The sequence below is a fragment of the Phoca vitulina genome, unplaced genomic scaffold, assembly GCF_004348235.1.
Source record: "Phoca vitulina isolate PV1807 unplaced genomic scaffold, GSC_HSeal_1.0 scaffold5, whole genome shotgun sequence".
Taxonomy (NCBI): Eukaryota; Metazoa; Chordata; class Mammalia; order Carnivora; family Phocidae; genus Phoca; species Phoca vitulina.
Genome location: NW_022589708.1, coordinates 50,432,935 through 50,577,113, shown reverse-complemented (window position 1 = coordinate 50,577,113; position 144,179 = coordinate 50,432,935). Strand labels below are relative to the sequence as shown.

Genomic DNA, 144,179 nt, shown 5'->3' with positions numbered 1-144,179 from the left:
CCATACCACGTTATCCTGGGATTTAAGGGCAAGACCGTGGGTGGGGACTAGACACAGTTAATAAACCAGAGACTCAGCTTTGCGGCTAAGGAAGAATCATGTCTTAATCTTGGATAATCAATTCTCTTTCTTTGTAAAGTGTTACTCTAGTCTTTGATGGGAAATGTTGTGGATTCAGGAGAATGAATTCCAAGAGAAGCAAGAGAGGGTGAGACTCTACGTGCACAAGGATTCTTTACTACTCCCCACATGCAGGGCATTACCTGAGGCATCGGGTTAGTTGCAAAAACATGCAAAAGGCAATTCCTGTTCTTCCAGTTTTACATAGATAGTATGGGTGACCCTGTAACTCTAACCTCCGGCAGAGTCTTGCCCTTACTGACAGTCTTAAAGTTCATCTCAGTCTGTGGACACCCAGCCTGGGGATTCTCAGCAGGAGAATCTCAGGAGAGAACAATTTAGGAAAAAACCTATCTGATGAGTCTATGCCTTTTAGTATTCAAGGTACAAGAGATCAACTATTTTCATAGCCCAAGAGCCAATGAGTTTTCAGTGACATTCTGCTTATCATATAGCAAATTGGGTAGGTGACTTTTTTCCCCCTAACGAATTTTATTGGTTAAGATATTTTAGGATTCTAGGCTTGTGTGTAAGTGTGTGTGTGTGTGTGTGTGTGTGTGTGTGTGTGTGTGTGTAGGTGGGTGTGTGTGTTCTGAATTAATCGTTTAAATGATTCTAAGTAATGTGGATATTTTCCAGCATGTTCTCCCGTTGGTCTGTGTCAGCCCTGTCTCTACAGCTCTTCCAGCAATGACTTCTAAACTTGAATGGTTATTAGAATTGGGTGGGTAGCTTTTTAAACTTACAGATTTGCAAGCCCAGCCCAGGTCCACCCAGTTAGAATCTCTAGGAGTGAAGCCCAATTTTATAAAGGTTCTCAGAAAATATGGATAATTAGCTGGTTTAAAGTCTATATTATACTATATTCCAGAGTCTCTTGTGCAGTATTTTCAAAGACAGAAATGTATGGGGGGGATTAGAGCGTTCCTTTTGATGTCAGCTAGATAGTCCTGGGTCTGAATAGTAGATTCACCACGTTTCAGCTGCAACATGACTTTAGGCAATTTTCTTACAGCCTCGTATAGAAGATGGAGTTAATACTACCACCTAATGAATAAGATTGCTGTGGAGATCAATTTTAAAAACAAATGCAGCGCAGTCGCTTCGGGGAATATGGCACTTAATAAAAGCTATTATTATTTGTAGTGTGTGAGTGTTTATGTACATGTTACATATTAATGTGTGTATGCATATGTTCATTGCATATTCTAAATATTTTTATTCTATGTCAGTCTCCTATAAATGTAGACTCAGAATTTTCTGTGGATAATTTTTCAGGGCAGTATATGGCTTTGACATTTTACATCCAGGCTCTTCAGAATTTTCTGTGAGTAATCTCTAAAGAGTATATGAGAGTATCCAGTTTTATGTTGTTCTCTGCTGTGTTTCAGTTCGTTGGTATTTAGGACAGTGTGTGGCACACATTGACTGCTCACTAAAACAATCAGGCCCATCTGTTTATTTATTTAAATTTATTTTTTTCTTCCAGTTTTTACTTAAATTCTAGTTAGTGAACATACAGTGTAATATTGGTTTCAGGAGTAGAACTGAGTGATTCATCACTTACAAGAACACCCAGTGCTCAGTACAACAAGTGTTGGAGCATCCTTAACACCCATCCCCCATTGCTTTAAAATCGCCACAGCCGCACCAGCCGTGCAGTCTGTGTAGCTCCCTGCTGAGCAGTGAGGAAAGGTAGAGCGCACCTCTCAGAGGCTTGTTCACATCCTTCACGCGTGGCTTCTAAAGGCCATGTGGGCACACAGCCGGCATTCCCGCTTAGTGTGTGGATTTGCCAGGTAGACATGCCGGCCGACGACAATCAGCTGGGAAAGTGAGGAGGCAAAGCTCTACAGTAGGAGAGCCGTCATGGAGAGGCGAACACTTAGGAAGCATTTGTTTCGGTGCAAGGTCACCGCTCATTAATACTCGTGCAGATAGCTTATTAACCACCCAGAAAATTCACTTCAAGCTTTCAAGCTACATAATACTCAGTATCACTCCCTGAATAGAGATGAGGAGATGCGCACTTGCTGCACAGGATGCTAGGACAATGTTGCAAACTGTAAGCCCCATCGACTCTGACAGTGGAGATTATCCCATGTCTTGCTTATCCCACCCTATCTGCCCCCCGCCCCCAGTACAGGACACTTCTCTTTCCAGCTTAGGTTTGAAACCTTTTAAGAAGGATTCAGGACTCTGGAAAACAGCACTTCACGCCAGAGAGAGGGGTTGGAGGAAGAATGTCACCCTGTGTCGCGGGAACTTTGCTCTGGGCACCCACCAAGCAGTGCCCGTTGTGCGTTGGCCAGTCTTCCAGATCTGCTCCTTTAGGCAATCCTTCGGTCCCCTCTAGAGCCTCGTGTGGCATCTGCTTGCACACGACAGCACTATATTCAATGAGTAAACAGAGTCACTCATTCTAGTGTGGTTTTTAAAAATATAATTGAAGTTCCCTGACTGTCACTCCAGGCTTATTATCTAATGGGGTGAGGTCGGGGTAGAACTTGCCTAACTACAGTTCAGATGTGCAAGATAAAAGTAGTAATGATCTTATAGCCACATTTGCTTTACCTCGGAGCCCCTTCCTAATGATGGCTGCAAAAACTTCTCCTTGCCAGTGACATATAGCTCAGTATCGTCGGGTGTAAGAACAGGGTTTATGATGTTGGTAAGCACTTTGTCCAAAGTTCAAACTTCCCATCTGTTTCTTTCAACACAGAAGGGCCTCTCTTGCCTCTGTTCTACAAAGATGCCATATGCGTACAAGTAGATGCTTAAGCATCCACAGGGGAGCACTGGAGGGACCTTTGTTTGATCTAGTGTCCATTCTGTCTGCATTCTCTGAGATGTTTCATTGCATCTGATCATTGAGCAAGTAAGTGGGTGTCCATGGATGTGTGGCTGGCGCTGCCTTGTGCTTTGGGCACTGTGTTGGCTGCCACTGCTCAGTCAGGGGTGATGAGGTTCCCCACCCCGTGGGCTCTGTCCTGACCCGGGCCTCTCCTAGTCCACAACTTGGCTCAGTACTCGTGTACTGCCCCCACTCCTCCCCCCCCCCCCCCCCCCCCCCAGAGCATAGGGACTTCTGGATCCCTGGACTGTGGAGAATCAGGACTCCTAGCTCCATCCATCTACCTAGAAACTAGACAGCTTCCTAGACAGCTACCTACCAGCCGATTCCATCCACTTCTCCCATCTCATAGTGACCTGGCATTGTGAGAACCTCGGGCTTCTGTAAGGGGCTTGCAAATTTCTAGAGAAGTGAGGAGAACACTTGTAAGGGGTGTTTCTACTGCACCCCTCCACAGAAGTTCAACTCTGAGATGAGAGATGGTAGACATTTAAGATATTCCTGAATTTTCTCTTTTTTTCTTCTTTCTTTTCTTTCTTTTTCTTTCCTCCTCTCTGTCTTCCCCAACTCAGCTCTTTCCTTGACTCTTGGTGGGCTCTCTCCCTCCTTTCAGCTTGATGAGTGGCTCTAGATCCCATCTTCCTCTTCCCTAGGAGGTCCTTACCTACCCCTTCCCTGGCTGCAGGAAGGGAGTAAGGGCTATAGGGAAAGAATCTGCATTAGTTCGCTAGGGCTGCTATAACAAAGTCCCACAAGCCAGGAGGCTTCAACAACAGAAATCTCTCATCTCTAGAGGCCAGAACTCTGAAGTCAAGGCATTGGTAGTGTTGGTTCCTTTTGAAGGCTGTGAGAGAGAATCTGTTTCAGGCTTCTCTCCCTGGCTTGTAGATGGGCAGTCTTCTCCCTATGCCTTCCCATCATTTCCCTCTTCCCATAAAATTTCCTCTTCTTATGAGGATACCTGTCATATTGGATTAGGGCCCACCTAATGACCTCCTTGTATCTTGATTACCTCTCTAATGTCCCTATGTGCAAATAAGGTCACATTCTGAAGTACTAGGGTTTTGGATATCAACATATGAATTTGGAGGGGGGAGTGAAGGCACAATTCAACCCAAAACAATTACCAAGGAGAGAAAACACATTGGTAAGCTTCTCAAAGTATTTCTGTTATCCTACTACATTATATCTGTGTGCTAGAATGGCGTGAGGAGGCTGTCAGTGCTCTGTGGATGATTGTCTTTGGTGGCTTTGAATGGAATTGGAAGTTGTCTTACCATTTTTTTATACTGTCACCAAGGGGACACTTTGAGGTAATAACTCTATCAGTGAAGTTTTGTGCTGGGGAATGAATGTATGTGGTGGACTTTGGAATATATGAGGTTCCTGGGTTTTTATAGGGTGAGAAAAGGGGCCAAGAGATGGAGTAGATGTTACGTTTTTTCTAGGAATTCCTTGGAAACCCTGCTCCATCTTTGTATGAGATTCAATATATTAAAGAGGTGGCTGAGGCAGCATTTGCAGGTCCCATTAAATATGGAAGCTGGGAGAGAAGGGGGAGTCAGTGATGGTCCCTGTGATTTCAATTTGAGTAATTGGAATGGGACAGGAGTGGTGGTGGGGTTGATAAATTCACTTTGGGGTTTGAAGTGCCTGAGGGACATTCAAGAAGAGATGTCCTATAGGATGGTCCATAGCTCTGTGCTCTATACACAGAGTATTTAGTGCTCTACTAGCACTTATGATCCCCATTTTACAGATGAGAAATTGAAACTCACAGAGGTGAAATAGCTTGCTCAATGTCAATATCAGACCTATGTGATTCCAAACCCAACGACTCAAAATGGTCCCAGTCACTTTCTCACAGATCTAAGACAGAGGCAGCCAGGAACCATTGCTCTTTACTTAGGACACATACATTTCCTGTGTTGACTTGCTTCCTCCGAGATCTGGAAACTGTACAAAGCAAACCCTTAACATGAGCTCCCATAGTGTTAATGTCTAAAATAAAATGGGAGCCTAGAAGTGCTACTTAATAGTCATATGGTAAGAAATACATTTCCTATGTAGTATGATCTTAAATATATTCTAACTGGTTGAAACATCTAGGTTAGAATTCACCAGAAGTTTGGAGAAGAACTGTCTGCTTCAAGGGTTTATGATTTGCCAGGTTTGCTAAATTTCTTTTCTGTCTTTTTTTTGTTTGTTTGTTTGTTTGTTTTTAACATGAGATCAATACTGTTTTCAAAACAGCGATTTCTTGGATGTATCTACACTTGCTTTTATGATAGCCTTTAAAAATGTTATGTCATGGGGTGCCTGGGTGGCTCAGTTGGTTAAGCATCTGACCTTGGCTCAGGTCATGATCCTTGGGGTTCTGGGATTGAGCCCCATGTTAAGCTCCCCACTCAGCAGAGAGTCTGCTTGTCCCTCTGCCCTTCCCCTGACTGATGCTCTTTCTTTCTCTCTCAAATAAATAAATAAAATCTAAATTTTTAATTTTTTAAGAAATTTAAATTCTTTATTATAAAAATTTTTAATGTATTCTGCTTGGGAGATAACCTACATATTATATGGTAAAAATGATATGCCAACTTTAGATAATTGAAGTTATGGAAGGATAAAGAGAAATTTAGTGGCTTCTAACTCAAACAGTTTCAAGCCAAGACAAGAAATTTTGTGGACCATTAATTCCTAAGGGAAATTAGTGCCTCAGCTATTTTTTATAAGTGTGTAAATGTACACAAGTGGCAAGATACTGACATTTAAGCAACAGCACCGTATGTCTAGTCTGCATGCAAAGGATTATACTTAATGACTTGAAACATGGATTCTAAGGGAATGCTGAAATTCACCGGGTGCTCGCTGATGGAACACAGCTCATGACCCTCTGAGAATGGGATACAAAATATGGTCAACAAGCTGACTCTCATTTGTGGCTGTACCACTAATGTAGGAGATTGGTACTGGGATCTGAATACTTCTTTCTAACAAGAAACCTGAAAGAAAGAAGTAATCAGAATAGACTGCTATGTTTTCTACTTAAGGAAGGAAGTAAGGCAGTGAAATGCCTTCTCTGCAGACACAGATGTACGTGGGTGAATGAAAAAAAAAAGCAGAAAAATGAAAAGAGATGGAATGACATCTTATCTGCAGCTTTAAGTGAGCAAAACCACAAATGGAGGTTATTTGCTTCTAATTTGAGTTAGAATTGAGTATTTATTTCCAAATAGTAGACACTATGATGTGGTTTTAAAGAACCTGAACTCTCTTTTCTTTTCAGAAAGACCACCCTAAAAATTTCACCAATTACTAGCTCTGTGACCTTGGGCATATTCCTTAAGTTTTCTAAGCCTGAATGTTCTCCACTTCTACAATAGAAATAATATATTTATACCGGCTTCAGAGCACTGTGAACATAAAATGCAATTATGTTTGTAAGGTGCTTAGCCTAACATCTGGTCCATGAAACACAGTCAATTCACACAAGCAATTACTATTATCCTTATCATTGGGGCATCTCATTCCAAGCCGACATCTCATTCCAAGTTATCTGGTTTCTTTGCCCAGCCTTCTAGTAGAAAATCACTGGTTGCCTCTGGGCTCTGGCTCATCCAGGAGTCCAAATTCATGAATACTCTTCTCCACCCAGCCATTGTCCTATGGTAGAACCAGAGATCAGAGCTCTGTGGTGTGGGCTAGAGCCCTAGGAGACCAGCCCTGGAGCTGGAACAGTGCATGAGTCTCTCCCTCTTCCCTTTGCCACAGACCCGGCTTTCTTTCTTACTTGTCCTTCTCCTCTGATATCTCTCCCTCAACATTTCCAGTGTCTTTCCCATCCCTCTAATGCAGTTGTGTTTTTTTTTTTTTTCAATCCTTTTTTTTTTCTAGTTAGCTCTCGAATTAGCCAGAGTGATGATGAACTCAGCCCAACTGGGCTACTTGGCCCTGCAACATTCCCATTCTTCTGTTTAGCTCCACAGACCCTCAGATGGGAAGTGCGGATAGAACGATGCTTAAGTGATTGGGGCCACATCAGTGTCAGGCTCTCATTCCTCCAAACTTTCTCTGAGCCCTCCTTGCTCACCCTCCTGTTGTCACGTGTCCTTTTGTGTCTGATCTTCGCATGTTGTTCTCTGCTCTGATCACTGATGCCTTTTTGTCTTGCTGACAGTGCTCATCATCCCTGCTTTAGAAGCTGAACTCTTCTTAGCTGCTTTAACACTTTTGTTTTTTATTCTGCCTATTGTCATGACTGTACTAATATTGCTCTATTTGATTCTGCACTCAAAGTTGTAGATAGGCAAATATTCAGTATCTTCAAAAGCTCAGTGAATAAAATATTCTGTGCCCCCTTCTTTCTGACCCCGCTTCTCCATAATGGAACTAGGTAACCTGAGATCCACAGAGGCTTTAAACAGAAGTTTCCATACTGATCGTCCCACGGAAAGGTTGCTTTTCTCACCACCCTGACTGATGTCTTCACTGCTCATACCTGTAGTCTTTCATACAAGTCTACACGTTGTTTGTATTGTTTGTGGTTTAAAGAGCTGCTGGTGGATGGTGTTGACTTCCTTGCTTCCTTCAGGGACAGAACCATGTTACATGGAGTCCTGAAGCTTAGGTAGTTTTTGGAGCCTCTTTAAGAAAAAGAATAAAAAGTATTGTGAATATGAAATTAATATTTCTCCAAGATTAAAAAGCAAATTATAACAAGTTATAATTTTTGAAAGCTAGGAACCCCCACAATCATCATATGGTTCAGAAAAATAATACATCTCTTTATGAATTTATCCTCTGTTTTTTTTTTTTTTTTGACACTTGATTTTTTATTATGAAAGTGTTCCTCTGATGCACCTCTGTAATTTTTTCCCTACATTTTTGGTTACATGCTCTTTAATTGCCTCTTTATACAACAAAGGTTTTGCAATATTGTTCTATATAGAGAGAGGACAAAATTCATCCTTTTCTCTAGCACAATTAATGGAAATTGGTACCTTTTTATTGACAGCTTAGAACAATTTCTGTCTTAGTCTATCCGGGTTGCTATAACAAACTACCATAGTTTGGGTGGCTTGTAAACAACAGAAATTTATGTCTCACAGTCTTGGAAGCTGGGGAATCTGACAGTCAGCATTCCAGCAGGGTGGGTTCTGGTGAGAACCTTCTTCCTGGTTTATAGATGGCCATCTTCTGTCCTCACGTAACAGAGAGAGATCATCACTTTTGTGTGTCTTCTTGCAATGACTTTGATCTTCTTCACCTTCATGACCTTATCATCTCCCAAAGCCCCATCTCCTAATCCTATCACGTTGGGGTTAGGATTTCAACATAAAAAGTTGGGGGGGCACATACATTCAGTCTGTAACCACTAAAAATCACAACTCAAATGCAAGTGAGTGCACAGTACATAAATATATCCTGCTGAATCCAAACTCAGTATTCCTTCAACTCACCTTTAGCTGGATCCAAAATTACCCATGGCCACTCCAATGTCCCTCAGCAAGAGGGCAAGTATAATGAAGGTAGAGTAAGAATAAAAAGAGAGATCTCAACTCATTGCAGTTAAAATATCTTAAAAATTTCACCAAGTTAAAAAAACCCACATATTTCTAGGACCTCATTCAAGGACTTGGGAAATTGAGGGCTCTGAAGCTTAAATTTCATTAGCCCCACAGTAAATCCACCTCTGCCTGCTTGCCTTTCTCTTTCCTACTACTTCCCCACCCAACTATTTCTTTTTTTCTTCCCTTTCCTCATCCCTTCCTTCCTTCCTTCCTTTCTTCCCTCCTTGTAAAATGCTTGGAGTGGGGGAAATGGGGTGATGTTGGTCAAAGGGTACAAACTTCCAGCTAGAAGATGAATAAGTTCTTGACATGTGATGTACAGCATGTTAACTATAATTCATGATACTATATTATACAATTGAAAGTTATTAAGAGATTAGATCTTAAATGTTATCACCACACACATACATACACACACAAAAATGATAATTATGTGAAGGGATGAGGTGTTAGTTAGCTTTACTCTGGTAACCATTTTGCAGTATTTGCGTGTACCAAATCATCATATTGTATAGCTTATATGTAAATAATATCTCCATAAAGCTGAGGGCAAAACCCCAGAATTATTAAGAGTGACTGCTTGGGTTTGTATCCCAGCTGGATCACTTGCTACCTATTTGTCTTTGGGTGAGTTGCTTAACCTCTCTGGACTTAATTACTCATCTATGAATTGTGGATAATTATAATTCTGGTCTCATAGAATTAAAGAAGATAAAATGTGTAAATTATTTAACTGACACATACGGAGTGCTCAATAAATGTTAGCTTTTGTTCTATATAGATACAAAACAGAAGAGAGGTCACACTTTTTGGGGATGTGTAACAAATGTACATGAGAAATTATATCATGAATCTTCATAGTAAATGTTCCCAATAGCAGGTGGTGAATATCCTGGCAGGACAGAGTTGTTTGGTATGCCAAATAAGTGATTGAGCCGTGAGTCAAGTGCTAAGATTTGGATAAACAAAGAGGAAAATGAAGGAGACATATTTGTTGGAGACTAACACAAAGAACAAGGCATGGATTCTGGAAAATGTGTGGCTACTCGTACTACAATAGTAATTTTCAAATTTCATTAGAATGCAATAAGCTGGACTGTAGGTTTAAGCCACCAAAATTTAGCTAGCTTCATATAATTTCCCTTTCACCAAATTAAATCAATAGATAAAATTTTCCCAAGTCACAAGTTTTTATCCCAGTTTTTTTTTTTTTTTAAATTAAGAGTTGACTTCCACTGCCTTGTTGACAAATGCTAGAGTGTGGTGGAAGCAAACAATACTTAGCAAATGAATATTCAACAGAAAATTTTGTACTATAAATAACTGTGGCAGATACCATTAGTAGGCTGGCACAATTGTCCTTCTCAGTCTCTTTCTTTTTTATTGTTTTCCATGACAGACAATAGAATATTAGATGTTCATATCAGCCTCCCTGCCAAAGTTCTATTAGTAGAACTGTACTGGGGATTTTCTGAGAAAGTTTTTGCTTTCCTGACAGGGAAAGACAAGACTGGTAAAACACTTTCTCCTCTTTCTATTGTCTTGGATGCAGACATATTGCCTGGAACCGGAGCTATAATCTTGAGACTAAGAAGGAAAGACCAAAAGAACTATAGAGATACTGGCCTTGGCATCACAGATCCACCAAAGCAATGCCATCAGCCACAGGGGTAGAGCAAAAACAAAAACAAAAAAACCCAAAAAGCCCCAAACCAAAACTCTCTCATTATTCATGTTCAGTAGCAGTTGAGATGTGAAGTTCTGAAACATAACTTTTTATGCCACTCAAGAGTTTTCACTTGTGTACTAAACAGTAAGTCAGGGGCTTTGAGTCTTTCATCCAAATTATCTGTGTGACCTTGGCTAAGTTACTTAACCTCTATTTTCTCATTTATAAGAAGACCATTACACCAACCTATCTTATAGGGATATCATGAGCTCTAGTAAATAAGCCTAAAGTGCTTCATAAATGCTTAATGATGATAGTGATCAGGCAAGCAGAACCCCTTTTGTAGGACACAGAAATGAGCTCCTCTGAAGAAGGTATCCACAAACACAGACGAGGAAAGAGTATGCACCTTCCGAAGGAAAGGTGATCATTTAAACCCTGAGTATCTAATCGGAGACTAAATGGAGAAGATGACAGTGTCATGATTGGGTTTATTCAGAATGCACTTGAAGGCTCATCTGTTGAGAAGAGACTCATTTTATTCGCTCTTCAAATTGTACAGCGCAGGGGGTCATGACCAGGTCAATGTTAGCATATGCACCTCTGTGAAACAGCTCACCTTTTAGCCTCATTCTTCAAATTTTGCTTACATTTTTTTTTCTCTGATAGAGAAAAAGAATTGAGATGTAAATAGCTAAAGGTAGGACAAATGCATAAAAACCTGTAATTTCAGAAAGCATTAAAATTATGTTCTAAATCAGCTTTAAAATGTAGGCATGCCTGCTGGGAGCCAGTTTTGTTTTTCAAGTGAATTCTTAGGCATAGGACTGTGGATCATCCACAGGGGTCCTGCCATGTAAATTCTCCAGAAAATTGGCAACACCCTGTTCTCCTTCAATGATGAGACTTGGATTAATTGAGGTAAAAATTTCAAATTCTTTAGTTTCCTTTTGCCATTTTTTTCCTTTTTTTATTGTTAGGAGTTTTCTTGTTCCCTTTGATACTCTAACATTTAAAAATCTATACCTGAGTAGAGAACCAAAGGTAAATGTTTAAATGAAACCTCAGAATTGTTCTGTCCATATTACATGCATTTCACTGTCTTTTTGGGCTGGATATTTCAGTTGAATAGACATGTGCCTAATGAAGCTGAGTATATGGTTTCGATCCTAGTTAATGAACTAGCCCGATTTTCACAGAGAAAAATTCACTCATTAGACAAAAGCTGTGGTTTCAATTTGTTAATATATTCTGTTGACTCCCAAGTGTGAGTGAGTGTGCTTCCATTACTGAGACTGTAACTCAAGGCAACACATTCTACCCAAGGAAGGAAAGGATTAGCATCTACAACATCATAGTTGATTAAAAAAGAGTGAGCATGAAAAGTGAATAAAACTCTGTTTATGCTTTAATAAGTCTTATTAAGCTTTGCTTTTGACCTTCTCTTTGTTTCTGACTTTCTAGGCAGCTTGCATTGGTCGGGACTAGTAATTTCGCTGAGACTCAGTGTATCCTGAGGAGGGACATGACTTGTGATGAGTTCCTATTTACAAAGCAGTCCCACTTCTCCCTTCTCTCCAGATATAGAAAAAGTCTCTTTTCTTTTTGTTGACAATTTATGACTGTCCTCTCATTCTTAGTGACTGGTAGGCTTCTGTCCCTTTCAGGTAGATGAGCTGAGAATGAATGAAGTGACTCTTCACAGTCTCAGATGTACTTTTAGTGGATGTACTTAGTAGGTAAGTAAGTATATCATTCCAATTTCAAATGGCAAACTTTCACTTACTTCTACTTTTCTAATGCTAACATTAAAAATTGTGAAAATTTTATATAAAATATTTATTCAATATTTATTTAAATATTTAAAATATTTATTTACTATTTATTTCTTTTTAATGCACACATGGTTCTTTAGGTATATCAGGTAGGTCCAGAGTATTTACCTTTCCTTCCCCAAAACACACACACACACACCCCTTTTCTTCCTACATTCATTCTTTAGGCTAGTTTACTATCTGTAATTGGGAGCCTGCATTTAAAAATATTCAGTATATTGTTTGTTATATTTTCACTAAAATAATTTTCTTGTTTATATGATTTCTTAAAAATATGAAAAGGAATACACATCCCTGAGTTTCATATTAATAATTCAGTGCTTCACAAAGTGGCAAGTATACTTCGGTAAACTCTTTAAACTTACCCCTTAGTGAGCTTCTCATTCTAATGGATCTGATTTTGGTAACACATTATGCATCTTGAATGACATATTTAATACTTATCCTTTAAAAAGTTATTGGCAAGGTTGTAAGTGTAAGTATTAAAGGTCTTTCCTCACCTATTAGAAAAAATAAAAGGATGGGGGAAGAACTGCATCAATTATCATGAAAAGAGGAGCAGATAATGTCCTTTTGCAAGAAACACTCTTAAAAGATAATGAACATGAAAAATTAATTAGATTTCAAGTTGGAAGTATCTTTCTCTACTTGATGAATTTGGTAGTGCTGCTATTGCTACCTTAATGCATAAAAGAAAAAAAATGTCAAAATTAATAAGATAGTCAAGAATAAAGGGAGTGGAATGGTTATCTTTGCGGGGGCTGAGTACTCACTAGAAATAATAGCTAATTGGTATAAAGCTAACTTCGGAAAGAATCAGGCAACAGTGTTTTAGACATCTTTGACTGGCATGGTTTCCAAAAACACTCTAGTTTGCAGAGATTTAAATGCATTATAATGGAAATTGGATATCTTTGGACTGAGAAATTAGTATTTGTGTCTGGCTTGTAACTTATAAACACGTTGTTGAAAGATTTTTATTTCTTGAGAGGAAATGAGCCAGACATTTAGGATTCTCATGCCTTTCATATTCCAATTTGTTCTTTCATAAAACTAAAATTTTTTTTTTTTTGGAGTTCAAAAAAGATTTTTCCGGGGCAGATGTGTGAAGAGAACTAAATGAGAGTTTTTATTTTAACCTCCCACGTTTCTCTCCTCAGTGATTATTTGAAAACCATTTATCTCTGTGGTGATAAATAAAATCTGGAAACCTGTCATCTTGTAGCTTAATTAAAAAGTTTAAGAAAAATATTTGATGCCTTACTTGGAAGAGCCCTGGACCAAATGGCTTCTTGAGGCCCCTTCCAGTTTTCAGAGGAAAGCTATAAATACTTTGATTCTAGGATTAGATCCAAATGATCCAAAGAATTTTACTGGCCTTCAATAGCCTGGTACACTGATGCAGAGTTATACAAATACAACAAAAACACAATGGATGGTGCATGGGTGATGTTTCCCAGACTGTGTTCTGGACAAAAGAGTTTCATTAATCTATGTGAAAAGGTTCTATGGTCAAAATTAATCTTCAAAATGCTATGAAACAGGGTTTAGAGAACACAGGCTTGTCTAGATGCAACTGATATACTGAAAACCAAGTGAAATATTTGGTTGCGTAGCAAGGATAATGATATTAGAGACTACTATCCTTCTGAATATAGAGGAAACATTCTCTTGAATAATCTGAAACATCATAAGCCAGACTATCTTTAACCAACAAACAAAACAAGTCTCAATGATGAATTCAATTCAGAAGATCCATGAGGCCACTTGATGCCATTACTTCTAAGTCTACCAGCTGGTGAGATCTGTCCTCCAATGTCAGTTAGGCTGGTGGCAGCCACATTTGTTCTTAGATTATTGCCAGAATCATTGGAGTCTGTGACATATGTGCTGGGAGTTTTGCCTGGATTTGGTTTGTTTTTTGTTTTGTTTTTTTTTTTAGACTGGTTTGATTCTATTTTTAGATTATGGCTCTTTATTCTTTTTTTAAATAAAATAATGCAGGCTTATGTTAATTATACTAAAAGAATAGGATACTCTGTAAAGAGACTCACAATAACATGGCTTAAAGAACGCAACTTTTGTTCTCTTATGTGACACAACCAATGTGAGTGTTTCTGGCTATTGAATAGCTCTGTTCTGTACACTTTCAGACATTTGGCCTGACACATCCACCATCTACAGTGCATGCTTTCTAAGTTGGCTCTGGTCATCAGACAGGAAGGAGAACGAAAGAATTCAAAGATCATGCCCGGTGGAAATTGAACATTACTTCTGTTCATAGTCTATTGGAGAGAATGTAGTCACATAGTCCTGTGTAGCTACAAGAGAGTTTGGGAAACATAGCTTAGCCATGGTGCAGACAGGAAATAAGAAAGGACTTTGGTGGACAGTTAGGAATACCACACATCACTTGTCAAAAAACACAGTTGAGTAAAATTCAAAGAAGAAAGGAAGAATCACCCTAAATTCTACTACCTAAAATAATTTGGTGAATATCCGTCTGTACAACTTTTTTTGGGGACAGATTCAGTATGGATGGACAAATATTTTAATTTTGAAGTAATGCAGTCATTCTCTATATAAAATACTACATTAATTTTATTTAATTGATTTAAATTTTAGAAGAAAAAAAGGGGAAGTGAAACTTAAGAAATTTCCAGTGTTTCTTATTCCAGAAGAAATAGTAAGTCCTTTTTTTTTTTTTTTTTAAGATTTATTTATTTATTTTAGAGAGAGAGTTAGAGAACAAGATGGAGGGGCAGAGGGTGAGGGAGAGAGAGTCCCAAGCAGACTCTGCGCTAGGTAGGTAGCCTGATCTCAGAGTTCGGGACTCCATCTCCTGACCCTGAGATCACAACCTGAACTGAAACCAGTCACTTAACCAACTACGCCACCCAGGTGCCCCTGGAAGAAATAGTAAGTCTTATATCATCCCGCTAATGGCATAGAAACTTTTACAAGATCAGAGGCATATATTTTTTTTAAATATTCTATTTCAACTTTAAATAGTATCCGATAGGCAACCTGATAGGGAAGATGAGGGGATGAGGACTTCTCTACTTCTTTTCACTCTTCCTTCCTTCCCTACGCCTCCTGGTATTTCTTTGAAATGATTTCTCTTTGTCAGCGCTGTAGCATTACATTTTGTTCTGCAGACATAATTCCCTCTGTTAATCATTATGAGTTCTCTATTTAAATGGAAGCAACGCTCAGCACCATTTCTTTTACCATGACTTTTCCATTACTGAGCTTGCTTTTTAATTTATCACTTGGTTGGTTGGATTTTATTGTCATGTAGTTTTAAAATTTTTATTTACTTTATTTTTTTTAGGGAAGGGATTATAAATTCTCCCTTCTCAGAGCTCTTTCATATTTGAGAATGCCACCTTTATACTTGAACAGCTTGGCTGGGTGTACTACTCTTGGTTACACGTGCTGGTCCTTAATATGTTACGGACATTGTTCTGTCAGCTTCTGGAATTAAATATTGCCTTGAAAAAGCATGAGGCCAGCCCGATTTTCCCCACTGTGGGTAACTTTTTCTGCCTAAATGCCTGTATGATTTTTTTTTTCTCTTTATCTTTGAAGTTCCATCACTTAATTTGGATGCGTCTTGATGTTGATGATAATAATAGACAATTACTATGTCTGGGCTCTATCCTAAACACTTCATGAATATTAAGATAGCACATATATAATATATTACAGCAGAGATGAATAACTGGGACAGAAACTGTGTGGTCCACAAAACTTCCCATATTTACCATGGGACCCTTTACAGAAAAATTTGAAGACCTCTAAGTGATTAACGTGATTTTTAATCATGTGCATTTTCTTTTTTTTCTGTTTGAAGTTTCTTTATTATGGTTATTTTCATTTCATTTTGTTGTTGCTACTTATCACTTATGTTTGGGCTCTTGTTTTACAGATGTTGTGTTTTCAATTGCTCCCGTGTGTAGTGCTTTTCCTTTTCTTCTGGACCTCCAGTCTCAGCTCTTACTTTGTCTTTACATCCCATAGTCTCTTTTCCTCCCTTTCCTTTTGACTGTAGTGTGTTTGCATCCTTCCCCTGCTCTTGCTTTCCATTCTACCCATGTTAACCTGGCGGGCTGCACCGAAATCTTTTATTTGTCCATGATATCCTTCCCAGGACCAGTTAGCTTTCCTTCTTTCAGCTCAAGTTTTATACCCGAGTGTTGCCTTCTACACCTTCCTTGCAGTCTGAGGCCCTGGGTGTGGGGCTGGTGGAGAGCTTTTGTATGGAGTAAATGAAGGCCTGAAGAGATGCTATAATTTATTATTTTTTTTAAGATTTCTTTAAACGTTCTGTACCAAGGCCCACTCTGTCCAGAGCAGGGCACTTCCCACCCTGTGGGCTTTCACGTGTTTCTTCCTATTCAGCATATCTGTTCTGGAATAATGCTCTCCCTAACTTTGCTGAGTCCTATGGTGGGTAGCGGCTTCCACTGATGCCTACTTTCCATAAGGAAGCTTCTCCCCACCCTGAAGGACATTGGCGGGACTCTTCCGCATGTTGCCGACTTACCTTTCTTTGGAACTACATGGAGGTATGAGTGAAATTAAGAGTCCATTATCTAATTTCTCAAGTAAGGCACCACACACAGTGCTTTAATGATCAAGCAGTGCTCTGAAGTCTCACCATGAATTTTCATCATAACTGCAAGCAAATGGCTCTGACCCATAATTTTGAATTCTCTCTTTGGTTTGCAAACAATTTCCTCTGGAGTGCCTTGCTTTCTACTTCACAGAGATCTTGGTTATAAACATGGATCTAAGAAAAATGAAGCCAAACAAAAGACCCTCTTTGAAATGTATATCTCGTGTAGCATTGAAGACAGCTGCTTGCCCTATTTCAACCCCGCAGATCCTGGAGGATATAGAAGAATGGCCGCTATTAAAAAAATAACAAACACTGAAAAGTTTTGACAAGTTGACTATAATTACTGCAGCTGCTCACTTAATTTTTAAAAACCGCTGTTAAGTAGCAATTATGAAATACCTGTTTTAGGAAGTACAGCCTGCGTGTAGCTGTTCTTTCTCTTCTTCTGCTCCAGTCCAGGGAGAAGAGATTGTGTATCATAAATCCCATTGTCATCTCTTCACTTGCAACTAATGGTTGTACTCTTAGTGTCAACAGAGGACCTGGATTGAAATGGTCCTGACCCATGCCTTGCTCATCCTCAAGCTCCTTACCATTGGCTATTTCCCAGGAGGAACTGGGAAGATCAGGAGTGCTACTTTAAGCCGAACCAGTTTTTGGCACCTCTTTCCGATGGATATTCAGGTCCTCTGACTAGGTATCTAGAGATGGCAGATGTGAGACACGGGGACCATTTCATCTCAAGTGCACTGCTCAACCGTTCCAGTGGGCGCTCCTGCCGGCTCAGCCCAGAGCCAGCCTTAGGGTCCAGGAAGCTGCTGCCAGTCCCTCAGGATCAGCGCATGAGCTGAAACAGGCGTGTCATCCTTGATAAGCATAAATGACTAATTGTCAGAATTAGAATGGATGAAACATTAAAGCCCCTTTCCCTCTTAATTCTGAAAGCACTGTAGAATATTGGACAGTCAGGTATTCCCCATTATGACAAATTTTGGTTGCATCAGAGAAATAACAGGAGTAGCAATGAATATTCAGTTACTCATTCATGCATTCATTCTCTGCACAAATATGCTCTGAGTGCCTACCAAGTGCTGAGCAGCGTGATGGCTGCTGGAAAGGCACCGTCTCTATCCTCTGAGGTTCTCAGTCTAGTGAGAAAGAGGGATGTGCATATGACAGTGTCGGCAGGGCCCCAGCTGAGGCTTGTAGGACAGACTGGGGGAGCCATTGATTGTGGCTAGGAGAGGTGGGGGGAAGAAGCCACACAGTTCGGTTCTCCTGAACTGGGCCCAGAAGCAGGGATCAGTATTAGTGTTCGACTTGTGATTTGAAGATAGCTTTAATATCTATTGTCTTCCCTTCTTAATATTACCAATTAAAATTCATCAAAAGTAATAGCAAGAGAGCAGTTGAACGTAATTGTCTTTTGGGACTCGCCATAGCTATACAGCCTTACTCAGAACCCTCCAGAGAACCTGCCTCCTCTACGTACAGCTGCCTTCCTCCCAGAGCAAGGCACAGAAGCACAGACCTCTCCCTCTCTCCCCTCAATTCCATGCATTTTTCATGTCTGCTTTCTTGTTGTTGCCAGTGAAAGTAGAGACTTGATCCGACTAGCTCAGGGGCTTTCAACATTTTTTGACCATGACCATAATAAGAAATAAATGTAAAATTTCAAAATCCAGCCCCTCCCTCTCTCTCTCTCTGTATATATATATGTCCATAATGAAAGCAAAAATTTTCATGAGACAATAACCATCCTATGTGTCATGAATACATTTAAAAATTTTTTTAAAAAAATTGTTAAAAGTTTGGTCATGACCAAAAAATTGATTTTATAAAATTGGGTAATTCAAAATTTGAATAACGCTAGTCTAGACTATTTAGCAAAGTAAATCCAGTGAGACTGTAACTCACAAGGTATCTTTCTAAATCAAATAGAACTAACTTGGAAACTGTCATTCCGCTTGCCAGGCATTGTGCTTCTCCTGAACAATGGCATCACAAGTTTGGTCATGTTTTTCTTTGGGTTGCCACCAAGCTCAGTGCCAAATTTAGGCTTCAGGGGATGCATCTTGTGTGTTAATTTCACTTCTGACTTTATTTTATTTTTCTTCTTTTTTTCCTGGCATTCTGAAGCTGCTTTTAAGAAACCCCATTGTATTATTTGTATTTTGTAAGGTGTATTTACAGCTTTTGGATCAAGATGCAAATACATAAATAAAATCAATATTGCCATTGCTGCTTTTCGTGCAGACAAGTGAGCACTGAAAGTGTCTGAATTCTGTATTGTGCTTTGAATTGCTTTGTCTGAATTATGAGGCATGCTCCTTGCCTTTAATGTGTTTGTACCATCATTCCGTTGTGACTAGTTCAGGCTCATGCGCTTGAACTTCCCTAGTTACAGCGTGAGCAGAAACTCAGGAAAATGGCACCGAGGACTTGGAAATCTGCACCTCTCTCCCTAGGCAGGGCTATACAGGCGGCTCATATTTCAACGCAGCCCTATGGAACGCTGTGTTCCCATTACCTTCCATTGTGATTCACACGTTGCTGTGGTAGAGATTTTTGACAAGAACAAAAGTCTCTAGTGAAAATTTGATGCATTTATACATTTTTTAAAAACCCTAAGCATGCTAATTACTTCAACGATGACATGTCAAGCGTATCCCTGAAAAGGGGGTTTGGTGCTTTGGAACATGGGTGTTGCTGTGACTACCCAATGGAAGGGCAGATATTTGCTTACATGCAATTACGTATGCTAATTATGTCCTGAATGAAAACAGGCTTTACGCAGCCTAGTGGCATAATTACCAAAGCCAGAGAAGGGATGTTACCATCAAGATACTGGCTCGGAATAATTCACAGGTGAGAACAGTCACCAGCCAGTCTGAGAGTCTTCTGGGGGCTTCTATGTGTCACCCACATTGGTTGCCAAGCATACCACAGATGTTTTTCAAATGAACAGGTGCCTAAAACCGAAGCATCACATAGGTTATGTTGGGTTTTACATTGCACAGTCCTCATCATACTTGTGGATGTCTGTACTGGTTTCAAAATTTTAAGTAGCTTTTATAGGTTTTAAAGCATGAGTCCTAACAAATGATTCCACAGTAAACAGTGCATTCTGATGCCCATCATTGTGTTGTCTGCTTGCTTAAGAATTTTTCAAAAATACATATGCACGTAATTCCCAGATTTCCCAGCAGATTATTAACTCCTGAGCCAAATCACGCAAATGTGATACGTTACTCAAGATCGAAGGAAACCTGGAAAATGTATCTGTGCATTTCTTCCTTGTATGCCACTATTACTACCATTATTATCATGAGCTTTTCTTGCAAAAAGATGGGAGGAGAGCCTAAGACAGCGGTAACAGAGAGATGAGGATTTACTTCTCTGCATCCTCCTCCAGCTCCTCTCTCAAAAACCACCTAGCTCTCTGTTGAGGTTTGCTGATCTTGTTCATTTCCTCTGCTTCCTCCCATGTTAGTAAGAAGCTACCCGAAAAAACAAATATTTATTGACTACCTGCTTTGTGCTAGCCACTGTGCTAACCCTTGGGCAAGAGCGATGAACAAACCGGCACTATCATGTCCTTCCCGGGGCTTCTAGTTCACGAGGGGATAGCCATTAAATAGGGACTTACAAAGGGGATTCGTGCTTCAAAAATTTATTATCTATACTTTATGCTTATCAATCCCAAGACACTGAAATGCTACAGTTTTCTGTTTTGTAAGTCAATATTTTCCAGGGGTTTCGATTTCTGATGAATGGCATTTCAATTTCATGATTTGAAGAAATGTTTTAAACAGATGCTCGAATGGTCTCCTGAAGAATCTGCAGGGAGCCCCTTCTAATGTATGCCACATATAAATTCATATTTTCCTCCCCAATTCCTTAGGAACCTTAGATTGTTTTTTTCGATATCTGAAAAGACAATGAGTGTTGGTTAATTAGAATTCTACATAAAACCCCCACAGAGACCGTGATGACAGTGTTGCCTGCTTTCGGTTTCAGCCTGGTGAATGATGGTCAAAGTTTCTTCCATAAAGTTTCTCATGTGTCCTGGATGGCTGGATGCCTTGGTGTTATTTATTTCTTTTTTTTTCTGTAGAATTACAGCGCTGTAGAAATAGCAACAGACATTAATATACCTGAGAAGTGTCTTGCTGCACTATTACATGGAAAGGGGAAAAAAAGGAGCATACATATTTTTACAAAAGAATCATTTTCCTTTTAGCTGAGGATACACATGAGCTGATTTAATTTTAATGAGTTTTAATCTGTCATTGTCCTTCCTTATACTTATATATTCCAAATCAGCATTCATTGTCTATGCATCAGACTGGAATGCTTTTCATATATTTTCAAAGCCTTAGTTTTCCGAGGAATTCTTCTGTTTTGGAAAAACACCCCTTTGTCCTCTTTTCACCTGTGTAGTTACCTTTTCGGAGGGTCAAAGAGGCTATGGCTTCAACCGACTACAGTTTTTATCAGAAAACTCAGGGTCTCAAGGTCATGTTTTCTTGGCAGGCTGAGTTTATGCTTCAAGTTTTATGATTTACAGTATGTTTGGTTTTTTTTTTTTTTTTAAAGATTTTATTTATTTATTTGAGAGAGAGAGAATGAGAGAGAGCACATGAGAGGGGGGGAGGGTCAGAGGGAGAAGCAGACTCCCTGCTGAGCCGGGAGCCCGATGTGGGACTCGATCCCGGGACTCCAGGATCATGACCTGAGCCGAAGGCAGTCGCTTAACCAACTGAGCCACCCAGGCGCCCAGTATGTTTGGTTATTAAGAAAGGTTTTTTATATGCAAAGATACCTTAAAAAATGTGGTAATAAATAAGGGTGCCTGAATGGCTCCGTCGGTTGAGCATCTGACTCTTGGTTTTGGCTCAGGTCATGATCTCGGGGTCCTGGGATCAAGCCCCTTGATGGGCTCTGTACTGAGCGTGGTGTCTGCTTGAGACTCTCTCTCCCTCTCCCTCTGCCCCTCCCCCTGCTCCTGCGCACGTTCTCTCCTCTGTCTCTCTCTCTCAAAAAAAAGTATGTGGTAATAAATAGTAATTAGCAGAATTTTAAATTCTTATTAATATTTTAATCTAATTTTTTTGGTGTTCTGAGTGGTGAGTCATGTGAGGAGGGAGTGATGCTATGATATCCTCTTTGCCCTTATAATGTTTATTTTTACCCACATATCTCATAAAATGTGTTTTTTCCTCTAGTGTGCATGCATGTATGCACGTACCTATGGTATCTGTACACACTTCTCAAACATGTGCCGATACTTACATGAAGTTCCCTCTCTGTTATTATGTTTATCTAGGAGAATTAGTAATATTATAACAACAAGGCAGTTCAATCATGTGAAATCTCAGATACTCTTAAAATTGAAGAGCTCAGGAAAATGTCATTTCTCTGTCTCCTTTGTTCATCAAAAAAGTGATCAACTGTTCTGATGAGACTAAATAAGGGGCAGCACGTCAATATTTGGCCTAAAGAATGTTTAATTTGGAGGCAGATGACAACAGAGATTTATTGGAGAAATCAGAATAGTCCAAATCAAGCTTTTTATTTATAGATATTTAAGACAGTGTTCATGATTTAAAGAGACAGTTGTAAAGGCATGAAAAGGAATGGACGAGGGCAGAAGGCAAATCTTTCACATTGATTGATGTTAGGTTTCTTTTGATTTTGCTATACGTATACCTAAAATGAAGGATACAGGCTGAAAAAGAAGGAGGAGTAGGGAGTAGGGAACAAGGGACTAGGAATATGGGAAATATGAGCTGCCAATTCTAATGTTACCTTTGCTCTCCAGTAATCTTGTGAATCTAAGCTCCTTGGCCATTCTCTATAACTCAAGAACAGCTGGGCCCAAAAACAGTTTTCTTCAAGTTATTTTATACACAGTTCCCTTTCCCAGGGTCCCTCTGGCTGTGGTTTCCTTCTTGACAGAGCATGGAAGGGCCCTGAAGGTAGCATGGTGAAGGCAAGTCTATTTGAATTCCCATGCCCCTTCTGGACCCACCAAGGTACCATATGTCTGTTCCAGATATTGAGAAGTAAGGCTTAGTTTGTCCCTAAAGCAAACAGACACAAAACAGTTTTCTAAGACATACCTTAGAAACTCTTGGATGTTCCATAGAGGATTTTAGATTTCTCAGCTGAAGTTTAATATTGCCAGGTTAAGTGTCTACTATATCAAATTAGATGTCCTAGTCCTATTGCCTTGGACTGCAAGTAGTGATGAAAACTCTAAAACTCTGCAGTTTGGGTCAGATTTGGCATTGGTCTGGAAGAATATCTTGCCCCAGGAGGATTTATGTAGAGAGGCTTGGCTGGCCTGTCAATCAAAGTAGACCTTAGAAAGTGTGTGTGAGTGTGTGTCTGTGTGTGTGTGTGAGAGAGAGTGAGAGAGAGAGAGAGAGGAGGGGATTTTGTTGGTTGTGGCGCCATTGGACAGAGAAGCCCTGATTTTTTTTTAAAAGCTATGGTTTTTAGAATCATCATCAGAGACTACCTAAAATGAATAAAAGTGTTTGGGGCAGAAGAGGGTACAATAAATGAAGGGATAAGTAAGGGACTAAAAAAATAAAGGAGCGAAAAAGCCGGAAGTAGTCCAGCTTCACTTTATAGATACAGCCTTCTCTGACCAAAGGGATATTTCTCGTAAGTGAGTGGTGCAACCCAAGTGCCTTTGAAACCAAAGGTTAAGTAGGAGCTAAGGAATGACTTTAAAGCAATTTCGCTACCAGAGCTTGAATAAACCAAAATGTGGTGACTGTTGAAGGAGGTCATCGTGGTCCTGAGGGGGCCAGAAAACTTTTTTTTTTTTTTAAAGATTTTATTTATTTATTTGACAGAGAGACACAGCGAGAGAGGGAACACAAGCAGTGGGGAGTGGGAGAGGGAGACGGAGAAGCAGACTTCCCGCTGAGCAGGGAGCCCGATGCGGGCCTCGATCCCAGGACCCTGGGATCATGACCTGAGCCGAAGGCAGACGCTTAACGACTGAGCCACCCAGGCGCCCCTGGGCCAGAAAACTTTTGAGGGTTACCATGTACTAGAGTACATTCAGCTCCAGTGTCAACCTGAGCCATCACGTTTTTGTGCATTTTGGGGGAACCGGTGAATAGTGAGCTCAGCTGAAGCCTCACTCGGAGGCAGTCTTGGCCTGTATCCTATACCCGGCTCATGGGAAGCACCTACCCGGAATAGGGCTGCATCCCTGAGGCCCCTGCTGCAGCATGCAAACATCAGGGATGGTAGGAGCAGGTGAAATCGCTGGCAAAGTGAGGAGAGCAAAGAGGGAGGAGGCTGTGATTGACAGTGAAGTGGAGGAAATGCCTTGTGCCAGCTGACCCCTATGACAAAGAATAGCAAAAGCACAGTGGCAACAACCCCAGCCAGCAGTGCAGCCCCCAATTCAGGAAACGTTCACAGTGAACGATATAATCCCGCCGAGCTTATTGGTGTAGCTGCCAAATTCCAGCAAAGGGCCAGAGAAAGTGTCTGGGCATGGTTAGTGCAGTGATGGTGTATGGGGTAGTGGCATTTCTTGCAGAGAAAATGAGCCACATGGCCACACCCCCTTCCCCCGCCCTGCTCTCTGGCAGCACCTGCATGGCACTTAGGGGGGTCAGGGTATTCAGTTCCTGATAGACTGGATTATTCTGGCCTGCAGGGAGGCTTGGCCCAATGAGAAGGATCCCTCGAGACACATGGGATCCTGGAAATGCAGAGCAGGTGCAATAAATCTTTATGGAGTTGGGAATGAATCAGGCCATCTACAGCCCTGTCTTTGAAGGTCTAGATTGAGCCACATTTACTGTGGGAATGAAAGCTAAGGGATTCCCGTTGGCCCCCAGCATGTGGTATGGGAAGAGTTAGTGCCAAGGATGCTGGGTTTCCCTTGGAATTCAGTGACTTGGTTAATGTAGTAGCAGCATGTCCTGTGTGTCCTAAACCACACTCAAGGCAACTACAAATGAGTCTGGGACCATTCACTGGAGTTCTCAACCACTGAGGGATTGGTGAGTCGATTATGTTGGCCCCTTCCCTTTGAGGGAGGTTCTGAATATGCCTTGGGTTGTGTGAATACTGCATCTGGTCTACCCCAAGTTTCTCCCCACCCCATCACTGTGCAAACTGGCTGCTGCCATTAGGGGATTAGAGAAGCTGAGTACCATGCATGGACACCCTCGTTGAATAGATGATCATCAGGGGGTCACATTTCAAAGGTCATGATATGCGAGACTGGGCAAAAGAACATGATATTGAATGGAGGTTCCATCTCCCCTGTAACCCACAAGCAGCAGCATTGGTAGAAAGGAAAAATGGAATATTAAAGCAGCAGATTAAGTAACTAATCAGCAAAACCACCTTGGGTGGGAGGACTAAAGAACTATTCAGGCTTTATTACATTTGAATGATCAACCAGTAGAACCTGCTGCCCCATAGGCCAGACTGGGGATACCTGCCTGGGACAACCAACACCATAATCTTACGGAAGTCACAGGAAGCTGACTCCTCCTGTCAGTCAGCCTCCTCCCTGACTCTCACCAGGAATTGATGCGCTATGCTGCTGAGGACACCAGGTCACGTCACACCTAGGAAAGGCATTATCTACTGGAATTTGCAATGTGATGTGTCACCACAATGGGTGACTTACTTCCCATCCTGGGTCAGGTGGAACCACTCAGTCTCCCTGGGATCTGGTTGTCCTGCTACAAACCAGACCTGTTGAAACACACTACACCTGGCATGAAAGATCATTGAAAGAGGGGAGAAGGCGGGGGCCCTGGTCTGGCATGTGCCCCCTCAGTCCATCTCCTCGTGCCAGCAGGGCTGCTTCCCCCAGCTAATCTGGATGGTATATGGAACTGGGTCAAGTTCCTAAGGCTGCGGCCTCATGAACATCTAAGGGTCAGGCCACAAGTGTGATTCTTACAGAAGTAGACTTTCCCATACAAGTTCCTAGTAAATACCTGTCTTTTTTTTGGGGGGGTTACTATTTATTTATGACAAATATCCCACGTCCGTGATCTCCTCCAGTCAGAAGTTCTTTGAAATGATGCCATTGGCCTTGGCCAGTCAGAGGATGGAGTCATTGGACTCACCCATCCTGCGAGTGGAACCCACAGATACTGTAGGTTTTGACTGGCCGTTGAACCTGCCTGTCACCTTATCAACCATTTCTGCGGCACATACATGGCCACGAACTCGTCGGCATTGTTCTGCACGTTGAGGGCACACCTGCTGCCGCCACCACGAGCTCGAGCGCAGAAAGAAATATCTTTTTGACCTTAGAAGGCTGCTCCTGGGCTGTCTGGTCATGGGATGGGCACCTGATGGCAATACTTTTCTAGAGTGGGTCTGCTCGTGTGCCTGGCAAAGGAATCAGTCCAGCTGTTGGGCATGTGGGCAGCTGTCCCTCTCTAGCCCATCAGGATTGCCATAATGGATGTCACCTTTCCAGGGAGGGACTTGGAAGGCTGTAAAACATATGTTATGGAAGAACAAGCTGCACTAATACTCTTAATTCACCTGATATTACCCATACTGTTCCAGCAACGTGGCCTGTAGCACACATTATCAGTAACCCTAGGCACAGGTCTTCTTTTCTGTCAATCACACTACACAGGCAACCCATCAAACTGCTGACTGGAAGAGTACCAAAAACACCACCATCAGAGCCATGGGTAGCTATGCTCAGATTTGGGATGAGTTCATGGGGCTCATCCACGGTATGGACATTTGAGTACCCATTCATCTCTATGTTGGGAACAAAAAAATCACTCTAAACAGAACCAACCCAGTTGAACCAAGAGTAAAGGAGAGCGGTTAGTTTGGCATGACTGGTTGTGGTGCTACAACCTGGTTGTCCTGCTACAAACCAGAACTGTTGAAACACACTACACCTGGCATGAAAGATCATTGAAAGAGGGGAGAAGGCGGGGGCCCTGGTCTGGCATATGCCCCACCGCCAGTCCATCTCCTCGTGCCAGCTATTTAGTGGGTGGCCCCAAATGGGACCCAGTGGGTGTGTGGCACAGGCCGTTGGCCATGGCTTCCACCTGGGTGGTTGGGCCACTGCACCCTGGGTTTTCCCTGGGCATAGGGGAGAATCCACCCCATGGTAACAAACATTGCCCACCTGCTCCTCAAGGCAGGATAGGCATGTTCTGTTTTCTATTGTACAAACATTTGGCTGCTGTCTTTGTCCCCTTCACTGGCCTGGAGGACGTTATAATGTGCATAGAAGCTCTTACTAGATTCACCCAGCAAGCCTTAAATGATAGCTGGCAAAGCCTGTCTTTATTGAACACTGAAATATCTCTAAGGAGAAAGGCTGTTCTCCAAAATAGGATGACCTTGGACTTTATTACTGCTTCCCATGGAGGCACCTGTGCCATTATCCAAACGGAATGTTGTGTGTTCATACCTGATAATGCAAATGTATTAAATCACATGAGGATACAAGTGAACATCCTGAGTGATCTGACCCCTAGTCTAGGGTACTTGATCAATCAGAGGTTTAGACCATGGGGCTCTTGGTGGGAAAAGTGGTTACTTATTTCGGGAATCATGATCTTAACCTCTGTTTTCTCTTGTGTGTGCCTATATTATTGTTGTGGTATCTGCTTCCAGTCACCCAGATGGCTGCCAAATGAGCTGCCTCTGTGCTACTGAAACCCCTTGCTGACTGCTCAGAGCCCACTGCAGAAGAGGGGGGCATGCAAGATTGTAAGAGTTGGCCACAGGGAAGTCATGGAGAGGCTGGGACCACTGGTTGACCCAAGAGCAGGACCCAGCCTCCTCCCCCTCCCCTGTCCTTGGAATGTAGTTCCACCCACCGTGCACACAGTGGGAGCCATGGCCTCTATATAAACTTTTCAGATTCTGGTGGGTGGCAGGCACCAAGATCTACTCGTCTTGTGACGCCCAGACAAGCCTCATATGCAAGTTCCTTTGCTTATGAAAGCTGCTACCCACCCATGTGGAGTGGCCTGTTCCTTCCTTCAGCTTCCCCCTGCCCTCTGCAAAGAGGGACCACCTGGGAAGCTCTCGAGGTTTCACCCAACAGACTCCTTAAGGTGAACTTTATTTTCTACTTGATACTGTCCCCCTTTAGAATACTGGCTTTCTCCTTTTTGTAGAAAAATGGGAATTAAACAATACAACATCTTTAAATTCTCCTTCCTATTAATGAGCAGACTCCTCATCAGGACAGACTGCAGTTCCCCAAAGAGAAGCGGAACAGAAAATGCTTGCTGAATTTCCTGTGTGTAGATTAGAGAACAGTCACTTGTGGGAGATTCATCCCCACAGCCATGGTTGCATTTGCTCTGTTCTCTCTTGTTTTGCACCTGTTCCTCCCTGAACAGGGTTCCTCGGGCCACTAGATAGATTCTTCTGGGATCAGAAGCAAAGTGAGAATTTGGTGCTTGAAAAGGATCAAATTCTTAATGAGCCTTATCAAACTTATTAACAAGAAACATGAGCTGTGCTTCTTGGGGACTCAGTGAAGAACTCTGAGTTGGCTCAAGGATGCATTTGTGAAGAGAAGTAACTCACAGAAACCAGAGGAGATTTTATTTCCAGCAAGTGTAACTTGGGGTGGAGGTATGACCATAGAAATGGAATCTTCAAGAGATACCAGGTGGCAAAATTTGCAGGAGATGCGAGAATATTCCTGCAGCTCCCCCTTCATCGGCTTAGAAGTTATTTTGTCCCGTGTGGGGATTCTTCAGCTGTTTCCATCTACAAATATGTTTCTAATATATAGTTATCTCTATCATTAGTCATAATTATTCCTCCAAATCAAATTAATCCTACCACTAAATAAATGTTTTAGTTGGCCAAGTTGTGTGTGAAACCTCACTGCTTTTAGGTTTATTGAACTCCTCAAGACCAGTGTGGGACAGACTGAATGGTCCATCAAGTAATCCTTTGGCAAGAGGGCTATAACCCCTATAGCCCCCAATCTGTTTAATTCCGTATAAGGGCCTTGGTTTTTCCTCGACATGAATTAAAATTTCCATGAATTCTCAAGGTAATTAATTCAACCCTTTCTTCATTTTTCTTTTAACTTTAAAAATATGTGTGTGTGTGTATATATATATATATAAACTTTAACAAAGAAGAATGAATAGGACAATGATTATCAACGACTTTGGCCCGGATTTATCAATTGTTAAAACATTTTAATTTTTTTCTCTCCAAATAAATACATATTTTTTCATGAACTTCTTGGAAATAAATTGCAGATATTATGACATTTCACTCATAATATTTAGCACTGATCTCTTATAAATTAAGATGTTTAGCTATTAACCACCATATCATTATCACACAGACTTTAATAAGAATCACATGCGGTTGTTTAATATCTAGTCCATTTTCAAATTCCCCTAGTTGCCCTAAAAATGTGATACATGGGTTTTTTTTTCTTTCTAGGATCTAATCAAGTTTCAGGTTGTGCATTTAGTTTTTCTTAAATTAGAAAGTTTTCTTTCATCTTTTTACTTTGTTTATTTTCTATGTCAAAGAACTTTTTGAGGATCCAAGCTAGTTATCTTGTAGAATGTTGTTTATCTTGGCTTTGTCTGATTGTTTACTTATGATTAGAATCAAGGTAGACCTTTGTTTGGCAGAAATATTGCAAAGATGATTGTAGTAGATTAACTTATTGTCCAAAAAAATTTCACTACTCTTCTCTCGTCCTTGCCAACATTTCCTAGAAGAGCATATTTCCTACCCAAGTAGTGGGCTTGTTCCCTTGTTTTTTCTGAGATTAACATGAAAAAACATTTTATAGATCTCAGAAAATTGATTGATATATAGACCTGACCTGAAACTACAGCCTGGAGCCAAGTCTTGCCTGCATTAGCAGAATCTCAGCTAATCTGCAGATGTGTAAGCAAATAGTTTATTTGTTGTCTGCCACTGAGATTTTATGGTTAAATGTTATACAAAAGAACTAAATGAGAATTGAATCATGTCAAATTTTCCTTTTAAGGTGGTAAGAAACCACATAACATGAGCTCTACCCCCTTAATTTTTTAAGATGCAGTATAGTATTATTAACTATATTCACATTATTGAATAACAGATATCTAGAACTTTTACATCTTGCATAACTGAAACTCCATATTCATTGAAGAGCAACTCCTCGTTTTTTTTCTTGCCTTAGCATTTGGCAAACACCGTTCCACTTTCTGCTTCTATGAGTTTGACTACTTTAGACACCTCATGTAAATGAAATCATACATAATTTTAGCAGGAAAGCTTTCAGTTTTTCACTACTGAGTATGATGTTAGCTACCGGGTTTTCATACATGGTCTTTATCATGTTGAGGTAACTTCCTTCTGTTCTTAGTTTGTTGAGTGTTTTTTTTTTTTAGCTTTTTTTTTTATTATGTTATGTTGATCACCACACATTACATCATTAGTTTTTGATGTAGTGTTCCATGATTCATTATTTGCGTGTAACACCGAGTGCTCCATGTAGGAGTGTTTTTATCATGAAAGGGTGTTGAATTTTGTCAAATGCTTTTCATGCACCTATTGAGACGAGCATGTGATCTTTATCCTTCATTTTATTAATGTTGTATATTACATTGATTTTCATATGTTGAATCATCCTTGCATCCCAGGAATAATCCACTTGGTCGTGGTGGATGATCTTTTCAATGTGCTGTTGAATTTGATTTGCTAGTATTTTGTTGAGGATTTTTGTATCTATGTTCATCTAGATAATTGGTCTGTAGTTTTCTTTTTGGTGGTGAGTTTTTCTGGCTTTAGTATCATGGTAGTGCTGGCCTCATAAAATGAGTTTGAAGTACTCTCTGCTCTTCAATCTTGAGGAAGAGTTTGACAAGGATTGGTGATAATTTTTTTAAAGTTTGGTACATTTCACCAGCAAAGCTATCTGATCCTGGGCTTTTCCTTGTTGGGAGGCTTTTGATTACTGATTTCATATCATTACTAGTTACAGGTCTGTTCACATTTTCTGTGTCTTCATGATTCAGGCTTGATAGCTTGTATGTTTCTAGGAATTTATTCATTTCTTCTAAGTTTTCCAATTTGCTTATAGTAGTATAATAGTTCATAGTCATCTCTTATAATTCTTATTTCAGTGGCATCACTTTTGATGTCTCTTCTTTCATTTCTCATTTTATTTATTTGAGTCTTCTCTATTTTTTCTGAGTTAGTCTATTTAAAGTCTATTGCCAGTTTGGTAGATCTTTTCAAAAAAACAACTCTGAGTTTTGTCAATTTTTTTCTATTTCCACTCTGACCTTTATCATTTCCTTCTTTCTGATGACTTTGTGCTTAGTTTGTTCTTCTTTTTCTAGTTCCTTGAGGTATCAAGCTTGGTTTTTATCTGAGATCTTTCTTGGTTTTTTAATGAAGGCATTTATCACTATAAAGTCTCCTGTTTGTAGCCCTTTAGCTGCATCCCATGAGTTTTAGTATGCTCTGTTTTTGTTTTCATTTTTCTCAAGATAGTTTCTAATTTTTCTTTTGATTTCTTCTTTGACTCATTGCTTGCTCAAGAGTACGTTGTTTGATTTCCAGATAATTGTGAGTTTTTCAGTTTTCCTCTTGTACTTGATTTCTAGTTTCGTTCCATCATGTTTGGAGAAGATGGTTGATATGATTCCAGTCTTTTACAAATTTGTTAAGACTTGTTTTATGACCTAACTTGTGACCTATCCTGGAGAATGTTCAATGCACACTTGAGAAGAATGGGTATTCTGCTGCTGTTGTGTAGGATGTTCTGTATATATCTGTTAAGTCCATTTGGGCTATTGTGTTTTTCAAGTCCTTTGTTTCATTATTGATCTTATGTCTAAATGTTCTATTTATTATTGAAAGTGGAGTATTGAAATCTCCTACTATTATTGTGTTGCTGTGTATTTGTCCCATCGGTTTTGTTAATGCTTTCTACATATATTTGGGTGTTCTTATGTCTGTTGCACATATATTTATAATTGTTACATCTTCCTGGTGAATTAGCCCTTTTATCATTATATAGTGTCTTTTTTTGTCTCTTGTGACAGCTTTTGACTTAAATCTATTTTGTTGATATTCTCATTTTGTTCATGCATCATTTTCCTGAGCTCATTGAGCATCTTTATTATGGATATTTTACATTCTTTGTCAGGTAATTCATTTACCTCCCTTTCTTTATGGTCATTTTCTGGAGATTTATTTTGTTCCTTTGATTGGGCTATGCTTTCCTTTTTTGTCATATGCCTTGTAACTTTATGTGGTGATCCATCCTTTTGGAAAAATAGTCACCTCTCCTAGTTTTTATGGACTGGCTTTGTATAGTGAAAGACTGTCACTGATCTACCTAGTTAGAAATTCTGGGGGTCTCTCATACCTTTTGATGGAGGTGTCTTCTCTGGACTTATGCATGTAAATTCACAATTAGAGAGGTTTTTTTTGTCACTATCTTTTTTCCAGGAGTTTGCTATCTCTTGCCTCCTTCTGGTGTTTATCTGTTGTACTGCAGTTTTCTGGAGTGACTGTAAACTGCCCAGTCTTTCTCTGTTTTCAGTGTCCCCTAGGTTTCTAGAGAATGCCAGACCCTGTCAGTGTTCTGAGTCCATTGTCTTGAAACTAGTCCCTTGGGCAGCTCCTGGAAAAACTAGACATTAGACAAAAGCTCCACTCTTCTCTTTCCTCATCAAGGGGAGTTTTGTTAGCCTCTGTCTGCTTTACTGTGTCCTCTGGAGCAATAGCAAGCTCCTCAGCTCCCTTTTGCTTTCTTCGGCTCCCAGGAATGCAGGATATGCTGAGTTTTGTCAGCATTCTGAGACAGGTGAGAAAGAAATAAGACCCTCAGGCAGTTCCCCCCAAAAGTCAGAATGTTGGATGCATGCTCCAACTCTTTCCCTCCCCTGGGAGAAGCCAGGAATTGGGGGTTTTGGCCAGCTTGTTCCATGTTGAACAGGGGAGAGACTCCACTGAGTGAGTGTGTGTTAGTTCACATCATTGCCTTTGTTCTCAGTGGCATGCAACCTGAACATTTTACTGTCAGAACTTGGATTCAGGCAAGAAAGAATGTAGTCCCTTAGGAAGATGCCCCCCTCCTCTCCACCAAGCATCTGAACCCTGGACATGTGTTTCAGTCTTTTCTTTCTCTCCCCTGAGAGATGCTGAAGTGGAAGTTTTCACTGATTGCTTCTGCTGAGATGTGGGGAGGGACTAAGGTGAGTGAGTGCCATGGATTTTCCTGCTGGCTTTGATGTGCTGGTTTCATCCTTGCCTAGGGTGTAGGAGCCTCTTAACTGGTTTCTAGATTTCTCACAAAAGGAGTTGCTCCATGTATTATTGTTGAACCTGGGCCTCTGTGGGGAAGGAAGTTCTGAGGCTTCCTATTCTACTATCTTGCTGATGTCACTCTGTTTACTTTTTCCATGATTTGACACCAATTTTCTCACTATTGATGGTGCCAAATTTAATCATTTGATACAGGTAATGATCAATAAACTCTTCATTATAAAGAGATACTTTCTACTTTGTAAATGATAAGTCATCTGTAGGGTGATATTTTGAGATTGTGTGAATATCCTCTTTCTCAAAAATCTTTAATTCAATAGTGCTAGCATTTGTTGGTGATCTTTACCTGAATCAATTATTACATAAGGGTTCTGCTATGGACTGAATGGTTGCATATCCCCTAAATCTCCAAAAAGGAATATGTTAAATCCCTAATCCCCAGTGTGATGGTATTTAGACATGGCACCTTTGGGAGTTAATTAGGTCATGAGGGTAGAACCCCTATAATGGGATTAATGCCCTTATAAAAAAGAGGAAGAGGCAGGAGATCTCTCTTTCTCTGCTTGCACATACCAAGGAAAGGCCCCGTGAGGACATAACCAGGAGGAGGTGCCCTCACCAAGGACTCAAGCATGCTGCCATCCTGATTTCAGACTTCCAGAACCATGAGAAATAAATGCTGCTTGCTTAAGCCACCCAGTCTATGGTATTTGGTACAGTGGCCTGAGCTAAGAGACTCGGACCATCCTTACAATGCTGTTTGTAGTTCTTAAAAATGATAAGGCTGATGCCATTTGCACCTCTGATTCCCCCAAGAAAGAAAAATTAGATTTATGTATATACTTGTACACTCTGGGGAAGAGAAAGTACCTTGATCAGGAAGATGAAATAACCTCAAATATCATTAATCTTTCTGTGTTTTTCTGGGGTTGGGAGCTCTGTTTGAGTCCTGATTCCAAGATAGAGAAAGGGGCTGCAGAGCTGTGGTTATGTCTTCAGAATGATTCTAGGGTATTTTCACGCTATCCCTGAGCTGAGCTCACATTTTGGCATGTTTAATAAAAGGAGGGGTTATTACTTAAAGACAACTTAAATTCACAAATAGAGTGTTGGTTAAATTATGGTGTATTCATTGATGGGAATACCATGCAGCCATCAAAAGGAATGTTGTAGATAAATATTTGATACCATAGAAAGATGTCTTTATTATATTAAACAGTAGGTCACTGAATAATATACATTCTGAAGAAAGAAATGCATGTCTGCATGCAGTGAAGTTACATTACACAAGATTAAGTCATTTGTTAATCAGGAGGTTACTTAGAGTCAAAATGCTGCTTAGAAGTACTTTAATTCATCCATAAAGAATAATACATATGGTTTTATGTATACACAAACCACCCAGGGACTCTTGTTCATTTTGAAATTTGGGAACCACAGGGTTAGACTAAAGGAAAGAGCTAAAGGAAAGGCCTATATGAGGATATTTGAGAACTTGAACCATTCTGTCTTTAAAGTAACTGTCAGATCCCTAGAAATGAATGGGAGATGGGTGGGTTGAGAATCAGGAAGTGTTACACTTCTCTCTTTTTATTATTAAGCCTCTAAACATTAATTGGATTAAATAGAACAGTTGGCTGTTGTGAGAATTGAATGAAGTAGTAGAGATCCATCTTGGGGAAGGCAACAGATAGCTAGGTCCTAAAGTCTGTGCACAAGTTAAATGTGTGAATGATTCGATTTGTAGTATGCTGGGGGGGGTGTGTGTGTGTGTGTTAAATTCTGGAAAGAAATGTACCAGAAGTCTTAACAATGATTAATTATTTTTAGGCAGTAGTATATTTTCAGTCATTTTTATATCCTTTGTATCTTTTTATAATATTTTCTAAATTTTCTACACTGAATATTTATTACTATGATGATTTGTTTTGCTTTTTTACATGTGTGTGTGCATATTTAATAAACTTCATTTTTTAGAGCAGTTTTAAGTACACAGCAAAATTGAGTGGAAGGTGCAGAGAATTCCCATATATCCCCTGATCACACTCATGCACTGCTTCCACCATTATCTCTACTCCTCATGTTACAACTGTTGAACTTACGCTGTCACATCATTATTACTCAAAGTCTATTGTTTACATTAGGGTTTAGGGTTCAATCTTGGTGCTGTAAGTTATATATATTAAAAAAAAAAAGGACTGTGATTTTTTTTTTTTCCTAAGTCAAAGTTTCAGTCCTGAGTGAATCTAGGTGGTCAGCAGGACTTGCAACAAAAATTACTTTTCTCCTGTTGGGTCCCAAGAAGGATTCACAGATCACATGTTCACAGGCTGTAGGCAGGCTGCCTTGGGTAAAGGGCAGGACAGCCTCCGCTATAGTCACCCTGTGGGGCCTCAGCAATGGCACTCCTCACTTGGGGTAGCACTCGAGGTCATGCTATAGGGAAAGGGAAGAGTAATAAACTAGTTAAGATTAAATACTGTTTATCCTAAATTGCTTTCTATGATATAAACAATCCTGAAGTGATGGTGTTTCCTCCTATCCAAACTAAGTGTAATTTAACACCTTCACTATAACTGAATCAGAATCTTCTGAGTTCAGATTGCAGTTCCCAAAGGAGTGTCAAAATGCAATATAATTTATCAGAATTTCCAAAATTAGCTTTCAGTGGTGGTTATTAAAATAAAGACCTCTGTTTGTGGTCCAACTTGTGGGTTGTCTTTTCACATTAAAGATCCTTTTTGTACCACTGGCCTTATAATTATACTGATTTACAAGCTATATTTAAATCATATATGTGGATATAAAATAATCTGAAGGAGTAATAAAACAATTCTTTATGAAAAATAATAGCATTGGGAATCCTTTCTGTAGATGGTAAATAAGCCATACTTAAAACTCAATTCGAACATGGGTTAGATTATAGGTAATTGTCAGAAACAATAAATAACATAAATAACATTTTATTGGGCACCAGTTATGCACCAGGCATTACATTAGATGCTTCACAACTCCCTTAATCCTGTATGGTGGGCAATTTTTCTTAAAACCATTTTATAGATAAGGAAACTGAGGCTCAGAGAGTTTAGGAGTCTTGGCCAAGGCTATTAAACCTATCAATAACAGGGCCAGGACTCCAAAGTTCATACTCTATCTGTTCTTGAAATACAATCTTCCATTTTCAGAGAACAACGAGGGCTCAGGGAGCCCCCAGATGTCAGCATTTGGGGAGATGTTTTAATGAAGAAGTCAAGAAATGGGAAGCGTCTTTGAATATACTACAGCTGAAATGAAAATGGCAACATGGCAGCAGTAAGGAAGTGGGTCAGAAAGTGAAGGGAGAGCAGTATAAACAGAGGACAGCAGCGTGTGCACAGGGATGGGACACAACAATGTGAAGGGGGAATTCAAGAAATGCTTGACACGTAGATGGATGAAAGGCAAGGCTCTGTGCTGTTTATGGGAGAGAAGTCTACTGTATAGGGCCATACAGGGGGTTGCACTGGGGGAGGGTAGCAGCAAGTTGGAAATGTAGAAGGTGGCTGACTTTCAGTTCAGCAACTGTGGTGAGAGTAACTGGGTTTCCCAGGCTTTCTGGGCATTGGCTAATTTGGATATTCTGTGGGGTCTGGGGCATAGATTCCATCCTTCCTTGTTTGATACAACCGGTCCTTGGGGAAGTTGGGGTATTTACCTAGTGGTCCTGGGGAGTAGGAGTCTGCTAAGGAAGTGGTTGGGGTGGGCTTAGCAAATTGCTTGGGGAAAAAAAAGGAAACGGAAAGTTTTTAGCCATGACTTCAATGCCAAGTCAAGTCGGCACTTGTGAAATATTATATTGCGCTGTAACGATAGTTGACGTGTTGGAGCTTGAACCTGCAGGTTTTCTACACTCTTTCTGCCTTTGAATTTTACATGGATGTGGGGGCATCAAGACCCTTTGTGATAAGGAGATATGGCTAATCTCTTCTTTTTTTGAATTCCAAACTTTTTCTAACTGCTCCATTTTTTTTTTTTTTAAAGATTTTATTTATTTGTTTGACAGAGAGAGACACAGCGAGAGAGGGAACACCAGCAGGGGGAGTGGGAGAGGGAGAAGCAGGCCCCCCGCAGAGCAGGGAGCCCGATGTGGGACTCGATCCCAGGACCCTGGGATCATGACCTGAGCTGAAGGAAGACGCTTAACGACTGAGCCACCCAGGCGCCCCCTAACTGCTCCATTTTTATCAGTAATACCTCACTCTTTCAGTCTACCAGAGGAGAAGTCCCTGCTTCGGTAGCTGCCTGCATCCTCCTCGAGAATGTATTCATGCCTTTCCAGTCCTACAGCTGCCCTCTTAACTCAAGCCTGGATTCTCTCCCATCATTATTTTAGCAGCTCTTTAAGCCTTTTCCCTTCTTCCAGTTCCAGCAAAGTATGGCCTGCAGACGAAACGCAAGCCATTGCCTGCTTTTGTGAATAAAGCTTTACTGGAACATGTAATTTATATTATAAATAAACATCCACATTTATTTATGTATTCTCTCTGGTTGATCTTACGTTACAGAGCAGAGTAGAGCAGTTGTAGAAGATGAAATGGCCTGCAAACCCTAAAACATTTATTCTCTGCCCTTACAGAAAAAGTTGCCAACTCCTGTGTAGACTAGAAGACACATATCCCATTTCAAATTCTGATGATGTCACTCTAGGAGGTAAGAAGGGGAGAGGAAGGAACTGACATTTGTTGAGCACTCCATGCATACTCCGGGCCGGGCACTTGGCATAAGTCAAACCCAGGTCTACAAACTCAGGGGAGTAAGAACCGTAACTTCTCTCATCTTTTCTGAAACTTCATGGAATTTCTATTATGAAATCCCATCTGGGGCACCTGGGTGGCTCAGCTGGTTAAGTGTCTGCCTTAGGTTCTGGTCATTCCAGGGTCCTGGAATCGAGCCCCATGTCTCTGGCTCCCTGCTTCTTCCTCTGCCCTTCCCCGCACGCATGCTCTCACTCTCTCACTCGCTCATTCTCTCTCAAATAAATAAATAAAATCTTTAAAAAAAAGAAAAAAAGAAATCACGTCCTGTGGATATCAGGGACTTAATCTCTGTGCTTCAGTCTTGCCCTCTCTTTACCTGTGCTCTGGGCGGGGATGAGGGTACAGTGCCTGCCGAGATGTTAGATGGGCTGGGCTGCCTCTGGTCACTGTCATCAATGTCATCACTGTCACTCCCGCCGGATAATTGTCATCCACTCATGGAGGTCTTGCTGCCACTGTTCTTGTTCCCATTAGGAAGGCCACTTTGGATATGCTTTTCTTTGCATCTTTTCTGACACTCTGGGATTGACAGACATTGTGATAAATCTCTTACGGGATGCTGGGCTTACAGGACCTCTGAGAGGTTGTGGGAGGCCTCATCTGCTTCCGTGCCCTGGTAGGGGCATGCGATGCCTCCACTGCTTCTTGGCCATAGGCCTCCTCTGCTCTCAAATCCCATAAGCCCATCCAGTGATTGCCTCCATTCCCCGGTGTTCAGCCTGGGCTGGGTTCCTGTAGAAGGTTCTATTTTCCCAGAGCTGCAAAATTTAGTCAATTTTATCTTCCCTTCTACCTTCCCTTCATTGCCCAACTTGGAGGACTTTGTCTAATTCAGAGATGAGGCATCAGGGGTGGGAAAAAGGAAAGTTTCTTCCTACTCATCACACTTTTTTCTAGATTGATGATAGATACACATGACTTCTTTTCATTCCTTGCTGAACTTTAGATTCCTGAAACTCAAAACCCAAGAGTTGACTCCTGTTTGCTGTCTCATGCCTTCCTTGAGGCAATGTACCCCAGGCTGACAAGAATTTGCAATAACACAGGGAAAAGCCATGGGTTAATATCTCACCATAGTCTCATCCCCCATCATCCTCCCCCACCCCTACACATTATCTTATTTGGTCCTAACAATAGTGCTGACAGGCAGAGATTTTTGCTTCCATTATATAGATGAGAAAATAGATTCAGATGAATTAAGTGGTTGAGTAAAAACATGAATTCGTGTCTGATGGCCCCCAAATGAGTATTCTCCCTCTTATACTACACTGCACCATGAATTTTACACTAAAGTTTGGCCCTAACATCTCCATTCTTCTGCCTTATTTAAAGTCTACTCTGTAGATTACTCATCTTATTACTCCCTTTATTGTAATGATTTCATAGCTTATTAGACTCTATGTATTATGAAATCTCTAGTCAAAAATATAAACTAAGTCACTGTACATTTTCATTTATTCATTTAGTTATGGAACAAATATTCATTGGTCCATTGAGTGCAAAGCAGCACAGCAAGCACTGTGACTCTAGGATTTCGATCCTTATCCTAGGGGATGCAATATAGGATGGGGTAAAGACATTCAAATAGTCTTCACTCAGACAAGATATATTATTAATAGAGTTAAATCAATGTGCAAGAAATTTGCTGTGGTTCCACAGAAGAATATTTAATTTGCCGGGCGGCGGATCAAGGAAGGCTTCACAGATGAAGCAATATCTGAATTGGATCTTAGAAGATGTGTAAAACTTTGAATGTGTGGGTAAGTAAGTTATGGGGGAATCTCAAGCTACCGCCTAAGCAGAGGCACAAATTCAAAGAACGTGGTCTATTCCTGGTATCTGGACTGGCAAACAGATTGGCATGTCAAATCACACAGTGAATGGATGGATAGAGTAGGATACAGACCTCTAGATATATATTAGGACCTGAGAAGGAAGAACTTTTAATGACCTACCAAGAAGCTTGAGTATTATTTCCAGGTAATAGGAAATCACCGCTGACTTCTAAAGAGGGGAGTGCGATAGTGTAACCTGAAATCAATATATTTGGTAACTCTGGCATGTAATTTGTCAGGGAAGAGAAAGAGGTGCGAATCTTTGGTTAAAATTCACATTCTAATTATGTATATATTTGAGTCCATTATCCACATTACTCATCTTCTTAATTAACACGGGCAAAAACCAGTTGACTTGTGGGTGTGAGACCATGGTTCAGTAGAGATCCTGACTCTTGCCTGTTTGGATGTCCCCTGTAGACTCTGTGCTCATTAGTCCAGAGGTGTTAGTTCTTCAGTTCCTTTTATAAGCATCTTGTTATTTTGTCATTGGATAATAATGGATGTGTCAGAATAAATATGTCTCAACTGCCTGAGAAATGCTTACCTGTCATAGAATGCAGTGACATAATTTTTGAGGTGATATACACCTTTCTTGTGAAGCCTAAGCTTGTTACCAGGGTCTGACTTTTGACTGTATATAGTTTTTCTTGTAAAGAATGGAATACATCCTGTTAACTCTTAATTTGCTCTTCCCAGTTTTCTGAAACCTTCTGTCACAGTATGTATAAAGCTCAGGAACAGTCGGTGCATTCTGGAGCACAGTTACAAAGTGTTAATCTGTTTTCACTGTAGGAGGAACAGACAGAAAAGGAATAGATTAAGTGCAAAAATGATCCATTTCTACCTCTAACTTCACCATGTAAAACTGGAAGGAATATGTTTCTTTACTCTGAACCCTGTAAAACATTTGGATTTATTTATTGGTTCATTTGATTGGCTGATAGGTCAGAAAATATGTGCCGTATACCTTATGCTAGGTGCTGGATTGAAAGGTAGGATAAGGAGATATTATAAGGCTCAATCCAAGGAACACATGATTGAACCTTAAAATCCAACTTGGATCGCATGCTACATATATCAGCTAACCAACAACAACACAATTTTCCACTACATCTAATTAGCGTACATTTCAGTACCAGGTGCTGTGGAAGATACAAAAATATGTCAAACTAGGCATATCCAAGTGAATGAAAAAAAAATCCAGTGAATGTTCACTACTCACATAAGTAGTAACAGAAAGTAGACCTACAATAGTATTTAAGAGGTCAGAACAGTGAAGCTTTCTATGGACTTGGTCGATCAGGGAATGTCTGTGCCAGAGGTGGTAGGACTTGGCCCATGTTGACATGATGCTTCCGACTTCACTCCCTCATCTTCAGTCATAAATAATGTCAATCCATTGAAACTACTGTTTGAACAGTGGTCTGAGATTGTTAAAAAATATAAGAAATCTTTTATAATTGGTATTGAGTTATACTCCAATTAGTTATTAAATGAAGACAATTTCCCAGAAGTTCTTTTAGAGATGAGAAAATTAGTTATGGGTGAGCGTAGTCCATTAATTATTTCACGTACCTGAAGACCTCCAGGGAATGCCATGGCTTCACAATGTAGCCCCAGAGTGTTAAATTTTGCATTTGATTCCCTGCATTTGTGAAGATGAGTAAAATTGGATGATTCCCTGTCGAATATGCATCTGAAGCAGTTACTGTGTGTTTGTTTATTTCCCTAGAGAGCAAGAATTCTATAACATCCTGCTTTTAGTCAAATTATGCCTCTTTCTCCCCAAAGATCTTCACATGCAAGTAGGTTAGATAAACTGTAGGAGTTCATAGTGACAGGCCTCTGGGAATAGAGAAATATTCCTATATTGCTTTAAAGATTATTTTAAATTATAGAATATTTCAAACATGCAGAACAACATAGAAAATAATGTAATAAAGACCATGCACCCTTTATCTAGGTATAATAGATGTTAAACATATTGCCATTTTTTTTTTTTTGCTTCATATTTCTCTCTCCTTTTAAAGAGATAGAATAATTATCAATACAGCTAATGCATCCGCCCTGCATCACTTCATTTTTTCTGGCTCCAGAAGTAATTGCTATTCCGAAGGACCGTATCATTTCCATGAATGCTTACATTTTTTATGTCTATGTAGCTCTCAAGGAACAAGGTATACTGTTATTTTTGTGCCTTATGATTTTACATAAATGACATCAGAGTGTATGTATCACTACACCTTACTCTTTGCATCAGCAGTTAGGTTCTTGAGACTGTCCTATACCGATGCATGTAAGCCTAGTGTATTCACTTGAACTGTTGTGTCATGTTTCATTGTCTAAGTTACTCCAGGCCTATTTAGGCTCTTTCCATTTGTTTTCTATCATTAAGGCTGCTTTTGCACATGTGCATACTTATTCGGGAAGAATACCTGAAAGTGAAATTGGTATGTCATAACTTTGTGTAGTCTCTGCTGCCAAAAGTTAGCCAACTTGTGATGGCTCCAAGACAGAAGTTCATTTCTTGCTCATGTAATAACCCAGAGCCGGTGCTTATGTCAGTGGGTGATCTCCTCAGTGAGGGGACTCAGGGACTCAGCCTCCTTCCAACTGGGTCTCCCACTACCACTGGGCTCTTTGTGGATGGCATGCAGCTGGGGGAAGTAGAAAGAATATGGAGAAGGCACATTCACCCTCCAGAGAGCTCTAGGTTGGAGTTGGCACAAACCACTTCTACTCTTCCTGGAGGAATAACTGATTTGTTATTTACGAGTGTTCGGTGGGCAGTTATCCTTGCTATAAAAGTCACTCATAGCAGGGGGTATCTTTTGTCCCTTGCCCTGGAAAACTTCCAGGTCAGCTTCTACACACTGGCCTGGATTATTATTTTTTTTTACATGTCTTTTAATTTTTGTTTGTTGTTTACTGAAGTATGATTGACATACAATATCTTAGTAGTTTCAGATGTACATCATAATAATTTGATATTTTTATACTTTGTGAAATGTTCCCCACAAGTCTAGTTACCATCTGTAACTACACACAATTATTACAATATTATTTACCATATTCTCTATGCTGTAGATTACATCCCTATGACTTATTTACCTTATAATTGGAAATTTGTACCATTTAATCCCCTTCACCGATTTCCTCTGTCCTCCCCCCTGGCTCTGGTAACCAGGAATTTGTTTCCTGTATCCATGATTCTGTTTCTGTTTTGTTTTGTTTGTTCATTTGTTTTGTTTTTTAGATTCCACATAGAAGTGAAATCATACTTGTCTATTTGTCTTTTCAGTCTGAATCCAGACCACACTGAACACAGCTGATCTCATTTGGCCTGGATTATTATGGATGATAAAATTGTCCTAGATCTCCTCCTTGGGGGCCAAGGTGGAGTATGTGCAATTACAAATACGTTGTGCTGTACCTGGATTAATACCTCAGACGAAATGGAGAGTCACACCAAAGCTTAGGGAGAAATCAACCTTGCTTTCTAAGGTAGACCCTGAAGGTTGATGGGGTTTGTTCAGCTGGTTGGCTCTGGGACCTGGGGGTAGGGAGATATGGCTGAGGTCACTCCTGTAGGTTGGCCTCATCCTGCTGCTTAGAATCTGTTGAGAGTAAAATGCAGTAAAAGACAAATGGGCAGATTCATCCCAGCTTCAGTTAGTAAGATTTATCAGAATGACTGAATGAAAGATATACTCAGAAAAATTTGCCAAAAGCCTAGATGATGTAGAAAGGAGGGAATTGATGTTATTAGAAGTTAAACATCTATGGGTGTCGGACACTTCTGTCCAACCTGCAGAGGCACTGACTCTCTTTATTCTGAGTGATCTTGACTCGTTTCCTGACAATCATAATTGTCTTCCAAGGGCAGTCGTGCTTATTATCTATTAGAAAAGAACCAGATTCCCTAAGCTCAGGGTTCGTCTCCTGTAACTCAACCCCCTGCATGTGCAGGTGTCAGCTTGTCCTCTTTAAATATCCCTCTGGAAACTAGGGCTGGGGGAGCCATCACAAGAAAATGCTGGTACTACTGTTATTGCTGTGAGTAATAAAGGCCTTTGTCTCTGAGCCAGGAATCTCTTGTCTTCTGCTGGCATTCATGACACTGACAGGTTAACTTGTTAGCTTACAAGTTGAGAAAAAAAATCTCAGCTTCTTTGAAATTCTTGCCAATGAGAAAATAAAGATAACACCACTTGGGTGATCTTGGGCAAGGCACCTACCCACTGTGGGTCTGTTATTCCATGTTTTTTTTTTTTTTTATTAACATATAATGTATTATTTGTTTCAGGGGTACAGGTCTGTGGTTCATCAGTCTTACACAATTCACAGTGCTCACCATAGCACATACCCTCCCCAATGTCCATCCCTCCCACCCCCCTCCACTCCAGTAACCCTGTTTGTCCATATCTTTTATAAGTAAAAAGATTTGAGTAAGACCACACTGCTGTTAAGGCCCTTGAGAATCTGAGGAGCTATGGTTCTCTGATTCTATGCGGCAATGTCTTAGTTCTTTGCTCAGCGTAAGCCCACTGGAATGGGTTTTCAAGAGGTGCTTATTTATGCTATCAATCCCTTTGGCTACTTTTCCTTGGCACTTCACATTTTATGCTCCTCTGTCTTGACACCTTACACCTGCACTTCTAAGGCAGTAAGTAAATGGTAAATTCCTCAGAAGAAATTTGAGAAACCATGATTTTGAAAAGGACAGTACCATAGTATAATCCATAGAAGGTATTTTAAATCTCTAATTTAGTTGGTGATTTGAGGAAAATCTATGTTTGGTATGGCCTCTATTTTAGCAGACAACAAATCAAGACAGCTCTGCCCATGCTGGCTTGTCTGAGGAGCGTCAAGACATTAGCATCTGCATTTTCTTGCTCTACAAGAGGAATAGAGAGGTCAGGAAGCTAAGCAAAGGGCACTAACTCAAGAGACTTAACTTTAGGTACCCTTCTTTGTTTTGAATATCAAATCAGTTGTCTTTTCTGTTGTCGCGAAAGTTTTTCACTGGTGAACTTGGTTGCTAAGGATATTTTTCCCTGTGGAACTCTGTAAGGCTTGACTGGAGGGTAGAGAGCGAGTGAGAGTCCAAAGTGGAAAAGTGACCAGAATCCTGAGGCATGGCTGTGACTGAGGCATTTACTCTTTGCCCCTCAAATTATTCTCAAGAGCCATTGCTCACATACATGACCAGGGGCAGTGAAGAGGGCTTGCTGGACAGGGTAGAGACCTACGCTGGGAGGGGAGTCAGAAGCGCGCTACCAAGAGGACAGCTTGCAGCCTGGGAGGCAGCCCCCATGTGGTGGAGCTCACTCTCCTGCTCAGCCCCCTCATCGGTTCATTCAAGCCATGGACCTCAGGGCCTGTGAAGCAACACTTGCTTGTTCACTCAGGCTCCTTTTTCTGGGACACAGACGAGCACTGAGCATACAGACACCTTTTCTATCTCTAAGGCCAGTGCTGGGAAGACTGTCTTGTAGTTCGTGGTCCTGCAGTCTTTCACTCTGGAGCATTGCATGTATGTCTCCTCAGAAACTACCCAATCCCCATAAACTCTACAATGCTCTTAAATATTCTCGAGGGGCTGCTGCTACCTTTGCACGTGTATTTTTTCCCCACTATGAGGTATGTTTTCTTCTGCATTTTTCAGGCTTGCAATTCTCTCACTTTAAAAAAAAAAAAAAAAAAAAGAGGAAAGATCTGTTATCGAGGGAACTTGCTTTTTTGTTATTAAGACCCTGAACCACAAGGGTGTCTGATTAAATTAACCACAAGTTTCAGAGCACAAGCAATACCCTGTTTAATCTTCAATTTTCTTACTCATACAGGAGTGATAGAAACGCTTTTCTCCCTTCCCATTACATCGGGGTCCCTTGGCACAGGAGATACTTCCTGGGGCTGGCTCTGCAGACACGTGTCTCATAAATGAGAGTCAGAATACATCAGTGTTATAGATCTTTGAGGACATTTGTTACCTATAAAATAAGATATGAGAGGGAGGAGGAATATATTCTGGGTAGAAGAAAATATTTCATATTTTCACAATCATATTTTCTCAGAAATATAGTGTATCCAAATATCCAGTACGTGAAGAGGGACCATTATGTCTGCTTTTTTTTTCCTTCCGTCCTCACTTGACTGTGTTTTTCCTTACCTGTCTTATCTTTTCATTTTAGTTCTGCACTTCACCTTGTCCTTCCCTCGTATCCCCTCCTCTCTGAATTTATTAATCAGGTAATCCATCTTTACTTCATAGGCAGTGCCACCACCACAAATCTGCACATTCGCAGGCTGACTATGAAGTAAAGCTCTTTGAGAAACCGCAGAATGGTGACTGGTTGCATAAAGTAGATTATGCCTGTCTGGAGTACCCTGGAAATTGTTGTATTCTACTTATTACCTGTCTTTGAAATGAAAGTATCAAGATAGTTTATCTTTGAAATGCTCCTCTCCAGACGATGAGGTTGAAAACTTAATAGTATCAGGAATTCAGTTTAAAACAACAATCTATTTATTCAGGATACTCTCTCCCCAATACTATTCCTTGGAAATGTCCTCAATAACACTATATATTTTAGTATTGTTTTTATTACCCTAATTTATTGAGGCCAAGGTGTACTTGAGATGGGGAGAGGCAGGAAGGCAGGGAGGGAAAGCAGGAGAGAGAGACAGAGAAAAAATCTGTCTCAAGATGGAAGTGTTTCAGAAGTGTGATTTGCTCTTTGGTTTTTGTCTGTCTTTCTCAAATACACTCTACCTTAGTGAAGGAGTCATCCATTACTTTGATGATTCCACTTTATATCCTCTAACACTAAGACTTGAAGATTGCTAGATTTAAAGCTGCTCACTTATTTCTTTCTTCTCAGAGGAGTGGTCAGAAGTGCAAACAAAAATGGATTCCATTTCTTACAGCTGACCCTGTATTTCCACTAGTGGTTCCCAGCTGGGGCAGGTCTCTCTTACTTGCAGTGTCTAGTGACATTTTTGGTGGTCACAGCTTTGTGCAGGGGGCTGTTACTGGCACCTAGTTGGTAGAGAAGGAGAGGTTACTAGATATCTTACAGTGTAGAGTACAGCTCTCCTAACAAGGAATGATCGGATCCTAATGTCACTAGTGCTGAGATTGAGAAACCCTGATTTGCACTAACCAGACTCAGAAGCAAATGGTGAAGGTGGGTGACCTAGAAGAGAAGACAGGAAGGAAATCAAAATAAATGGAGAATTACTGCAGGCTCAATAGCCCCATTTGTGTATGTTATTTCTTTCAGTTACTCCTCATAAAACTACCAGAAAAAAAAGTATAATTGTTCTTGCTTTTATGTTTTCTTCAGTCAAAGGAGGACCCCAAGACTCAGAGAAGTTAAGTGACATGCTTTGAATCACTTGACACAAGTGTGATTCTGAAGCCCATGACGGAGACAATATTCCATTGAGGTCTCCAACTAGAGAGAATGGAGGTTGGACTGGTACGTTTAGCCAATAGATTTATACATATGGATGCTCATTTTATATCAAATAACCAAATGACTGTGCATTTCTAGGATGGTTTTAATTTTAAGTACTTGGAAGACTGATTTGTATCTTGGTTTTGTTTGGAAAAATCTGGCCATTCCTCCTATTCTATGCTTTTTTTTTTAATCATACTGAAGAAACTTCACTAATCACACAGACCTTAGGCTATGGTATGTGATATATAACATAAGGGTCTAGACAAAGGACCATGTGCCATTGGTCATGAATTAAGAGCACATATACAACAGATGCTCCAGAGGAGAGCTTTAGCTAGGAAAGAATAAGTTCCTGAACCAAAAGTGATTGGACATAAAATGTCTTACCGAAAGGACTGGATCATCTTTTTCTCTGGCTATCTTGAAGAAGAAGATAGATTTTCATTCATTGGAACAATTTAGTACTTTCTTCCTTGGATATCCCTGTAAAGAATTAGTTTTTCTCTCTATGGCTACATTTTTGATCAAAAGAAAAGAGTGGGATAAAAAAATTTCCATCAAAATTCAGCCTCTTTGGGCACAGTTAAGCATAAATGACAAGTAGATGGTGGGACATCATTCCTTCTCCTTGACCTCTGAACTTCTAGAATAGAATACTCAGGAGTAGAGCCTGGTGATTTATCATTTTCTATGAGGTCCACAGGAGATTTTATTTTAGTAATCCCAGTGCTCTGAATTCAGTACTATGTCATAATTACATCCTGTTGATGATGGTTATCTTGGTAGTTGCCCAACCCACCAGCTCTTGGGCCAACATGGACCCTAATCCCAATCTCCATTTGTTAGATTTTTAAAAGGGTTGTGTCCTCAAATGTGATGAGTAGAAATGGCTGTGAATAACTTTTAAAAGCATCAAGCTATTGCTATAGGAGAAGAGTGTGTTTCATAATAGGGTTTTAAAATTCTGAACATTCAACCTCTCTGTGTCTCAGGCTCTTAATCTGGAAAATGGAGATGACAGTAAAATCCTTACTTCTTTTATGACTTTAAAGATAAAATGAGGTAATATATAAAAGTACTTAGTAAACTGGGAAAAAAAGTAAGATATTGTTGGTATATTTTTTACCATTTTTTTTAAAGATTTAATTATTTATTTATTTGATAGAGAAAGACACAGCAAGAGAGGGAACACAAGCAGGGGGTAGTGGGAAAGGGAGAAGCTGGCTTCCTGTGGAGCAGGGAGCCTGATGTGGGGCTCGATCCCAGCACCCTGGGATCATGACCTGAGCCGAAGGCAGATGCTTAATGACTCAGCCACCCAGGCACCCCTATTCTTTACCATTTGACACTTTGTTATACTTATTTTTGACAACTTGGGTCTTTGAACTTCACCTTTAGTTTTAGAGAGTCATTTTAAATCTATACATTTTTTAAACAAAATTCCTTACCTGATGTATGAATCCCTCTACAGAAGAGATCTCAAACTCTAAGTATATGGACCTTAATCAGGCCCATGGACATGTGTTGTTCAGCTCACCCAGTGTTTAAATATTTAAAAAAAAAAAAATCAGTTACCAATACTTAAAAATCAAGAGACTTCTTATAAGAGTTTGGAATTCTGATTTCCATTGAGAAACCAGAACTCTTAACCTGTGTGCCATCAGGGCAGCAATCCGTTCCTGCCAAGTAACCTTGTCTAGATCCTGTAGTCTGGGAATTTGTCACCCATATGCTACAACAGAGACTCTCCAAGTGTGGCCGAGGGCCAACAGAGTTTGCATCACCTGGGAATTTGTTAGAAATGGAAAATCTAGGGCCTCCCTTCAGACCTACCCAATCCGAAACTGGAGCTATGGCCCAGCAGATGGCTCTATGGAGCCTTCTCGGTGATTCGGGTGCACTCCAGGGTTGGAGAAGTACTGCCCTGCAAATGCCAGTCACATGTCCCAGTGACTTGGTCTGTATTTGTCTGGCATCCCGTAACTCACTTTTGCTTCTAATTGTTGTAGAGTTCTTCCTTTTATTGAGCCGTAATTTATTTCCCTGTCACTTTCATCATTGTGGTTTTTCCTTCCTTTGCTCTTTTGGACTTGAGATAACTAAGAAGAACAATGTCCTGTAGTCCTTAGCATTTTCAATAAACAACAGCAATTTGTGGTGACAGGCCCTCTTAACCCCAAGCTGATAGAGCTCTTGTCACTCTCTGGAGCCATCCTTACTTTCCTCGTGTCTGTTGACATCCTTAAAAAACTTCAATTCCTCCTCTTTCAAAACTAAGCAATTTTAAGCAGCCCCAGAAGGAATGCAAATCTGCACTTTTATTTTGATGTTTTTTTCCAACATTGATTAGATCATTTCTGATCTGTTTTATTGTTTTGTAGTAGAGTGTGAAAATTTCTAGAGATTACTTTCCATTGGCGTTCCCTTCTTGAGGGAAAATTCATAGCGTAAGAACTGTTATAATATGAAACCAATATTCCTGTGAGATTTGTAAATTAAATTTTCTTTCCAACTTTTGTTTAATATATTCAGTGTCACCTTGTAAGGCAACTGAGATAATTTTGTGTATCCTATCAATTTGTTTCTTGTTTGACATCTGTGTTTGTTTATATAGCTTTCAGAAGTGGAGAATTCTGTCGCCAATTAATGTTGATGGTTTTGAGTTAGAGAGAAGAGAGTATGTTTATAAATGGAAGTTTTTGTTTTTAAGTTGCATTTTATTGTAGCTGAGTGTTTTCCAAATAAATATTCACTGACTTTATTGAATATTTCAATTGGGTAATGGAATCACAGGCTTTCACAGAAGTGGGGCTCAATTATAATATTTATTTATGGGAGATTTCTCTGCCATTAACAGGGAGACAATTGAAAATACATTAAGGGAATATTTTCAAGTAATTGACCAAGTATCTATTTCCTTGTGAGGCTGAAATCTTGGCCTAAAGCAACTTTCCAACAACTTTAACAAGGACATTGTTAAGGATATTTTCTATCAAAGTAGGAATTTCTGATTTCTGATCTTCCAGATTGGCTGAAGACCCATGAGAGAACTTACTAAAAATACTAACTCAGTCATTCTGTGGTGGGGACTGAAAAGATGTATTTCACAAACTGCCCCAGGTGATTTTTAACATGTAGCTGGGTTTGGGACCCACACGTTGTGTTCTCTATGAAGATCCTGAAGAGAAAATTTCTCAGTCTGCAGAATATAGGGAATATTATGCTTTTCCAAAGCATCGGCTGTGTTTTGATCTCATAGACATTATAAATCTCATAAATGATTGTTCTTCCCTTTTTGATTTGAACTGTCAGTAAGCTCAGAGCCAATTTTGACCCCTATTAGCTTCTGCGTTAGATGTTCTAGAATACATTTTTATATTCTATATACCCCTTCATTCTGGCTTTATTTTAGCATTTTTCTTTTTTTTTTTTTTCACTCCGATACCTCTCTTTTCATTTAATTTCTATTTTATGGCATTTAAAAATATTTTTTGAAGTCATCATAAATCTCTTTTAGTATAAGGCATAGTATCGATAAATATCATAACCATTGCAAAAAGACTGTCAAATAGGTCATTAATGGAGTTATTTTAGGGAGCGTTATTTGGTAATCCTGAATAAACTGCTGCCGAACTTAGTACTCTGTTTTCCATATGCAATGCTTCTGTAACCATAAACTAGGATAGGAAAAAGAACAGTAAACCAGGTTTGCACAGTAAACCAGGTTAGGAAAAAACCAGGTCATAAATTATATGGAATTATATATTCTATATCCCACCTTGCAGGGTTTACAGTGCACATTACAGCTTAAAAACTCTGGAGAAAAACCTGCAATAAAGACATTTAAAGATCTTTTTTTAAATTTTTAAAAAGATTTTATTTATTTATTTGACAGAGAGACACAGCCAGAGAGAGAACACAAGCAGGGGGAGTGGGAGAGGGAGAAGCAGGCTTCCCGCAGAGCAGGGAGCCTGATGTGGGGCTCGATCCCAGAACCCTGGGATCATGACCTGAGCCAAAGGCAGATGCTTAACGACTGAGCCACCCGTTGTTTAATCCAGTGCTTTCCAAATTTTTACAAACCAAATACTCCCTCTCTCCCTCCCCGCCAGAACACATGTTAACATTTCCGGAACAGTATTTAATATGGAAAGAACTGTATTATTGCTATGTTTGTAAGTGTTGAATGTCAACATGGATGAAATAAGGAAAGCTATTGTGTGGGGTGAACAGACATGACCAAGCGTAGCTGGTGGAAATAAACTTAGCTAAGTGAGTAAACGTTAGGAAAAGTATTCTATCAACTGGCACTTGTGAAGAAACAGGTATAACAAGGAGAAAAAAAAAAGCCTATAGGATAGTTGTGTTCTTGCAAATGCAGAAGGAAAAGCATGAAAAATATACATTTGAAGTAGAACCAAGCAAAGAATAGATTTCCCAGCTGATCTGAACTGGGGTTCCATGGTCCAGGTGCTTGTGGCTCTATATTAAGATCCTACACACATGGGGCGCCTGGATGGCTGAGTCAGTTAAGCACCAGACTCTTGATTTCGGCTCGGGTCATGATCTCAGGGTCGTGAGATTGAGCTCTGTGTCAGTCTCAGTGCTCAATGAGGAGTCTGCTCGAGATTCTCTCCCTATCCCTCTGCTCATTCCCCCACTTGCTCTCTCTCTCTCTCTAAATGGATAAATAAAGTAAAAAAAAGATATTATGCAAAGTAATAGCTGTTTAAAGTGAAACAACCTCTAATAACAGAGGGAAAGTGGGGGGTGAAGTGGGGAGGTCTGGGGAGAAATTTCAGTGAGTTTATGTGTCAGACAGAGGATAAAATCATAAAGAACTTGTGGATGCATGAAGAATTAAACTTATTTCGAGGGCCCAAGGTCTCCCTAGGTTTTGCAAGCATGTCGTACCTCCTGACGACCTTCATAAGACTGTGAATTAATGGACTGTTTCATGTGCCCACACTACCTCAGCTTTGCCCATCTGTATTGCCAGGGGGTACAGGGAGAAATAGTTTTATTCTAGAGAAATTTTGCTCTATTGAAGGAAATGTTTTATAAGTGACATCCTATTAATTGGTTACTTAGTCGCCCCAACTCAGGTCACTTTACATGTTAAACATGATCTTTACTTTTGAATGAATAAAATTAAAGGGAGGTGGTGAGAAACCAACTTACTCTAATTCATTTTGGAAACACCTAATGTGTGAAGGTGTATCCTAAATTATCCATGGAAATGAACACCGAGTCCAGCACCTACATCATTCAGGGTGGACCTAATGAGAGAGTCATGAGCTTAGAAGGCCTGATACAGTCTGTCCACGAGGAAACTGTTCATGGAAAGGACTCAGTTCTTGTAAGAAGATGCTATCTTCTTGTGTCCATAAGAGCAAAACCAGTCGGGGCGCCTGGGTGGCTCAGTTGTTAAGTGTCTGCCTTCGGCTCAGGTCATGATCCCAGGGTCCTGGGATCGAGCCCCGCATCGGGCTCCCTGCTCAGTGGGGAGCCTGCTTCTCCCTCTCCCTCTGCCCACCCCCTCCTCATGTTCTCTCTCTCTCTCAAATAAATAAATAAAAATCTTTAAACAAACAAACAAAAAAAAGAGCAAAACCAGTCAATGCAAATTCTGTGGCCCAAAGAAGTGAGTGGGCTGAAACAGTTCTAGTAATTACTTGCAAAGCAATTTAAACTACTAACATCTCAAGAAGGTCAATTCCATGATTTCTGTGTCATCATTACATTGATCACCTAAACCCATTCTTTCTGGGTGGCTATGTTTATTAACTGGGGATCTTCTCTGTCAACATTTCATTTCTACTTGAGAAAATCTGCTTCTTCTGAGACCTCTTTGTCAACTTCTCTCTCTTTAAATTAAATTAAATTTGTGGTAAAATTTTATCCAAATTGTATTTTTTCAAACGCAAACATCTGCCTTTGCTGTTATTGGGCATGGAAATACTTTGTAACAGATAGTTTGGGATTTTTTTTTCATTTATACATTTATTTGGCATATGATTTTCAGAGAATGTCAGGGTTAACTTAATACCATAATTGTCAACACATTTTTCTCATTTTACATATACTTCTTACCTTCTTCTACCTTATATTTCAAATGTTGCCTGTGCTACTTTAAACTATTTTGGTATTTTTCTCTCATGATTTGGGAAGAGTAGAGATTTAATATCATGTTTAGACCAAACAAAACATTTTTATATTTCTTTTTCTTTTTGGTGACAACATTTAAGTTTTACTTTGTTAGCAAACTTCAATTATGTAATACAGTGTTATCAGCTGTAGTCACCACGTTATATATTAGATACTCAAAATTATTTGAGAAGTTTGAAAGTTTGAACCCTGTTACCAACCTCTCCCTATTTCTCTGCTTTTCTATTTTGTGTTTCTGTTTTCCTTTTTTTTTTTTTTTTTTAAGATTCTACATGTAAGTGATATCATGTGATATTTGTCTTTTTCTGTCTGGCTTATTTCACTTAGCATAGTACCCTCTGGGTTTATTCATGTGGTTGAAAATGATAGGATTTTATTCTTTTTTTATTTTTAAATTTTTTTCACCATGATAAGTATACTTTTTAATCTCTATCCCCTTATTTCCCCCATCCCCCCCCACCTCCCCTCTGGTAACCATTAGTTTGTTCTCTGTAGTGAAGAGTTTGTTTGTTGGGGGCACCAGGGTGGCTCAGTCAGTTAAGCATCTGGCTTCAACTCTGGTCATGATCCCAGGGTCCTGGGATTGAGCCTTGCATCAGGCTGCCTGCTCAGCAGGGAGTCTGCTTCTCCCTCTCCCTCTGCCCCTCCCCCCTCTTCACCACCTCCTTCCCTCTTCCCCCTCTTTCTAATAAATGAATACAATCTTAAAAAAAAAAGTTTGTTTCTTGGTCTGTCTTTTTTATCTTCTGCTCATTTGTTTTGTTTCTTAAAATCACATATGAGTGAGATCCTATGGTATTTATCTATCTCTGAATTATTTCGCTTAACATTATACTCTCTAGTTTCATCCATGTTGCTGCAAATGGCAAGATTTCATTCTTTTTTATGGATGAATAATATTCCATCGTGTATATATACCACATCTTCTTTATCCATTTATCTCTCAGTGGGTACTTGGGCTGCTTCCATAGTTTGGCTATTGTAAACAATGCTCCAATAAACAAGGTGCATGTATCCCTATGAGTTGTGGTTTTGTATGTCTTGGGTCAATACCCAGTAGTGTAACTCCTGGATTGTAGGGTAGTTCTACTTTTAATTTTTTGAGGAAACTCCATACTGTTTTCCACAATAGCTATACCAGTTTGCATTCCCACCAACAGTGCATGAGGGCTCCTTTTTCTCCACATCCTCACCAACACCTGTTATTTCTTGTGTTTTTTATTTTAGCCATTTAGACAGGTGTGAAGTGGTATCTCACTGTGATTTTGATTTGCATTTCTCTGATGATGAGGGATGTTGAGCAACTTCTTATGTGACTGTTGGCCATCTGGATGTCTTTGGAGAAATGTCTGTTCATGTCTTCTGCCCATTTTTAATTGGATTATTTGTTTTTTGCTATTAAGTTGTATGAAGTCCTTTTATATTTTGGATATAAATCCCTTATCAGATATGCGGTTTACTAATATTTTCTCCTATTCCATACATTGCCTTTTCATTTGGTCAATAGTTTGCTGTGCAGAAGCTTTTTAATTTGATGTAGTCCACTTGTTTATTTCTGCTTTTGTTGCCTTTACTTTTGGTATCAAATACAAAATATCACTGCCAAGACCAACGTCAAATTGCTTAACCCTATGTTTTCTTCTAGGAGTTCTATCGTTTCAGGTCTTATGGTCAGTCTTTAATGCATTTTGAGTTGATTTTTATGTCTGGTGTAAGATAGTAGTCCAGTATCATTCTGTTGCATGTGGCTGTCCAGTTTTACCAACACCATTTATTGAAGATACCGTCTTTTTCCACTGCATATTCTTAGCTCCTTTATCAAAAATTAATTGACCATACATGCATGGACTTATTTCTAGGCTTTCTATTCTTTTCCATTGATCTATGTGTCTGTTTTTATGCCAGTACCATACTGTTTTTATTACTAGAGCTCTGCAATATAGTTTGAAATCAGGAGGTGTGGTGCCTCCAGCTTTGTTCTTTTTTTTTTCCCTCAAGATTGCCTTGGTTATTTGGGGTCTTTTCTTATCCCACACAAACTTCAGGAATATTTTTTTTTCTATTTTTATGAAAAATACTATTGAAATTTCAATAAGGATTGTAATGAATCTGTAGATTACTTTGGGTAGTATGGACATTTTAACAATATTAATTCTTCCAGTCTATGAACAGGGAATAGTTTTCCACTTATTTGTGTCCTCTTCAATTTCTTACATCAATGTCTTATAGTTTTCATCATACAGATCTTTCACCTCCTTGGTTAATTTACTCCAAAATATTTTATTCTTTTTGATGCTATTTTCAATAGCATTGTTTCCTCAATCTATCTTTCTGGTAATTAGATGTTGGTATATAGAAATGCAATTGATTTTTGATGTTGATTTAGTATCCTCAATTTTACTGAAATTGTGCATTAGTTCTAATAGTTTTTTTCTTTTCTGAACTCTTTAGGGTTTTCTATATATAATATCATGTCATCTGCAAATAGAAACAATTTTACTTCTTTCTGATTTGGATGCCTTTTACTTCTTTATGTTGCCTAATTGCTCAGGATAGGACTTCCAGTACCATTTTGAGTAAAAGTGGTGAGTGGGCATTCTTGTCTTGTTCCTGACCTTAGACTCAGGATCCTCCTCTCACCTCCTCACAATCTTACAACTTGCATTCTTCTATATAAAAGAAAAATCATACATTGAAAAAAACATTTTCTAAAGAAATCTTCTTGGTTACCCGACTAGCCTACCTCAAGCCATTAGTAGTAGCATTTAGTTTGCTGACTTAGGAATTTTTGTATGCAATCGGAATGATATATAGCTCCAGCTCTAAAATTTAAGTAGCTGAGGGAAGAGGAAACTTGAAGATCTGAGTTTACTGATTGTTGAAAGACTTGTCCAGGGTGGGAGCTGGGGTTGTGGTGTGGGTAAACTATCCTAGCAGTGTGATGCCATTTCTCGCCCGTCTGTTACCATTCAGGGAAAAAAGCAGGCACTGTAAAGGTAGGGAATGTGAGGTCAGGTGGTGTCATGGAAACAGAACTGGCCTGGGTCTCTGAAGAATTCGTTTCTGACAGTAATAGTAGGAAATAGCAGTTAATTGAGTACTTCAAAAATTTTAGGATACTCTGGTATGCTTGCTGTATCTTAGCTCATTTAATCTTCATAATGACCCTTTCAAATGATCCTATTATCCCTACTCTATAGGAAACTTAGAGCTACACATATAGTAGTGATGGGACTGTAATTCAGACTCAGAATGCTGCATAGCCTCTAACTCTCAACTTTTATTGCTGCTGCTTCTTCTCTTTGCAGATGCCAGATAAGAAATGAAGTAAATTAGCTATGCAGCAGTGGGATGATTATAGTGGTCAGGGTGGGCTAAGTTATAATGCAATTAACAGAATTCCCCAAATGGCAACATTTAAAATAACAAAGGCTTATTTCATTTTTATTCTACAGATCCCACATGAGGGAGCTGAGACTTTCACTTCGTGTCTTCATAGTCCTCCTCAGGGACTCAGGTTGGTGGGTTACATGTCAGTTCCAACTCAGTGGAAACTCAATGGAAAGAACAGATATCATGGCCTATAGTCTTTAGCCATGCACCCAGGTGACAGGCTACCTGTCACTGCCAACCCAATGGGGAGAACCAGCTGCATCCCCCCTCCCCACCCCCCGGGCCAACCACAGGGAAAGCAAGAAGCACAATCCCACAAGTGCTTGGAAGGAGAGGAGAAGCAGATAGAGTGGAGCTGTCAAATGGTGGCCACAGCTGCCACCAGGCTTGGTTTCCTTTGATCAGTATGATGTCACTTTCCTTTTCACTGTGATCAGTCTCCTGTCACATCAACTATTTAGTACTCTTAGCTTGGACTATGTGCAACTTTGTTTCCCTGCCCAGATGGTCTCAGGCTCCGCCCTGCGCTGCTACCTGTGTGCTGGTAGATGAATTCCCTGACCTCTCCGGGCCTGGTTTTATCAACTGTAAAATAAGTAGTCAGATTAGGAAATCTTCAAGAGATCTGCCAAATGAAAATTTTTATGACTTCATGAAAAGCAAAATAAATCCTTCTTTGATTATCTTACACTGACCGGGCAGGTAACATAGGCTATATTTGGCTGTGGAGGCAAAATCCAGCAATAGAGAGATGAGCAAGCTGGTGCTGAGCCAGGAGAGAGATTAAGGATGAACTACTGAGGTAGACCTTAGGCTTCAATCTGAGAATTCAGAGATAGCTAAGAAATAGTGAGGAAATGATCAAATGTAGGAGCCTCTGATTTTGTTTTTTAACTTATTGTTTGCCATTAAATGGTAAGCCATTTCATTTATATATATGTATATGTAAAAAATATATATAATACATATACTATGTATAATAATTATATATGTATATGTATAATTTATATGTATATGTATAATATATGTGTATATGTATAAGATAATATATAATATATACATTTCACTTATATATGTATATGTATAATATATATGTATAGTATAATATAATATAAAATATATATAATATATATGCATAATATATATGTATAATATATAATATATATGTATAACATATATGTATTAATATATGTTGTACACATATACATATTATATACATATATACACACACTTTTTTTTTTTTTTAAGATTTTATTTATTTATTTGAGACAGAGAGAATGAGAGAGAGAGAGCCCATGAGAGGGGGGAGGGTCAGAGGGAGAAGCAGGCTCCCTGCTGAGCAGGGAGCCTGATGCGGGACTCGATCCAGGGACTCCAGGATCATGACCTGAGCCGAAGGCAGTCGCTTAACCAACTGAGCCACCCAGGCGCCCTACACACATTTTTTTAAGGAAGACATTTAATGGTTATCTCCAAACTTTAAGCAAAGAGCCTCTTTTTTGAGATGTCAACAAGCTACACGAAGGCATATGTATTTTGGTTTGCACAGTATGATCAAGATTGTTACAAGTGTCTTTCACCCAGTGCCAAGGTAACCAAACTATAAGCATGAGGTTTCTGAAAGCTGAATAAGCCCCCATCCGTTGAATTAGGAAAACTAGATAAGTGACAGCAGTTGTTTTAGTAAGACATGTTTTCAAGAATTCAGACCATTTTCATTGTTCTAACCTACTTTTTTAACTATATCCATCCTTCTCGAATTATGGCTCACTAAAATAAATGCACCGGTTCATACATCTGGGTACATGGATTTGCAAAGAGAGGAAAGGCAAGAGCAAATGCGTGGGCCCGATGCACCATCTATCTACTTATCATCTATCTACCTATGTCCATCTATCTCCTACTGGTTCAGTTTTTCTGGGGAACACTGACTGATACAAACTCTTTCAAGTTATTTGCATGGTGGTGTAATTGACCAATAACGAGACTTAAAAGGGAAGGTGAGCACCATTTGTGAAATAGTATCATTTTTTAAAAAGAGGAATTTAAATTGTCTTCATGGTGTAGCTCAAAGGTGGGTGCTGCCTATTCCCACCTGTTCAAACTGCGTCTCACCTGGTGTGAAATTTACACAATTAGAATTAGTGGCATCTATTGATGGAGTAATCCTAGATCTGGTCCAGAGTGTAAATGCCAAAAACTATTGGCTATCTCTTAAGTGCAGAAAAAACAAACAAACAAACAAAAAACCCCAAAAACCTTTCCAGGTAGAAAGCAGAACATTTGCATCTCAGAATGAAAAGGGATCCCAGCCATCATTCAGTCCAACTTCCTGAGTTCGAAGGTGATGAAACAGAGGCCCAGGGAAAGTGAAGTGTGCTTTGCCAAGCCACAATCGTTAAGAATAACATGTTCTTAAACATTTGTTTTATCACTTGAAAATGTTTTAGTGTTTTTCGGCATTGCTAAGTATTTTGCTAAAGCACATTGTTTTGGCTAAATAGAGTATTCCGTCATGGATGTGCCGCATTAAGCTAAATACCTATTTGGTGCATTTAATTTATATTCATATATTCACTCAATAAATACTGCGAAAAAGACCCTGGTACACAAGTCTTTGTACACATGCTTATCACTCTTGAGGTTGAGTTTCAAGAAAAGGGATTTCTGGATCAAAGGGTATGCGTGTCCTGAAGTCTTTAATCCCACTTGCCAAATTGTTCTCCAGAGACGCCTTACCAGTTTCCAACACTCAGCAGTGGATGAAGGTGCCTGTGTCCCGGCACCCTTACCCACACTGGATATTTTCGTTAACAAACAATACAATGGACATTGAGTCTTGTCTTAATTCACATTATTTATTAGCAAGGTCGAACTTTTTTTTCTAATTTTATTGGCAATTGCATTTTCTTTATGCACTTTATGCCTTTCTTTATGCACCTCTACTTATTTTGGAGTTTACATTTTATTAATTTGTAGAAATTTTTTAAAAACAATGAGATTGAGTCCACAAAACAATGCCCCGGTGAACGGTGGGTGATATTATTATTATTACTGACGTGGTCCTCGTTTCACTATGGTTGTTGGTTTTATTGTGTCTGCTGCTGGGTGCCGGCTCATACTTAGAAGCTGGGAAGGAGGCACAGCCTGGGGTCAAATAGGTAAAATCTCTCTCTCTTTCACTGGGAAAAACTCGCTGAAACATATCCCAGTTATGCTGTTGGTTTTAAAGTCTTTCATCTGCATCCATTAGCCAGGCCCTTTTCTCCCTGGAATAAAGTAAAATGTGGTTTATGCTTCAGGCACATACATAATAGCATGCAAGCCACTCCACCTCTTTCGTTCTCCCTCTAACTAGGCATTGAGATTCTTTCTTTTCTGGGAAATTATGGCAATTGACCTCAGAGAATACATAAATTGCAAAGTGCCTCCCCTTTTTATATAGTATTTTACATTCCTCCTCTTATTTCCCCTTTAGAAAGTGTAAAATAACATATCTTAAAATGGAATCTGTGTAGCAGTTTTTTATCTTGTTAAATATTTAGCAGTATCCAGTGTTTACTTGTTATGTTTTGTTCTTGAATATTGTGTTTTATAGAGGACTATCAGGGAGTTTTCTTTTTCATTTGTATAGTAGGCCTCAAATTCTTGTGGGCTTGTGTTCATGCATTTCCGTGCTGCTGTGTTTGGACTCTTTCCCTAGGGAGAGGTGGCAGCTGTGATGGGTAACCACATCACACAGCATTAGTGACGAAGGCTGGGTGATGATTTAGGGATATTTGGAATAATTCATTGTGAGGGACAGCTGAAAAAAATATATGTATCAGTCTTTCAATGGTTGCTTATAGAAGGTTTTACCCCCAGAAGTGAGGTAATATACATAACTTGATATCATGGTTCTTGACACGTAACAGATGCTCCAAAGATGTTTGTTGTCTTCTGTATCAATCAGAATTCTCTAGAAAAAGAGAACCAATAGGATACACACACAGATGCACGGATGTAGAGCGACTTATTTTAAGGAACTGGGAATTGGCTCACGTGATTGTAGGGCTGGTAAGTTTGAAATCTGAAGGGCAGGTCAGCAGAAGAAACCCAGGTAGGAGTTGATGTTGTAGTCTTGAGTCCAAAATCCGTAGGGTGAGCCTCAGTTGGAAAGTCAGGCAGGATTTCTATGTTAGAGTCTTGAGACAGAGTTTCTTCTTCACCAGGAGACCCTAGTTTTTGTGTGTAAGGCATTCAGCTGATCAGATGAGGTTTATCCATATTCTTCAGGGTAATCTCTTTCACCTACAGTCAACTGATTATAGATGTTAATCATATCTACAAAATATCTTCACAGTAACATCTAGACTAGTGTTTGGCTGAGCAATTGAGCACCATAGCCCACAAGTTGACACACAAAATTAACCATCACACCTCCTTTTACCCTCCTCCTTTCCTATGCATAAAAGGGAATAGGGCTCTGTCAGGAGACCAAGGGTCTTTCCTACCTATCTCAATTTCATGAAGTCACTGAATCCATTTACTAAACATAGATAGCAAGAAGCTTTGGGAACATGCTAGGGTAAGAGAAAGAAGAGTAAGAGAAAGAAGGAGGGAGTTTGTGTTGGTTGGGAAAGTAAGGGCAGCAGAGGAGAGGTAAAAGTATCCCAAGGAGGAGGCCATTGTTTTCTTGGTATGGCCTAGTTTTGTGTTTCTATGACTTTCCAGTAATAATGGAAATAGTGGGTCAGAGGGAGAGCAGAAAAAGGACGGGCTGCCTCAAAGCATAATGTTAGGGACTTCCCTGCTACAAAGTGGAGGATGTCATGGACTGAGTGAGGTAAGGCATTCTGGATTCTCTAGAAGCATCCTCTATGAGTTCTCAAGAATGTCCAGATCCTTCTTCAATATAGCAGTATAGACATGGACCAGGGCGCTCTGTGAGTCCGGGTGGAGGAGGGGCATGGGAGACACAATTACTACATAGAAGAGAATGGAGTTCATTCTCCAGGTGCAGAAGGAGAATGGGCTTGAATGAAACAAAAGAGTTCATCATGTGTTGCTGGTGAAGTTACTTAACCTTTCAGCTGCGCTAAGTATTTAGACATGTAGGAGGATAATAATATCAACCCACAAACCCATTTAATAGGGCAAATGAGTTAAAACTGTGATATGATTTTAAATTTATGTCAATCAGTAAATTCAAAGCACAGCACTATAATTAGAAACTCACAATTCCTGTAGAATATCCTTGTGGGCATAATTAATGCATATTGAAAATTTTTAGCAGTTATTTTAATCCCAAATAGAACCTGGTTCAGATGAGTTGATTTCTCTATTATGAGTATAAAGGGCTACCTACATATAAGGTAAACTTTCTCTTTTTTCTTTCTTTCTTTCTTTCTTTTTTTTTGGTAAACTTTCTTTAGTGATGGACTTTTCTGCTATTTCAGAAACTTGGTGCCAGTCTTTCTTAGGTGACCATCAACAGATTAAATCAGAAAACTTGGAAGTGACTGAGGGAGGTTTCCTAGGTGCAATTTGTTAATGGAGAACACAAATAACTGTTCTAGGGGACTGAGTTGGCCACTGGCTTTATTAGATCATGCCACTTTATTGTATACTTACTTTATTGTATACTTTTGTAAGGCCCGTTCTGGTATCATGAATAAATATATATATATATTTGGGCAGATTAACTGTTTTGAGCCAGATAAGCAAAAAGAAATCTAATAGCTGATTTTCAAGAAAGAGTCTCTTAGAATTTGCATTTGGGTGGGAAATACATTTGCTAATACACTGGATTCATTGCTTTGTGAAATACTTTCTTTTTAATGCTTGTTTATTTGAGCAATAGAGAACAAATGCACAGTAATCCCCTTCTTTTCAATGGAGGCTTCTCTGTTTTTAGGCCAAGAATCCCAAGACACCCCTAAGCTTTCCTGTATTGGTGTTTACAAACAATGGTATAAAACACTTAAATGTTTCTTGGAGAGTTTACCTAAGAGGCAGTGATACAGTTTGGTAATAATGAGGGCAGTGAATTTTGGAAGCTGGAAAGTCAGCTCTGTAAGTCATCTGTGGAAGGCTAAGCACTACATCTTTACTTTGTTAGGCTGGTATTTGTTTAATGTGATTTTTCAGAAAAAGTTATCAGAAAAGGTTCCCCTGTAAGCAGCCCTATGACCTCCAGGAGGCGGGTAAGAGAAATGGAACAGCCCTACTAGTTATAGCGTAGGTTATATCTTTGGCAGTGATCCAATTTTCTCTAGTCTTTATTTACTAGGGAGTAAAATTATTGCCTCATAAAACAAGAGAAATGTCCAGTTATTTCTTAAGTAGGGCCCTATTAACTGTACCACTGTCACCAGTTCCTTCCACAACATTAGAATCTTTCAACCCTGTGACAGGGAGGATGTTCCATACCCAGATTTAGTGATCCAAGGACAATTATTTTGAAAACATACATTTCCTTGAAAGACCCAATTTTGAAAGAACTAATTTTTAGAATGATGTTCCAATGAATCATTGGATTCATAACAGCATTTTTCTTTGGAAACCTTTTGCCTACGTCAAAAGTATCAGCCAGGATCTGAAAAAAATGAGTCTTAATGCTAAGGAAGATTGATTATTGAGAAACAGAGTTTGATTATCAGAATGTATTACAATGTTTCACTGTAAAGTTGTTGAACTAAAGTTTCATTTATTTGAAGAATCTGGATAATTGTCTTCAGTTTCTATCTGATTATTGCTATTGTGTAGATTATCCTTTTAGTCCATACCAAGAGTCAGAATCCCATTTCTGCCTGGTATATAAATAAAGATGTTCTTCTTGCCTATGTTTTCTGGGTGAGAATAAATTGGACCCATTTGAGGAGATGTGATGGTTTCTACAGAAGAGAGAGAGGCTCTTTCAGACTTCGCTCTAATCTGCCTTGGTTATATATTGTCAAGAACTGGCAAGGGACAAAGATCAGACTTAATCAGGGATGATGTTAGTTTCTGATACATGTCTATTCCCTTTGGTTCTTAAGTTGAGCCTCTCATAACTAAACATTTGTATCCATTTTCACATTTCTTTGTACCCTTCTCTAATTGTTCCTTTCCTGGGATTTCTTGCATTTGGCCAAGTTGGGTCTGGTGTTTGTAGAGCAGTATCTGAGCTGTTCTTGGCCAAGCTGTAATCAGCTGATTTGGGTTAAGCTACATTATCTGTGGTGTGACTTCATAGTATGTTAGCTAGGTTCTTCCAAGAGTAGACCCGGAGACCAGGATTTTGGTGATTCTAGGAAGCTCACCTGGGGCTCAAGTCCACTGGAGATGTCTGAGAAACCAAGAGGAACGAACAGTCTCAGAATTGTCTTCTGGAAGGACAGGGACTATTTCTCATTAGTGGAGGATAACCTCAAAGAGTGCCAATCACCCCCTTGTACTGAGCTGTGTCTATGGTCTGCTGAGCAAGTTTCCATGGGGCCAGAGAAAGACCTCAGTCAGAAAAGCTGAGAGACACAGGCTTTTGGGTGGGAAAATACCAAAACTGTAGGTAAACTCAGAGATGAGAGGGGAAAATGGGGAGGGGTTCCGGAAGTGTCTCCTACCAACAGTAAACTATAACAGTGCTTTGGAAGAGTAGAGGGCTCCTTCTTTCACATCAAAGAAATGCAGAGGTAGACTTATTTTGGAGTCTTCACAATCCTCAGATGCCCCAATTCTTCCCCGGCCACTGTTTTGCTATCTCTAGGATGGTTTGTCTTCAAAATCCAAAATGACAACTAAATCTAGTAATCATATTCATATATCCCAGGTATTAGAATTTAGGATGGGACAAAGAAGGCCTGTCTTTCCCTTTTAAGGAGATATTCTAGAAATACAATGAACTATTTTTATCTATCCCTCATAACCCAGAACTTAGCTACTTAGTTATATGGCCACATTCTGCTATAAAACATTCTGAGAAATACAACCTTGATTGCATGTGGCCATATGTCTAACTAAAAATCATGGTCCTATTACTATGAATGGAAGAGAGAGTAGGACATTGGCAACTAACCATCTCTGCGCTGTAGGATCTTCATTAGTCAGGCTCGCATGGCTCTTGCAGTGGGAGAAATGGTAGAAGGAAGTAGAGTAGAATTATATTGACCCTGAAATTACTATGTCGTATTCCTTTGGTAAGACTGATCATCTTCACAAAACTTTAGATATGTGACCTTGTTAAAAAAAAAAAAAAGTTATAATGGATAATTTGATTTAAATGAAAAAATTCATCTACCTGTATTTTGCCTAGTTGTTTTGATAGTGAATCTGAGGTGTAATCCTATCAATGGCAATAGTGATTGTCTTAGTCTGCTCAGGCCACCATAGCAAAATATCACAGCCTGGATGGCTTAAATGACAGATATTTATTTCTCCCAGTTCTGGAGGCTGGAAGTCCAGGATGAAAGTGGCGGCGGGTTTGGTTTGGCCTGAGGCCCCCCCTTCTTGGCTTACAGTTGGTCACTTTCCCACTGTGTCCTCACATCACCTTTTCTTTCTGTGGACACCTCACTCGTGTCTTAATACTCTTACGAGGAAACCAGTCCTAATAGATTAGAGCCCCACCCTGGTGATCTCATTTAACCTCAATTACCTCTTTAAAGGATCTACCTCCGAACATAGTCATATTGGGGGTGAAGGCTTCCACATGTGAATTTGGCAAAGGCACAGTTCAGACCGTAAGAGTGATAATAATAAATATTTATTTAATGCTTTTATGTATTGGGCCTGATGCTAAGTGCTTTACATAGATTCATTTATTTAACCTTCATAATAACACTGAGTAAGAGATTATACTACTCATTTTTAGAGAAGGTGACAGATTTAAGGAAACTGAAACATGCCTAAATTTGCCTGGGAACAAGTGAGGACAACAGGCTGACATCGGAGCCTGGGTTCATAAACCACTGTGAGATGGTGTTTGTCGTATGAAGCAGAAGACAGGGAGTCCCTCACTTGAGAGATGGACAAGCGTTGTTGGTCCCAGACAGAGAAGAAGTTACAAGCTGTAGGTGATATTGGGGGAGTTCTTTGAAGGGGCCCTTGCGAAGTCGAATCCCCCTCTGCCCCTGAACAACTGGAGATGTGTATCTAAGAATGGCTACAAGATCACTTTATTATTGGTAGAAGCTGCAGGACGTGGCTCTGGGTCCATGGGCCAAATGAATCAGCGAATGAGATTAGGCAGAGACAGTTACCTGTGACAGCACTCTGGCCCAGGGCAGGCCTCCAGTCCTCCCATGGGACAGATCCTCAGGAGGAGAAGTGGAAAGTCTGCCTGGGTAAATTTGAAGCTCCCAAAAGGAAGAACATTGGGAGAACCACACTGAGCAAGACTGTTAATTTTTCCAGGTCTAACAGAACCCCCTCCCCATCTCCTCAGCTGGTGCAGAGAGTTAAAAGGGCATATAGCTAAGGAAAAATCCTCTCCTTGGAAACCAGGGGTGAGAAAAAAAGTGTTCCCAAGCAATAGGGTATAGGGAAGTGCTCTTGAGCTTGCCTGGACAGCTACGTTGTGTTTTCCCAGGTGTCAGCTTTGAGGCTGAGGCAATGGGGATGAAGTCTTTCCCTTTGTTATTTGTGAAAACTTGTTTATGGGATTAATTTTATATTGCTTGGGAGCAATACAAATCATTCAAATAATGTTATGAGGCAATCAGGCTTGGGATTGCATGTCAAGGAATGGCTACGGTTTGGAAATAAATGGATGCCTTGGTAATACATGTAAGACATTACATTGTGAAGAATAGAAAAGACCAGTATGTAAATATGTAAATCTCCCCCAAAAGAATCCAGGAAATTTCGCTTAGAAAAACAACACTGCTTTCAGTAAGAAAACCAGTAGATTTAATCAAAGCAGTAGGTCTAAACAAAAGAATCCGAGCCAAATAAGAGAGTAGGATTTTAATCATTCTGCTTGGTATGTTCAGCCTATGATGAATATTCATTAACAACTGATCAATACACTATTTTTCTATTTCTTCAAATAGAGTTGAAACATAAAAATAAAGGAAAGTAAACATTTTCTCACTCTCCAGAAGAATAAATCCCACTGCCAACAAATTCTGCCATCTTCAAAAATAATATGTTTCAGCAGAATAATTTCATACAGTTTTATTATCAGGCCGCCTCCCCACCCTCCCAATATTGGGGCACCACAAAGGCAAGCCAGAGTGGAGACTTGAGGCATTTATCCAGAAAAATGAGGCCAAAAACCCCATTTCCCTCCGCCCCCCCAAATTGGTTATGTGAAACAACATTACATTGTTGGCATCGCCCTAGAGAGTGGACTGATTGAGGATTCACTTCGTGGGTGTAGGGTTGCCTCTGGTTTCTCCTGCAGAATAGAATGCTTGCATCTATGCTTGGGCCCATGCCAAAGTGGAGTTTTAAATTTGTTGTGTGTCAAATTGAGTTTCTCAAAAAGTTTTTTCAATTCGTTTCCTCTCCTCGACCACATTTTGCAAATGAAATGTGATGATGAGGTTTAGTCATTTTGTTATTTGATCGTTCTAAATAGCTAATCTGAATAATCCTGCTTCAAATAAATTTTGAGGACTTTTTAATTTTGTAATTGAAATATTTGGTTGGCTGTTAAATACATGAGGTAGCTAACAAACTTCTTTTCTCTCTGCTGTATATAGATGCAATGTTAGAGATAGGGGATGGGCCAGGCCAGGCCTTCAGAGTTTTGTTTTGTTTGCTTTGGTTTTCATTTACCTAGGTAATTTGAGGGAGATAAAATCTCTCTTAAGGGAAATAAAATACCCCCACTTTTTTTTCTTTTATTCTTTCTTTTTTCTTTTTCTTTTTACAAAAAGGCTCATCTGGATTACACTGGTGTATAGGGTTGAAAATATGTATTGAACTCTTAAGATGTTACCAGAAAATCATTCAAACTCAGGATACCGGGCAACTCTCTCTCTCTCTCTCATTTTTTTTTTTTTTAATTATTCTTTGTTTCTTTTGAGGTTCTTTAATAAATATTTTTTTCCTTGAAGTATGTTTCCCTTAGAACTATAACATTAGAAAAACTCTTGTAATTATGGTTTTATGGTTATTTTGTTACTTGTTCATTTATACAAGTTTGAGGTGTTTTATTACATGTTTTTTGCTAAATAAAAGTAATCTTTTTCTTCAGCCTGTGGAAATGGAAATAGTGAATTCTTTGGCAGGAATACTACCAAAATAATCTTTATATAACTGCTTTTCTGTTTACTCTCAGTATTATCAAAACTGGTATACTAGGGCTTAGTAAATTTTGAACTTCACAATTTAAATCCAATCTTTTTTTTACTCAAGACCAATTTCTCTATTCTTGGATTACCGATTTTTGGAAGCTTGGAGAGAAAAATGTCCTTAAAAGTAGGGCTCTTTCAACTGAAAATGGTGGTTTTATGTATGCTATCACTTAGCTTTTCCTAATGATTTTCAGCAGAAGGATTTAAAAGCAAGTGAAAAGATTGAAGTGACTTTCACTTGCTTAGTTTGGGGTGGAGTGTCTTCCAAACACAAATATCTTTCTTCCTCTGAATGTGAATTCGGTGCTGATGATGAAAGGGATCATGACCCTGTAAAGAGATTTCTGGAAAATAGACGGTATATGGGTAGACATTCCACCTCTTACCTTGTGATTTACCCCTGACTTAAAGCATTCCCATTTTGTAGCCCAAAGGAGCAATTCTCTGGGAGTGACCAGAGGTTCTTGAAAAACCTCTGCCACAGCTTTCAGAAACATGTGTGATGCTTGAAGGAGGCGGCTGAAAGCAGTAGCCTTCTGAACCTCAGGAGCTGGACATCCTCAGAATTTTCTTATATGTGTGAATAAATGTATTTCCTTTAAAATGCATGCTAGGGGGGGTGCCTGGGTGGCTCAGTCGTTAAGCATCTGCCTTTGGCTCAGGTCATGATCCCAGGGTCCTGGGACTGAGCCCCGCATTGGGCTCCCTGCTCTCCTGGAAGCCTGCTTCTCCATCTGCCTCTGCCTGCCGCTCCCCCTGCTTGTACACGCTCTCTCTGTCAAATAAGTAAGTAAAATCTTTAAAAAAATTGCATGCTAGGGGCACCTGGGTGGCTCAGTTGGTTAAGTGTCTGCCTGCCTTTGGCTCAGGTTATGATCTCGGGGTCCTGGGATCCAGCCACAGGTCTGGATCCCTGCTTCTCTTTCACCCTCTGCCCCTCCCCACTCCTCGTGTGTGCGCTCTCTCTCTCAAATGAATAAATAAAATCTTTATAAATAAATAAATAAATAAAATGCATGCTAAATGTATTCAAAATATACTTATGTTAACATCTATTTTCTTGTTATTTTAAAAATTAATTTTGAATGAGCAAGGAGTTGGGCAAATATCTCTGATGAAGAACTTTGGTTTAAAGTGTTTTCATGTTTGTACAAAAGTCTGAAAATCAGGATGACTAGCTTAGAGACGTTAAAAAACTGTCAAGAGTGCTTATCTTCCCATGTTGAAATGCTTACAGTTAAGTTGGTCTGAGTACTTGGGATTGATGTCCCTAGCATTTCCAATGGTCTTTCTAATCCCATACACATATTTCATTTTTTTTTCTGTGCATTCTTTTGTCTTCTGTACTGACAAAGGAACCTATGCTCCCCAGTTGTTCATTGTGGTATTCTGTTGGGATTTGTATGACAACCAGTTATTCTGAAAACAAAGGGACATTTGCATCTGGATTCTGGGGGCCTGGTAAAATCCCTAGGATATATATTTTCATTCCGGGTCTGATCGAGTATGTAGCTATTATTCTTTGTAAGATACTCATGGCTAGATGGGTGGTTCAAAATCCCCAAATGGAAGTGGAGAGACTAGAGGTTTGGCCTGGAATATAAAGCATGAAGTTTAAGTGTTGTTCAAAATGGTTTCTGGCTAGTACTTTCTCCAAAATTAAAATAGCTATACAGACATTGCAATAGGTGAAATCCACGATAATATATATTTTTTAAAGATTTTATTTATTTATCTGACAGAGAGAGACACAGCGAGAGAGGGAACACAAGCAGGGGGAGTGGGAGAGGGAGAAGCAGGCTTCCCACGGAGCAGGGAGCCCAATGCGGGGCTCGGTCCCAGGACTCTGGGATCATGACCTGAGCCGGAGGCAGCCACCCAGGCGCCCCAAAATCCACGATAATGTTAAGAACTAAGACTGACAACTGCCAAAATCTTGGTGGCAATGCCTCTAATGGCCAAACTGGCACAACTCTATTGAAAACCATATTCAGTGACAGAACAGCTGAGTGACTAAGATCCTAGGACAGACTTGGTTCAAAACCTGGCTCTGGCATTGTGCTGCCCTGTGACTTGGGCAGTCCGTTTACTTGGCCTCTTGGTGCCTCCACCTGTGAATGGGGGGCATCATGGACTCCTCTTCGTGAATGTGCTGTGAGGCTTCATGGAACCAGCGCACGAGAGGACCACGCCAGCCTGTGGGAAGCCACAGAAAGATGTCAGCTATTCATATTCAATGGCTCAGCCATACTGTGTCTGTTGGCATTAGGTCAGAATACGCTTTATCACTTTCTGTCTGCTTATTTAGTAGAAAAGGTCCAAATCTTCCAGAAAACCCAGCAGTCATTTATGTGCCCCATTGTCTTCCCGAAGCAGCCACTTCGTGGCCTTCTTCCAAACGTGTACAGTTCAGCAAAGCCCTTATTGCCAAATGTAGACAAAATGTACCTCTCTTGACAGCATTGATTTCTGTTGTTTTACTACTGGCTTATGCCCCCTGGCATTCTTAGAAATGTCTCCATTCCTATTATCTCTTCATTAAACAGGCATCTTTTATAATAATTCCATATCCAAGCTGTGGCAACTCCCCATTTTACCCGAGGAGGACTGAAGCTCAATATACAGAGTGAATCAATGTCAGAATTGGGAAAAGAACTGACTCAGAGTTCAGAGATCTCCTCAGGGTGTCGACCTTAAAGGAATGTCCGTCTTCACCTTCCCGCTCTTCCGATGGTTTTTTTTGGTGCCTTTCACTACAGTCAGGTTGAACGTCTTTTAGGTGAGCTAGTAATATTTCCATTTAAATCTCTCTCTCTCTCTACCTGTCTATCTAAACTATCTTTTCACTTTTGTGAAATGTAAAATTTTAGGAGTGCGACAAGGGAAAATGCAGTCTACTTATGTAAGTGATAGAAATTATAAAGAAAAAGATAACTCATTAAGAAATACAAATTCTGCCTCAGTGTTTTGATTGTCTTGAGCATCAGCTTTATCTCTCATGGGTCCAAACACCTGCATGCTTACTTATATCTCCATGACATTAATTAAGCATATATGTTTTTATTTATTCCCTTGATATAAAATACATGCTGTCATTTAGGTGCAGATTAGTAAAAAGGTTAAAGATGGCGATGGTTACATGTACTTAGATCTCACATTATCACATGTCAGTGGCTCGGCACCATCTCTGCTCCTCCTCTGTGCTGATCTTTTTGTAGGCGTTGAAAGCCTGTGAGCTACATTTTTCAGAATCTCTTGCCAATAGGGTTCTAGGTTAGATTTTGCCAATAAGAGGCACTAGTGAAAGATTCTTTAAAGTGGGAGAACAGCAGAAAACATCCTGTTGTTGCTCAGGTAGCAGAAGACTGGGGGTCGTATCTAGAACAGTCCTCTGGGCATTTCCCTAGGAATCACTTACTTTTTGCTGTAGGCCGCTCTTACTCTTGCTGGTAGTTTCCCACTTTCCTGAATGCTGGCAGCAGGCCTGAGGACTAGAAGCAGTTTCCCCAGGCCTTCACTCTTTTCAGCCCTCATTTCCTTTTACTGAATCTCTTCTTTCTTGAAAAACTTAATTATTTGGGGCTTTTCTGACCCAAATCTCATGGCTACTTTGAAATTAACCAAAATTAATTCACTATGACCTTTGTCAAGATGCTTCAGCTATCTGGCTTTCATTCTTAAAATGAGTCAGCGGGGTCGTGTGATCTTTTCTAGAGAATTTTGATTCTAGCTGGAATGTGCTCTAGAAAGATGTTTCCTTGGAAGTAAGAGATGCGAGAGAAGTCCATACTAGTGGATGTGAACTGTCCAGATATGCTTATAAGTGAGTTTTGCTCTGCCTACTCAGTCCCAACAAATACTGGCACAACATTTAGAGATTTCATTTTATATACAAAATCTGGCGTTCTGGACTGTCCCTAAAACTCAGAAGGTCCTCCATGCCAGCAGTTGCCTGGAGTCTTGCCCGGCCTCCTTATTCCTGCCAGGTGTGTGCTCTCCCTGTCTCCACATCCTCTTCTCATCTCTCTGCCTTCTGCAGCTCTGCCCATTGTCATGCGCCAGCACACAAGTGTGTTTTTTCCCTTACAGTAGAGAGTCATTGCTTTGAACTCATGTGTCTACCAAAAGTAACAGAATTAAAGATGGAGCAGGAGGGCAATGTTTCTTTTTTTTTTTTTAAACAAGGAAGAGCATGGTGTTTTGTGTAGAATATTCTGCATATTTATTTGAAGTTCCCCACCCACTTCTCCCATTTGCTTCATTTGGCTGCCTCCTATAAGCATTTCAGTTGATGAGTCCTGGTTTAAATTCTAGCACTGTTTTTTTTTTTCACCTTATTTGGGTCACAAAGCCTTTGAAGAGTATCATGAAAACTCTTGGACACTGCCCAGAAAAAAGGCAAGAACACAAACATATAATATTCTGATCACAGGTTTCTTTGAAGTCTTGCATGTAACTAAATCTAATAAGGTCCTTGGCTCTAGAGCAGTACTTCTTGTGAAAATGAAGATTCAGATTCAGTAGGTCTGGGTGATGTCTGATTCTGCATTTCTAACAAGCTCTCATGATAGTGTTTTGGTCTGGGGCTATACTTTGAGTAGCAAGGTTCCAGTGGTTCTTAAATTTTCTTTGGACATTAGAATCCCCTGGAGACATCTTTAAAAAAAGATTGATGCTCAGGCACTGGTCTTTTTAAGAAGCTTCCATCTATAGGGCTCGGGAACATTGTTCTCCATCAAAACTCATTTACTGAAATAAGCAGAGCCAGGCAGAGAAGGCTGTAAGAGAGGTCTAGGCATCAGGTGGATGGAGAAATGGAGGTCAGTGGTGCCAACTCAGAAGGCAGGGCATTGCCAGTGACTAATAATTTTGTTTTTCCAGTTCCTTTTTTCTGCAGTGAAAGCAAGAGTGGTCACTTCATGCCTCAAAGAAATTTTGAAATGACCTGCTGTGTTGGGATCATATGGGTGGCTTTGCAGAGCCTACCCATCTTGGGCTCACCTGTTGGTTGGTTTCACAGCCGACCATGAATTGGGGGAAAAAAAGGAGTGTTTGGTAGAGCTGAATTTTCTAGTCACTGTTTATCGTTTCCAAGGCAGTATTCTCCTCTTTGGATATGGCCTTGTCCAAAGCTACCAAAAAGTCACAAAATTTGTCACTGTAGACTTTATGTCAAATGAGAAACTAGTTTGGAGCGGTGTCTACTTCCAGTGTCGGGGTGGATGGCTCCTTTCACAGGGAGTCCATAGCAATTTAGGAAAAAAAAAACATGAGTGTGAAACACAAAAGACATGTGTCCACGACACTACTTGATTTGGGCTTCAAAGACAGAATTGAAAGCTGAACTTCAATGGGTGTCAGATCAGTAGAAAGAAGTTCTCACAAATGATATCAAGCCTGGGTCATTAATGTTCCTCTCCCTTCACCTTACATTGCAACCTCCGTGTGCATGCCTCTAATTAGTGCAGCTCGAACAGAGGAGACTTCTGATGCCAAATGTGTGGAAAATTTCCAAAGAAGCATTTCCATTTTAAAGAGATCTGAAAACATTATCTGAATCAGCTCCCCCTTTAAAAATTCTATTCCTGTGGGGAAAAAGGTAATTATACGCATTTAGATATGGATGGCTTTTGCAAAAAAAAAAAAAAAATTAAATTTTAGTTGACATTGCCTAATCAGAAGGAATTATTTCTTAATCATGAAGTAATAGCCCTAACATTCTTAGATTCAAAGAAACCCTTGAGTAAAATGTAGTTCCTGCTGCTTATGTGTACTTACGAAATGATGTTTTAAAATCTCTTTTGCGCTGTTTTTATTAATTTCACGATGACCCTTCTCTACCATGTAGCCATCATCTTTTGCTCTGTGTTTCCCGACCATCCAATAGAGGTGTATACAAATGGGCATGATATTTAAGACATATCTCAAAAAACTTTCGGGATATTGCCCTTCTCTGTCTGATTCACATCTCTGAGGCGAGGATGCAGGAGATGGGATCCCTCTGAGCAGTAACAAATTGGGCTTCTGGGTGACAAGTGGTGAGGTCTTGAGGAGCCAGCAGCTGCCAATGATCCTCTTTATCTGCGAGGCCATCATCTCTGAGACACACCATTTTCTTCATATAATAGACCTGCACCTGTCATTCAGTTGGAAATGACAAAGAAAGTACTTTCCTGCTCTCATCTTCTCTGTTTTCTTGTGATTTTTCTCTTTTCTCCTGCCCTAGAGAACAGATGTTCTGTGCCCACTCAGGTCGGTTTTACATTGTTTTGGTTTTCAAGGAGTGTTTTTTAACATTCCTGCTGATGATTTAGCATAAATTGTTCTTGTAATTAGCGTGGTTAATGAACTCCCCACCTATCTTTTAGTAGGTAATTACGAAGCCGCTGTATATTAGCTGGTACTGTATAAAGAGGCGGGGAGGGCTGGTGATTATGGATTCCATCCTCATGTCTCTAAGACCAAATCCCAAATGGTTTAATCATCATCAATGTCAACCTTTGCCATATCTTCATTCTACATGCCATATATTATAATGTTGCATTTATATTCCATCTTGACTTTGATATTTGCTCCTTCAGAATAGAGGTAACCTGATTAGACAGGGCGACTGGCAGTTGAAAGAAATGTTTTTAAAATATGCATGTACCATCACCAATTTCCCACTAGCGGTTCTCCCTATATCCTACTGTCTGCATTTACCAGAGGCTTGTTTTGTTTTGTTTTGCTTTGTTTTTAGATATAATTATGACTAGGAAAGATGGGGTCTGTGGCAAACATGACAATTACCAGCAGATTCTTTGTGAATGAGTTCTGTTCTTTTAGGCAGGGGCAGGGAGACAAGGAGGAAAGGATCTCTTCATACAAAATGTGAAGTCACTGAGTATTTCAAATGCATAAATACTCTGTGTGTGTGTGTGTATGTGTGTGTATTCATATTTAACATAATCCTATTATAAGGATCCCTGTCCTACCTATAATTATTGCCATCCTTTTTCTAGAGTCCTTCTCTCTGGCTACTTCATGTCAACTGCTACTTCAGTAATATTGGGCAGTCACTGATGGCAGAGACTTTCCTGAGCCAATTGACCACTGATTTTCATCTACTAGGTATGTTACTGCACTAGCAGATGAGAACATATAAAAAGAGGTGGTTGCAAGGTATAGAAGGAAACAGAATAATTGGTTAGTCTCAAATTAGAAGAAACATTTTGGCATCAAATTTACAGAGGAGTAGGTACCTTTTATAGGCACAGGCTATAAATTTAGTATCCAGTCCCTGACTTCTTCTAATTTGACATAATTCTAATTGTAAAAAAAATGGACAGTAGTATGTGAAACATTTAAGAGCCAAATTTAAGGCTATGTCTAAGATAGGATACTACTGCAGGAATTGTTATAAGACAATAGGTAGTTGCTTGCCAAATGATGCTCTCCGCATTAAGTGTTATGAGTTCCAGTGGGGAGGCACTTTCTATATGTTAGAGTGGTCCTGGACAGTTTTAGCAAAAAAAGACAATAACTGGTCCTTCTAGCCTCTTTTTAGATTAACTCCTATATAATGCCAAAGGACAAAAATTTAATGTATACAGACTTCAGGTTAGAAGTTATGTGTTTCTTGATAGAAGGCATGGCCTAATTCCCCATCACAGTCAAGTCACTGGACGTTATATATGTACAAATGTGCCATAAATAACAATGCCCTTTGCAAAGCTTATAAGAAATTCCTTACCCAGTCGGCCATCACCTCTACTTATTGCCCTTTTCGTCCCACGCCATTTCTCTCTGGTCAAAGCACTATCTCTCACAATTGTTTCAGTAAATGTCTATAGTCACAGATATCAAAGAAGCAGAAAGGGGTTGATCTCCTCCCAGTTCTCTGGGATTAGGGTACAAGCCCATGACACAGACTTTGCCGATCACAGGTTCCTCCTCTGGTCCCTAAAACTTGAGGGAGGAATGAAAGGCAAAGGGAGCATCACGTGGCACCCAGAGCAAATGGGGAGCTCTGTGCCCAGCACAGTGGTGGTGAGGGTCAAGTGGCGAGACCTCTAAGCACAAAGATGAAACCACCCAGCTGCCTGGAGCCCAGCTACTGTTTATTGCATGAGCTACCCAATAGCCCTGCAATAATCCCCTGTCTGCTAAGTTAGCCATGGTCAGTTTCTGTTGTTTGCAATGAAGAACCCTGCGTGACACATCCAATTGTCCAATTTCAGTATCAGTGGTTTTTCCAACACCCTCAGCCTCTTATAATAATTAAATTTGATAGTCAATAAAGCTCTAAATACCTAATATACGCTGTCCTAAAAATCAGAAAAGCTAGTGTCTCATGTTCAGGAGAGATAGTGCTTTGACCAGAGAGAAATAGCGTGGGAGGAAAAGGGCAATAAGTAGAGGTGATGGCCGACTGGGTAAGGAATTTCTTATAAGCTTTGCAAAGGGCATTGTTATTTATGGCACATTTGTACATATATAACGTCCAGTGACTTGACTGTGATGGGGAATTAGGCCATACCTTCTATCAAGAAACACAAAGTTGTGCACCCCGCTAGTGCTGATGAACAAAAATGGCAAAAGTCCATTGCATGTGGGTTCAATTGTGTCTCTTTTTCCCAGTTGTGTGAGCTGTGGCAAGCCACTTAAATTTTATGAACCTCAATATCTTCTTTAAAATTGATAGTTTCTGGGGCACCTAGCTGGCTCAGTCAGTGAAACGTGGGACTCTTGATTTCCGGGTTGTTTAAGTTTGAGCCCCAAGTTGGGTGTAGAGATTGCTTGAAAATTAAACCTTGAAAAAAATTTGATAGTTTGTGATGCTGTGAAGATTAAATAAAGTGACACATGTAAAAACTGTTTGCAAACTGGAAAGCGCCACAAAATGTAGAAATAATGACTACCCCAGTGAAATATTTCTGTAATCTCCCAGGGTACCATGAGCTTAGAAATTCACAAGGTCTGAAAATAGTAGCTCCAACTGACCATGTCAAGATTTGATTGCATGCTCTCAGGTGTCTCCAAATATGAGATGTTAGGGCAATGTCACTAGGGATGGGCTTTAAATGATGTTGTATGCTGATTAAAAGAAAGCACCTGGGTAGCTCAGTTGGTTGAATGTCCGACTCTTGATTTCAGCTCAAGTCATGATCTCACGGTCATGGGATCAAGCCCCTCGTTGACCTCCACACTCAGCAGGGAGCCTGCTTCTCCCTCTCCCTCTGCTCCTCCCCTTGCTTTTGTGTGTGTGCGCGCATGCTCTCCCTCTCTCTCTCTAAAATAAATAAATAAAATCTTTTAAAAAATAAAAGGAATTTGCTTTTCTGCCTTTCCCACTTATTCAATAGAAGGTAGCTGGAGAAGTTCTCTGTCACCATATTCTTCCCTGGAGCTGCAAGAGTAACTATTTGAAGCGGGAACAGCATAGGAATAAAAGTAAGGCATTTGGGGATTGGCCAATCCACTTTAAATACTGTTCCTGGAAAACGGAGTTTCCATAGGCACTTCCTCAGGACCCTTCTGTTGGCATGACTCCCGTGGGATTATCACAGATGCTCTCCCTGAATGTCCTTTATTACTGTGTGCATCTTGTTCCCAACCTCATGCTTTTCACTGGGCACAGGGTATGGGAAGAAAGCAGGAAGGCACTGTATCACCACTTGTGTTTATTTTCTGGATTGACATGGTGGCTCTCATTTGCAGCAGGGTTCTATTATCCCCTAGAGGCGTCCTTCTAGGAAGGGGATGCCTTCTGTGAGGTGCAGTCAGAGCAGACGTGCCTTAGATGACGGCTTCAGAGCATGGACTTTCCCGTGTCGAGCAACTTGGTACAAAGTGGGCCGTCACGTGACACAGTTGAGCTCGTCCCCTCACTGAGGATGAGATGAGGGGCCTTCAGTCCACCAATGCCTGCTTAATTTGTTTTGCAGTATCTCCTTCCAGGGGCTAGATAATTGAACTCTGTGTGGGAGGCCTGCACATGATGAAATGCGGCCCATTACCATCTCCCCAAAGAGGGCGATGCTTAGTCAGTGGGTTTTGTCCCTAATAAAAAGATGAAGAGACAGTGAGTTCCCCTTTTGTGAAGACCTGAAAAGCTCTGGGAACTGGCAGGTTCTCAATTTTGATTTTTATTCTAATTATATAGTGAAAACAATTCACAGAATTTGGTGTCTAATTTGAGATATTTTAATCCCAGTCTCATCCATTAATTTGTTAAGACCATGTGGAGAGAGAAACTTGAAAGCAAGTTCTCCCTGGCAGGAAAGCCTTTTCAGGGCCTAGATGAAAAATCTATCTTAATCACATATTCACTTTTCCTGGAGCACCCTGAACAAAGAAAACCACAGCACAGGAATGAGCCTGAGCACAAGTCCTATTTCACGTAGTGGTAAGTCACGCCGGGTGTAATCTCGACCCCTTTCTATGACTAATCATTTCTGCATCCCACAGCAATTAATTGTGCAATGTTAGGAATCGCAACCACTGTGGGTCTCCATTTGCCCATCAATACAATGATAGTGTTGCACTATTTGATCTTTAAGGCTCCTGTCAGATTTTTAGAGATTTCTGTTTTAAAATTTTATCTTATTAAAGACAATGTCAGAGAATAAAAACAATGCATTGTCATTTATTCAAGTTTGTCTAACGTTGATGTCTTAGTACTTCAAGCTTAGAGTCGTTTATTCTCAGACTTTATTATTGAAGACTTATGAACACAGATTCATGTGTATAGTGAAATATAACTCTCCCCCCCTTATTTGGGGATAAACTGGAAATAAAGTACATCTATGTTGAGTAAAAAAAAAAAAAAATCCAAACTTCCTTTTGTCTTTTAGATTTTAAATGCTTGTCTGTGCTCTCGCTCTCCTCCCCTAAACCAGGCAGGCATGTTCTTTGTGTCAGTAATATTAGAAGCAAATGCATGTAGTGTGTGTGTGTATGTGTGTGTGTGTGTGTGTGTGTGTGTGTAGGAGATGCGCGGCATATAGTGCATGAATTAAATAACGAGTGAATATTCAAACAATGTGTTTCTATCTTACAGATGGTCTTTGATAGAGTCACATAAGAGCCAACTGAGCAAGGCAGTTCTTGTGATAATAAACCATTATCAGTTCTATTATATATTCCCTTTTTACTCATGGGTAAAATATATTTCAGTGCGACAACATATTTCTTCTCTGCCATTACCATTGGTCTTCACCCGCACCCTCAAAGGGCACTAAGTGTCTTTTAAAGTTGGAAAGACATGACATGTGTAAGCCTGATATCTGAATTTTTGTAACTCCCTGCTCCTCTCCCCACCACTGCTGAAACCTGTACAAGTCTTTGTGCTCTTACTTTTCGAAACAGCAGCTTGTGATGTGATGTGGAATCTGAGGTGTGAGAGATGGGCTGTATTAGTGGATAAGCTCATGTTTTTATATAGAAACAGGTCATGTATTGGTAGGAAATCTTACTTGCTGCAGAATCCAAGCAGAGTTGAAGGGCAGACGACAAAAATCAACACAGAACTCTCTGTTGTTTTCTTTCCCCTTGTCGTTTTAGGAAATTTCTCTTATCACTTTGATCATGCTACTTTGTGGAGCTGTTTGGGCAAATCCCCACTTTTAGACAGGCCCACTAACTTCCGCCTAATAGGGTCATATTTATGGGGCTGGAGGCGCTGCCGACTGGCTTCATTCCCCCAGGAAGTAACTCTTGGCTCGTTCTGGCAGGGACATTATAAGCTCACAGGCTTTATCAAATCTGTGAAACCAAGTGTGATTTACAGCTCCAGCTGGGGCAAAGAAACATACAGCAGTTGGGTTCTAAAATCAGTAGCTTCCTCCCTGAAGAGGTAGAGGGAATTTGAGTCAGAAGCCAACAAATAAGACCAATTTCAGCTTATCTTGAAAATTTCCAGACTTATTCATAAATTTGACAGGAGTGTTATCAGAGAGAAACACTTTGAAATGATGAAAAGTAAACACTCGATATAAGACCCAGAGATGGGGATCTCTTTCAGACGGCTGGGCTCGGTGCAGAGGGCCACGGTGACAATGGAATATGATGCCACATCCTCTCCCTTTTATGTTCCTTTAAACAGCCTGTGGCAGTGTGGATAGGGTGGGAACTAGTCAGTCAAAAATGTACTTTGAATGTTTAAAATTAAGAAACAGGGGAGAGTTGAATGGGAAGTAATGAGGATTTTCTTTCTCTCTCTCTCTCTCTCTTTTTTTTTTGACAAAGAAAAATGTTCAGGAGGACACAGTGGACAGAGTTTCCATTTTTATTATTTCTCTGAGTAGTAAATGTTTACAAAATAGGAGGGATTTCTTTGCCCTTTGACATCTGCTCTATTGGCAAAATCAAGTTGAGATGGAAGACGAGCAGAACTCTTCCTGATTATCCCATTTGATAGTTTGATAGTATGACCAAGAAATTGTTTAAATTATCTTGGGATACAATATTAATATCTCCAGAGAAAATGATAGATTTTTCTTAATTTTAAGCATCAAGGAACTTAATTATTTCCCACTGCCCAGAAGGCCCACTATCTTTTAAAAAAATGTCTACCAAAAGTAAACCTTATTCAGTAACCATTTATCCTTTCTCATGTTTTTATTAATAAAAACTTGGTCAGAGCCAAGTTTCTGGTTGGTTAAACTTCTGACCAGCTTGTAAAAGGTAACCAGCTTTGCCATGCTGAGTTAAAAACCCAACATAAAACAAAGTGCTTTGTTATGTCTGCTGACCCATTCGGTCTTGCCAAGAGTAAATGTGTGTGCGCACGCATGTGTGCATGCATGTGCACATGACACACACATGTGCGCCATTTTGAAATGCCAGATGTTGTTGGAGAAGCCTGTTCATCACCTTCAAGGATACCTAAGTCACTTAAAATACATCGTGGAAGCTGTTGAACAATCTCAACTAACACAGGAATAAGTGATCTGTTTTAAAGTAGTCCTAAGCAAAACATTTAAAAAATACTAAGTGAGTAATTATGGTAGCAAGCAATTTCACAGAGTACTGTGGGGGTAATCTTTATCTTTTAAAATAGGGGATTGTTTCTGTCATAAAGGAGGCAGGGCAAAGGAAAATTTAACCTTCCACCAGGAACGTGTAGACCATTCAGACAAAAAGAACAAAATTAAGAATTCTGCTCTATGTGGAAAAACAAAGGAACCTTGACCTGAGAATCTTGGATCCTCATTTTTAGTCCTGAAATGTTCAATGAAACACTGGGAAAAGGAGAGGTGAACTCTGTGCTTGACCATTTCCCTGAAGCATGGGCGTCCTCAGTGCCCAGCATAACAGACTTCCCCTCTGCCAGGATTAAGTGTGTGTGTCAGGAGGCGTGGCCTAGGAGAAGCACCAGATTTTGTTGCCACACTTGGCCCAGCAGCCAATGCATCTCCAAAAACTGACATTCATCCCATGGCGCACCTTTGAGGGTGAGATGACAAAGCTTTTTTCTTTCTGACATTTTAATTTTCACTTCTCCCAAGGAATCCTGCCATATTTCTAAGTGGGTACAACACATAGTACTTAATTTATGCATTTAAGTAAGCATATCTGACAAAACCATAAAAGCTGCATAAGGTTTATGTGAGTAAATTGCCACTTCTTGAACTTTGAAATTTGCATGCATAGTGAGTTGGGAGTTTGCTAATTAACTCTATGCACATGCCCAGAAATAAACTCACAAATATTGTTTCTTGTCACTGAGAATGTGTTTCAAGTATGCCAAACAAAATGCACCTTCCAATGATATACCTAGGTCAAAAAATACTGTGTATCATAATATTTTTAGCTTTGTGGTCTCACCGTTTTTCACTACTTGGCACAGTTGTCTGGAGAATATTTTCTATCGGTGGTTGTCATCTGTGTAGAATAACAAAGTAGAATACTTGTTTTAATCCATACAATCCCTTTTGGGGGAAAACTTGCAACTAGTATACCCACTGGAGACAAACCATTAGATGTTTTGCCTATTGGACATAAATGAAATCCCAGAACTTTAGAATAAGGAGTATAAAATTTAGGCATTAGCTAAATTTCTGAAAGACAAAAATCACAAATATAGGGACCTGAAGAAGAAATTTATTGTTTTTCACATAACAGTCCAAAGGCGAGCAGTTTAGGCTTATGGGGCAGGCTTTGCTCATGACAGTCATGCTGGGACCCAGGTTCCTTCCATCTTGTGGCTCCACCATCATTCAGGGTGGTGTCCGTGTCTGAGTCACTGCCACGTCCACATGCCAGCCAGCAGAAGGAGAAAATAGAGGGAGGCATAGACTGGCAGCTTCATTCCTAAGATGATAATGTGGAAGTTGGCCACAGCACTTCTGCTCACATCTGACATGGGGCCATGGAGGGGCCACAGGTAGTGAAGGCTATCAGAAATCCTGAGACATGATTCTACCTGTCACTCTGGCTGGCAAATCCATAGAAATGGGTGAATCATGGTGGATATGATGGGGAAACACCATGAGGTTTCATACATCTTCATTTCTATTGATTTAATAAAGAATTGATAAAATAAAAAAAGTTAACCATTTAAGAAACTTAAAATACCTTTCTCTTGATCTAAGAATCATGTAAATTAATGGCATTCATATAGCTTAGATATAGATGTAGTTTCTCTTTAGTGTGTTTTTATTTTGAAGATAATTGGAAGAGGTCCCCCCCAAATTTTCCTCATAACTGATGAATCTGACTTCTCCTAATGATCCTAAGAAAGGATATATTGATTTGTTGAACAAATGTTATTTATTGTACATTTATTGTACACCTCCTGTGAACCTGTCATTGGGATAAGCACAAGATACAAAGGAATAATCACAAAGGTCTCAAAGGTCAAGGTGGGCAAGATTCCTGGGTCCAGTTGTTCTGGGATTATAAAACTTGGGTATGAAGTGCTCTCCACTCTGATCTTTGCAATACCATTGGATATAGTATTTCTAAATCTTCACTCTTACCTGAAAGAGAGATGAAACAATAATTTGGGGGCCTTCTGATTCCCTAATTAGTTGAATGTTTCGTGATCACCCATTATCTATCAGGCATGGTGCTAGGGTCTAGGAAAACAGTGGTGAAGATAGTACATGCCCCCATGAAGCTCATGCTCCCTGTCACTGATTCCCAACCACTGACCTCAGAGCTACTATGCATATAAGCCTGCTAAATTTCTCATTCAGCAATAGTAGCAGATGCTACAGCTCTAAACACAGTGATCTTCCAAGTGTTTCATCATTCAAATGGGGGCCCCATACCTCGTACTCAACCATTGGTCTAAAAACATGTTGATTCAGCCGAAAAAAGAAGCAGAGGTTCTGAACTCTAGGAAATATCCTGGGGTCCAGTCAGCGATTTTAATTCCATGTCAAGGGAATCCTAGAATCTCTTCTCTCAGAAGCTTCCCACGTGATTTTCACAAGTAGTCAGTTTGGAGAATTACATTTATGCATGTAATCGGATTCGCTTCAACACTTTTTCAGCTTCTGTCTTTCTGGTGCATGATAGCCAGTGGGTCTCCTGGGTTTTATTGATGAGAACTTGAAACCCGCCTAGTGGTTTGTGGCTATGATGACCCATTACCGGCCCTCGCCTCAGTGTTTAGCCACAAATTTTGCCTTTGCCCTCTGCCACCACCTTTAGGTTTAGCTTCCCAATGAATTCCAATATTTAGACCATTTTTTTTCTTTACACTAAATACATAGATGGTTCTCCACCATCAGCCTATCCCTTGGTTTTGGATTAATTGTAAAAGCACTTTTAAGTTTCTACTTTAAGCAAAGCACAGTACATTACAAATGCATTTATGTATTCTCTTAAAAAAGTGACTCCAATTAATCTCCTCACCATGATTCAACATATATCTAAAAGAAAAACCATCACGCATCCATCAATCATCTGAAGCCTTCTCCCAGCTGGAGAGCTGATCAATTTAAGGACATTCACTTATTTTTCTGTGCACGGAGAATATGAACTTTTCATTGCATTTTAATTCATGTTTCTCCCCCTTTTATTGTCATATTACCTGTCAAATATGAACTTTGTATCCAAAGGTTCTTTTCCCTTATAAAGCAATGTGAATATTTGGTTAGCCATTTTTTTTTCCTTCTAACATTATTTCCCCCCAAAGATACCGTCTAAAATGACATTTTGACTTCCTTTATTTGTTTTATAACAGATATAGTGTCAAATTGAGAGCAAATAAGAGTCGTCTTCCTGAAGCTCCTTTTAGAGGCCATCGAAAATATATGGAATCTGTTTGCTTGATTTTAAACCCCCAAATTTGAACATCATTCTCAAGTTAAAGCTGTCCCTCAGGACGGATGACATTTGATCTGAGTAACAGCTATGGTACTCGGGTGAGGCTGTTCTTTCTATACGGTTTCAAAGCTAGAAGCTCAGAAAATCCATTAAAGCCAGAGTCAGAGCAGAAATAAAGGTGATGACATAGCCATTTGAGGTGAGAAAGGTGAGCTTCTTCAGAGGGTTTCAAGAAAGTGCGTAATGAAAACAATTTTGGAGCCATGCCTCTGTGGTGTTCCCAGCTGCCTAACTCAGATCTCCCAAGGATGAGATGCAATGCGACCTGATTAAACCCTCATGATGTTCTCACCGGCTCGCCTCTCTCAGATAAACACCCCTCTTTTAATGGTGCCCTCATTTCACAGGGCCGATTGAACTCTGCTAATATAAGGGCTGCTTCACGATGCCATTCTGAGAAGGGTGCTGAGCACCAACGTGCACGATGCCTGCCCTCCAGAGCACATCACAGAATGAGGGAAAATCATCTGCACCATTGCCACGGAATGGGGAGGGATTCAATGTACTGGTAGTATTGCTGCAAAAGTTACCTATGAACTTTCACTAGAAATCATTAAGAAATGCCCTCCCCCCTTTATTTTGCCCCTGGCTCCCAGCCTCCTCGACCGCTTTTAGCTGAGCAAGATCTCCATCCATCCTCAACAATCTACCTGCTCCACCAGCCTAGGCATTTAGACTCTTCTCCACTAAGCACAAGGCTATCTTGTATTTCTTATTCCAGACAACTGGTATTAGCCATATTTGGGGCTTACTGTTGGTAGTCTTGTCACTCAGATTCAGCAACAGACATGAAGGCTCCTTTGATTATATTTCAGTTCCTTAACAACTGTTCTATTACCTCATCTGACTGCTAAAAAGCCATAGAGGTTCTTGTCTTGTTAAATGTAATTCTGTTGCGATTACTGTCAAATATTGAATTAAAAGTGGTTAGCTCATTAACAGCTCACCCCCAACAATCGATTAAAAAAGTTTGGTTTTTTTTTTTTTAATATGAAGATGGTTGGCATTTACTTATGAAGTCCCTTCTCCTCTTTGGAATCTAATTATAGTGGCTAGGAATGCTCATTTTTCACTTGGTCTCTGAATTCCTGGGGTATGGGAGGGGGTATGCCGTAGGAACAGAGGGGTGTGGCCAGGAACCACCTCTGAGGAGAGACCCGGTCTGGCAGTGAGCCAGCTGAAGGTGTGGGGTGCAGGATCAAAGGCAGGGCTGTCTCCAGCCTCCGAGGGGTTCATCAGGATGTAAGAGGGCGGGCTTCCTGATGTGGTGGGCAGAGCTGAGGTCTGGGGAACACAGGAACAGGTGATACTTGAAAATACAAGGCAGGGGGACAGTGGCACTTAGCAGTGGATAAGCAGAGAGCAGGGCAGTAGCCACTGGGCTGACTTCAGGTGGAAAATGGCCAGATTACAGCAGGACCCCGCCTTGGAAGGAGAAGGCATGGTAAACTAGGCTGGTAACTTGGAAAGTAATCATAAATAGCAGTAAAAATATGCTCTATTTCCTCTAATCCATTTTCACCATAGCATCTGGAGTGAATCTTTTAAAAATACAAAGCACGTCACACCACTGTGCCACCTAAACTTTTCAGCGGCTTCCTAAAGCAGTGTTCTTAATCTCAGAACGTGCAAAGGCATTGTCCAGGGATCTTGTTAAAATGCGGATTCTGGTTGGGTGGTCTGGGGTGGCGCCTGAATTTCTGCATTTCCGATGAGCGCCAGGTGATGCCAGGACCACACTTGGAGGAACAAGAACTCGAAGCACAATCAAAATTGTCCCACCCCCCGTCACCCTGTTCTCTCCCTTGGATGTCCATGTTCCAGCTGCTCTCCTGTCTTTGCCGCCTTGTAGGTCTTGTGGTTTCTGTTCCCTGTGCTTGGACTGCCACACGTCCGGCTCTTCTGGCTTCTCCTTGTCTGGCTGCAGCTTAAATATCCCCTCCTCACAGTGGCTCCCCTGACCACCCTCCTTCCTGCTTATTCTCTATCAGAGTCACTGTTTCTTCCGTCATTGCTAGGCCTTACTCAATGTATAACCATTTATTTATTTGCTCCATTACTGTATGTGTCCCCAGTTAGGTGTAAACTCCCAGGGAGACACAACCCATTATCGATATGTTTTCCACTGTATCATTTATTAAGTTCAACCTATGTGCTAGACACTACGCTACCTGATTTACATTTATCTCATTTATTGCCAGCATCAGTTCTGTAAGTTAGGTCTTTTTAATCGCTAGTTTTCAGACAAAATAATTGACACCCCTTAAAAGTAGCAAACAGAGACTTCAAACATTTGAGCCTCATGCTGCTTCTAACTCTCTTCCTGCCTTTCACCTGTGGGTGGAGGTACGTAGATGGTATGACCTCTCCCATCTCCACGTGGTCCCCGTGGGTGCGCTGCTTAGGAGGGGACAGCAATTCCATTCTTGATCCTTCCTTGCATAGCCGAGCTAATCCAATGCCAAAGACATCTGCTAAATACTGCAGCAGAGCAAAAAGAAATTCAATAAGGCAAGTAACTAGACTTTATCAACATTACCTACTACCGCCGACTGCTATGTATTGTGCTCCCGCCCCAGGCCACCTGCTTGAAAAATAAGATCAGTCAAAATGACTCGGGAGAGATTTCTGTTCCCAGGGCAAAGGTGTAGCTTACCTTGGATGGGCATGTGTTCCTCTGAACCACCTCTACCATCAGTAACCAGGGGCAGGAATGCTCTGGCAGTTCCTGTTTTCTCCTTTCTGTAAATAGAAATTCCAGTAGGAGAGCATCTTGACAGTATTTGGGACCTGGGGTCCATATATAGCTTTTCCGTGCAAGACAGAGCATTTGTAGCCGTTGCTTTACTGGGGAGGACATTTCAGGGTTGAGAATTTGAGTATTCTGTCTTTGTTGCTCTGGATGACCCTGAAACGGGGCAGATGAGGTCTCTTACATAATTTTGTGTACAAGTAAACATTTCGTTTCTTATGGTGGAGGGAAGAAAAGAGGAGTGGGAGATTTGGGGCTCTGATTCTAAAGCCCTTTCAAAGACCGCCTTAGCTGCTGACCCTCCTCGAAGGCAGGAGTGCACAGGGGCCTTCTGTGTGCTTGTTATTTTTGATGGATTGCAGTCTAGCTGCAGGGCAGGAAGCTCAAACCCCTGGGGTCGCATCACTGTAGCTGGCAAAGAAGTGGAGGCTTGAAACGGCTTGGCTTGTTGTAGCCAGACCAATGAGAGTTTCGGGTACTGTCTTCAGGATCCCCTACTCTCCCTTCTTCACGCACACCCCAGATGTAAAGAATCACGCCAAATTGCACTCCTCTCCCACACCCTTCCCCACATACCCTCACGCTGAAGATGAAAATTGGTCTCTAATTGTTGGATACAAGCTTGACTAGCTTTGAATTAACAGCTAAAGCTGTATTCATTAATCTGAGCAGGGAAGAGCAGGCAGACTGTCACAACATGGCTCAGTTCAGTAGTCATGCAGAGCAGGTGAGGGAATGGGAGGCTCTCTGGAAGTGCGGCAGCGATCCCCATCAGCCCCATCAAGCAGTGATGAAGAGGGGAAGGCGGCCAGCCACAGGACCGCCAGGAGATGGATGGCATACCTCAAAGTCCACTGTCCCAGGGGCATCCCAGCAATGATCGATGGTTATCCACAGCAATTAAACTTCAGAGCTTTTAAATGTCACTCTAGAATGGAATGCCATCTCATAAAGGTGTTGTTTAACATTTATCAAACATGGGGACCGGGTGGGGGTGGGGGGCCGTGGAGTAATTCTTTGGGGAAATGTTAGAGCTTTTGAAGTGAGACAACCATGAGAATGAAATTTGATACTGTTCTAATGTGTTGTCTTCAATATTGAAATAAACTGGAACAGAACCTCTTTGGACACTGCGAGATGGTTTATAACGTTGGGATTTAGTGGGGGTGTGGTGGGAAGAATGTACGAGAAAGGGTCAGGAGAAGCAGTTGTCAACCATTGCTTTTTCACTTGTGACGATGTGTCTTGGATAAATGACAACTCACCTGCGTAAATGGGGGAGGTTCACCACCCCCAATGTGTTAGAATCACCTAGGGAGCTTTTAAAACATATCAGTAATTGGGACTTACCTGATCCGTTAGTTTCGGGTAGGATGGATTACATATGTATTTGTAAAATCTCCCCAGGTGATTAATAGGTACAGTCAAGCTTGAAAACCACTGTATTAGATAACCTTAAGTTTTTTCAGCCCTACATTTCCATGATTTTTCTGTCTTATGGGGATATTCTCAAAGTAGATGGCACTTGCTAATTAAAAAAAACAACAACTACTTTCCATTGGAACAACATACAGTGTTAAAGGACAATGAGATGGTGGTTAATGTTTTTTCTGTCACCAATTTGTATTTATTCATTCATTTAATCATAGATTGAATAACTCTTGGCAATTATCAAACTCAAGGTTGGAAATACGAGGGTGCTTGCACATCGAGCAGTGGGCAGAATGAGGAGGTGTGAAGGTGTGTTGTATGGATACCAGCCTCTATCAAAGGCAGTTGGAGCAGAATTCTCAGAATATCAGAAAATTACCAAAAAAGTTATTGACACTCCATCCTCCATTTTGGCCTTCTTGTCTGTCTATTTCTCTCTTCTGTTTCTAGCTTGATGGTGGCATGATATGACTGAGATATTACCAGATGCTTTTAAATGTCTTTCATGTTTCCTTGCTCCCTCTTCCCTTCCAGCATTCAAGCAGTTAGCTGGCTTTGTAGTTCTCACCTCAGGGGAAGGAGGGGGGGGAGAAAAGTCATATGCAGGGATGTACGTTCCCCAAAAGGGCCCTTTTAGAAGATTGTTCTAATAGAAGCTATGCCCTCCAGAGTATGGATTCCTCAAGGTAGAATGATGAGGAAGGAAGGGGAAGGGAGAACAGAGACCTCAGTGTGCCCAGGAGATGGGGAGGGGCCTGGCTTTGTTTGTAGGGAGCACTGTGGAGACAGAACCACGTAAGTAGAGGGTGTGAGACCTAAGGGCAAAACACTTATGTCCACTTTGTCAGGGAAAAGCCCAGTGAGGGGAAGGCTGTGGGGTCCGTCTGAGAGCACATGCCCCAGACAGCTCATCAGATATTCCCCCGTCCACAGGCAACAGAAAGAAATCAGCAGAGCTGAGGGGGCCGCTGGGACAGGGTCATCGCTGTGGCGTAGCTGACAGCAGAGCACCAAGATGGACGATGGGTAGCTGTTGGTGCTTGCAAAGATGAGTGACATGAGCCCAGACAGGCCACCCCTTTGCCTTGAAACCATGTAACTCCAAAGAGCAAACGAAACTGGAATGATGTGGTAGGATAGGGTACTCGAATATAAATTAAATTACCTTTAAAAATCTTCGGAGATGTAAACCTTTATAGTATGTCCTTTTGATAGAAGTAAGGGATAAAAATGAATCATGTAGTAGAGTTTGACAAAGACATATAGCCATGTGTGATTGGCACGACAGTCAAGACTCCGTGGAATATTAAAATGGATTCCCATCCAGACTAAGGCCCCGCTCTGCTCAGAGAATTCTGTTGCTTTAAATGAAAGGCGAACAGGTAGAGAAGCAGATCTGTAAGAGATAATTCCATTTGCAAAAGAAGAAGTCTAATCTATTTTCATGCCAAAGTGTAAAGGACTCTTCACTTTATTCATCACTTCATTAATCTCATTTCAAAAGGGAAGGCCAGGGCTGAAAACAGAGGTTATTCACATTTCAAACAAGCTCCTTAGGCATAATGAGTGAGCAAAGCATTCAACTGTTAGACTTTGTTGCTTTCCTACCAGCTGGAGACAAGTACTATGAAGGTCATGCTATTTAATCTTACATACAGAGAGATGCATATAGTTGGGGTGCAGAAGAAATTATTTTGAAAAATGGCAAATTAGAGATCTGTGACGCACTGAGGAGCAGGGCAGAGTTTGGAAGAACATGAATAGTTCAGTGGTATCTTTTCCCATCTTGTTTTAGTCTACAGAATGACCGAATGAAAAATACCATGGTAAGCCGTGAGAAACAGCGAAAGTCATATATCCCAAACACCATTCTGCAGCGAAACGGAGGGGTTTGGAACGACTGGAAATACTTCCACCCCAGGAATTTCCAGGACATCTGGTAAGTCAACAACATTATCACAAACATTATGGCCAACAATGTGAGTTCTTGCAACAATGTATTCATTTTCCAAATGTTCCAGCTGAGAAAGCCACACAGAACATTCCCACCATCTAGCAGATGGCTAATGGGGAAGCCAATATTTTCTGTGGAAAGCAAAGTTTCTTCTTCTAACATTAGACAATTTCAGCAGAGAGAACAAATAAGCATTTGTTTTTGTATTCTATTCTCTTGCACTCATAAAGAGAATGCATTATAGACTATTAATTTTAAAAGTGCATAAGAAAATGAGTTTTTCTTTGAGATTACAGAACTAAGACACTTTTCAGTCCAGAAATGTCTGGTGGTGGGGACAAGGGCTACTGCTTCTGCATCTAGCCGGAGAGGCAGGGGTTAGGGAAAACCTTAAACATTATTTATTATTATTGCTGATTGGTGGGTAAAAAAACAAAACAGAACAAAAAACCTTAAACTATGTGGGTGGAAATGAATTTGCGCCTACCTACATCAGATTTACAAGCGACTTGTAGGATGTGGAGATTATGAATGAGATTTTACTTTCATAGAAAATGAAATGAAATGAGCAAGGCATGGTTGCCAAGTTTGTTTTAGGAAAGAATGGGAGCAGGTGGTAAACAAAAGATAAAATGTGTTATTTGAGTAACACTGAATTACTATGTCTAGTTTCACAGACCTTATTTACTGTGCCAGGAAAGTGGGTCGATTTGCCTTTAAATGTTTTACCTTCACTTATTATTATCAAGCATTCAAGTAAATGTATATGTAACACATATAACAGGTACTGTAAAGAGCGGGAGCTGGTTATAAATAATTTCACTTGTTTGTTTTTGTTTTGTTTTCTGAGCTGTTTGGAGGACTAAAATGAATTTCTACTTTTCCAATTTTGAGTGTTTTTATGTCCCTTCTGACTAGAACCCTACTATTTTTAAATTAATTTTGATCCTGCCATGCAAAAATACTGGCATATCAAATTACACCTATTTTTATAATAGGCTCATTAACTCTTTCAATAAAGATTAAAGTTACTATATGCCTACCCTGCAGGAGGAAATATGCTCTGCTCTGCTGGAGCTACAAGAAACTTACATAGAATCTAATGGTGCAAAGACAGGCTAACTTTCAGTACCTTATCAATCATATCTGCCTCCTTCCTCTAAAGACATGGGTGTCTTAGCTGAAACACTCCTTTGGTGGTTGCTAAGAGTCTGGCTTTCTAAAGCTCATACAAACTGGAGTCTAAGATGTTGTCCAGGGTTGACTAAAAGATGAAGATGTGCTCTTCCCGGAGTAGTTTGGTTCAAGAAGCAAGAGAGCCAAAACCTTGTAAACAGCTCCTTACTCAGTGTGGTAGGTGAATAACATCTCCCCTGGCCCCCACTTTTGTCAAAGGTACCCATGCTCCAATCCCCATAACCTATGAGTGTGGCATGGCAAAAGGACTTTGCTGATGTGACCAAGTTAAGGATCTTGAGATGCCAAGATGATCCTAGGTCATCTGGGTGAGCTTAATGCAATCACAAGGACCCTTAGCAAAGGAAAACATAAGGGTCAGAATCAGCAAAGCTGTGACAATGGAAGCAGAGATTGGAGTGATGTGCTCTGTAGATGAAAGAAGAGGCCGCGAACCAAGGAGGGTAGGCGGGCAGCCTCCAGAAGCTAGAAAAAGCAAGGACACAGATTATTGCTGGGAATTTCCAGGAAGGAACACAGCAGCCCTGTTTGATATTAAACTTGATTTAGCCCAGGGTGACCCGTGTTCTGTTTCTCACAACAAAACTGTGCAATAATAAGTTTGCATTGTTATAACTGACTAAGTTTGTGATCATTTGTTACAGCAGCAATAGGAAACTGAAACGGCCAGAAATTCATAAATAATTGCTGTAAATTTTTTTTTTTTTTTTGGAAGGAAGGAAGATGTAAGCCTAAGTATAAAGAATCTATGGCATAGCAAGGATTGGTCATCTTCCTTCACTTTGGCAGAGTCCTACCTGCACAGACTGGCATCAGCTTTTACACACGAGGAAGTAAGGGGCAAGGGGAAAAATGTGTAAAGATGCTTCTCCTCGCGCTCTCAGCTGCCACCTTACCTTTCGCTCTGATTGATATCCCTTCTAAATAAATTGGTAGGCTACAGGAAATAGGCACGTATGGTCTCCTCTTGACAAGTTGTGGACACCCCTGAAATGATGCAAAAATAATCCTGGCAAAGGCTCAGTTGAGCAGTAATGGGTCCTCACTTCTAATTTTAACATGACCTGTTTCTATGTCAAAAATACTATCCTGGATGACTGGAGGTGATGATGACTTGGACCAGATCATCCTGAAGTTCTTTGATTTCTTTGAGCTCGATGACGTTTGTTTTTTTACAGAAATTTAAGAAGTTGCTCCCTGTTATTGGATAGCTTGGTGGACAGATATCAGAGAAAACAGAAACTAGGAAAAACAAAAACACTTAACTTGTAAAGGGAACGAATCCTCAGAAAACACATAATCCCCTAGCCCTAGATATTTTCCGTGCCTTATGTGTGTGTACATCTGTGTAATAAGCAGGAATAAGAACCGTAGTCCTGGATCTGGGTCCTGTTTGTACCAGGATTGAATGTTGGTCCCACCTCTGATGCGTATTTTTTTTTATTATGTTCATTTAGTCGGCATACAGTACAACATTACTTTTGATGTAGTGTTCAATGATTCATTAGTTGCGTATAACACCCAGTGCTCATCACAACACATACCCTCCTTAATACCCACCACCCTGTTACCTCACCCCCCACTCCCTTTCCTTCTGTAACCCTCAGTTTGTTTCCTGGGGTCCATAGTCTCTCATGGTTCGTCTCCCTCTCTGATTTCTCCCCCTTCAGTTTTCCCTCCCTTGCCCTATGGTCCTTCATGCTATTGCTCATATTCTACATATGAGTGAAACCATGTAATAATTGTCTTTCTTTGCTTGACTTACATCACTTAGCATAATCCCCTCCAGTTCTATCCATGTCAGTGCAAATGGTGGGTATTCATCCTTTCTGATGGCTGAGTAATATTCCATTGTATATATGAAACACATCTTTATCCATTCATCTGTTGAAGGGCATCTCAGCTCCTTCCACAGTTTGGCTATTGTGGACATTGCTGCTATGAATATTGGGGTGCATGTGCCCCTTCTTTTCACTACATCTGTATCTTTGGGGTAAATAGCTAGTAGTGCAATTGCTGAGTTGTAGGGTAGCTCTATTTTTAACCTCTTGAGGAATCCCCATACTGTTTTCAGAGTGGCTGTACCAGTTTGCATTCCCACCAACAGTGTAAGAGGGTTCCCCTTCCTCCGCATCCTCGCCAACATTTGTTGTTTCCTTTTTTGTTCATTTTTGCCATTCCAACTGGTGTAAGGTGGTATCTCATTGTGGTTTTGATTTGTATTTACCTGATGGCTAGTGATGTTGAGCATTTTTTCATGTGTCTGTTAGCCATTTGTATGTCTTCTTTGGAGACGTGTCTGTTCATGTCTTCTGCCCATTTTTTCACTGGGTTATTTGTTGAGTGTTGAGTTTGAGAAGTTCTTTATAGATCTTGGATATCAGCCCTTTATCTGTAGTGTCATTTGCAAATATCTTCTCCCATTCTGTGGGTTGCCTCTTAGTTTTGTTGACTGTTTCCTTTGCTGTGCAGAAGCTTTTTATCTTGATGAAGTCCCAAAAGTTCATTTTTGCTTTTGTTTCCCTTGCCTTTGGAGATGTGTCTTGAAAGAAGTTGCTGTGGCCACCTATGTTCTCCTCTAGGAGAGGTTACTACCTATGTTCTCCTCTAGGATTTTGATGGATTCCTGTCTCACATAGAGGTCTTTCATCCATTTTGAGTTTATCTTTGTGTATGGTGTAAGGGAATGGTCCAGTTTCATCCTTCTATATGTAGCTGTCCAATTTTCTCAGCCCCACTTATTGAAGAGACTGTCTTTTTTCCATTGGATATTTTTTCCTGATTTGTCAAAGATTAGTTGGCCATAGAGTTGAGAGTCCATTTCTGGAGTCTCTCTTCTGTTCCATTGGTCTATGTGTCTGTTTTTGTGCCAATACCATGCTGTCTTGGTGATAACAGCTTTGTAATATAGCTTGAAGTCAGGCAATGTGATGCCCCCAGGTTTGTTTTTCTTTTTCACCATTCCCTTGGCGATTCGTGGTCTTTTCTGGTTCCATACAAATTTTAGGATTGTTTGTTCCAGTTCCTTGAAAAATGCCAATGGTATTTTAATAGGGATGGCATTGAAAGTGTAGGTAGCTCTGGGCAGGATAGACATTTTAACAATGATTATTTTTCTGATCCATGAGCATGGAATGTTTTTCCATCTTTTTGTGTCTTCCTCAATTTCTTTCATAAGTGTTCTGTAGTTTCTAGAATATAGATCCTTTACCTCTTCGGTTAGGTTTATTCCTAGGTACCTTATGGTTTTTGTTGCTGTTGTAAATGGAATCGATTCCTTAATTTCTCTTTCTACAGTTACATTGTTAGTGTATAGAAAAGCAACTGACTTCTGTGCATTGATTTTGTATCCTGCCACATTACTGAATTGCTGAATGAGTTCTAGTAATTTAGGGGTGGAGTCTTTTGGGTTTTCCACATAAAGTATCATGTCATCTGTGAAGAGAGAGAGTTTCTCTTCACAGTCAAACTCTGATAAACTTTTATTTTGTAGGATAAGATGTCTATAGATGTTTTTTTTCTGAGTGTAAGCTTCTGAAATCACTTCTGCATGATGCCAGAGGAGCCCACCATGTTCCCCTGGATTCTTCCCATAGATCTTGGTCATCTTAATAATTATTGCTCTCATCAAATTGTATTATTTTTTTTATCTCTTTTCTGCCCAACAGACCATGAGCTCCTTGGGCTGTGGCATGGAGTCTCACCCACCTTTCTGTTTCTGGTACCTGGTGTGGTGCCTTGCCTGAGTGAGCACTTCATACATGTTGCTTTTCACTGTTGAAAGGGGAAAAAATCCCTTTCTCCCTCTGGAATCATTCAGCTTTGTCAACAATCTTGATGACAGGCTTGAATCCTAAAGCCATACCGGATTCCCCTCTTTACATTTCCATTCACTGAAATAATCATTGTATGGTTCATGCACTCATTCTCCACGGTTGTACCTCCCTTTGCATTGCTAAGATTTTCACTAAAATCGGATTCTTAGCTCCTCATGCCTGAGTGATTGCAGGCAGAGCATTCCAACTGCTCGTAATATCTGTGACAGAAGAAACTCTTCATATCATCTCCTTGGGTTAGAGTGGTTATTTCCAAGTACAAGTCCATGGACCAGTCACAGAATAGCTGGGCCATAATTACTCAGGAAATTTATGGCAAAGCGGGCATCATCCCTGGAGGTTCTAAATGAACATAGAATTTCCTTGCTTTTAAGAGCTTTCCAAGTATTGGGTTGACTTGTGTACCCCTAAATTCATGTAACGGTATCCTAATCTCCAGAAGCTTAGAATATGACCATATTTGGAAACAGGGTCCTTGCTGATGTAATAATTGAAATTAGATAAGGCCATACTGGAATGGGATGTGCCCCAATCCAGTTTCCTGGTGTCCTTATAAAAAGGGGAGATTTGGCCTGCACACAGGGAGAACAACATATGAAGATAAAGGCAGAGATTGGGGGATGCTTCTGCAAGTCAAGGAAGGCCAGAGATTGCCAGCAAACCAGCAGAAGCTGGGGAGGCTGTGGCACAGATTTTCCTCACAGACCTCACAAAAGGAACCAGTCCTGCTGATAAGTTAATTGCGATGTCTAGGCTGCAGAACTGTGAGACAATAAGTTTGGGTTAGGTCATCTAGTGTGTGGCACTTGGTTACAGCAGCCCTAAGAAAATAATACACCAGATAATTCTTGTACATGGGCATAGTTTTTGAACTGGACTCTTATCCCTCCCCTGTATTAAAACTGGTAATAGCTTAAACAGTGATTATAAGGATTAAATGAATTAACATTTGTAAAAATGCCTAAAGCAAGACTTGGCACATAGTAAGTACCTATATGCATATTAAACTTCCAGAAAACCTTCTCACCGAGAGCACTGATATTACTGCATGTGTGCGCTAGGAGATGATTTTAGATGGCATGAATATGAAAACAGATTCTTAATAATAATAAAACTGGCATGTCAATTCCATAATTTCTCAAATTTAGGTTGAGGCCAAGATCAGTAGGTCAGTAGTAATCCATCTTGGGAAGACACTGCATCTTCGAGATCTATGCCTGCTCATGAATCTTCAAACCCTAAGTCACTGGAGCTTCTGGGGTATATTGTTTGGATAAAGGAGGGAGTCCCTGTGATGTGGGTCACCAGGATGGAGTCTTGTTAACCGGGTCTCCATAGGTGTGAGGGCCTTTTCAGGAAAAACATGGCACCTGCTTTTGTTTATCAACACACAACACAGGGAAGACCCAACCCAACCGAATGCAATTGACATACAAAGGCCAACGGAATTAATGAGAACAGATACCAACAAGGAATGTTTACTATCTTCCATGCATCCTTTTAAATGGTTTGTCTGTATTCTTTCATTTCATTCTCATGACAACCCATGAAGTTGGTAGTAAATTATCCCTGTTTTTCCAAGGGAAGAACTGAGGCTCAGAGGAAGGAGGGAACATGCTGTAGAATACACAGGTAGAGAGTGGCAAAGCTGGGATGGAAGCCCAGCCATCATAACACAGTGCCTACCCTCCTAGCCTTCATGTTTTACTGCCTTTAAAAAATGTGTGTTTGGGGTGCCTAGGTGGCTCGGTTGGTTAAGCATCTGCCTTTGGCTCAAGTCATGATCCCGGGGTCCTGGGATCAAGCCCCAAGTCAGGCTCCCTGATCAGTGGGGAGTCTACTTCTCCCTCTGCCTGACACTCCCCCTTCTTGTGCTCTCTCTCTCTGTCAAATAAATAAATAAATAAATAAATTTTAAAAAAAGATAGCACATGCACATATGTATACAATTAAAAGAATATCTGCAAAGCAGGTATTTGTATAAGCAATGGCCCCATCAACAAACAGAACATTGCCAGTGTTCTAGAAGCTTCTCTGGCAGCCTTCTGTGACCATGTTGTCTTTTGATAACACCTCGTTACCTAGAGGTAACACTTTCTGATCATTGTGATGACCGTTTTCTTGCTCTTTTATAATTTATCAAGGCTTTTAACCCTATGCTGTTATTCTACTTGTCTTGCTCTTTTGTAATTTTATCATCAATGCTTATAATCCTATACTGCCTTTTTTTTTTTTAACTTAGCGTTCAAAGCCTTCCACATAGAGGCTCTGTTCTCATTTCCTATTGTTTTCCTACTTGAACCCTCTCCTTTATCTTGTGATGAATTTATATGCCCCCTAATATATTATATACATTGCTTCCTCCTTTACACTTGTTGCAGCAGATCCCTTCCTCCAAGCCTCCTGTCCCCAAATTCACCCTTTTCTTATGGCCCAGCTGCCTAGGGGACCCCTTCTGTTGATTTTATTCCATAGGGATTCCTCTCCCCTGAACTGCTCTGGTCCTTGTATCTACTCCACCCGTTTTATACTTTCCTTACAGTGCTGTGTGATGCTGTGCTCTATTAATATAAAGCCTTCACGTGTTTGTCACTATCACTAATGTTTTATTCATCATTAATTTATTCAGAACTTCTCTATTAAGGATACTGTGTGGCAGACTAGGGCCTATATACACAGCAGAAAATAAGATATACCAAGTTCCTGCCCTCATGGAGCTTACTTCCTGGAGTGGAAAGGCAAATAAAAAACCAGTAAACAAGTAAATAAGATAATTTTGGTAAGAGATCATTGTGAGAAGCCTGAAGGAAATGAAACAGGGGTGGGGGTGGTGGGGACAGGGGGATCCTTGGAGCTGAGATGTTTTCTATCATCTGGGTGGTAAGCATCAAGTCAGAGGCCAACTCAAAGGCGCTGAGGCAGAAACAAGCTGGCCTGGAGGAGATGAGGAGTGAGCAGGAGGACAAGAAGGCTTAGAAGTGATCATGGGTAAGTCATGCGGGGTCATTTAGTTTTGAATGGTAAGTAGTCATTGTAACTGGTAACTAGTTTTAAATTTTTCTAGATGCAATAGGATAGCACTGCACAGTTTAAAGAATGGAAGGGAGATACTTGTCCTTACTTATGCGCCCTTACTTCATATTGTCTTTTTGCTTTTTATATACATGTTTTTTTTCCTCTAACTAGAGCATTCAATCTTTGCAGTTCCTTGGAAATTGTTACCGTCGATACTGCTAGTCATGTTACAAAGCCCGTGTGGATGCCCTTTCAGGGCTGTAATTATCCTAACACTTTCAGTTTTTAGCAATGTCAGACTTTTCGCTGAGTATATTCAAAAACCCATCAACTCCATAAAGTTTCAATTGGACAACTGAAGTACCTTTGTGTGGTGATTACACTGTCAAGGAACATGACCCACTGTGCGGGCAACTCAAGAAGTGCCAAAATAGTTGTGAGTTGTTCAAGACCTAACATGTGCCCTTTTATGATGAGGGCTGACTTGATGAGACTGCATTCCAACTGACCTTTTGCGCATTTCTCAAAGCAAGATGTACAGAGCGAGGGAGAGGAACTCTGCTTTCCGATAAACCTGGCAGACATAGCCGTTGCCTTTCTACTTAAATTTCCCAGGGACTCTCTGCATTTCATCTCCATACGGCACGGGCCGTGCTTCTGAGAATTTTAAACAAGCAGAGCAACTGTCAAGAAGTGAAAACGAACCCTCACCAAATTTATCCACTTATACAAAACTGAGACATGAATGCATAAGGGGGGGCGGGATCCGTTAATAATAAAGAGCTGAGAGCACGTGTCTGGCACTGGACATTGCACGTGATTGATACTTGGATCACTCTTTACTATTTAAAGAAGCAAAATGCACTTCAGAATTGGAAAGAAGGATCTGTAGTTCTGTGAAATAAGATAGGCCAGGAGCAAGGCATATGGCTGTTGGCCTCAGGCAGGTTTCTCAGGACTCAGAGGAGAGGCTCCTTCACTAGCAAGTTGAGATTAGTTATTAGACAGTGGCCCCAAGGCACTGCTGCCCTGGAGGGAAGCACTGATGTTCTGATCACACTCCATTACTCCTCGGTGTTGCTAATGAGCCAAATTTCCAAAAGGATTGCTCCCTTTAAATACAAGTAATTTTATACTCAGCAAAATGACCTGAAATTGTACTTACAAATGGATCATATTTAAATGGCTCAACTGTCCAAGTAGCTGGTCACTTGATCCTCATATTAGAGATGTAATGACTCCTTACTCCAAGGATAGCCTGAAAAACGTGGGTCAGAGATGCTTTAAAACAACTATACTTAAAAATGTTCCCCAGAGATGTAGTTTCAGAAGGAAATAGTAAAGTTCCAGTTGCCTGGTGCCTAACTCTTCAATTTTAAAATCAGTAAGTATTTACTGAACTTCTGTCATTTTCCAGGCACTGTGCTAGATGCTAGGGATACAATGGTGAACGGGACAGAAGGGGACCCTGCCTTCATGGGACAGACTTCCTAATGCAGAGACAAAAACATACAAGCACACACATACGGTAAAGACTTACATAAATAAATGATTGGAAAGTTATATTTAAGGCCAGTAGAGAAAACAGAAAAGAGGCGAGATTATAAAGTTGGCAAAAACAAACAAACGAACAAAAAAAACCCGTAATGTTTGGCCTGATTTACGTAATAAGAAAAGGTCTCAGTGAAGGAGTGACTCGGTGTTGAGATCTAAAACAAAAGAAGGACTTAGTCTTAAAAATATTGGAATGGGGCAGGTGAGAGTCCTCCAAGCAAGGTAACAGCTAGATGGGTTCTGAGAACTGAAATGTACCAGAGTGTGTAGAGTGTGTAGGAGGAGAAGGAAAGAACTATGCATGATAGACAGAGGGTCTGAGCAGGCGGAGACTTTTTAGCCATGGGAAGATGCTTGGATTTAACCTAAATGCAATGCAAAGCCATCGAAGGTCTTTAAGTAGAGGGAGGTATGCTCAGATTTATAGTTTGCAAAGCATGAGTATTTTTCTCTGAATTTCCCAATATGCCTGGCATATTGATATAACTTGGAGAATCTTGGCAAAACCATACTCTTTTTTTTTTTTTTTAAGATTTATTTATTTATTTTAGAGAGTATGCATGAGTGGGGGGAAGGGCAGAGGGAGAGGGAGAGAGACTCTCAAGTAGACTCCTCACTGAGCGCTGAGCCCGACTTGGGGCTTGATCTCACAACCCTGAGATCATGACCTGAGCTGAAACCAAGAGTCTGACGCTTAACCAACTGAGACACTCAGGTGCCCCAAAACCATACTGTCTAAGTTCACAAATTTCAAATATTTCTTCTTTTCCTATTATTCATTTTTACATATTTTTTGAGTGTCTATGATATGCTACATAGTAAATGTGGATACACAGGGAAGATAGAAGATCATTATTTAGGGTGGAAGACCATACAAGAATGGGAAATCTTCATCCATGTGTTGCATACTCCCCCAGCCTGAAGTTCAGAGACTCTAGGAGTGCGAAGAGAAGCAAGTCCTTGAACCTGTGGTCATGAGAGCTGCCCTTCGGGTGGTTGCTCTACTCCCCACCCCCACTCCCTACACCCTGCGCCATCCCAGGATTCTGCCAGCATATTTTAATACTTTGGTGCTTTGGATGGATGGTTACATAAGCCCATATAAATAACAGGGAAGTTCTTATGTATTTTACTTTCTGTGTGTGTGGTTAATGGCAGGGTAGGTTCAGAGTAATAAAAATCAGATGATTGCATCAAGGCCAGCCCTAGCTTTGCAGCTTGATCAAGCTATGAGAGTCTTTGTAACAAAGCAGTGCTTAACCTCACCCATGATGTTTAGGAATATTATTGCAGAAGTGGTGTCATCATAGGTAGTCGTACATACAGCGAATCAAAACTGTTCGTATTAAAAATATTGCATTATGTAGCATTGAAGAGTGAAACTCCTAGCAGATTTTAAAAGGGAGCCGAGCAGGAACACAGGTCTTAAGGGGATTTTTGGTGTTATTTCTGATGACTTAAAATCTCTTTCTGTTACGTCAACTAGAAAACAGCTCTCTAAAAAGCTAATGGATGGGCTTCCTGCTATCATAGAGCAAAACATATGTGCCTAGAGCATAAAGACTTATTTTCACCTTTATTCTTATCTTGGTAAAACAGTCCACTGACTGTATCGGCCCTCGTCTGGCTGAGGTTTAGTGCGTGTGTAGTCAGCACTGAAGCCAGAGGAAGAGACAGAGGGCACCAGATACTCTAACCGCCACAGGCATAAGCCATTATCTTCACCCTGGGAAAAATTGCCTGATTTCCTCTCTTGATAAAACTAGACATGGGTTTAAAAACATTACTTAGAAACATAAACCTCAAATACTGGAGTCCGTTCTTCTCTTCCTTTATCACTCACCAGAGCCTTTGAGAATTGGCCCGGGGAGGTGGGGGGGCACGGGGAGGTATGCACTTAAGGAGGGGAAAATGTAAGGTGCCATTTCTTTGACGCACAGCTGATAGAACCATTATCTCTGGAGGGCTTATTCAATCAAGAGCCGGAGATGCTGAAGCAAGCAGAGGGTAAGAGGTATGAAAAGGCTTTCCTTGAGGCATCAAAGCAAAACCTGTGAGCCAGGTCCTCTGTTGGCTCCCCTTGGCTCTGGCCCCCTTAGGGCATGCACCGGCCCTGTTAGGGCACGCACTTCCGTAGGGACCATACGGCATTCTCTCTGCGGAGGGGACCATTCTCGGAGTGTCCCCTAAGCTTGGTCTGAAGACCTTGGCAGAGCAGTGATGCTGTCTGCTCTCTGTCCCCAAGCCGCCTTGCCTGTGCTCTTCCCATATCACTTCCTTTTCATCCACCCACTGCTGTGTCGTCCCAAACTCTCCGTTGTTCTGCACAGCCTTTTGTACCTGTCTCCTCCTATGCCTTTGTTCCTGAGGTTCTTATCACACTTTCAGATTTCACCCTTTTTCATTAAATCTCCATAACTCTATTCTGGTCTTTACTGCCTATTTTCTGTCTCCATCCCCTGGTTTTGCATTTTGCTTCCATGCCCTGTTTTTAGCATTTTCACATTCCTCTCTTATTCTGCTTGTGTTTCTATCTTCTCTTCCCTTCAGTCTGTGAGTTCTTTGAGAACAATGAATCATGTCATCACTGCATCTCTCTCCGAAACTTGCACATCCAAAGGATATTTATTAAGTACATTCTAATTGCATTGTTCTAGGTGCCAGGGAGACAAATAGAACAAAAGAACAAAACCCACATAGTCCCTGTTCTCATGGAATTTGTTGGGAGAATGACAATAAACAGGAAACATAGGCAAACAAAATAATTACAAATTGTGATTCAAGTTATAAAGCAAACAGGATAATGGGATAAAAGAGTCTCTGAGGAAGGGAGATATTTCATTAGTTGGGTATAAGAGCAGGCTCCCTTGTAGTGATGACCTGAAGGCTGAAAAATTGCCATTCTGGGAAGTGGCAGCAGGCAGGCCAAGTAGAACATTCTGGAGAGTAGGATCGACAAAATCCTGAGGCAGGAAAGGCTTGGCATATTCTAGGAATGGTCTGAAGTCATATTGTGGTGAGGGGGAAAGAGGTAGGAGATGGAACTGGACAGATGGGCAGGAGCCACATCACTCAGGACCAGGAGTGTGGGTTCTGTTTTAATGCAGTAGGAAGCCATTGGAGGGTTTTAAGCAGGAATGTGATATTTTTTGATATCGATTTTTCAAAGCTAATATAGATGTTGAATTCAGCTGTCTCTTTTAAGACCAGGGCTTATTTCATCTAAATTGATATTGATGGTTTTTCTTCCCCCCCCCCCCCCCACTGGAAGCATTTGTAAGAACTCTGTGTGTAAGACTGGAAAACCATTAAAAAGAATACTAATTTGTATTTTTCATGTTCATTGTCTTGGCCAGGTAGTTTTAATTGTCTCATTTCTATTAATCTATGAAAAAAGTTTTTCTGAACACACTTCTAGTATATATAGAACATTGGGGAATGGGGTGGTATGTGTTTATGTGAGTATGGTACCTCTTTAATTGAATTCTGAGAACATATTTAAAAATCAGCACAATAACTCGTCCTTATAATTAAAATCTTTTCCCTTCACTTTCTCTCTGCGTCTAGGATCCCTCTTCATAAATGTGAGAAATCCTCTTACTGTTTTAATCAAGAATCCGCACATTTTGGGGAGTGATTAATTTAACTTTTAACAGACTTCTTTGTGGTAGGTGAATCTTTGCTGGTCTTCCTTCCAGGTAGAATGAATAAGTGAAGTGGTCTGGGGTTTCCGTAGAGCAGTTACAAAGAGGAGAAATGTGATGGGAATGGCGACTTTGAGACCCAAGTGGTAGAAAGGCTGAAGAACAGACTTTATCAATTCTAACGCTCCTATAAAACTTTCCTGGTACTAATTCAACTTGGAATAATGCAGCAAGATTTTATTGGTAGCCACCGATTTGTAGCTGAGAAGACTGGAAATAGTTTCACACAATGAAACCCAGCTATAAGGCAAACTGACATAAACCAAATGTTCCTGATAGATCCGCCTACTCTTCATAAACAGAATGGGGTCTGCAACAGTGGGAGGCTGGTCCATCTCTAATTTTATTCTCTTATTGGTGCTCATCCTCCCTAGATTGGGGGTGGAGTACATGTTTCAATTAAACATATAGCCACTCCAGTATGGGTTTCTAGATTCCAGGTTTCATTTAACAACTGTGATGGGCAAAAGCAAACTGTTTCATTTAACAACTGTGATGGATAGTATACTTGATCATGCAGTTTCTAACAGTTTTGAAAATGGTTTTTGGAATGATAATAGTTGTAAGAGGTGAAACTCTTATATATTTATTAATAGCCTTTAAGTTTTTTATGAAGTAATCCAATAAAATTGACTTCTACCCAATCCCCACTATCCTCACTTTATTGGCAACATTTCATCTGTGGGTTGTTGTTGAGACATTTTTACTGTTTACCAGATGGGGTAAGATTTTACATAACTTAAAACATCTGCTCTCATTGCAGTCCAATATGATCATCTATTTATATTTTTGAATTATATTATTCATTTCCTTTTAAATGATCATGAAACTGTTTTCAGAAGGATAAGTTTACATGATATTTGCCAAAGACATTTAACTTTTCTTTCTTTTTTTTTTTTTTAATCTGATATTAGGCTAAGCCATATTGTGAACTATGAGTGTAGTAAAATATTTAGATGTAGCTTCACTTTGGAAATATTTGATTTCATAATTAATTGTTGTTAACATCACCTCTACTTTCCTGCCTGTATACACCTGCATATAGTCATTTCAATGTAAATATAAAATATAGAAAACTATTTTAGATTGTCCCACAGGTCTGACATAAAATAAAAGTTTTCAAAAGATACTGTGGGAACAATACTGACCCTGAAAGAATGGAAGAAGGAAAAGCTATGCAAAAAAATGGAAATGGAATTATTTACTGGGACTTTGAACTAGCTAATAATGAAATTACTATTGTACAATATAAAAATAACTTTTTATATATAATAGTCAAAATTGGATGTTGATGTTACTATTGTTCCCCCATTTTATAGACAAGGAAACTAAAGCTTAAGGACATTTAGCCACTTACCCAAGGGCACAGAAGTGAAGCCCCTGGGGCTCAGACGACAGTCCCTATTGAATCCTTGGAAAGCCCAGCTAACAGCACATACATCCATAATTCCGAGATGAGATGACAGCTCCCCTCTTCCTTATTACTGGAGCACAGTTTATAGGGCCTGTTGCTCTCATGGGCTTAGATATCACCTTGGGGGTCACAGCACATTTGCTGAGATAGTGAGTTGAATTGTGTCCCCCACCCCCAAAAGATATGGCATGTTCTGACCCCCATTACCTGTGAGTATGACCTTATTTGGAAATAGAGTCTTTGCAGATGTAATTCAGTTAAGGATTTCCAGATGAAATCATCCTGGACTTAGGTTGGGCCCTAAATCCAATGACAAGTGCCCCTATAAGAGGGAGAAAAAGAAGACACAGAGACCCAGAGTCCAGGTAAAGATGGAGACAAAGATTTGAGTTACTCAGCTACCCGTAAAGGAAAACCAAGAATTGCCGACCACTACCAGAAACTAGGAGAGAAACAGAGAATGGATTCTCTCCCAGAGCGTCCGGAAGGTAGCAACCCATGCCAACACCTTGAATTCTGCTTCCATGCTCCGGAACTACAAAAGAATGAATTTCCGTTGCTTTAAGCCACGAGGTTTGTGTGATTTTTTTCATGACAGCCCTAGGCAACTAAAATAGCTGTTCTTTTCTACAATCTACATAAAGAACACTATTAAAATATCATAATTTTGGCTACTTTTTTCCTTGGATATAGGAAGCAGGATAAAAGGGCAAGGTGACTAGAAATGCCAATAGAAAAAGCATTAGGGGATGGCAATTCTAGGATATCTCACTAATGAATTATGTAGCTCTGGAAGAGTCACTGAACTTGTCAGAGGCAGTAGAGCCACCAGCCGTCTTGAAGTTGGGATTCCTGCTCTCACCTTGAGGCTTGCTAGCTTGGCACTACTGTTCCCCCAGGAGCGGAACATGGCTCGGCAGAACCAGGGCCACCTGTGTGCAGATCCTACCCCTACCATTTGGTTGCTAACCCTCAACTTCTTTTCCATACAATAATGGTCACTATGTTTACTTTAGAGGGTTATGGGTGGGTTAAATGGGAAAATGTATGTAAAACATATTTTTGGCACATAGTAGGTGCTCAACAATGATTTCTCTTCCATCATTAAACTGTAGCTTTTGTTTCAAATACTTCAGGGCCAGTTTACCATCATGTTGACTCAGTCCTGAAGGCCTTTCTGGTTATTGTCAAGCAGGTGTCTTAATCTTTTTAAAAAAATTTCCATTATTATTTTTCAGTTTTCAGTCTTGGCTCTGCCTTCTATGTATCACCAACAGACAAGGACATGTGTACTGAGTACTCTTAGTTTGTTCTGAAAGAATAGATTGAAAATAAGTCTTTTTTTGTTTGTTTCCAACTATGCTCTCATCACACCCCCATAAACCCATAGCCTGAGAATTTAAAAATCTCTGAACTAATATTTTAACTGTGACTCACTGGAAATGGTACTCTGCCATTGTCTGACAGATACAAATGATTGACATTTCTAACTGATTTGGAGGAGGGCTTTTTATTTATTTATTTATTTTTTTAAATTTTATTTTATTATGTTAACGTTAGTCATCATACATCATTAGTTTTTGATGTAGTGTTCCATGATTCATTGTTTGCGTATAACACCCAGTGCTCCATGCAGTATGTGCCCTCCTTAATACCCATCACCGGGCTAGCCCTTCCCCGCCCCTCCCCTCTAAAACCCTCAGTTTGTTTCTCAGAGTCCATAGTCTCTCATGGTTCGTCTCCCCCTCCGATTTCCCCCGCTTCATTCTTCCTTTCCTGCTATCTTCTTCTTCTTCTTTTTTTTTTTTTAACATATAATGTATTATTTGTTTCAGAGGTACAGGTCTGTGATTCAACAGTCTTACACAATTCACAGGGCTCACCATAGCACATACCCTCCCCAATGCCCATCACCCAGCCACCCCATCCCTCCCACCCCCACCACTCCAGCAACCCTCAGTTTGTTTCCTAAGATTAAGAATTGGAGGAGGGCTTTTTAAATGAGACAATCTTCAGTATATAACTTAAAAACACCTAGAGCCACCACTTGCATAAATTCAGGCCTACCTAAGAGTGATACTATATAACAAAGCAGGGACTCAGAATGATAATGCATAATATACCCTTAAAAGCATAGATGAACTGGGGCACCTGGGTGGCTCAGTTGGTTAAGCATTTGACTTTTGATTTCGGCTCAAGTCATGATCTTGGGTCCTAGGATCAAGCCCCACGTTGGGCTCTGTGCTCCGCTGGGAGTCCGCTTGAGGATTTTTCTCCCTCTGCCCATCTCCCTGCTCACTCTCTCTCTTTCTCTAAAATAAATAAATAAATCTAAAAAAAAAAAAGCCTGGATGAACTATGAAATTTAATCCCCTTTTTGGCCTTTTCCGGCTAAAAGAAATAAATTTCAGAAACCCCTGAATTTTGAAATAGCAAATCTTTGTTACATTTTTCAGACTAGGATGGATAGTCAAATGCACGGTCCTGAGCAGCACTTACTAAAACCCTAATTTCTCTCCTTTCTGGTTTTATCACACACTAGAAGCTGCTCTGCAGCTCCCAGACTTACTTCAACCCCCAAACCCAGCATCCTACCCACCTTTCTCTGGATCCCCCACCATTCCTTTACAATGCACATTGACCTGTCCTAGCTCTGGCTACATGAGCTCCATCCTGTTTGCAAGCAGGGAGGAGGGACAGGGTTGGCCTGGGCAATGCCAGGAGGATTCTCTTTCTTTCCTTTCCTTTTCCTTTGTCTTAATTTTTTAAATTTAAATTCAATTTAGTTGACATATAGTGTATTAATAGTTTCAGGGATAGAATTTAGTGATTCATCAGTTGCATATAACACCCAGTGCTCATCACAAGTGCCCTCCCTAATGCCCATCACACATTTACCCCTTCCCCCCACCCACTTCCCCTCCAGTAACCTTTAGTTTGTTTCCTATAGTTAAGAGTCTCTTATGGTTTGCCTCCCTCTCTGTTTTTATGTTATTTTATTTTTTCCTTCCCTTCCCCTATGTTCATCTGTTTTGTTTCTTAAGTTCCACATATGAGTGAAATCCCATGGTATTTGTCTTTCTCTGACTTATTTCACTTAGCATAATACCCTCTGCTTCCATCGACATCATTGCAAATGGCAAGATTTCATTCTTTCTGATAGCTGAGTAATTTCCATTGTATATAAACACCACAACTTCTTTATCCATTCATCTGTCGATGGAGATCTGGGCTCTTTCCATAGTTTGACTCTTGTGGATATTGCTACTATGAACATTGGGGTACAGGTGCCCCTTCAGATCACTAGTTTTGTATTTTTGGGGTAAATCCCTAGGAGTGCAATTGCTGGGTCATAGGGTAGCTCTATTTTTAACTTCTCGAGGAACTGCCACACTGTTTTCCAGAGTGGCTGCACCAGCTTGCATTCCCACCAGCAGTGTAAGAGGGTTCCCCTTTCTCTGCAGAGGATTCTCTTTCTTGAGCTGGGGAAAATGCTATGAACTTTATGTAAAAAGTAATTTTTAGACCTGTCACAATAAGTTTATAATTATAAACTTTTCACTTAAATGTACTTTCAGACATATTATCACATTTCCTCTTTAAGATATTTTATGACATTCTCATAATACATTACTATTTTTAGGATGCTAGCTGACTTGGCTGAGTTAAGTGTAGAGGCAAAACTTGAATCTGAGTCTTTTAACTCCTAATCCTGTGTCTCTGTCTATCTATCTATCTATCTATCTATCTATCTATCTATCTATCTATCTATCATCTCCCTATCTATCTCACCATCTAATCACCTATATTTCTTTATCCATCCATCTAGTCTCATTGCTTTACCATAACCATACTCAAATGGGTGCATGTAACTCATGTTCTAAGAGTAGAATGTGGGAGGCAATGGTCATAAATGGTTGGCATCCTCCCAGTCACATAGTGTTGTGTGGTGCATGCCAGTCCTCACGGCCAACCACCACTGAAGCTGCCAACACGTTCTAAAGGGTCGTAACAACTGAAGGTAAACTATCCGAACGGAGGACCAAAAGGGGAGAGATATAGGCAATGAGACAATTTTATGGGGTGGGTATGCTCTAACATTTTACTATCACTTATTCCTAATTCCACCTTTCCTGAGTAATGTGTCTGATCAAAATGTAATGCAATAAAAATAAAATGAAATAATTGCTTCCCTAGTCCATAAGTGGAAATCAAAAGTCAGTGGAGAGGCAGTTTTTCCAAGTTAAAAGCCATTCAAACTATGAATAACTTGTATCAGATCATTGCTATTAATTAACCAATCTATTCAAGAAACTTTTGGGGTAGAAATAGCAGAGGTTAAACATTAGAAAGCCTTCCTGAAAGGCCAGTAGGGTCTGATTCCTATTCTAGGCTCATTGTAATCCTCATCCCAGTTCTCTCAGTAAAAATGATTTTCAACACACATGCTTTCTTAAAGACGAATTAAATAAAATCAGTAAGATTCCTTTTCCTAGTTTAGGGGTCACAAACCTTTTCCCATAAAGGGCCAGAGCATAAATTTTAGGCTTTGTGGACTGTGTGGTCTCTGTCACAACTGCTCCCCTCTTTCTTTGTGGCTCGAATGCAGCAATGGACAGAAATGAATTATGTGTGACTCTGTTCCAAACAACTTTATTTACAAAGACAGGCAGTGGATGGATTTAGTTTGCAGGCTGCAGTTTGCAGACCCCTTTCCTAGATCAAACTGAGAAGTCAGAAGGTGGGGTGTGATGCTAGGAAAACCTATGTTTTTGTTGAATATAAAATGTAAGACAAACATCTGTACGCGTTGCCTGACATAGCTGCATTAGCCCATCCCGATTTATTAATATATGCAAACACCTTCCCTCCTCTGTGATTCAAGGATCTCTTTACTTTTCTGTAGCAGAGAAATAGTTCCAGTTCTCTTCAAGGCTAGGCCTGCTCTAAGGGGAATGAAAATGCATTTTCCAAATGATTGCAATTGGAAAAGCAAATATTCTCCCTTACCAAAGTTTTAAGATAGAAAGTGGAGAAATAAAAACTTCATTAGTAGCCAGAACTGGGCCTTGGATGCTCATTGGTTTTGAAAGCACCAAATAGGCGAAAAAAATGAATGCATCAATCTTTCAGAATCAATGCATCTCTCCGCAAATAGAGCTAACTTTCTACTTCTACCCCATTCTCCCTTCATTCACCATAGAGACACCAGAAATCAGATCATCCCGGAGTTAAACTACATTATGGTGCCAAGCAAAAATTCTTGGTATATAGATTCTTAGCAAAATGACAACCACGCTGTGAACTTTAGAAAATGTAGCATAATGTAACATACAATCCATCGAGAAGCCTCCTAAATAGAAGGGAAGCCAGCAGCTGTGAGCTGTCGAGCTGTCGAGCTGTCGCTTTCAGCACCTGACCTCCTGAGATGCTTAATAAAATAGCCTACAAAGTATTACTCTCTCATCAGTGCCAAGAAGCATTGCTGGGGAGATAAATAAAGCTATTTTCCAAAACGGGGAATATTCTGGCGTGCCGATATTGAAATGACAGTTTCTTTATGGGATAGGAGATGGGCAGGAGAACACCAGCCAGGTAGTTGCCCCCGTGCCCACCACCAGTCTAAGGTCTATAATGAGATTCCAAATTAGATCGCTGAACCTCAGAGACGAGGTGCTTCACATCTGTGAGATGTTCAGCTTGACTTCATAATGAGTTCACCGAGCAGAATGAACCACTCTTGAAATCAAATACTTTGCATTCAGGATGAAATAAGTGGGGATCAATCATAGTCAGGGAAGTAGCGTTTGCTCAGAATGTAATGCTATACTGAGCAAAAAAAAAAAAGGAAAAAAAAGGGACAGCATGACGTGGAGTGTACAAGAGAGCCGGTCCGTGGGTGACGCAAACGTGCACCGTTTATCCTGGGGCAGAGCTGCACGTATTAGCCTCTGGAGATGGTATCTAAAGAAGGTGGGATGGTGAGAAGGACAAAAGGGTCATACTGTCTACCAACACAAATCAACATGCCCGGGAAGCACCCCCAAACACCGCCATCTTAGGAATGTTTTCGGAGTGTACTCTTCCCAGAGGTTTTTGCTTGGGAAAGCTTTGGGGAACCAAGCACAGCAGTCTTGGTAACAAGGGTGTTTTATTTTGCATGCAGGTGAGATTCTAGACGGAGCCAGGCAGACTGCACCTACGGATGGCATGAGTGAGTGTCAGCAAATGCCCGGGACACCCCTGTGGGCAGCTAAAGAGCTTCACAGGAGAACCTGCACCTTTCACTGGCCAGGCAGCTCACTCGCCAAGTCCCTAACGTGAGTTTCTGGGGAAAGCCCTGTAGGCTGGCATGGCCAACACCCCAGTAATCCAGGGCCTTTGATCCCAGCCAGCCTGCCATGATTAGTATACCTGCCAGGGCCAGGGTTCTCCCAAGGCAGGGGTTGGCTGCTGGAAATAATCAGGGGCGCCCCCAGGTGTGACCCACCTCTCCTTTCTCAGAATCGAGATCGTTACCTGTTCACTGTCTAGCGGGGAAATGTCACTGGAGGCCTCATTAACAGCAGACAGTACAGAGAGTCATCCTATAACTTCTGGCTTTTCTGCAGGATTTGAAGCTTATATTACAGGAGGAAGAAAAAGAACAGGTGTCATGACTTGTCTTTCTCTTTTTTCATCCTGCAGCTGTCACTCACAGCCTTCCAAACAGAACGAAAAGCACCAACAGGAAGCTCAGTGAGTTGCCTGGCTTGGGAGGTCATGCTGGTTTGTTCCACTCGTTGTTTTTTACCAGAAGGGACAGTGACCCAGTGTCCCTCTCTCCTACTTTCTCTTTCAAGATTCTCTTTTGACTCGACACAGCCTCTTGGCTGTCAGGCTCCATCCACATCCCAGCAGCCACCTGCTTGGGTCAGTCCTGGACGTGGACCTGCTGCTGGCCTTAGGCTACCTTCTGGAATCTTCCAAAAGTCACAGGGGAGCAAGTAAGTGCATTTCATTCTCCCTGTTCCTCACTGTGTCTGTTAATGAAAGCTTTTCTGCCATGGGGGAGAGAGACTGGCCCATCTGGTGCTCCTTTGTTCCCAGTAAGATTGTAGGAATAGAGGGGAGATATTTTGGACGGCAGCCTCTGGTTGCTACTACAGTTCCTTCTCTGGACTCACCCTGCCATGCCAAGCTGTGATTTTCAGCATGGCAATGGACTGGAGACAGTGAGGAATGTGATGGAAGGCCTTCAGGGTCAAAGAAAAACAAGGTGGGGACATGCAGTACATAACAAAGCTAAGCAATGCTAGTGTGTGGAATGCCTCTTTAGGAAAAGGTGTTTCCCAAACTGCTCTACCAATTAACTTATTCTGGAGCGTTTCCCAAGACTGTTATTCTGGGGGGAACTTTAAGGGTTAAATGGTGAGAATGATCATTGCTGTTCGTTATCCCTACATACGAGGTAGTGTACTGACAGCATGCACCAAGAGCCGTTGCCATCAGGAGACAAGAAGACTGTGGTCTCTCATTAAGACAAGTACAAATTGATCCAGGGTGTTCAAGGTCAAACCACGAAAAGAAGTGCTGTTGTTCTGCTATTTGTCTCCCTCTCTTTCTTTTAAATTTACTCCTCTCCAATTCATTGAATTCCCCCCCACCCATGCCATTCTTAGACTCTCTTAGGGAAAATTCTGTGTACTTTTCTAAGTTGAATCTCATTTTGCTATTCTTGTCCGTATTCTTGTTCCTAGGGGAAAAGACATGGCTAGAATTCTTGTGTGTGTATGACTGATAAAGCCTTTAGAAAGAGATAATGAGGCAGAGACCAACAGAGACTCAAAGACTCTCCAGCATAGATATAACACAACAACTATGTCATCTCAAAAGAAATCTTGTCATTAATATGCCGGGGATGGGAGTCCTTGTCTGAGTGGTCATGCAGGCGGGCCGCATTTTCCAAGTACCTGCCGTGCTGCAGACAACTGTCCCAGTCACAGTGGGGAATTATGTAGGAGCAAGGCACTCTAATAAAAATAAGAGGGACCGAACAAAAAAGCACTGAAAAATACAGAGAGGAAAAAAAATGTACTCTCAGAAGCACTTGTGTAATCCGGTACATCATTACCTGAGTGGTGAGGGTGTGCCTACAGTGGTGGAGGAGAAGCTGTTAGAGCCTGCGAGAAATTGTCTGGGGAGGCCTCCTGGGGTGGGGAGAGGGGGCTCTGAATACTAAGACAAATTTGCATCTAGTAGAGGAGAGATTAAACAAAGAGTTTTCGGGGGCCCAGCAGTGGGGAAGCAAAGCTGCAGGAAGGCCCTGGCCCTCTCAGCTGGTTCTTTATCCAGTCCCTCTTGGGTTAGAGCCCCTTTCTACACATATTCTCTCTTAGCTTGCTGTGGGCCTTCTGGTTTGTGAGAGCCAGGAAACTTGAAGCTTTAGGAACAAAGATTGCCTTCCTTTAAACACAGGTGCACTGCCATGTCCTCCGTCTTACGAATTGATAATGGAATAAAGAATTTTCTTTTGTGAACGGAAGTGCCAATGAGATCAGGTCAGTTATGCCTATATCCTCTCTGGCCCTTTCAACTTGGTGAGGCAGTGGAGATGCCGTATGACAGCTACAAATAATAGCCCTAGGCAGTGAAGGCTTTCAGAGCAACTGTCTTGGATGTTTCTCCATTTATGTGGTGTGCTTGCCATCATCTTCCAGGCTCTGCATCCCTGCTTTAATCCATGCTTCTGGCCTCTTTGTCTTTGGCAAACCTTTGGATTCCTGTAGGCTCATAGCTCCTCGGTTCCTAGCTCAGTCCCTTTTCTGGTTTCTGAGTTTCTAACATATCCATGGGGGAAGAACCTTCATTGGCAGGAGTGCTCACCTCCTCTCTCTGCGTTCCCACGCTGCCCTCTTCACCTCCCACCCTGTCCCCCACTATCCCTCCCCTCCCCGTACACATCACTGGGAGAAGATTCTGACACAGATATCCCAGCGATTAAAATTCTTATGCTTATGGGGAAAGAATACTGTTAAAATAATTTCCCAGAAGTGATGAAGTAATTTTTACCAAGTTAAAATACTGATAGAATAGGAAGAGCCAGGTCTAGGGGATTTGATTACCTTTTAATTACTCTAGTAGTTCTCAACCTCGGGGGTGATTTTGGCCCCACCCCAGGGGACATTTGGCAATGTCTGGAAACATTTTGGTTGTTGGAGAGAGGCAGGTGGTTGCTACCTGCTCTAGAAGTTAGGGGTCAGGAATGCTCCTTATATCCTTCAGTGCACAGGACTTACCAGGCCTAAAATGTCAGGGTGTTCCAGATGAGAAGACCTGAATTACCCTAACTGTAACAAAGTTGTGTTGTTTGCATTTTGGTAATTTAGTTTACCTAGGAAGAAAAAGATACATTTTTCCCTAGCTAGTCAAATGAATGCAAATTTCTTTGGAAGAAATTTTTATTCTTGGCTCCTCCCTTTACTCAACGTCCAAGAAATTTCCAGGGATTGGCAAACATTTTCTGTGCCAGCTACTGAATGTTTTAGGCTCTATAAGGTTAAGAGGCAAAACTGAAGATATTTATACAACAAGGGAGAAAATCTCTGCTGTTTGCCTTTAGTGGGCTGTCCCAGGTGGTGGGTAGGCTTTGCACCTGTGTGCTAGAGGAAGAACAACTGGCTCGAGAGGTGTGGCCTGGCAGTGCGGTGACTCTTGGGCTGAGAGTCCATCACTCAGTGCTAACAGCAAAGTCCCTCACATTCAAGGGGCAATAAGAGCTGGCTCTGGGTAGCAGCAAGGCTCAGCTGCCAGCTAGGGAGGGAGGTGGGGGTGGAGCATGGATCACAGAGTGGATGCCTGGGTTTGGTCTCCATGACTCTGGTGCTAGCCAGTGCAAGTTCCTATGGGCTGTAGATAAAACAGAAAGATAGGGCCTGCAAGCTGTAGTTTGTCAAGCCATGACCTGTATTGTTCTGGATTTTGTATTTCAACATCTTCATTTTTCTGAGAGGTTTCTTTTTTTCTTCCTTTTACGATTTTTATTTATTTATTTATTTGAGAGAGATAGAGCACAGAGCGAGAGTGAGAGGGAGAAACAGACTCCCTGCTGAGCAGAGACCTCGATGTGGGGATTGATCCCAGGACCCTGAGATCATGACCTGAGCTGAAGGCAGACGCTTAACCCAACTGAGCCACCCAGGCACCCCCTTTCTGAGAGGATTCTTCTGTCTCAACCTGAAGAGAATTTCCAAATGTTTCTACAGTCTTTAGTAACAGCAGAATTTAACTTAATCATGGAGCAAAATCATCTATAAAGATCATTTTCCCTAAATGGGGTCAATCCTGTTCAGCTCTACCATGTAAAACTTTGGGTTGCTAGACTTTGAGGGGGGCATATTGGATCCATTAAGATGTCTATATCCAGATTACCCACCAGCAAAAAAAAAAAAAAAAAAATATGAGACTAGTAGGCATAAACTCCTCTTTATTCCCCAAACCTGTAAATGTACAGCTCAAAATATTGGTCTGATTTTATTGGCATAATAGCTATGAGAGTTAGTTTAAATAAGTTAAATACTTTATATATTTTATATGAAAGGAAGGGAAGTAATTATTAGAAAACAATCAAAACCCTTGCCACTTCCTTTTCTCTGTTCTTGGAGAAAGAGGTACATTCGCCTTTGTATGCCAATTTGTTCAAGCTTATTCCTCTACCTGTATCCTTGGTCCAATTTTTATCTCCTTGGAAATAAGCTCTTTAACAATCTTTGTCTTATATCCACTAACATTTTCAAGAAGTACCATTCTAAATGGCGAACCCTTTAGAAGCATTCTTATTATATTTGTAAACAACACACTAATGCTTGCTGTCTCGGCTATGAAACACTCCAGTGGAGGTCCTAGAAAATTGCAATAAGACAAGAAAAAAAGAAATTATCTATTTGCTAGTTTATCTTCTTCTGCTCATCCCTGAACTGGTATGTTTTCAGGCCTATATTTTCAGTGCTTTAATTTCTTATTGTATATGCTCCCCATAGGTGGACTCATTGTCTCCCATGGCTTTAGTTATAGTATATAAATTAAGTGTCCAAATCTATATTGGAAATTCAGACTTTTCTCCGGAATCATGCTCTTAACATCTAATTCTTTATTAAATAGCACCACCTGTATGCCCCAGAGGCATCTGAAAGTTAACATATCCAATATATTCAACACTGAACTCATTATCTTCCCCTGTAAATCTGCTCTTTCTCTATGTACAGGGTTTATTCATGCCAAAATGTCAATAGTATCTAGATTGGGAAACCTCCATTTTTTTCTGTATTTCCTATCATGGGAACAGAGCCAGCCTTCACTCATCCCACAATCCTCAATTCTGGGAGTCATTCCAAGCTCATCCACAGACAACTGTGTACCAAGATTTTGTCATTTCTGTCCTCACTTTTCCTTTTCTACCACTACTGCCTTAGATTAGGCTTCCATCATATTTCTCCATAACTATTGTAATAATACATTAATTGGCCTCCCTGTTAATTCTTATATTCCTCCACAGTATTGCAGTTACAGGGACCTGTTGAAAATGAAAGTCTAATCATATTATTTCCTGACTTAAACTTTTTCTGGAGTTATAAAAGCCTTGACAGGTAAAGCAGAAACTATTTAGCATATACACAAGGTCTTCCACTTTCTGGTCCTGTACTGTTAACAGTCAGTATTCATCTATTCTTTGTATTTATTACAATATTTACTTAACATTATGTGCTAGGCATATGCACTTACATATGTTTAATTTCAAAACAGCCCTAAAATGAAGGTATTGTTTTTATTCCCTCCATTTACAGTTCAGGAAAGTAAGGCACAAAGTCTTTTTTTTTTTTAAAGGTTTTTATTTATTTTTTTGAGAGAGGGAATGAGAGAGAGAGAGAGCACATGAGAGGGGGGAGGGTCGGAGGGAAAGCAGACTCCCTGCTGAGCAGAGAGCCCGATGTGGGACTCGATCCCGGGACTCCAGGATCATGACCTGAGCCGAAGGCAGCCGCTCAACCAACTGAGCCACCCAGGCGCCCGTAAGGCACAAAGTCTTTAAAGAATTTATCCAAGATCACACAGCTAGAAAACCACATGTTTGGAATTTGAGCCCACATGGACTGATTCCAGAGCATAATACTCCCTTCCCACTCCCAGGAGGACACAGGAGCTCAGGAACACCCTTTTTCCCTCCTTTTCCTTCTTTTGGGTCTTGGTTGCATAGAATCAGCTTTGTGTTTGTTTTATGACACATTCTCAACATTGCCATGCATGGATAGTTCGTTATTTTTAATAATGTTATCACACCCCCAAATGCCACCCAAAACATGACTCTTAAGACCTTGACAATAATCTAAACCTAAAAATATGACTCATGTTTTTATTTCCCTTCCCTGTTTCTCTGAAGTTACCATCATTCTGAATCTACTTTTGTTTTAATATACACTTACTGCTATCATATGTATTCCCCAAAAGTATATATTTTTATTTTAGATGATTTTCACTTCAAATGGCTATCCTAATTCTTTGGGACATACTGTCCCGAAGACTGACCTATATCACTATACTTTGACCACTATGTAACAAACCGTTTTGTGAATATACTACCTTTGGTTGATCTGCTCTTTAGTTGATGGGCATTGGCTTGAATCCAGGACTTGGTTGTTCTGAATAGTGGGCTGCCATTCTTAGACATGTTTCCTTGTATGTGTGCACAAGTTTTCTTTGGGCAGAGCTCATGTTCTTCATCCCTATGCTGTACAACATTTCCTCCTGGCTATACTTAGAGTCATTCAGTCATTCAACAAATATTTATTGAACACCTATGTGTTCTAGGTGCTGAGGAAATAAAGAGAGAGAAAATTCTTCCTCTTATAATGCTAATGGAGAAGACAGAAAAAACACAGAGAAGTTAATGAAACACATAAGTAAGGTATAACATATCTTTTTCCATTTCTCACTTTACAGTTAATGCTACAGCAATTCTAAACTACTGGAACATAAGGTTTGATTCCTCCAAATTTTTGCTCATATTGTTTGATTTGCATGCAGTGTCCTTTTAGCCCTGGTGTTTTCTGTGTAACTTTTATTTCCTTTTGTCTTTCAAGATTCAACTCAGATAATACCTCTGTTATGAAGCTTTTGGTGGTACCTCCTTAAGGTAAGGTCCCCTCCTTTGTACTCAAATAGATCCTTATCATATCTTTATCACATCTCTTTTCCACTTTCTTCCTCCTCCAGAGTAAAAAATCAAATCTTACTATCTTTAAATAGCTCTAGTGACCAGTGTGATAGCCACAGATAAAAGGTGTTCAGTAGATGATTATCAGAAAAAAAGCTGAAATACTTCTCAAAATTCTAGGACAGTATCTTCTGAAGGAATTCACACTTGGGATTTTAAGAAAGAGACTTAGTTCTGTATATGAGGATTACAAGAAGTAGTTATGATGAGTGCATCTCTTCACTCATGAAAAACAAATGTAGTCTGGTCATGCCCTTACTCAAGGGAACGAGACAACCTTATCATTAATTAATTCAAGAGACGTGTTATCAAAAGTTCTCCTGTTCCTTTTGCACAAGAGATCAAAAATGGATTTGGAAAAGAAACTCCAATGAAGTGGTTTGGAAAGCAATGTAATTTAGCAGAAAAAGCAGTGCCCTTGAAATGAGAAGAACTTGGTGGTGTTATAGGTAGAGGGCTTGAGCTTATGGAATGGGAAAGAGAAAAAAAATCAAAATCCTGGAGAATGTGATCTGAAGGTCTGGAGAATAGATATTCTATAGCCACCCTTTTCATTCATAATGATTTTTCTTACCTAGAAGAAAGTCCACCTTAGATATTTAAACTTTAATCTGACTTAAAGTTAAGACAAATGGATTCTTCTAATTTTTTGATATCTATTCATGAATAAAGATACAGGTTATCTCTCTCATGTCTGTACTTGTTGTTCTCCTTGTCAATGAAACTTTTGATTGTGAAAGTACTATAGGCCCTCCCCCCACCTCCTTCCATCCTTAATTCCTAACTGGTAATAGAGGATTATGTCAAAGAAGGCTACATTGATTTGCAAACAAAGAAATAGGAATTAAAGACAGTCTTTTGAGAGTTCTAAAACAAAGTGGTGTCCCAGGACCAGGAAGATGAGGAAAAGACAAGAAAGATGGGAGAATTCTACAGAAAGAGGGGACCAGAATGAAAAAGATGGGTAGTAAGAAATGTCTATGGTGTTTATGGTCAGAAATTGGACATGAAACACACACAACAGCCATGTCTGTCAATGGAAGCAAAATTAATGATCCAGTAATCTACTACTGGTTATTTACCCAAAGAAAATAAAAGTACTAATTCAAAAATATATATGCACCCTGTGTTTATTGAAGCATTATTTACAATAGTCAGGATATGGAGGCAACATAAGTGTCCATTGCTAGATGAATGGGTAAAGAAGGTGTGGTATATGTACACAATGGAATACTACCCAGCCATAGAAAGGATGAGGTCTTGCCATTTCTGATAACATGGATGGACCTAGAAGGTATTATATTAAGTGAAATAAGTCACACTGAGAAAGACAAATACCATATGATTTCACTCATACATAAAATCTAAAAAACAAAAGAAATGAATAAATAAACAAAAAACAGAATCAGACCTATAAATACAAAGAACAATCTGATGGTTATTGGAGGGAAGGGGTGTAAGGAGATGGGCAAGATGAATGAAGAGGAGTAGGAGATACAGGCCTCCAGTTGTGGAATGAATAAGTCACAGGGATGAAAGGCACAGCGTAGGGAATATAGTCAATGATATTGTGGTAGCGTTGTGTGGTGATGGCTAGTAGCTCCACTTGTGAGCATTGCATAATGTAGAGAGATGTTGAATCTCTATGTTGTACACCTGAAACTAATGTAACATTGTGTGTCAACTATGCTCAAATAAAAAATTTAAAAAAATAAAACAAGAAACAGAAAACTAAAGAAAAATTTTAAATGTGGAAAAGAAAAAGAAACTGATGAGAGTTAAGTGATGAGGAATGTAAGCAGTGTAGGGACTCCTCGGGTCTCTGGGCTGCATAGGACTGGAGCTGGTTTATGTACACATTAAAAGAAAAGGTCTTCCAGGATGACTAGCATTTGTGAAGACATGGGAGTACATTTAGAATTGTAATAGGCATTTGGGACTGCATATACTTAATGAATTTAGGGTTGCTCATAATATTAAATAATACTGGGATGTTTCCATGTAGTTTTGAAAGTATGGGCATATAGGTTTAGAGCTATCAGCATCACACAGAGTTCCTTTTCTTAAAAAAATGTACAGTTTTTTTTGTTTGTTTTTGATTATTTTAAGAACATATTTTAAGGTATAAATTAGAGTTCAGAAGAGGTGACCAGAAAGGATCATTTAATCAAATGACAAGTACAATGGAATATGTGTTCTTTTCTTAAGAGTATTCATCCAGATGAAAGAAAGATATTCATCAAACTTTTATGTCTGTATCAGTTTATGGCTGCATGTAACTGACACCTTCAAAGAACAATGGTATTAGTATATTATAGAGTATAGAGTATAGAGATTGACTTTTCTCCCACAGATATGAAGGCAGGAGTAAGCAACCAAGGGATGATGTGGTGCCCCAATTGGTTCATCAGAGATCTAGTTTCACTCTATGTACTTGCCTCATTATCACCAATATATGTCTTCTACTTCGTGATTCAGCTTCTTACAATCCAGCTGCCATGTTCTCATTTCAGGGTATATGAAGAAGAAATAGGAAAAGGGGTCTTTAAGAACACTTCTGGAATTTTTACCTTTTACTTCTGCTTACTTCCACTTAATAGGATGTAGGCTGGGAAATGTTACTTTATTCTGGGAAGCCATGTGCCCAGCTTAAAATTGGAGACTGGGGGAAAACATATAATACCTGCCATCATGTTTCATATAGTCTTAGTTCTGGGGCTGTCTTACCCAGTGGAGATACCACTGACAAGGACCAATCAAATGGTGGGCATGATCGACGGATCTTTAGGAACTGGGTAGTATCCAGTGAATGATATAAAAATAGTAGCCAAACAGATGTTAGTGGTCACTATGTTTTAGACAGGACATTACCAGTTCTTGGCATTTGAAACTGTATCACCCTGGGGAAAATTTTTTGGTCATTGAAAGGACAGAGAGAGAGAGAAAGAGAGAGGAAAAATATTAAAGAGTAAGGCATATTTCTTTCTCTAAAATATTGATTTTTCCATTTTAAGTTAGAGTCAAATATCAATATAGGTAAAATTGGTAGTTCCCAGAACTGATGAGTATTCACAAAGCTTAACAAATGAAGGCATGGCTTGATCTTACTGCAGCATATTTAGAGAGAAAAGAATGTATTGATCAACTCACTTTAGGACACCTTCTATGAATTACTACTGTTTGAAATAGCCCTATTGCCAGAAGCCTATATAGGCTATATTTTGTTCATTATAAGGGAATTCATACTTTGCTGGTTTTGAGTCATGGTCTAATATTAGGGGTGTCACAAGGATATGTTTTAATATGTAATATATGAGTCGTGGGTTCTTGTCTTGCCTTAGTTGCTGAATCATAGTTTAATCTTGTATGAAAAAATAGAGTGTCCCTGCCTCAGTTACACTCTTAGGAACATAGTATTAAGGATTATTCATTTCTAACCACAATGGAAGAGAGCGTTGTTGTAAAAAGTCACCTCATGGTATACCCTTGATTACCAAAGGGTAAAATCCAACCTTCCTAAAAGTAGAATGTTTATGAGGGTATCTTCACTTTTGTTCCTCCTTTGCCTTACTTTTTTTTTTTTTTTTTAAGATTTTATTTATTTATTTGAGAGAGAGAGAATGAGAGAGAGAGCACATGAGAGGGGGGAGGGTCAGAGGGCGAAGCAGACTCCCCGCCGAGCAGGGAGCCCGATGCGGGACTCGATCCAGGGACTCCAGGATCATGACCTGAGCCGAAGGCAGTTGCTTAACCAACTGAGCCACCCAGGCGCCCCTTTGCCTTACTTTTAAGACAGCTTTTATTATTTTGAGTCACAATTCATAAAAAAAAAAAAACAACAACAAAACCAAACCAGCCTGTAGCTATAACTGTGTCTGAAGGCGTTCATGCTTTAATTGCTTCACATATAACATTTAATAATTACTGAGTTGACACACTTCATTTATCTAAATTTATCCAGCTCTAATGAAAGCTGCCTACATAATTTGCTATTGTGAATGACAAATACACAGTTCTATCACAACTCTACTTATTTTGGAGTGGGCCCCAAAGAAATCTACATGTATTCTATATATACCTTGAAACTTCTGACCATAAGGAGGCTCCTATATCTATTTGGAGGTATTGAAGATTGGAAAAAAAAAAAAAATAGTTTGCCTTATTAAGTTAAATTCTGCAGGAAAGAATTTAGCAGAAAATCTATAATAATGTTTATAAGTGGATGGTGCCTAAAGTTATTTTGTTTTTGTTTAATCAGTTTTGCAGAATTGTAAAATGTTAGATTCAGACATTGAATTACAGATTCTAAATGCTTAGAAGAGGAGTTCAAGAGAACAGACAGGAATCCAATAGCCTAGAACTCTTTTCCAGATATGGAGAATGTAATTTAAAGGAATCAGTTAACATTTGACTCTGTCAGATTTAAACGGTATCAGTAATAATCTTTTATGATACATTTATAGAATTATTATGATTAGTTAGGTAAGAGCCAAGTGATATAGACTAAAGACACAAGTAGTACAGGAATTGAGAGTTTTTGTGGATAGAAAGATGGGGGAAGCCATGACCTTCTGCTGGATCATGATGGGTAGATGAATCAGATATAGATTAAGGGAAAAAAACCAGAAAATCATATTCCTGGAGGATGCAATGAGGGAGCAAGAGCTTGAAGGTGGAAATGAGTCAAATGTGTTCTGATTTTTGAGAAAAATAGAGCATTCATCCTAGGGGATGATAAGCATGGGCTTGATTAATTTGGTTGGAATGTGATAGATCTTGAACTTGATCAAGTAGAATGTGAATGAAATTCCAAGCATTTGATCTACAAAAGACATAATACAAGTGGTGTTTGGGATGATTAATCTCAAGTATTGCATGGAATGGTAATAGGAGACATTAGCAGTAAGACCATGGCAACTTTCAAACTTGCCAATGCTAAAATCACCTGGCCCAATTGTTAAATTTGTAGCACATAGAATAGCACCTGGCACATAGTAGGTACTCAATAAGTATTTGTTGGGCTGAATTGAATTTTGACCAGTCTTGAGCCTATCCTACTCCAAGTGTTATTTATTTGTTCATGGTTTATGAATGATCGTTGTCATAGATTTTGTGTTTTCGTATGAGAGGCCAGAGAATTACTAAATCTTTCAAGTTTCAAAAGAAAAAGTTGTAATGGTAGAATTGATTCATCCATATGCCATATGTTTATTAATCCATTCAGTTAATAAGTATTGAGCATCTACCATATGATTAGAACTCTTCTGGTTGGTAGGGGTACAGAGGTGAATGAGACAGATGAGGTCTCTGGCCTCATGGAACTTATACTTTAATGTTGGGGGGGCAAAAACAAACAGAAAATACTGTTACATAGTAAAGTAATATATTTGGTTTTTGTCCTCAGTTCCTACCACAGAGCTTCAAAATTGGAATTTTTGGAATTTCCTTGGAATTTCCCTAGTGATAGGAGTATCTTTGTTATGCTAATGAGATGACAATAGTGGGTCAGTAGTTTCAGGATGCGGTCACCAGAAAAAACAATTATGTGAGTAGAGGGTTGGAACTTTTGGGCAACCTGACCTCTGGGGAAGAGAGAGGGACTGGAGATTGAGTTCAATTTTATAGCCAATGATTAAACCAATCAATCATGCCTACATAATAAAATCCCAATAGAAGCTCTGGACAACAAAGGTTAGTGGAGCTTCCTGGTTGTGAACACACTGCTGTGCAGGGAGGGTAATGCACCCTGACTCCCCAGGGAAAGGGAATGAATGCTCTGTGCTCCCTCCCAGACCTAGCTGATGTATATCCTTTATAACAAAACTATAATCATAAGCATTGAACCTCCCAGAGTTCTGTGAACTGTTCTAGCAAGTTATTGCACCTGAGGGAGTTGTGGGAACCCTGGATTTATAGTCATTCAGTTAGAAGTATGGGTGGCCTGGGGTTCCTCAAAGTGTGGCTGTCATCTGAAGAAGGGTAGCCTCGTGGAGGACCGAAACTTTGACATGTGAGGTCTGCATTAACTCTGGGTAGTTAGTGTTAGAATTGAATTGTGGTACACCCAGTTGAGGTGGAAACTCAGTGTGTGTGTGTTTAAAATGTTAAATGCTTGTAAATTTTTACTGTGTCGCATTTTAAGATAGATGCCAAATGGTGAGGATGATGTTTAATGATAGTGGAAACTAACCTGTTTCCCTCTCAAATTGTATCATGCAAAGGGACACCTAGTACCCGTTATTTTATTACTGGGACTTTGGGGTTGCTTTAAGGAGAGAATAAAACACAAGTTAGACCATGAAGAACTGGTAATATTTGAGTAAGCAGAGAAGGGAGGTAAGAAAGGACTAAAGTAGTTTGAAGCCCTGGCAAGGGCTAGAGCCATCCCTCTGGACATCTAAAGTTCATGGTCTTCAGCTCTTTCCCCTTATTGGCTAAATAGGGGTAAGCATCCCATTGACGTGAAGCTGTAAGGAGGATATCATTTTTGCTGATACTATTATTATGAATAATGGTAACTCTCATGTTCCTCCCTGATTGCAGTTTGCCAATGTATTTTATATGTTACCTCATGATTCTTTCAGTGACATTCTGAGGTAGATGATTATTTTCTGCATTTACACACATGAAAAAATTGATGTCTAAGATTAAGAGATTTGCCAGTGGTTTTAAAGGCAAGAAAGAGACAGACTGAGATTCCAACTCATGTCCTTACACAAGAGATCCAGGCTCTCTACACTAGACGAAAGCTTCCCTTTAAAATTCAGGGCCATAATTTTCTTGTTTGTTGTTTTTCCCACCCTGATTTACTTGAATTACAACAAAACTCCAAGCCATTATTGAATAGAATAATTAATGGATCCTGAAGGAGGATGGACATAGATTCTGCAATTCCACCTGCAGAGTAGTGTCCTGTTTCTCATTGAACATTCAGGTCTATTCGAATAGTAAGGGTGTGGAGTAAGAAGCAGCTTGTGACTTGAACACCAAGGGGACAAGAAATGAAACAGGATTTTTTTTTTTTTTTTTAACAACGGAAGGCATTTATCAGATGTGTGTGCCAAAAAGCAATGTCTGTAAACTGTAAAAAGGGGTTATTTGAGAACTGGGCATAATTCGGGCCCTTTTGAAAGGATAATTCTTCTAGAAAGTAAATTTTTTTACCTTGTGAAATGTCCTTCAGTGAACATCTAAGTAAATATCCATGCACTGAACCTTTGAATTTCCATTAGGCATTTTGAAATAGAATGGGATTTTGCTGAGTGTTGAGGGTTCAGCAGCTCATGTTGGTCATTATCATGAATGACTCCTCTTTGTAACAAGATGGCAGCACCTGTATGTCCTCAGCCATTTCTATTAAAAGTTATAACAATGTCCCTTTGAATAATATCACTTATGAAAATATCTTGATGGTGAACTTTTCTTATCTTTCAAGCTTTTTAGTGCTGAGGTGAGGAACTTGGAAATGGTTTTCTTATGGTGAAAATTTACTTAATGTTAAACATACACAAGAAACCAAACTTTCTACTTTTCTTTGGAAATAAACACAGAAGCAAATGAAATGTGCTAATGTGCTCCCAATTAGCACATTCATTAAGGGCTATGTTGAACGCAGTAATGAACTTTTCGCTTCTGATTGAAGATAGAATTCACAATGATAAATTAGCGAGTATATCTGCTGAAAGTTGCCAAATTATAGGGCTGAATGAATACTACTAATAAAATCACTCACCACCCACATGAAAATGATAAATATGAATCCAAAAAACCTGAAAAATATCCTTCACAAGAATGCATATCTTTCTTTGAGGAAATACCAGGTAAAAATTAATCTTGAACACTAATGTGGCTTCATCTGGTTGATTTGTCTGTCCAAGGGTTTAAGTTTGAGGCATTAGCTTTTCCTGTGTGCAGACAAGGGTGACTCCTATTAAACATAGAGTGAGATGAGAGAATCTCTTATTTCAAGTTGTTTTTTTTTTTTTTTTAAAGATTTTATTTATTTATTTGACAGAGACACAGCGAGAGAGGGAACACAAGCAGAGGGAGTGGGAGAGGGAGAAGCAGGCTTCCCGCTGAACAGGGAGCTTGATGTGGGACTTGATGCCAGGACTCTGGGACCATGATCTGAGCCGAAGGCAGACGCTTAACGACTGAGCCACCCAGGCGCCCTCTTATTTCAAGTTTATCAGGTACTGCTAACACCACAGGAATCACTAAGCTTGAGGCATGTTAACCAGCATGAGTGTGAGCTGGCTAGAGGAAACAATTTCAGTACCGATCACGGTAGGAATGGAACACCAGAAATGCTTAAGTATTAAATTCAACTCTGTTATTGGTGGGGGGGATAGTGGCCATCGAAGTGGGTGATGATGTGATGATGATGATCACTATTAACAATTGTTTGCATTTGTTGAGTTCTTCTCCATCAGACAATGGATTATATATATTACTTGATGTATCTTTATGTGAAGAAATTATTACTATTCTCTTTCTTCGGAGGAGGAAACAGAATACATCAATATTGGATTTTTTTTTGAATTCAGTATTTTCATGATAATTTAGACTCTCTCTATACCCCCCCCCCCAAAAAAGATCCCCTCTGCCTGAGAGGCTCTGTTTTCTCTCCATCAATCTGTATGTCTTTTTATATTGCTATTCAAGAAGTGTTCACCTCCATGAATGTCTACTCTCCAACTTTAATAGTTTGCCAATGTTACTTTGTTTCAGTATTTTTTGATAATTTTATAGTTATGTTTTCCCTTCTCCCACTCGAAGTTCTTCAGAGTTAGAGATAGGTTTCTATTGCTTCTGAATACTCCCAAGACTCTCCAGTATAGTGCTCTACTTAGAATAGAAATCCAATAAATGTTGTTGTTCAGTGAGATGAGAATCTATCATGTTTTTAAATACTTCTGAAAAATGAGATTCCTCTCTCTCCCTTGGTAACACATCCCAGGGTCTATCAGCCTTAGCTGTCAGGAAATTTGTCCTTCATTCTTATCTGTATACCTCATCCCATTTCTCTTCTTCACGGAATCTTTCAAAACATTCTTTGTGTGATGGCCCTTCATACACTGGAAAGTTTGTTTCATGTCTTCCTTGAGCTGCTCCTCAAGACAAAATAATGAGCCTTCAAATGATCATTATGGGTTTTTTTTTAATATGTATGTTTTCCCTTTAATTATGTTCAAAAGAATTTACATCAGATAAAACATAAGAAACTAAAGAAAATAAAAACTAAGTTATTTTTCTAATTCTCTTGTAATTTTGCTTGTAGAAAAGTCATGACATAACTTCTTCAAAATGGTTGTAATGATTACTTTTGAGAGTAGTGACTTGATTGCAAGACTTTGTGAGCTTGGGTTTTTTTTAAGTTACATTCATAGATGTTTCTTTTTTTTTCTGTAGAAATTTAGGTTTTAGTTTTCCTTAACAGATTTTTGATTAAAGGCAAAGAGATTGATAAATCGGAAAGGTGCCAGACTACTTCTAGCCAGAAACGTTAATCTTTTTATTCCATTTTAGTTGTGTTTTCCCCTAAGAATATAGAGTCTGTGCTTATAAGCTGGGTTTTCTCATGCTGGTAGATAGAAGTATTGGTGCTTATAATGGATATGTTTCAGTATTTTCCCTGAGCAGACCAGTCTCTAATCCCTGTTTTAAAGTCTTTCCTTTAGTGTCACATTACAAAATTAATCTTTCCATTTGCTTCACTCCACACCATTTAATACCGTTTGACTCCGCATAAAACACCATGACATGAGCTTTAAATAAAAGCTGGATAGGGCTAAGTTGTGTGCATATTGTGTTTGGGATTAAGAAACTAAATTCGACAGGTAATGGAGTAGGATTTAACTGCTCTGTGATACTAAACTGTGAGGTGTCGTGTCAATCATCTGTCCAGGAAATATAAGCTATAAAAGGAAAGTGAGATGTATTTCAGATGCCTAATCACACAAGCAAAAGGTTAGCTCCTCAAGGATGGGAGTTTGCAGACTGCTACCTTCATCTCTGGAGGGGACTCTGGGAGCTAAGGCCATCATACAAATAGGCTTATTTGTATTTGCCTGAGGATTAGATAGGTTTCCTAGGAGACATGATAAAGAAATGTCTGCGACAAATGGCCAGTTTCTCATATTAAATAAAGGGGAAACAAAACTTTAAAGCAGTGGGGGAATGGATGTAGGGTGTTTGGAGAGCTTCCTACCTGTTTAGTAGAAAAAGCATGGCATATATATAGAAGAGAAATAGATTTTGAAATATTTCTTGCTAAGATCGTTATCAATAGCATTAAATACTTGTTCTTACTCTTGACGACCAACCAGTTTTGAACTCAATTTTATATTTAGTCAAAATAATTATATCCATCAATTCTTTGATAAATTTTATTCTTCTCTGTGCTGTAACTTAATATTTTTCCAACCAATTGAACTGTCCTATTTTTTTTTCACTGTAATTCTTTCTTTAAAGGAGGTACAACACAATTAATAAACAAAAGATAAAATGTCCTCTATGAATAAAAATAACCTATCCATCTCTCTGGTCTGGAGGATGACACAAAGAGGGCTGGGAAGTGAATCGCTGAAGTGTATGATTACACATTTAGTCCAGCGTCTCAGCTTGATGTGCGGCGCTTTTACTGCGCACTTCCCATTAACGCTGATTGTCCAATTTAGGGCTTCATTAATGAGCCATAGACCACTTGTAAATTTCCGACTTATAGAATCAACCACATTTAAAGTTTTATTCTCCTGAAAATGTCTCCACCTGTCAAGCTGATAATAAATACTTTGCATTCTTCCACCCACTTAACCCTTCTGTCATGTCAATTTGGGCTATTGTCAGTCGCATTCCTGTTTCTTAAACATATGTAACATTTATAGCAATAATAATTGTAAGAGCGAACATTTTTATGGCATTTATTCTGCACTAAGCTTAGATCTTAGAATCACTTCTTGATGGCTTATGATGTTTCAATACCGTTGCAAGCATTCTAGAGGCATTAACTCATTTAGTCCACTGAACGCTGTGACGTAGCTCTTCTTACTATCCCCATTTTACTGAGAGAGTAACTAAGAAAGGTGAAGGGTCTTGCCCAGGGCTACAGATCTGGTAAGTAGAGGAGCTGGAATTTAAACAGGGGTGGTCTAGCTTTAGCGTTTGACTTCTAAGGCTCCATCTTATGGACTGGGTATATATTCATCCTCAAGAAGTGGTAAGGGCTTTACAAAGGAACTGATAGCTTCGCCTACAGTATCCAAAACATTTGCCCAATAATCAGCCTTTGCATAAAAGTTTTGCTTTTTGCTTTCTTGATAGAACCCTGAGCAACCATACTCACAATTATTCTGTTAGCTCTAAGGCAACATTCTGTGTGCTATGTCTTATATTCAGAAAACTTACAGAATCAACCACAGTTTGCAGAGAAGCACTGACCAAATTGACAATAAAGCAATTGCGATTTTTATCACCAAAAGTGATAATAGTGTCATTTGGGTCACTACACTTCAGGAGGAATTAGTAAGTGATGAATATGCAAATGTCATTAGCGGTTGTGATCAATCAAGTAAATAGAATGAATAAAAACATATAAAAATATTGGTAAGATGTTTGAGAACTTGACTTTGATAAGAGGAAAAGAATGGTTTCCTGCCCGAAGCTAGAAGAAAAAGTAATTTTATGTGGAATGTGCTTTTACTCAATTCTGCCCATCAGAATCATAAAGTTCTTCAAAGTCTAAGTCTTCAGAGGATCTTTCCTGACTCCTCTAGTCCTCTACAATATTATGTGCTTCTTTGACATTTCTTCCAAAACAGTGCCTTGTACATTAGCTTTCTCTGTATTCCTCTCACATACTCTTTGGTAAATTCTCTGAAGGTGCGGACTATATCTTCTCCATGTTCGTGTTTATAGGAAGTCAACAAATATACATTGATTGATTGACAGGCAGCCTAAGGTGGTCCCAATGGTTTTCTACCTTTGAATCGGGTCATTAGCACTCTGGGGAACCAATCTGTAAATCAGATGCAATCCATGAGTTATAATGAGTGGATAGATCTTAAAATTATTAGAGGAAACGAAAATGAAACAGCCGTCACATAGACAGCCTAATTGGAGTCGCTTCACCTTACAAGGCAAGTGGAATGAGCAAGTTCTCAGCAAATTATCAGAAAGCATCCATTGAAAATGTAGAATGGGAATATTTTTGTGATGAATTAGAGATTCTTTTATCCTTGAAACCAGAAAGCAACTTGCTTAAAATAGAATTAGTTGCACTGCATCTACAAACTTGGAATTATATTATGAGAAATGAAGGAAAGTGGCTTAATGACAAATGCAAACAAAGTCTCATCTCTTAATGATGTACACTATAATGAAAACTGGAGGCTGAGCTCGTATCAGAAATGACTCTTCAGTTAATTCAAAAGTGAGGGAGAGATTATGTAGTAGAAATAACTAGAAGGGCAAATTCTGTTTGAAAGTTCAAAAATAATAAAAATTATATATCTGGTTTTACTATCTAACTCCTTTTGTTTTGATTCTTGGATTGACAGAAACCTTCAAATTACCAATTTGACTTTCCCCAATCTTTGATCCTGTAGTGGATGTCTGTAGTTAAGGCTCAATTGCTTCAGTTTCCCTTTAATTTATATCCTATTGATCAATACCCTTTAGATTAATATCCTGATTTATCAATAATTCTCCTGTAGGAATGGATAATGTGGGTCAGTTTACAAAATTTGTTCATTCTCAAAGATTGATTTATTATTTTAGAGAGGAAGAGAACGTGCGCACGCTGTGCGCGCACACACACACACACACACACATAGGGAGAGGGAGAGAGAGAGAATCTCAAGCAGACTCCCCACTGAGCATGGAGACTGCTGCAGGGCTCAGTCCCACAACCCCAAGATCATGACCCTCGCTGAAACCAAGAGCTGGACGCCCAACCTACTGAGCCACCCAGGCACCCCTAAAATCTGTTCATTCTTAAGTGAACAGTTAAGTGTTGGGTTTTGTGAACTTGCAAAGTCAAGAATTCACTGGAGTTGTGCCAGAAAGGTTTTCACTGACCCATAAGTAATGCTTGGGGCCTGGAATGAAATAGTAGGCCAGGCTGATCTATCTCATTTCCTTACATCTCATTCTCTTAACTCGCTGATGTTGCTTATTAGGCTCATGGGGGTATGCGAGTCTGTGACCTGTATGTTAACATGGGTGTATAGTCACGGAGGACTGCTTCTCACCGTGTAGAACTGGGGTAGATTGTGTTATTGTTCCTAATTATTTCCTCACCACTTCTGGAAGAGCATTATACCTCTCCACTCTGTTGACATCAATCTTGGCCGCATTAATTTTTTTGATCAGTGAAAGCTCTAATAGCCATTGCTTGGTTCTGCTATAGTTCTTCTCCCAGTGCAATAGAACAGCCTGGGTGAGATGCTTGCCACTCCTTCACCCTGGATCCCAGAACAGCCACAGTGCACTTGCTGCTGTCATCTTAGTGATTTTGTGAAACCCTAAAATTTGGGAGTTGTTTGTTCCTGAAACTTAAAGTAATGCAAGCTGACTGATATTAGCACTCCTCCTATAAAGTTAATTTGACATTTACTCTCATGTCTTGCAAATTTTGAAAATTCTTTATATCTTTAGGGTCTGCTCTTAATTTTCAAATTGTTATCACCTTTAAGAAATAGTTCATGGAGAGGCAAGAGGGAGGTCTTTAGGCCATTCATTCTTAGATTTTATGTAGGACAACAGCTTTATTTGAATTGAGATCTGGATAATTTGGAAATTACAGCCTTACTGGTTCCTAGATCTCTAGAGAGAAAAGACATAGAAAGTGGTATCTCCTTTGGTAGAAAGGCAGGAAGGCACGATGACTAGGGTGAGCCCACCAATCTTACCTGAGAAGAATGAATGCTTTGCTATGGCTGACAGGAGAGGTGAAGTACTGAAGCCGAGATGGGTCAGCTCTGTGAATAGCCATAATGATAGCCCTCCCTCCTGGAGGAACTCTGCGTACTACATTAAATTACGCAGAAAATTGAGGACATGCGTTTCAGGAAGAGTGAATGAATCCCTGACCTGGCACCTTTATTGCTAGAACTGTGAGCACTGCTTAGAGGAGCAGTAAGCTCTGACTGACTGAGGCAGAACATTTTAGAATTCTTTTCTTCCTAACCAGTACATGCGGGGAGGGCTGGGAGTCGAATGTCCAGGAAAAGACACATGCCAGAACACAGTGGACCACACAGGCAGAAGATGGGGACAGCCCTCCTCCACGCTAGTGAGGAAGGCTGAGGTTAGACATGGCATGCATGGGTGCTTCCAGGATGCTGACACAAAAGCAGCAGGGTGTATTGGAACCTATCCTAGGAGACTCTCACAGAATGGTCTCCACGTGTAGAAGCATTCCTGATCCAGGCACTTTGACTCTTCATGGAACTTTTGGGTTTTAGGATCCTATATTTTATCTGTAATGGAACAATGATCACTAAATTATCTTGTGTTTAATACCTTTTGTTTTTGTTGCATTTAGCAAAGATAGATCCAAGTTAGAAAATACATTCCAAATTAAGAGACTTGTTAATGGAGACATAATGCCACAGTTTTTTCTCAGGGATTGTGGCTAAGGGAACATGCCCCCTTTCCACACACCGTACACATGCAAACCCATCTTTGATCTTTTTAGTCAAAGGTATCTCTCACTGAAGGGTTGCACTTAATTTCTAGAATTCTTTGATGAGATAACATATTATTGAGACCCCACACAATGAGAAGCTAGTGTCTCTGGGAATCACACAGATTTAACAGAAGACCCAGACTTTAGGTCATGTGAGTAAGTTTACTCGGACATCTTGTATTGCCAAAATTAATACCTGACCCTTGATCTTGGCTATGATAGTGGAAGTTTTCTTTCATCTTCAATCAAAGCACTCCTCCTATGTGGACCCAAAGTCAAAGCTACTGTGTGTGCATGCATGTGTATGGGTGCACTTGTGCATGTGCGTGTGTGTGTGTGCGCGCGTGCGCTTCTGTGCATTTAATGCTGTTTTCGTGCCTGCAAATAATCCCTTCCTAGGTCAACCTCTTGTCACAATATTTTCACAGTGCACCATTTTCTTGGATATAATTGAGGAAACAAAACATATGCACAAGTACCCTCCTGGGTTTCTTCTGTGCTTTTATGCATATTCAGTCAGACCATAATAGTTACTGTCCTTTGGGCGGGGTGCTTGCCAGATACCATCATTACATCTGGCTAGATTGTTTGGGTCCTCTGAAGACACTTTCTCAGTATCATTTGGCTTTTACTCAGCTACAGCTAATTTGCCACACCCTTCCTTTCTGCCTGTCCAAAAATCTCATCAGAGAGAAAGATGTGTTTCTCTCACCACGAGAAAACAGAACTTTTCTTCAAAGGGTAGAGCACATATTCAATGAACAATTATGTATCTTAGCCAAAGTTTCTCTCTTAAAAAAAAGCATGGAATATGTGTGTAACCTGAGCTCATATATTTGCCCTTCTTTTTGATCCCTTTTAATTACTGTTATTAACCGTATTTCTTGATTTTAATATTAAAAGAGTATCCCATTAAAATAGACTTTAGTTGGTAACAGCCAAGTAGCCAGGGCTTGATAAATGACTTTTGCAAAGATAGAACCAATGTGAACAACCCCTGAAGCTATCAGGAAAGGTAGCGGGAGTCATGAAGAATCATTTGGTTATGCCCCACAAGGGTGGCAGTTTTCTCAATGAATGAGAAGTGAGTTCCAGAAGCAGTGGGAACCTCTAAAGGTCACCCTTGCATTTCTATATTGCAGTAGACATGATAAAAGGCACAATATTGACGCTATTAAAATTTAGATTGGTTATGTGATTTGCACTGAAAGCATATTGTTTTTTGAGTTGAAAACCTTTTGGGAATAAGCCTGATGCCAGGAAGGACATGTAACTTAGAAACAGAAAATGTACATTTCCTCCCTAGGGTGGAAGGAGGGATATAGAGAATGGTTTTCAAAGTGCCTTTCGCATTCACCTCCATAGGAGGTGGGAGAGAAGAAAACAAACGAACAAACCAGCACTCTAATTTTTTGTCTGGTTCATTAATCATATTAGCAATGTTTAGGGAAAATACAAAACAGAAACAAAACACGGTTCCGAGTGGCACAGTGCAGCACTTAGGGTTTCTGGAATACAACATGAGACAAAAAATACGCTGTAAATAGAAGAAACCTTTGAAATTCTACAATATTCAGTGTCTTAAGGTTCTGAGTTCGTTTTAAAGAACAGAAACTTGGAAAAACATAGGGAAGTACAATAAGATTGGAAAATTTTATAAGTATATTATGTATGTAACAGAATCTTAGCAAAGTGTTAAGAAATTAGAGATGGCAACCTGAAAGAAAAAATGCATATTGCCTTTATGCAGAGTGTAATAATCTATTAGTCTGACTCATGGACTTGGTTATCAGCTTTATGTGGCTTAATACCAAATCTAGATCTCTAATATGTTTTTTCCCCAAGATTCAGGTTCATGTTCCAACTATTACTGCTACATAGTTTCATGACTATTTCTCTCATCTTCAAGCACAGCTCATTACCTTTTTGACATCCCCAGTCGACATCCTTTCCTAGTTTCCTATTCCTGGAAATGACCAAGCTGTTGTCTGTGTTCTCCAGGAATGGAACCTTGAACTTGTCTTTGACTGATGGCTTGTCTTCAGCTCTGTCTCAGGAATCAGTCACTAAGTCCTTTTAGTTCTACGTGAAAATGTTTCTTCCCTCTCTTTCTCTCTCTGCTCCTACTAGTTCCCTCTTTTGAGTTATTACTGAAGCTTCCAAACTGATTTTCGTGGATCCAACTCTTTCTTACTCTTGTCTTCTCTCCCACTGCTCTCAATTAAATCTTACTAAAACACATGAAAAGTCCCCACTGTTCAAAAGTATTCAGAGATTTTACCTTGCCATTTAGTTGCTTTGTTAAGATCTTCAAAAGCCTTCATAATGTGGCCCATTGTTTCTATTTAGAGAGTAGATAAATATTAATCGAACATTGAGCTCTATCAAGGTCTTGTCATCCAAACTCAAGACTTCGGACTTTGTTCAAAGAGCACCTAGAAGACACCGAAGGATTTTTAGAAGAAGACTGGACTTTCATCTCAGTTCAGAATTTAGCGAATGAATGGATTGCTGCATTACCTTAGATAAACCCACAAATCTCATTTTACTCGTGTTTAAAATGGAGGCAAGTAGAGCGAATCATGGAGTTCTTGCAGGGAGAAAATGGGAAAATTAATGGGAACATTTGTAAGCAAAAGTTGAAAGAAAGAGCAAGAGTAAGACACAGAGGGAGGGAGGGAGCAAATGAGAATGTATAAAGCACTGTTCACAAAACCTGGCCCATGGCCTCAGGATTTCAAACCCTTACATATGCCATGAACACCCTACTGCAGGACTGGTGAGGTCAGGGGTGGGAAAGGAATATAAAAAGTTGTGAATCATGGGTAAGAATACAGCGCTTAAATTATTCCATTCATGGAAATTGAAAAGGGGAAAATCTTTGTGTTACTGCTTCAGAAGATTTTAGATTTCTGAATTAGGCAATTTTTGCTACAAAGAGAGAACAAAATATGATGTGAAAAGGAGAAATTATTTCATGATGTATTTGTCTTTTTTTGTGGAACACCTTTAGATGCACAAACCAGAATGTCCACACAGAGTGACTATGACTGGTCTGCTGAAGGGCCCATTCAGAAAAAGTTCTTTGTAGAACATTAATTTCGAGTCTAGATTTTAAGTCAGAAACTCACGGGACTATAAGGAAGGGCAATAAAAATATATTTACTCTGAGTCTCTGACCTGTGGGAAAGACATTACCTAATTGTTTGGTCAGATGGCTCTCCCTTGTCCAGTTATAAAAGATCTCCTGAGCAAGACCTGTTTTATTGAAAGAACTTTCAAGATGAACTAACAAGTCAGAAGAAAGAACTAAACCAAAGTTTAGAGTCATTAAGGATACAATCCCTGCTATGCAGAAGCAAGAAAGACCCCAAGAGGACAACGTCAAAGGTCATGCTGACACGTTGACTTGTCCTAAAAAGACTGTAATGGATTTGACTGGAATAATCCGAGATGTATTTATGGAGCACCCATTAGGCGACTGGCACTCTTCCAAACAAACCTTCTGGGTGGTGCAAGACTGGTCGTTTTCTGCAGAGAGAGAAATTGATTTCCTACCTAGGATCAGCTTTATCGGGAGCAAGCTATTTGTTTTATTTATGGCTTGAACTCCGCTCCCTGCTGTAATAATTCAAATTCTGTAAGTACAGACCTCCTTCTTATTTGGATATTGACTGGAAAGGGAGCCAGCTTAGAGTTGGCCCTGCAGCTACTGGCAGGAGGTTTGGATTTATGCTAATGAATGGGGCTAAGGCTTTCAAGGATTTGCTTTCATGACTAAATGCTCTGGACAGTACTCTCCAAGATTCTTGGTTGGGCTTCGTAATAAGAGTGGAAGGCTGTATCTCCATGCTGAAGGCGTTTGATGAGGATCAAAACAAAACTAAATTTTAAAAAATCTAATGGAAAAGTTTGGTTTCTTAATATAAAATTCTGTATCTGAGTAAACAGAAAGTAAAGAAGGAATGTTCAGGAAATTCAGGAAGCATTTTCATGGAAAGGTGAGACCATGATCTTATCTTGGGAGTCAGAAGTTCCAACCTCACCTCAACTAAATTGGAAACTTTGTAAATGTTCTACTGATTAGCAGTTGAATTATATAGTCCAAGGAGCTGGGTTTCGGGAAGTACAATCTCAAGGAGCTTTGATGTTTTTCTAAAGTAAGAAACTTACTTGAGCCTTCACCTTAATCATTCTCGGAGATTACGTGTTCTCTTTACTGACACTGGGAAGCCGAAGACCTTTATACAAATCAATTCTCAATGGGGACAGGCACACTGCTGAACTACAATAAGGTTATGGACAAATCCACTTGGAAATAAATCATAGAAGAATTCGAGAGAAACTACAGAACCAGATATGATTGGCATGTCACATGAAACATAAAGTCCTTCAGAAATGTAAATATTAGTATCATTGTGGCAAAAAACAAGTATTTCTTTTTTAAGACATAAAGCTGATTCTGGAATTTTTTTTTTTTTTTTAAAGATTTTATTTATTTATTTGACAGAGAGAGACACAGCGAGAGAAGGAACACAAGCAGGGGGAGTGGGAGAGGGAGAAGCAGGCTTCCCGCGGAGCAGGGAGCCCAATGCGGGGCTCGATCCCAGGACACTGGGATCATGACCTGAGCCGAAGGCAGACGCTTAATGACTGAGCCACCCAGGCGCCCCATGATTCTGGAATTTTTTGAATGAGTTTGGAATTATATAAACAAGGGCAAAACTTTATCAGTGTGGTCATCAGTTGCTACTAAACACTATTATTTTTTCCTGCTTAGATAACCTTCTTCACCTTAATTTTAAAATCCCTTCCCTAGGAGTTATATAACCATAATCTATACTTTAAATTTATTTGCACATTTAAAAATACAATCTATATGCATTTTACAACCTCGAAAATTAGGTTGGCTATTAATACATTTAACTAATTTTCATTTTTCTCACGGATTCTTATGAAGAAAGCTGATATATCATGTTTTCTTCTAGCTCTGTCCTTTATAAATTTACACTCAGTTCACAAAAGGGCCACGCCAAAACTATCTTATTCTTTTTTGTAACTCTATATATCATTCTTGAATATTAAATGAACTATCTCATCCATATTATGGGCTGGTAGGTTATTTAATTTTCTCACTGACTTTGGGTTGACCAGTAAGCTTCGACAATCTGTTGAAGACAACAGAAGCCCTTGTCTATCTGAAAGTTGAACTCAGAGTCTTATATGTTTGCCTAAAGATTTATTTAAAAACTTTTTAAAAGCTAGCAGCTCCACAGAAAACCATAGTGGCAGTTTACCCAATAGGCCATTATTGAGTGTCTGCTGCATTTACTGCTCACAGAAAGGCTGGGAAAGAGTCATCACAAACATTTATTTTTAAGTACTTGATTTTGAATTTCTATGTTAAAAGTAGTGAGTGGAAAGAATGCAAATGGGCATTTTCTCTTGCCTTGGGATTTTACCGGATTGATAGGAAGTGACACAAATACCCAGCTCCTGAGAAGGTAGAGGCATGGTAGAATTCTTCTATAGTTATAGGTAAATTATGAGCAGATACTCTCAATTTTCATAATTTATGGTTAATGTGGTATAACAGTGGTCAGCCAACATTTTCTTCAAAGGTCTAGGTAATAAATATTTTAGGCTTTGCAGGTCATATGGTGTCTGGCACATCTCATGTCTGCCCAGTAGCAGAAAAGCAGCCATAGAATGAATGAGCTTGGCTGTGTTCCAGTAGAACTATTTACAAAAACAGGCATTGGGGTGGATGTGGCCCGTGGACAGTAGTGTGCTGACCCCTTTGATATAATATGTTCTACTTAGAACTGAAAAAAAATGAGACTTTGCTTTTGAATATTTTCCGCTGGATCGGGTTTACCAAACATACAGACTAACCATTAGGAAGTGGCTAGAGTATTGCTTGTGCCACAACTTCAAGTTTACTTGTAAATAGTATTACTTCTTACCCATCTAAAATGTGGTGATAAGTCTGCCAGACACGGAACAATATATGGACCTAGAAGCGTGTCAAAGGAAGAAAATGCTTAAGTTGCTGTACAAAGTTTTGCTCAAATGTGTTATTTCTCTGCAAATTTGTTTTTCATATTTTTATTATAGCATTTACCATAATATCTAATAAGTTCTAATTTGTCTATCTTCTTTAGAATATGGGCTCCTGAAGGGCAAGTTCTACATATGCTTATCTTCGTATTGCTAGAATCTTGCACAATGTTTTTCTCACTCACCACCTTTTAAATGAATGATCGCATAACTTATAGCCCACCCTGACAGGCCTATGATTTTTTCCAAGCTCTAGAAGAAAAGGGGCATTTTGTCTCTCTGTCTTCCTTCTCTGAGTTCTAAAATAGTGACTGCAATTATTGGCTGGAATTCACCCAGTATGAGTAAATGTCTTTAACAAGAATGGAAAAGATGATCTAACTTGGGACATCATGAAAGGTTGACTGACAATGACTCTTCCCATACAGGAAATCACAAATGGATGTGGCACATTAAATGTTGAACTCAAGCAAGAATGTATACAGCAAAGTGCAACAAACATATAGCATATTTTTATATTAATTACTAAACCTTCACCAGGTGTCGTGAACACAGTTATGGCCTTGCTGTGATCCCTTTGGATTTCTTCTATTATATGAGGCCCTTTCCTAAACTGCTGTATACTTCACCTTCTAATAGGCCATACGGGTAGGCACTGTCACTTGCAGAGAGTTGGAAATGCCTGGGAACATCCCCTTGATGTGGCCCCTGGAAAATGACTAACTGTTACTGGAACATGAAACGCTGCTGTCTTGCCCTAAGATGAGACAGACTTAAGGCATAATTTATACCCCCAGAGCTCCCTTAAGGGATCATCAGGCTGAGGCTGGGACTTTGCCTAAAATCACAGCCTTGCTTGGCTTGCTGCCCTTCACTCTCCCCTGCTCCTTTACAGTTTCTCCAAGACACCTTGTCCTCATAAATCACTTGCATACAAACCCTCCTCTCAGAGACTGTTCTGGGAAACTCTAAGGCACGAGTGACTGTTCAGCTAAAGAGATATTGCTACGTGGTCTTCTTTCTTTCTTTTCCTTCTCTCCCTCCCTTCCTTTCTCTTCCCTCTTTCCGTCTACTCACAGTGACTCTGCATCCTTCTCTGACATTTTCGGGGCCACACACCATTCATGAGCGAGGCCATTTCGGGTTGAAAGGATCTTTCAGCACCTTAGCAGCGGGAAGGGTTTCACTGCAGCTGTTTCTTTGGCAGGAAGAGTGTAGCTTCTGTGTGGAGTTCAACCTGAAAAGTGCTTCCCTACTGGGTTGAAGCCGTAGATTGTATAATGCTCCCTGTTTCACAGATCAGCAGCATCTCTGGTTTTTAAATTTTTTTTTTCTCTAAGTATACATTCTGCTAAAGTATAACACACATGTAGAAAAGTACACAAATCATAACAAATGCGGCTTGGTGAATGTTATGAAGTAAACAGACCTGTGGAACTATCACCAGATCAAGGAACAGAACATGACACCCAATCTAGAAGTCCGCATCCCACCCTCCCTGGCTCTTGCATGCCCCTAAATGTAATCACTCTTCTCACTGACATCTACTGTGGGTAGTAAGGAATGAATCTTACCCACAGAGAGATCTGGACTTTGTCCTCAGCTGCTGGGAGGTGATCTCCGGGCCCTGAATGTCTGGCCTGAAAGCAATGTCTTTGTTTGCCTGGTAGGTTTGGCCACCAGAATGTCCAATCATGTGACTCATGATGGAGGCTTTGAGACGTGCCATATCATATCTGATCACTGGAGGAACTGGGGACTAAAGGTATTAGCCCAAACCTACTGCAGCGGCTGAGACTAAAGGTCAACCATATAGGCAGTAGGCAGTCACAGACCTTTAGTAACTTTGGACACCAAAGTCTCCAGGTAGCTTCCTTATTTGGCAACGCATTTATTCCAGAAGAGGAGAGAGTCCCTGTGGATAAGAAAGCTTCACGTTTGGAACCCTCCCATATTCCTCTCTCTGTTTCTCTTCCTATGCTGGTTCTAATTTCTATCCTTTCACTTTATTTAAATGTACTTTATTTAAATTTTTTTAAATTTGAGTATAATTGACACACAGTGTTACATTAGCTTCAGGTGTACAACATAGTGATTCAACTTCTCTGTATGTTATGCTGTGCTCACCACAAGTGTAGCTGCCACCTGTCGCCATACAGCCCTATTACAACATCAATGACTACATTCCCTGTGCTGTGCCTTTTATTCCCATGACTTATTCATTCCATAACTGGAAGTCTGTATCTTCCACTGCTCTTCACCCATTTCACCAGTTCCTCTATGCCCCTCCCCTCTGGCAACCATCAGTTTCACTCAACTTAAAAGTGCATGAAAGACATAGGAACACTGCCATTTGTCCAAGTGTAGCAATTCAAAGAAAATTTGCACAGGGAAGACAATGAAATGGTCTGTTGCCTGGGAAAGGTGGTGTGGCAACACATATAACTCCAAAAAGTGGACATTTCCTTGGAAATTTTCCATGGAGAATTGAATGGCTGGCAAGTACAATCTCATCTGTGTTCTGTAACTGATGAAATGCAAGGATGCTACTTAGAGATATTAAAGCTCATAAGAAATTGACAGTGAAGCCATCTGGTACTGATTTTTTTGGGGGGGGGGAAAAAAAAATTAAAATTGCACATTCAAATTTTTTTTTTTTTTTTGAGAGAGAGAGAGAGAGCACGAGTGTTGGGAGGGGCAGAGGGAGAGAGAGAGAGAGGAAGAGAGAGAATCTTAAGCAGGCTTCATGCCCAGCACAGAGCCTGATGCGGGACTCAATCTCATGACCCTAAGATCATGAGCAAAGTCAAGAGTCAGGTGCTTAACTGACTGAGCTGCCCAGGCACCCCTCAAATTCCTTAACAGATATAGGATTATGTATTTTTTCTATATTCTCTTGTCTGCATTTAAAAATGTTTAGCCACTCAGACTTGTCTTTTGACATTCCTTTTTTTAATTATTAATTAATTGTTGGAACTAGTGAACAAATTTTTATAAGGTCTAGATGCTATTTTTCTCCACAGAGTATTTAATTTCCATTAAAATTAAATGACTATTAGAATAGGGACAGGTCACCTTGTTCTAATCAGGGATCACAATAACTTGAGGCAGGGTTTCAGCCTTTGTGACCACTTACTTGTCTGTTTCCGATTTACCTTTTTTCCTGGGACTAGATTGCACTGCTTCTAACTGAAAACCTGGGGTAGTTTAATTATTAATGGTGGTTCTGATCTCCAATTTCCATCTCCCTACCATCATGAGAGTACTGAAAAGGCTCTAAGTTAGCTTTTTAGCCTGCTAGCTGATCTAGCGGCTTGGTTTATTGGCCCATCGCCATGGCAGATTGGGAATTTGCAAATGGCTTGAGGGAATGAGAATGATGTCTTGTCTTCCCTGAGGTAATCTTTTCTCTCAGGTCTTAGCTTTTCCATTCCTTGGTTGTTTCAGGAATGCTGAACTTCAGTTATTTGTCTCCCCAGCTCCACAGAAAGGCTGAAATTCTGAGTCACTGCCTTTTGCTTAGAAGCCCTCTGTTTGCTACTGAGGAATCAGCATGGAGGAGGAAAAGGGGCTGAGAACTTGGGTTTGCCTCAATGCAGTTTCCTTCCTCTTGGGATCTCAGCATATTTTGTCTTGTCTGCCTCTCTGCTCACTGATGCCCTCAAAGAGCTGTTTCGTATTTGTTTCATATTTATTGAGCTCTCATAGTTGTTCTCAGCAGAAGAATTAATTGGATACAATCTACTCTGTCATTGTTAGGAGTGGTAGTCCTGTCCTTTTAGGTTTTCCTGTTTAACTATTTCATCTATTTTGAAATGCAAACTGGTATTTCCATTTCAAAAGTAAGTTACTCTCTTTAACACAGTGCTTAGCTTTTTTGGTCTCTGTTCTTCAAACCACACTATCTTCATTTGAGAATCTTGGGTATCTCAGTTCTCCAAAATAGATGAGAAAGACCTCCATTTTATTGAACATGGTGACGTTTTTCTGCTTTAATGGCCCCCTGGGGTGTGTGTGTGTGTGTGTGTGTGTGTGTGTGTGTGTGTACGTATTATGTGTCCTTTTTTATGTTTTTGGTTAGGATGGAAGTTTTTTTTAGGGTAAGGTGTAAACTATATAATTGACCTAAGAGCAAGTATTATTTTTTGCTGAAACTTCTCTTGAGTCCTAACCAGATACCTTAAATGTACTTGTATTTGTCCTTGTAACTTATATATACATGTTGAACCAGTGTTTATTCTTTTCAACTTCTGGTTTATCTCTATTTGAAATATTACTTGTAATTCAGACTTTACATTAAAATTCTACTCTACAGACATAGGTTTTGCTTTATTTGTTTTCAGGATTATTATTATGCTCTTGATTAGATAATGTAGGTGTAAGGTAAAAAATTTAAAGATTTAAAACAAATAAAGTGAAGGGTAACTCTTTCACTATTGTTCTACCATCTCTGTTTCTCATCCAGGAGAGAATCACTCTTGCTTGTATTTAACGTATCCTTCCAAAGAATACAACATTCGTACCATTTAAAAAATAATAATAAATACAAATTTTACACATTGTTCATTTCCTTGCTTTTATTTTTTTTAAAGATTTTATTTATCTGACAGAGAGGGAGAGAGCAAGCACACAAGCAAGGTGGGGAGCAGCAGAGGGAGAGGGAGAAGCAGGCTCCCCGTGGAGCAGAGAGGCCAGTGAGGGGCTGGCTCCCAGGACTCCGGGATCATGACCTGAGCTGAAGGCAGACGCTTAACTGACTGAGCCACCCAGGTGTCCCAACCTTGCTTTTCTTTTATACTTAACAATATATCTTGGAGGAAGTTCCATATGGCCCCATAGATTCTGTATACCTCACCAAAAATTGGGGATAATTTATTTCCAGCTCTGTGGTAGACAGAAATCCAATCAAGAAATGTACCCTTGTTTAGAACCCTGTGATAGACTTTTAGCTTTCAATTGCACAAAAGCCTGCAGACAAATGACGGACTCTTTTCTTGTGGTGCTAAAATGCTGTAGCCCTCTAGCAGGTAGAGCGTCATGGGGGCAGGGGGTGGGAAAGAGCAAGAAGGGAGATGGCATTTAGTGCTGGGATTTCTCCATCGCAGGGAATT

General features: G+C 40.0%; 1 long non-coding RNA gene across 2 annotated transcripts; it reads left to right on the top strand.

Annotated features, from left to right (window-relative positions):
- Nucleotides 1-56,696: 56,696 nt before the first annotated feature.
- Nucleotides 56,697-112,048, top strand: LOC116631320. Of its 2 annotated transcripts, none has more exons than XR_004299162.1 (5): nucleotides 56,697-56,756; nucleotides 90,192-90,335; nucleotides 111,237-111,390; nucleotides 111,758-111,808; nucleotides 111,913-112,048. It is a non-coding gene; the product is annotated as an uncharacterized LOC116631320 (long non-coding RNA). The 2 variants fall into 2 exon arrangements; XR_004299161.1 differs by lacking the exon at nucleotides 56,697-56,756 and adding an exon at nucleotides 74,889-75,003.
- Nucleotides 112,049-144,179: the final 32,131 nt, after the last annotated feature.